Source organism: Primulina tabacum, chromosome 14 (assembly GCF_025594145.1).
Source record: "Primulina tabacum isolate GXHZ01 chromosome 14, ASM2559414v2, whole genome shotgun sequence".
Lineage (NCBI taxonomy): Eukaryota > Viridiplantae > Streptophyta > Magnoliopsida > Lamiales > Gesneriaceae > Primulina > Primulina tabacum.
The window spans coordinates 607,476-751,654 of NC_134563.1; the positions used below are offsets into that span (position 1 = coordinate 607,476).

General features: G+C 34.6%; 8 protein-coding genes, 1 long non-coding RNA gene and 1 pseudogene across 12 annotated transcripts; 5 read left to right on the plus strand and 5 right to left on the minus strand.

The window, feature by feature from the left end:
* Nucleotides 1-31,705: 31,705 nt before the first annotated feature.
* On the minus strand, nt 31,706-33,745 carry LOC142524737 (3-ketoacyl-CoA synthase 19). The gene is made up of 2 exons (XM_075628820.1): nt 32,652-33,745; nt 31,706-32,255 (listed from the first exon to the last, which is right to left on the minus strand). The coding sequence occupies exons 1-2, from the start codon at nt 33,683-33,685 to the stop codon at nt 31,862-31,864; spliced, it is 1,428 nt and encodes a 475-aa protein (XP_075484935.1). The 5' UTR covers nt 33,686-33,745; the 3' UTR covers nt 31,706-31,861.
* A 6,666-nt stretch (nt 33,746-40,411) lies between these two features.
* Nucleotides 40,412-64,187, minus strand: LOC142524852 (DNA excision repair protein ERCC-1). Its single transcript, XM_075628984.1, has 9 exons — nt 63,906-64,187; nt 63,699-63,783; nt 43,620-43,723; nt 41,987-42,086; nt 41,832-41,908; nt 41,375-41,474; nt 41,136-41,207; nt 40,973-41,041; nt 40,412-40,767 (listed from the first exon to the last, which is right to left on the minus strand). Exons 1-9 carry the CDS (start codon nt 64,127-64,129, stop codon nt 40,510-40,512), a joined length of 1,089 nt encoding a protein of 362 aa, XP_075485099.1. The 5' UTR covers nt 64,130-64,187; the 3' UTR covers nt 40,412-40,509.
* Nucleotides 64,188-64,754: 567 nt separating this feature from the next.
* Nucleotides 64,755-68,564, plus strand: LOC142524114 (ankyrin repeat-containing protein ITN1). The gene is made up of 4 exons (XM_075627876.1): nt 64,755-64,952; nt 65,554-66,051; nt 66,601-67,010; nt 67,561-68,564. Exons 1-4 carry the CDS (start codon nt 64,931-64,933, stop codon nt 68,386-68,388), a joined length of 1,758 nt encoding a protein of 585 aa, XP_075483991.1. The 5' UTR covers nt 64,755-64,930; the 3' UTR covers nt 68,389-68,564.
* Nucleotides 68,565-82,114: 13,550 nt separating this feature from the next.
* On the minus strand, nt 82,115-85,752 carry LOC142525254 (ubiquitin-conjugating enzyme E2 7). The gene is made up of 6 exons (XM_075629484.1): nt 85,536-85,752; nt 85,310-85,412; nt 83,657-83,754; nt 83,465-83,565; nt 82,981-83,058; nt 82,115-82,346 (listed from the first exon to the last, which is right to left on the minus strand). Exons 1-6 carry the CDS (start codon nt 85,582-85,584, stop codon nt 82,269-82,271), a joined length of 507 nt encoding a protein of 168 aa, XP_075485599.1. The 5' UTR covers nt 85,585-85,752; the 3' UTR covers nt 82,115-82,268.
* A 1,082-nt stretch (nt 85,753-86,834) lies between these two features.
* Nucleotides 86,835-93,239, plus strand: LOC142524626 (uncharacterized). 4 transcript variants are annotated; one of them, XM_075628670.1, is made up of 11 exons: nt 86,835-87,084; nt 87,176-87,227; nt 87,732-87,838; nt 88,427-88,472; nt 89,567-89,647; nt 89,753-89,887; nt 89,991-90,080; nt 91,157-91,288; nt 91,403-91,486; nt 91,731-91,772; nt 92,914-93,239. In XM_075628670.1, the coding sequence occupies exons 1-11, from the start codon at nt 86,975-86,977 to the stop codon at nt 92,923-92,925; spliced, it is 891 nt and encodes a 296-aa protein (XP_075484785.1). In that variant the 5' UTR covers nt 86,835-86,974; the 3' UTR covers nt 92,926-93,239. The 4 variants fall into 4 exon arrangements, with proteins under 4 accessions (XP_075484785.1, XP_075484782.1, XP_075484783.1 ...); XM_075628667.1 differs by having other exon boundaries at nt 86,838-87,084; nt 91,708-91,772; XM_075628668.1 differs by having other exon boundaries at nt 86,838-87,084; nt 89,567-89,641; nt 91,708-91,772.
* Nucleotides 90,255-91,149, minus strand: LOC142524628 (uncharacterized). Its single transcript, XR_012814922.1, has 2 exons — nt 91,017-91,149; nt 90,255-90,352 (listed from the first exon to the last, which is right to left on the minus strand). It is a non-coding gene; the product is annotated as an uncharacterized LOC142524628 (long non-coding RNA).
* Nucleotides 93,240-94,743: 1,504 nt separating the features above from the next.
* Nucleotides 94,744-96,027, plus strand: LOC142525139 (ENTH domain-containing protein C794.11c-like). Its single transcript, XM_075629311.1, has 4 exons — nt 94,744-94,938; nt 95,027-95,149; nt 95,360-95,524; nt 95,624-96,027. Exons 1-4 carry the CDS (start codon nt 94,832-94,834, stop codon nt 95,943-95,945), a joined length of 717 nt encoding a protein of 238 aa, XP_075485426.1. The 5' UTR covers nt 94,744-94,831; the 3' UTR covers nt 95,946-96,027.
* Nucleotides 96,028-100,601: 4,574 nt separating this feature from the next.
* On the plus strand, nt 100,602-102,704 carry LOC142525278 (heat shock 70 kDa protein 4-like). Its single transcript, XM_075629514.1, has 2 exons — nt 100,602-100,948; nt 101,089-102,704. The coding sequence occupies exons 1-2, from the start codon at nt 100,603-100,605 to the stop codon at nt 102,471-102,473; spliced, it is 1,731 nt and encodes a 576-aa protein (XP_075485629.1). The 5' UTR covers nt 100,602; the 3' UTR covers nt 102,474-102,704.
* Nucleotides 102,705-103,406: 702 nt separating this feature from the next.
* On the minus strand, nt 103,407-105,916 carry LOC142525391 (heat shock cognate 70 kDa protein-like; annotated as a pseudogene).
* A 26,588-nt stretch (nt 105,917-132,504) lies between these two features.
* LOC142525351 (heat shock cognate 70 kDa protein-like) lies at nt 132,505-134,525 on the plus strand. Its single transcript, XM_075629626.1, has 2 exons — nt 132,505-132,797; nt 132,877-134,525. The coding sequence occupies exons 1-2, from the start codon at nt 132,584-132,586 to the stop codon at nt 134,499-134,501; spliced, it is 1,839 nt and encodes a 612-aa protein (XP_075485741.1). The 5' UTR covers nt 132,505-132,583; the 3' UTR covers nt 134,502-134,525.
* The last annotated feature ends 9,654 nt before the right edge of the window (nt 134,526-144,179 follow it).

Here is a 144,179-nt window from a genome sequence, read left to right on the forward strand (position 1 = left end):
TAGAAGAAAAATTTAAAAATCTTAATTTAAATACTCTTAATGAAGAGTTTGAAAAAATCAATAATTCTTCTGATGAAAAAATTAATAAAATTAAATGGACAGATAAACATACCCAAAATAAATATTATTATGATAGACCTACGCCCATGGATGTTCTTATTGAAGAACAAGAATATATTTTTTCTAATAGTTATAATGGGAAAGTATTTATGAATGGATGTTCTTATTGAAGAACAAGAAGCAAATTTATAATACTGCTCACAGAATGCTTATGTATAGTACTGTGTGTAAAACTTTAGACAATAATGATAAAAATATTGCTAGAATGATTATGCCAGGATTTAATGGCCAACTTAAAGGTTGGTGAGATAATTATTTAATCAATCTCATAAAGATGATATTCCAACTTTAATAAAAATTGAGAATAATATTCAATCAGAAAATGTAGTATATTCTTTAATAATGAAACTGATTGAACATTTTACTGGTAAATTCACTGATAATGGTGAACAAATTCGTGCTTTATTAAGTAATCTAAAATATAAAACTCTTACTGATTTTAGATGATACAAAGATACATTTTTATCTCGAATATATGAAATACCAGATTGTAATAATAGTCTTTGAAAAGCAAAATTTATAGATGGTTTACCTTTTCTATTTGCTGAAAGAATTAAAAAAATTTAAGAAATGATGATATTATATACCATATGATAATTATATTTATGAAAAATTAATAAGTACTTGTATTCAAGAAGGTTTAGCTCTTTGTAATGAATTAAAATTAAATAATCAAATTAAAAGACAAAATTTACTTGAGAAAAAACAATTAGGTAAATTTTGTGTTCAATTTGGTATGAACCTACCTAATAAAGGTAAGAAAAATTAAATATAAAGACGAAAAAATTTATAGAAAGAAAAGATATTTGTCTGAAAAACAAAAAAAGAAAAATAAAAAAAGAAAAGATAGCCGTGATTTACGGAAAACAGCAAAATATAAAGATAAAAATAAATTAATAATTTGTAGAAAATGTAAAAAGTTAGGACATTATGCAAATCAATGTTATGCTAAAATAAAATTAATAATTTAGATATAGATGAAAATCTAAAAGAAACATTATTTAAAATAATAATGGATTCAAATAATAATTCTGATAGTGAAACTGAGAATTCTTCAGAATCTTATAATTCAAAAGAAATAATAGATAATGAATCAGATATTTCAGATTTAGAAGAATGTGATAACTGTATTCAAGAAAAATCTTGTATAAATCATATAAATGATAATAATGATAAAAATGGTGAATCTTTGGTGGGTTTTCTTTTTGCTAGTGGGCTTGATCACAATACACCTTTAATTTTGTCGAGGAATCTTTGGTTTTCGTTGTCCTCGAGGAAAACGTGAAGGTGGTCCATCCCCACTTGTGCTTGTGTCGGTAAAGTGTTTCCGATCAGATCTTGGTTTGAATCCTTTACCGAATTCAAGTTCCTTCTGGTATTGGCATTCAAGGCAGATGTTCTCTGACCATCTTCCTATATGTGCCATGTTACAGAATTTTCGGCGAGTCTCTTTACTGGCCGGCAGCTTGCTGTTCCACAAAAGATTTCTCTTTTTCTCGAATAAATCTTCTGCAAAACTTGTTGTTTTCCCTGTCATGATATTTAACAGGAATGATCCGTTCACTGAATGATTATAAAATTTGAACGGGAACTTGACTTTGTCCATCTTAGTGAGACAGACCCATAGACCCCAAGCTCTTCTGGTAGACATATCATCTTCAGAGATTGAAGCAACCAGGGGTGTTTCTTTTGTTGGAGGGTCCTTGATAAATTTTTGAACATTTATATCCGGCCTCCTTAACTTAATGAAATGAAAGGCTTCGTGAGAACCTTTCTCTGCTGGTTCTGGTGCTGCACTGAAAAAGTATAGCTCCAAAACATCTCCTCTGGACAAATAATCATTATTCGCCCAAGTTTCATGAACAGCTTCCTGGATCCATTTTGGTAGTCCTGAAATTTCCGGAAAGCTTGGTGATGTAGTATAAACTGAGGCAAGAGTCCCGAATTCATACCATGCCTTGACCTCCTTTGGATATGAATTTGGTTTCATCCATACCATGGGATATTTTCCCGAAACATCAACCCGGTTAGTAGCTGGGTTAATTCCAATTCTTGTTTTTAATTTCTCCCAATTCTGCTGATAAACCTGAAATGGAGAAATTGTTGCTCGTTAGTACAAACCTTAGATTTGCCTTTGTCAATTCGAGGCCTAAGGTTGATCTCTCCCTCTTCAATCCCCGAGGTGAAGGGTTGACTTGAAGACTCAAGATAAGGATCGGGAGTCTCAATTTTTGTTTCAGCCGACTCATCTGGTGATGATCCCGACTTAACACTTGTGCAAGAGGTAATTGAATCCCCCGCTACAGGTATAGAGTCCTGTACTCGAAAACTCTCCATTTGGGAAACCAATGGCTTCTCAATGCCTTGGAGGATAAGCCTTTGCATTACAGACCATAACTGAGTATATGTCTGTAAACAACCTGTAATTCGATCAGAGACAATTCTCTTATCAGCTTGTTGTAGCCTTCCCGCAATTTTTGCGTTAACGGCCAACTTGTTGAACTCGGTTTGAAGCATTTCAAGGTGTTCCCTCAAATGCCTCTGCATCTTGATAATAACATCAATGTCAATGTTGTCCATCTCTTGTTAAAAAATATGCAAGAATATTTTCATGAGATTTTATTATCACAATATCAAAAATATAATTCTGACATAATGCCTGCCATCTTAATAATCTAGCCTTCTCTGGTTTAGACTCAATTCTATTCCTTAAAAAGCTTTTACTTGTGTGTTATCAACTTTCAAAGTAAATTTCTTTGCAAGTAAAAATAATGATCATTTTTCAAAAGCCCTTTTTACTGCATAAAATTCCTTCTCGTTGATATGCCATCTTATGGCTTCCGCATCGGAGAATAAACCGCTACAATATCTGCATGGTTGTTCTCCATCTGGTGTGAGCTTTGTTAACACTGCAGCCCACCAATGATTACTGGCATCAGTATACAATACTAGATCATCTTCATCTTGAGGAATTGCCATTTTTGGAAGATTCTTACAAATCTCCTTTAAATAGACAAGTCCTTCTGTGTGTTCTTTTGTCCATATAAACCTTGCATCTTTTTTCAATAATGGACTGAACACCTTCCTGTGTTTTGCTAGGTTTTTTATAAACATCCCGGCAAAATTAACAACTCCTAGAAAACTTTGAAGTTGTTTCTTGTCTTTGAGACTTTCTGGAAAATTCTGCACCTTTTCGACTATGTGTTCTTGCAGAATTATTCCTGACTCATCGATTTCAATTCCGAGGAAATCAATCTTTTTTGTTGTAATGACTGCTTTCTTTTCAGATAAAACCAGTCCTTCTTTTTTACAAACCTTAGAGAAAATCTCCAAGTGTTTAACATGTTCATCCATATTTCTAGGTGTTATTAAAACATCGTCAATATAAACAAACATAAATTTAAAATAATCTTTAAAAAGATTATCCATTTTCCTTTGAAATATCTGCGGTGAATTAGCCAATCTCATTGGCAATACTTCCCAGATATAATGTCCTTGAGGTGTAGAGAAAGCTGTGAATTTCTTGCTCCCTTCCTCCATCCGAATCTTATAAAATCCGGACTTACAATCAAATTAGAGAATATCTTTGCATTGCGTATGCAACTAATTAGATGTTCTCTGCTTGGTATAAAATACCCATCAAACTCCAGAATTTTATTAATTTCTTGACAATTAATAACTAATCTGGGTTTACCTCTTTTTATCTCACCATGATTTCTTACCAGGAATCCTGGACTGCTATATGATGACATACCTGCTTTGATTAAATCAAGATCCAAATGTTCCTTGATTATAATCTACATATCCCTTTGATCAATTATATTCATTGAGATAGGTTTGCAACGGACAAATTCATACTCTTTGCCTTCCTTAATTTTAAGGCTAGCTTTGAGTTGATTTCTGTCCCACCATGCCAAGGGATCTTCATTGTAATTCTCTTTGATCCTCTTCTTGACATCTTCCAATGATACCTTAGATTCGAACTCTACTTCATTTGTTTGTAGAGTTATTTTAAGGCATTCTATATCTTCTGGTTGGAGTACTTGATCTGCTCTTAACTGGAGCATTGTTTCTCCAAACCGTCTAGAATCATTCATTTTTGGGTTTCTCCAAACCGTCTAGAATCCTTCATTTTTGGGTTCAGCAGTTGTCCTGAATCACCACGCTTGCTGCGAAACTGGATCGGCAATTTTCTATAAAATGCCTCTCTCTAGACTATGATTTTGTGATCACATGGTGTTGTGAATACTAACCTTCTAGTCTCATTTTCTTGGTGGTGTTTTCACCTTGTACCAAGGTGTTTGCCCGGCACCGCCAATCATGATTTCAGTAATCTTAATCCCTTTACATAAGATTAAGATTCTTCTGGAAAAATCTCTTCCAGCAATCTTGGGTAATTCTTCTTCCAAATTATTTGGAAAAACTCCTCGTTTTGCTGTACATATTCCAGCACCTGAATTAATATACGCATCAAAATATTCTGCCTTGTATTGTTCATACAACATTCCTACTGGAATGTATATGGAGAATGGGCTTGTGGTCATTGGATTTTCCACATTTTATCAACTGCCATAAACTCCATTCCATACTCTAGACGTTTCCAAGGTTTGTGTTTCTCGAGAAACTCTAATCCAAGAATCATTCTATCTGATTCTTTCCCTGGAATTCCTTGAATATGAACTTCCAATTCTCCGATATTAATTAGTCCTTGGTAAGTCCCTATCATCGGTTGTTCCAAATAGTATATTGAATTACAAGGAAATTGATTTCTTTGCTTTGTAATATCAAATACTATTTCTACTTCCTTCCACCCTTCTGGGCATCTAAGTTTTCCATTGTAGAAAAACTTTTCGGCTACTGTTGGGTTTCTATAACAGGTGTTTTTCCCCACCCGTAACTCGTAATCCTATCTCCCTGAAAAGATAGTCTTCTTGATTCCAATCTAAGACTTTGATTCCTTTGTAGAATCGGTTTGTCTTGTATTTGGATATCTGTTTCCTGTATTAAAAGAAACTCAACTCGTTCTGGATAAATTGCCTGAGCAACTTTTCCGAATATCTTGGGCATTTCAATGAACTCGTTTCTAATAAACAACTCAGAATGATGTGTATTAGATAGAGCATATGAAATTTGATAAGTAATAGAGTATGGTCTATTACCTTCTTTCATCAACCTTTTTTCCTTGAAATTCTGATGTAATGTCAAGGCTCGGCTGAAATCCCGATCTGTCAAGTTGTAGGCTATCCTTGGATAGATTACTCCTACAATCTTTCCTCATAGAGATTTTCTGAGATTGTTCCCAGTACTGAATCTTGTAGATTCCCCATTCTTTTATCGCATATAGCAATATCGATAGGTGAATCTATTCCTTCTTTGAAAGTAGCCTTTATCATAATCTGGATTGCTCCAATATGAATCCAAGACATAGTCTTTGCTACTTCTATCTTGAGTTTTTGTAATTCCTCCTTAATTTCTTCGGAAAGAATTAACTACATCTCCATTCTATTTCCCGTAAGTTCCATTGGGATTGCCATTTCCCTTCTGGAAACTTTATAGATGAGATGATACTTTCTGTTTCTTAGGCCAAGACTTCCTAAGAACTTTTCTACCTATCCTGCAGAGAATCCTTGATATCTCTGTAGGCTAGGATTTTCTCTCATGATCCTTTGGACCATGTTATTAGATATTGTTGTCTGGCTAAAGAATCCAGACAGATCTTCATGTGTTTCGTGTTGAAACACCTCGTCCTCAGTCAGATTCCGATTCTGTTCCATCAGATTCTCCCTGACTTAAGACCTCTTCTTCTTCATATATACTTTCATCCGAGGAAATGTCCTCGAATCTGTATACCTGAATAAGATCTTGGTAATAAACTGCTTCTTCAATATCCGGGGTAGGATCGAATCGTTTAATACCTCTTTTTTCATTTTCTGGACAGTTGGTCGAGATATGACCTCTTGCTCCACATGTCCAGCAATTACAATCCTTAAAAATTTCATTTGCTCGAGTATGAGCTCTTCTGAAAGTTTTCTTCGTAGGTGTTCGTCCTATGCTTCGAGATGTACTCGATGCTTGGGATGATATCCTACTCCTTGATGGTCCGCTTCTTTGTCCAGATTTATAAGATATGACTTTCTGTCTAGACCATACAGTTCTTGGTTTCCAAGAACTTCTTCCACTTCGTGCATAAGGATGAGTCCTAAAACTTTTTCTCTTATGCTTCTGTGGTTTATTTCCAATAATTGTTGGAAGATCGTTTTCCTTACAACACAAAGGAGTTCTTTTGTTGATACCCCTTAAGCGTTTGTAATTCTTTAGTAATGCTGCCATATGACACCATTCTGCCAATTTTCCTTTAAGGAAAGAGGCTCTTCGTGCCAACGTATCTGGGTTTCCAGGTACGTATTCCCTTATGAGCATTTCCCTCCAAGGGCTTGGCATTTTTGCGAAGAAAAGCTGCATAGCTATATCTTCTTCGACTCCTGAATTCCATCTATATTTAGTGAATAACATAATGTATTTATCTACCAAACATATATCGTGTAATTCAAGACTATACAGAGCTTGAGTATATTTCTTCCTCTTCTTTGTATCATGACTGTTAAAATAGTCCACATCTATAAATTGTGCTTTAAATAGGGTAGGCATTTTTTCGGCTATCTCGCTTAGAGATTCTCCGGCCAGGACTGACTCTTTCATTTCTAATGAAGTCATGTCCCAAGCAATTTTCACTGATCCCATGAGACTCATTTCTAAAAGTTTAATGAATCCTTCTTTGTTGAGATAAAGTGTACCTGCTGCGATTCTCATAGTAGATGTCCAATCATCTATGAGATCTTCTCTGTTTTTGAAATCTAATACATCAAGGTTAACCATAACCCCGTAAGGATGTATCAAATCTAAAACAGTCTCCCCATAGGGTGTTTGGTGCAAGGGAATTTGACTTCTCCTTGTCCTTGTACCCGCTGGGTGTGATCCTCCACCAGTATGGAAATCCGATTGGGATTCTCTCATGTTAACATTCTGAGATCCCACACTTTCCCTTGGTGGTTCCTGTGAAGATGACCAAGTTATAGCAGGTATTTCACCTCCTGCTGTGTTCATCTTCAGATCTACAACTTTGAGATTTGCGAAAGATTCCGCAAGCTCTTGTAGATCCTCCAGACCAATCCTCTCTAAAGTTGTCATCAGATTAACTTCTTTTCTGAGACAAATTTAATTAGATTGATCATCTTTTCTTCTTCAGTCAATGGTTTTGACATCACTTTGGCCTTTCCTTGTTGATGTAACAAGGGTTCAGTACCAAATTATGGTGGTAACCATCCTCCTGAAGTTCTTTTACTAGAACCTGGTTGTTGTTCTAGTTTCTGAATTCTTGCTTGGATATCCTTTAATATTCCAAGAATTTCTTCCTGGTTTTTAAGGATTTCTTCAACTTGTTGAGGTACAAAATATAGCATATTACCATAATTTTGTACGGTTTTCTGGATTTCTCTAAGATCTAAAGAGAGCTTAGAGGAGTCTGGTACAATTTTCAGAAACTTATTTGCTTGAATCATAAGTTTACCTGAGAGTTTACCTGAGGGTACAAATGCTTCCCTTTCTGGTTCTGATATCTAACAATAGTTAGATGAACTTGTGTATATTCCAAAATATTGGAATAAATCTTGTCAATTATTTCCTTTGAACAAAAGTTCGGATTCATAATTTTTCTAAATTCTCCTTCTCATACAATTAGTTAATAGTAATAATAAAATTTGTGTTTGCAATAAATCAACATTTAGCTCTGATACCATTTTCGGGAGAGCGAGGATCAATTAAAATCAAATAGTGAGTAAGGGCAATTTTGGCATTTTAAAAGAATTTTTCTCTCTCCAGGTGCTAAAACCAAACTTGATTCATTTCATGTACTGAATCTCAATTAACCCATAAATTAATGGGGCAAATTTTGGGCTGATAAATTTGGTAGTTTAAATAATTGGAAAACCTTTATAAAACCAACATCGAATATCAAATTTATTTTCTTTATCATCGTTATCAAATTTAATTACATAATCAATAAATCTTTTTTAAAAGCAATCAAGGAATGTTGAAGTTAGGAATTAAATTGCTCAAATATGCAAAAGCCTCGATCATGTGCTACATGTGGAGCTTTGTAATCCATGCATTTAAATAATTAACTAGGCCTCATCGTGTGTTAATTATCCCACTGATAGATTAATTGCACCATATAATTATACAGTCAATTATACATAATTTTAACTATCTTTAGTACGTGTCTTGTGAGACAATCTCACGTATTTCGATCATTGAGACGTGTTAACAAACTCTCATATTTACAATAATAAGTAATATTTTTGATATTAAAAATAATATTTTTTCACGAATGATCTAAATATGATATGATATATGTCTTATAAAATTTATTTATTACACCAATCCCAACATTTGATACTTAAATAATAGTATTTCATCATTTGGCTGAGTTTCTCTTTTTTGTTTTTTTAAAAAAAGGTCTGCGTAGAATTAATAAATTTGGGGAGTTACCATTAATATGTGTCAACTGCACCAGAAAACTAGTAGTAATTAATTAATCTCCCAAAAGAAACCTTCAAATTATTGTCGAAGGTAGATTAATTTTGGCAGTTCCGATTTAATGCTATTTGTACTTTGACTACTCAGCCACCCTTTGTAATTAAAACATGTACTAATAAAGATTTCCTTATTTGAAATTTGTATTACGAGTTCAGTATATTCAATATTCAAGGAATTTATTAAACATAACTTTAAAAAATATGGTTATATATATATAATTACTAAAAGATGAAACTGGTAGAGAAACTAAATTTGGCAGGTCAACTTTAAACTTCCATTGTAGTAATTATTTTTGTTTATTATCCTGTTTAGTAGTAATTTTTCTTCAACTAAATTTAGATTTATTCACTATTTTACAAGCACAATATATATGATGAAATAATAATTATATGTTTTATCAAAAAGAATACTATTATACATAATGCACACATTGATGATTAAAAATTAAACATAATACGAATAAATTTTGAATAACTACGTACAATTAATTAAAGTTAAAATCGCTCAACCTTTAATAATAATATTACTACTATCATTATTATTATTACTTTATGATTATGATATAGTACTGGGGGCAACATCTTTTTAAATATTAATAAATTGATGATCACGTGCCAACTGCCAACACAAAACTTAAAGACGGACCCCATATAATTTAATCGTTTGTACACACCCAACTGGCAAATAAAATTATGCTTGCTTTTTTCCAAAATAAACTTGATTTGAAATCCAACCCTAAATCTTCATTCATTCGATTCCCATTCTTCTTCAAAAAATAAAATAAAAACCTAAAATCACATTCCTGTCATGATCTTTAAAAGTCTGAACAAATATATATTTTGTTTTTTTAAATCGGTATAGTTGAATTTACTGATAAAAAATAATGTACGTATAAATACAACTAAGTATGTTATATTTGTATTGTTTCTCTGATGTCAACTTTTATGATAATACGAAGATCTCGTATGATCTAATAGTACAAAATATGTGAACCCGTTATTGGAACAATTTTATTATATAGGTATGTTTATACGTGAATAATTATGTTTTGTGAATTGTTTTTTTAAGTTAAGTCCAAATTTAAAGTAATAGGTTAAAGTTTGTTAGGCTTTAATGTATGTAATAGGTTGTGGGTCTTTAACGTATAGAGAAATGAAGTGTGATTTCTGTTTTTATGATGAGCTAAAACAGAATATAAGAAGATAATGCTATATGTGTCTAATTTTATATATTTTATAAGCTGAAAATTTTATATATTTGGTCTGAAGATTTCTAATTTCTGTCTAATTTTTTGTTTATAAAAAATATTTAGAGAAAAATTGAAAATTTGGGTAAAACATGTAATGCCTGAAGTAAATATCACAATTTGTTGATTTAATAATGTGATATTACTAAATAATTAACGATTTTTAAAGAATGAGAGTTGATATTTAAAGAACGTGAATTGAGATTACTAAATATCACAATTTTTGATTTTGTTGATTTAGTAATGTGAGATTACTAAAACATAGGGTGAGACGTATCGTTGATGTTGTTGTCGCAATAGTATGAGAGTGATGTCGTTGATGGTTTGATTGTCCAGAAACAGTAAATGAGGTATTTCTATTATGATTTCAGTTATATTTTATGTTGTTAATATTTCTATTATGATTTCAGTTATATATACGAGAGATTATGCGGTTGCATGAGATTCTAGTGTCTATTATTTCTGATAGAGATCCTCGATTTACTTCTCATTTTTGGGAAGGACTACAGACTACGATGAGAACAGAGTTGAGATTGAGTACGGCTTATCATCCCCAGACAGATGGTCAGACTGAGCGTACTATTCAGATGCTGGAGGATATGTTGTGTGCTTATGTTATAGATTTTAAATCTGTTTGCCAGTCATCTATTCAATTGGTGGAGTTTGCGTATAACAATAATTATCAGAGTAGTATTTAGATTGCTCCATTTGAGACATTATATGGGAGACGTTGTAGATCTCCCTTATACTGGGATGATGTTGATCGAGCTGTAGTTATCGGTCCTGAGATGATTCATGAGATGAAACAGAAAGTAAATTTGATACAACAACGATTGAAAGCAGCTCAAGATAGACAGACCGTCTATGCAAATAAAAGACGAATACCCTTAGAGTTTCAGCAGGGCGATCGAGTATGTTTGAAAGTTTCTCCTTTTCGTGGCACAGTGCGATTTGGTATGAAAGGAAAGTTGGCACTGAGATATGTTGTCCCATATGAGATATTGCAGCGGATAGGCACTTTGGCTTACCGATTGGCTCTACTTCCATCTTTATCTGGTATTCCTGATGTGTTTCATGTGTCGATGTTGCGGAAGTATGAGCCAGATCATTCACATGTGTTGGATATTTCTGAGGTTCAGTTAGATCTTGATATATCTTATGTTGAGAGACAAGTTTGTATTTTGGATCGATCTGAACAAAAGCTTCATAGTAAGCTTATACCGATGGTGAAGGTCCAGTGGGAACATAGAGGTGTCGAAGAGGCCACTTGGGAGACAGAGAGGCATATGAGGGAGCTCTACCCTTACTTATTCTGATGGTATGACGTATCATTATTTATGATTGTTATTACTGTTTTTGATTAATTTCATGGTCGAAATTCATTTAAGGGGGTATAAATGTAATGTCTCAAGTAAATATCACAATTTGTTGATTTAGTAATGTGAGATTACTAATTAATTAATGATTTTTAAAGGATATAATATGACATATCTTGGTCATATGAAGTCCAAATGATTTGAAATTTTGATATAACGTAGAAAACTAAAAGATATAGAAGTTTCATGTTTTGAGTTTTGGTAAATTTGATCGTTTGACTGATTCAAAAAGATATACCGATGTTAAAATATTAAATATTTTATATTATATTATAATATATAATATTAAAAAGTTGATTTGAGTTGGTGGATTTCATATTTGAATTCCACCGACTCAAATGAACAGAGGATAGAAACAAACAACAGGGCATAGGAGAGAAAATAGGTTTCAGATTTCATTTCTATCTTGTGATTTATCGGTTTATCCAATCGACGAACCGACTTCAGTTCTGAAATCGTTGACACCAAGTCTTTGATTTGAGGTATAAATTTTATATTTTTGTTGAAGTTTGAAATTCGTCGATTTCTGGAATAAATCCGATAAATTGTTAAATCATGCAGAAATTGAAGATTTTTGAATAGTGTATTATTTTAGCGAAGAAGAAAATATTATAGTGGTGTTATTTTGAATTATTCCCAATTTATTATAATTAGGGATTTTAATTTTTGGATGAGATTGGAGAGTTTTTTGTCAACTGTTAGTAATTCTGATTATATATTCGGAGTCTATGAGTATATGTTACATGTTGATATAAAGTTTTTGTAGTTTAACGGATGTTGTAAAATAGCCTATTATTTGAAGTTAATTTATTATAGTGTATTTGGTGTTAGTATTGATAACTAAATACACCAAAATATTAATTATTGAACGATGAAGATGTATAATCGATCCTTTAGTGGCTGTTTCTGTTGGACATGTTACATGACTATGCCGTGAGACAAGATATAGGTGAAGGATTAGGTGTGTCTAGTCAAACAGTTCTGTAGTAGATAGTAGATAGAGACAATATAGTTTATTGTCTTATTTGAGTTGTGTGTATGTATTTATTATACTGTTTCTGCTACACTGATGTAAATAGTGTGATGATTGCACTATTTTGTCGTATATACATTATATTATCACGTTGTTGAAAAGAACATTTTTATGCATATGACATCACATGTTGTATGATTACGTGGCGAGGTTTGGGGTGCCACAAAACATTTCACCAAAATCGATCGTGGGCACACCTACGGACCCAAGACTAACCTGGACAGGTCAAGGCGTGCAGGGCACGATTTCAGGGCACTCAAAATTTTTATAAATTTTTTTTAATCACTCAAGTTATTCGATTTAGGTAAAAAATTAAAATTATTCAAATAATGATAACATTATATGTATTTTAAAATAGATTGATTGAAATAAAATATAGTCAAAATTATCTCTTTTATGGAGATCAATCATATTTTAAAATATAAAAAATATTTTTTGGTGTATGTAATCTGTATGGATATTGTTTGGCCCAAAAGAAGTTCAATATTTGATATAATTACATATGCACTTGTGATGGTAAACATATGATACTTGTTCGATTTTTCATGTGAATAATAAATCAGCCAAAAGAAAGGTTTTTATTTGATATGATAGTTACTATCAATGTTTGACTGTTGCGTCAGGATATCACTTACAAGTCAATCTTTTGTCCAAAGATAAAACATTAATGGAGTGATCGGTGTCCTATTATAAGCTTTACGTTATATGAATTTATTGATTATTTTATTTGGATATTGTGTTCAGTTTTGATTTATGCGTATATTCATTCCAACATTAATTATATTCCTATGTTAAATTACTCAAATTTTAAAATGTGGCTGGTGAATATATTGTTACTTATCAGAATAATAGATTTGGACTTTGTGATAAGGGTTGACTCTCCTCCTATCATTATGGATAAGAGTACCTTTGATGAAAATAGGGATTTTGAAAAGTGAGAGAAGTCGAATTGTATGTGTATGATGATAATTAAACGAGTCATTCAGAAAACTATTAAGGGGCACAATATCTAGCGACATTTCTATGACTAAGGAATTCCTTAAAACCTCGAAAAGAGATTTGCTAAGAGTGAAAAATATGAAGTTAGTACACTCCTGGCAAGCTTAGTTTCAATGTGGTACAAGGGTAAGGTCAACATAAGTGACTACATCATGAAGATGTCTTATCTTGCTTCAATGTTGAAAACAGTGAAAATTGACCTATATGAGGTTTGCTAGTACATTTGGTTTTGATATCTCTTTATCTACTGTTTAACTAGTTTAAGGTGAGCTATAACTGTCAGAAAGAGACCTGGTCTCTGAATGAGCTCATATCATACTGTGTTCATGAAAAGAAAATGTTAAAGTAAGACAAGATAAAAAGTGCTCACTATGCCTCTACCTCGAAAGATAAAGGAAAGAAGATGAATGACAAAGAAACTACAGATACACATCCTCCAAAAAAACAACAGAAGAATCCTAATTATTCTCAGTGTTTTGGTTGTTTCTTTGGCGGCAGTAGTTGAGCATATAAAGAAGCAATGCACAAATTATCATGCTCTGTGTACTAAGAAATGTTTGCCTGGATTGTTGAAAACCAAGTTATTATTGTTGGTGACGGCAACGAAGTTGAAGTTGAAGCAATATAGAAATTTAGATTATCGTTAAAAACTGAAATATATTTGGATATTTTTGAAAAATTTATTGTACCATCTTTTAGACGAAATTTGATTTTCATCTCTGCATCGGAGAAATTCAGTTATTCTTGTTCATTTAGAAATATAATATTCAGTTTATTTCATTATTCAAAATTGGTTTATTTTAAAATAAGATAATCTTTATTGTTTATATTTTATAGCTTCATTTAATGAATCATTATAAACAAGTAGAGATACTAAAAAAATTTAACTAGAGAGAATTCAGATACGTTATGTCACAAGAAATTGGGTCATATTTCCGAAAGATAATAAAGAGACTTGTGTCAGAAAAAATTCTCGAGCCTTTATTTTACACATATTTTAATAATTGTATAAAAGAAAAACAAACCAACAAAAATATATTTGAAGCTAACAGGAGTTCAGGCATCTTAGAACTTATACGTACTGATATTTGTAAATTATTCCCTTTGGATTCTTGGAATGTTCAACGGTATTCTATAACGTTCACAGATAATTTTTCAAGATATATCTTCATTTATCTCATTCATGGAAAGAAACACTCATCGGATGTGTTAAAAAGTTATAAAGCTGAAGTTGAAAACCAACTTGGTTTAAAGATTAAAAGCGTTAGATCTGACCGTGGTAGTGAATACTATGTTAGATATGATGGTTCATGGGAACAATGTCCATGACGTTTTGCTAGATTTCTAGAATAATGCGGTATCATCCGACAATACACTATGCCGAATTTGCCCACTGTGAATGATGTTGCTGAAAGGAGAAACATAACGCTTGGACATGGTGAGAGGTACGATTAGTCATTCTACATTATCAAAATCACTCTGGGAAGAAGCACTAAAGACCTCAATTTATATCTTGAACAGGGTTTCAATTAAAGTGTGACAAAACCCCTTATAAACTTTGGATAAACAAAAAGCTTAGTCTTAAGAATTTACATGCTTGGGTATGTCCAACTGAGGCACAAGCCTAATGAAAAAACTGGATCAAAGACGATAATTTGTTATTTTATTGGATACTCTAAAAATTCAGATGGTACATGTTATATAATCCCACAATTCGATTTTTGAGTCGGGAAATGATCGTTTCTTTAAGGATGCTGATTTTGCAGGGGGAGATAAAGTAAGAGATATTATTTTTGAAAATGAATATGTAAATATTCTCACATGTGTTTTGGGTATTGATCATGATTATATTCCTCACCTTGACCAAGACACAAAAAAAAAGACAATATTGGAGATCCTCTCATTCCAGATGAACAAGCTCAAGCACCTCCAAAACTTATGTCATTAAGAAGATTCACTAGAGAGCGGAAAAATGCAATGTCAAATGATTACATTGTATTTTGTCAAGAACATGAGGCAGACAATATAATGATGTAGGATTATCCTATCAACTTCCGTCAAGTCATGAAATGTTCTAACTCTCAAAAGTAGAATGATGTCACGAATGAGAAGATAAAATCTATGAAGGACAATGACATATGGATCTTGTCTCATTGCCTAAAGGTGTGAAGCCTATTGGTTTCAAATGGATATTTAAAACCAAGAGATATTAGAAACAAAATTTGAAAAGATACAAGGCTCGTCTTGTTTTTAAATATTTTACACAAAAAAGACATTGATTATAAATTGACTTTCTCTCCGGTTTCTTAGAAAGATTCTTTAAGGATTATAATGGGTTTGTAGCATATTTCGAACTTGAGTTACATCATATGGATATAAAGACTGTTTTTAAAAATTGACATTGATGAAATGATTTATATGATGTATCCAGAAAATTTTGTGTCTAGATACAAAATAATACGATTTGCAAACTTAGGAAATCCATCTATGGGCTCTAAGAGTTATCTTGACATTGATATTTCAAGTTTCATTTAATGATAATCTCATTTGGTTTTAAAATAAATTTGGTCGATGATTGCATATACCATAAGTTCAATGGGAGTAAGCATATTTTTCTGATTTATGTTGATGATATCTTACTCACTAGTAACGATATAGAGTTGTTGCATAACCAACAGATGGCTAAAGGAGGCAATTTTAGTCTCACTCAGTATCCTAAGAATGATTTCGAGGAAAATTATATACAAAGGATTCTCAATGCCTCGGAAATGAGGAATCTAATGTGTTGCTCAAATTTATACACTTTATGATATGAGAACATGTGTGAGAACCCAAATTTCGAGCAGTAGCTAGCATTTTGCAGCAGCTAGTAATATTCAGCAGCAATGCAAAAATTTCAGCAGAAGCTAACAATTCCAGCAGCAACTAATATTTCAGAAGCCGGTATTTTTCCAGTAGATAGGATCCAGCACCAGAAGAGTTCAGTAGCGCGAGATTGCAGCAGACAGCTATTGATTCTGCTTATGACTTGTAACTGAAGAATTTAACATAGAATAAAGGTTGTTAATGTCACATAATGACAGATTATGGCCATTAATTGAGAGGCTAACAATCAGAATTTTTGTCTATAAATAACACCATCAAATCTCTGAATTGGTGTTACACAAATCTTGAATTATCACATGAAATTCGAGCTAAGAGAGTGCCTTTTTTTAGTAGAAAAATCCAGTAGCAAGAGCAAGCGGATTCCAGACTTCAACCGAAACTTTATAGAAAATTACGGTAAGTGGGCTTATGTATAAATATCTTGAAACCAGTTTGATAATTTCTGTTTTGAAGCAAAGTATATGTATTTTTGATCTCTGATTTGTGAAGCACTGAAACCTAGTGAACTAATGGTAGGAATATATATTATGAAACATTCCTGATTAATGAATTCTGATTACTGATTACTGGTCTCACCCCTTAGAGGAGAGAACATATAGGGGACTGATATCAATATAGCCATGAAATTCACAAACGTGCTCAGTGCTTGCTTGCTAAATGTTAAGTTCTGATTTCTGTTCTGAAACCTATTATTCCTGAATACCGATTCTTGTTATAAAATAAGAGTTTCTGTATATTATCTGTATTACTATTTCTGTTGAAAATGGTTTTGAAAACTTGGAGTTATGACCGCCCCCACTTATTGAGTGACAACCATATCACTCAGCCACAAAACTCATCTCAGATAAGAACAAGGAAGAAATGTTAGAAGAAGAAGAGCATAATCAGTTCTGGGGCTGGTGAAGAAGACTGCGGTTTCTCAGTTCTAATTTATGTTTTTCCGATGCATTTGTCAAGGCGTTGTTATGTCTGGTTTTAATTTTCGCTGTAAAAAATAGTTATTTGAGTTTGTATCAGATAATGAAATATTCAGTATTATGAATAAAAATACTGGTTTCTGAAGTTTGTACTTCTGAGGCTCGTTGTTTTCGAATGTAAATTTGAGAGCAACGTCGGTGTCGACCAACCCCGACCCTGGGGCGTGAATACATGAATGAAATGTTGAGAAATATTTAAATAATCTAGGAGTAAAGTATTTGAAATCAATCAAACGAATCTTATGGTATCTACAGAAAACAAAAGATTACATGTCTATGTATAGGATGTTTAGATCAGTTTGAGATCATTTTGTCGACTAAATCTGATTTTATGGTATGTCATATTTGCTGGAAGAAGGTGTTGTCTCATGAAAGAATGCAGGAAGGTTATTTATTATAGCATTTTTATCATAACAGTAGGTTTTATAGCTTGTTATGTTGCATCCAATCAAGTTTATGGCTTTTAAAGAAACAGTTTAGAGTGGATAATTGTCTATAAATCACTGCAATACAAACTCTATAATTGTGAATCCAATTATTAAGGGACTATCACCCAATAATTTTTTTGTACACATTATTTGCATGAGTGTTTGGTCAATTAAGGATATTTAGCTTCTGTGTGAGTTTGTAATTTTAAATGTTTTATAGACATGTTCAGTAATTCAGTTTATGGCTATGTAAAGTTATTTCTGCAGAATCAATGTCAGTTTATTTACTCTAATTATAATTAAATTTTGATTTCAACAAGGTTTAAGGAGGACCTTTTGACATCTTGTGATCATGTTGCATGAATTTTTTATATTACACATCTGCTTCATAATCCATGTCATTCAGTTGTATTGGAGTATACGACTATTGATGAGTCTAGTTACATTGATCATATGTCGGTGTGATTGACGGACCAGATTGATTATAGATACAATTCAGAATGACAATATTTTCGAGCTCATAATGTTACATTCACAAACATAATTATAAAGTTACACATATAACCCATGTGAGAGATTGTTAGATCATTTTTATTTATATTGGTTTATATGTGAATAATTATGTGTTATGAGTTGTCTATTAAATTAAGCCCAAAATTATAGTGATCAATTTAATTTTTGACTATTGGGCATTAATGTATATGATAAGTTATGAGCCTTTAATATGTAGAGACATAAATAGGATCGAGCGCTTGCCGCTTTACCAAAAGTTATAGCTAGTAGTAATGGTGCAACTCAAATCTTTTAAACCGCAGAACAGCTCAAGCACCACGGTTTGATCGCTCTAGCAAGCAGGGACAATTATTGCACCCAACAATCTTCCTCCCAATAATTGCACTCCTTGCAATCAATGTGAATCGAACCCGTGACCTTGGCTCTGGTACCAATTGAAAGACCGAGCGCTTGCTAGCTTTTGGTAAAGCAATAAGCACTCGGTCGTACAAAAATAGATCATAAGAAAAAACTAAATAATTCTCTCAAAGAAGTACTCTTTGGGGTGTATTCAATTCACAGTTTTGATGACTTTTAATGACTTTTTCAAATGATAGACTTTTATAGATTTGATAGATTTTTATTGACTTTTACAGTATCTCGCAGATTTACAAACATATTTATGTAGATTCATGTAGACTTTTTTGCAATATTTTTATAGAATTTTGTGAATTTTTTTATAGAATTTTATACATTTTGTGCTTAATTATAACATATTATTTTTTATTAATTTCTTTGCACCAATAATTAGTTGACATATATAACATATTCAGTTTGAAATAGTTTTTCAAAATTTATATTAATAAATAAATTTACTTATTTAAAAATTAAATCTTTTAATCCTTACATATGTATATATGTAAGTTTGTATGCATGTTTGTAAATTTTTAAAAATACATCAATTGATTAATCTGTAACCTTGTTTTTGAATTGATAATATACATATGAAAAAAATATTATTTATCATTGTGTGGATACAATTTTTTATAAAAATATCATAGCCTACATATTAATTGAAAATGCTAAAAATAATTTAAAAAATCATGATTTTTGCGAGGCTATTCAATTATAAAGAATTAAGCGGCATTTGTTTTGTATCATCTTTTATTATTATTGAATATTACATTAATTTATATAAATCATAATTTAAAAATCACAAAATCAATTCTAGAATTCAAAATTTCCTATGATATTAAAATAAAAAATTATTAAATAAAAAATCAGCCAAAAAATTAAAAATGTGAAAGGAAAGATGAAAATATATATAGAGATATATTTCGAAAATTTGAGGGAGTGATAGAGATAAATGAGAGGAGAGAAGATAAGAAGATATGTGATGTGAAGCGAAAAATAGAGAAATAAATAGCTCGTATATCAGTTAGAAGTTTTAAAAATCCATCCAAATTTTTGGGTTGAACCTAATACAATTTTTGACAATTTATAGTCGTAACTTACGCTTTAATTTTTGTATGTTAATGAATTCCATGAAGTTATTAAAATTCTTTTGAAAATTTGAATACCTCTAGACTTATATAGATTTTTTAAAAGTCAATGTTGAATATCACTTGAATTTTTAAAACTCTACGAAAGTCTATTTTGAATACCACTAGACTTCTATAGAATATGCAAAAGTCTTAATTGAATACCTCTAGTGTAAGGACCGTGTATCGTATTATCGTAAATCTTATGTGATTATCGATAATTTATGAAATTGTCATGTGATTATGTATTTGATGTATATCATAACAATGAAATTGAGAAAATGAATATTGAATATGAATTGATGTTGTAAGAGCTCGAGTGGAGAAGTCGGACGCCAATATAGTACAAAAGTCAATATTTGTACAGAACATGTGGCGTCCGGGCGGTAGAAAATGACAGCCCGAGCGCCAGGGTATGTGACATTTGTGTTCGGGCAGAACACTTCGCGCCCAAGCGGTAATGTTTGATCGCCCGAGCGCCAGTGTAGGATATGTGAGTACTCGGGCAGAACATGCCGCGCTTGAGCGGTAATTTGTGACCGCCCGAGCGTGGTACGAACAAAACTCGGGGGCAGAACGTCTCGCGCTCGGGCGCGAGAATTCTACCGCCCGAGCGCGAGAGCGGTGGGAGGATAAGAATGATTTTTGCTGTTCGATTTCTTCAGTTTCATTTACGTAAGTTCGAGAGAATTGAGAGAAAATCAATTTCTTTTGTCCGAATCGACTTCGAAACGCTGTCTAAACGCGAAACCAATTATATATTCGGAATCGTCGCGTCGAGGGCTTCTGACTGAGGCAGCAGCTCTAAATATCAAAGTGCTGGAATAGCATGTATTTGAAGTTGAAATTCCTATATGTAGTATAATAACCGACAATAAACTCATATTCGAAGTCGGAATTGAATTATGATATGATTTTGATTTGATATGAATTTTTGAAGTTTCAAATGATATTTGAAACTCATATTAATGATTTTGGATTATGTTATTGATTGGAATGAGTATGTTATTGATGTAGATAAAGTATTATACCGATATCTTCAAGCTACACCGACTGGAACGAAGAATTGAGGTATGTTGTGACCGGATAACATACGACAGGTATCTGTATTATATGATATATGTTGGATTGATTTGATTGATTGGAATGAGAATACATGTCTATATGCCTTATTTGTTGAGTTTATGTGGCATACATGACATTGTGATTGGAATATCGATGTATAAAATAAATGTTTTGTTAACACACATCGTTTGATGCATACATCGATACATGACATGCACGTTGAGTTATGATCCTTGGATACCCTGATATGATTTGATTGGATTCTGGGGTTTGTGAACACAATGCTATGTTTGGTATTATATGACCCTTAAAACATAGACATTTGTGGCCCCGACGATTGATATGAGATTTGGGATTTGATGGCGCTTCGTCGACGCTATCATACGAGTATCCCTTATTGAGGCCGGTGTGCCAGCTCGAGCATTGATTTGATCGCGATTCGTTTGATTCTGACATGTGCTCAGTGGATGGGCATTTGACCTGATACCTCCACGACATGCATGCATTGCATACCATATATCATTGTTTAGATACTTGTGGTATATATGATGGTTGTTCCATACGGAGCTTTGCTCACTCCCAAGGGGGGCTGTTGTTATCTTTGTGTGTGGACAATGGCAGGTACTCCAGGATATCAGGAGACCGGAGAGGGTACTTCTGGAGGGAGTCACAGTTTGAGTTGAGAATTATATTTTGTTCCCAGTGTATATGTATATGTGTCCATATACCGGGGCATGTCCCGAGGATATGAGTTGGTTGTATATGATTGGTTTTGATTACGTGTGGGCATGTTTATGATGTGAGACTAAATACTATTTTTAGTATTTAAATTGTAGAAGAAATATTTTGGGCTCATTGTAAAGAAATTTTAAACTCGTTTTCCGCTGTAATTAGTTAACCCTAATCAAAGTGTATTGTAATAACGATTAGGAGCTAAGGGCCCCACACAGAGTGGTATCAGAGCATAGCTGGGAATGCTCGATTGAGTCTTGTGTACACGTGAATAGGCACAAATGAATTTTGCGCATGTGTTTGATTTATTTGTATTACTTGCTCTTACTTGATTTGATTCGAGTAAGTATCTGATGAGATTGATGATATGAGATGATGATGATGTGAAATTGATATGGATTTGTGATATTCATCTTTTGATTGTAGATGGATCCCACAAATAAAACTGCGAGTAGCAATACTGAGAGGATAGTTGGACAATTTGAAGGATTGTCCATGGATGTAGTGATGGCTCGATTCCAGGATCTAAAACCACCGAGGTTCTTTGGCACTGAGAGTGCTGAAAGACCAGAGGCCTGGTTGAAAGATATCGAGCACTTGTTTAATATTGTTGAGTATTCCAAGGCTTGGAGACTGAAACTTGCTCTTATCAGTTGAAGGACCGAGCTAAATCTTGGTGGGAAGCCGCTGAGATTGGACTGAAAGAGGCCGAGATTGAAGTCACATGGGATGTCTTCAAGGCCCAGTTTTTGGAGCAGTACTCTCCTCCTTCTTATTATAATGCTCAGAAGAATGAATTTAATAATCTGCAGCAGGGAACGATGTCTGTTGCGGAGTATGCTTCAAAATTTTCTACTCTGTTGAAGTATACTCACGTAGCTGGGAATGCGAGGGCAAAATATAACAGGTTTGTAAATGGATTACATCATGTTTTATATACTTATGTGGTTTCTGGATTGCCTACCAGCTACGCAGAGGCAGTTGAACGAGCCAAGGCAGCCGAGGCTGGACTTAGGCGAGGAGGTCCACAGTATACTCCTCCACCTCCAGTGTCAGCTTAGCAGCCTACTTTGCGGCCGAGAGGTAAGAAGTTCAAGAAGATTGGTTCTGCTTCTTCGTCTTCTTCGAGTTCTAGTGGATCACAGAGAGGGAGTCCTGTGATTGCTCCTTACTGTAGCCATTGTGGGGGTAAACATACTATCGAGCAGTGTCGAGGTATGTTTGGTACTTTTTATCAGTGTGGGCAGGAAGGCCATTTCTCTAGAGTATGTCCGAACAGGGGTACGACTTCTTCCCAATCCCAGCCAGGATTTAGAGGTGGCACTAGTATGATGAGACCTGCTGTTCCTGCTCCATCCTTCCAGCAGTCGAGTGTCCCACGATATCGAGGACCGGGTGGTCAGAGTGCCCAAGTTCCTCCTCAAGTGAGAATGTACGCCATGACCGAGGATCAGGCGAGAGAAGCTCCTGGTGGCGTGATTGCAGGTATTTGCACGCTTTGCGATTATCCTGCACGTGTTTTATTTGATACAAGAGCATCTCATTCATTCATATATTATGCATTTGTTGCATCGCATGATATTATGTGTACCCCGTTGTATGATACATTGTCGATAGCCACACCAGCAGGGAAGATTATTCTGTCTGAGAAAGTTGTGCATAATTTTGTATTGATATACGAGGATAATGTGATTTTCCTGAATTTGATTGTCCTTCCAATGCACGACTTTGATTGTATTGTTGGCATGGATATCTTGACAACAAATTGAGCTACTGTTGATTATTTTCATGGAGTGGTTCGATTTCGACCTGTTGATGGACCCAAGTGGAATTTTTATGGCAAGGGTTCCCAAGCCAAAATTCCATTGATATCCTCTTTGGAAATGTCTCGACTTTTGACTAGCGGAGATGGTGCTTATCTTATCTACGCTATTGACGTATCTAAGAAGGAGCCTTCTTTATCTGAGATTCCTGTTGCGAAAGAATTCCCGGATGTATTTCTCGATGAGATTCCTGATTTTCCTCCTCATCGAGAAGTTGAATTTAGTATTGATCTTATGCCGGGGACTGCACCTATTTCTAAAGCTCCTTATCGCATGGCACCATTGGAATTGAAAGAACTGAAAGAACAATTACATGATCTTCTCGATAAGGGATATATTCAACCGAGTGTATCACCTTGGGGAGCTCCAGTCTTATTTGTTCGAAAGAAAGATGGTACTATGCGAATGTGTATCGATTATAGACAATTGAATCGGGCTACTGTGAAAAACAAGTACCCACTTCCTCGTATTGATGATTTATTTGATCAGCTTCAGGGTACTTCTGTTTACTCTAAGATTGATCTTCGTTCTGGGTATCATCAAGTACGAGTTCGAGACGAAGATGTGCCTAAAACTGCTTTCCGTACGAGGTATGGCCACTATAAATTCTTGGTTATGCCTTTTGGTCTCACGAATGCTCCTGCTGTCTTTATGGATTTAATGAATCGTGTCTTTCGAGATTATCTTGACCGATTCGTTATCGTCTTTATTGATGATATTCTTGTATAATCGAAATCGAAAAAGGAGCATGCTGAACATCTGAGAGTGGTACTTCAAACTCTTCGAACTAGTCATTTATATGCTAAATTGTCCAAATGTGAATTCTGGATGGACAAAGTAGTATTTTTATGCCACGTCATTTCGAGACATGGCATATATGTTGATCCTACTAAGGTCGAAGCTGTATTGAATTGGCCGAGACCTACGAATGTTCCTGAGATCCGTAGCTTCATGGGTTTAGCTGGATATTATCGTCGTTTTATTGAAGGATTTTCGAAAATAGCTAAACCTATTACTCAACTGACACAGAAGAATCAGCGATTCATTTGGTCAGATGAATGTGAAGCTAGTTTTCTTGAACTGAAGACGAGATTGACCACAACACCTGTGCTTACTATTCCCTCAGGTACCGGAGGATTTGTGGTATGTACAGATGCGTCTGGTAAAGGTTTGGGTTGTGTTCTGATGCAACATGGCAAAGTGGTTGCTTATGCGTCTCGTCAATTTAAATCTCATGAAACACGTTATCATGTTCATGATCTTGAATTGGCTGCCATTGTGTTTGTTTTGAAAATTTGGCGCCATTACTTGTACGGAGAAAAGTTTGTTATATATTCGGACCATAAAAGTCTGAAATATCTCTTTTCTCAATCTGATTTGAATATGAGGCAACGCAGGTGGATGGATCTCCTGAAGGATTTTGATTGTGAGATTCAATATCACCCTGGATCGGTGAATGTTACTGCAGATGCCCTTAGTCTTAAAGTTCATGATTCTGTGTTAGCTTCTGTCAATATCGCCAAAGTACACGAGGATATATGTACTTCTGGTTGGACTTTTTACTCAAATTGGAATTCTGTCACTGTCTCAGCATTGCAAATTGAGCCGAACTTGATATCGAACATCCGAAAGGCCCAACGAAGCGATGCTCAGATCCAAAAGTCGAAAGAACTTGTATCTGCCGGACATCAGTCTGGATTTCAAATTTTTTCTGATGGTTCTTTACGACTTAATGGTCGGCTGGTAGTTCCTGACGATTCTGATTTGAAATCTGCCTTTCTTCGAGAAGCACATTGTAGCAAATACAGTATTCACCCTGGAGGTCGAAAGATGTATTTGACATTGAGACCTCAATTCTAGTGGAAACGTATGAAGAAGGACATTGCTGAGTTTATTTCGAAATGTCTTGTCTGCCAGCAAGTGAAAGCCGAGAAAATGAAACCTGGAGGATTACTCCATAGTCTTGAAATCCCGAAATGGAACTGGGAACATATTGCTATGGATTTCGTGACTCATTTACCACGTTCGCCCAAGGGCTGTAATGCTATTTGGGTTATTATTGATCGGCTTTCGAAATCTGCACATTTCATTTCGTATGAGTGGACTTATCCTTATAAGAGAATGACCCGTTTATACATTGAGAATGTTGTGAGACTGCATGGTGTGCCAGTCTCAATTGTATCTGATCGTGATCCCAGGTTTGCTTCTAAATTCTGGGGTAATTTTCAAGAAGCGATGGGTACGCGTTTGGCTATGAGTACTGATTATCATCCTCAAACTGATGGCCAGACCGAGCGTACGATTCAAACATTAGAGGATATGTTGCGTGTTGTTGTTATGTACTTCAGAATGGGATGGCAAGATGCCTTACCATTGGTTGAATTTTCTTATAATAATAGCTTTCAGACGAGTATCGGTATGGCACCGTTTGAAGCTCTATATGGGAGACGATGTAGATCACCGTTATTCTGGGATGAAATTGGTGAGAGACAATTGACTGGACCTGAAATGATACAGGAAATGAACGATAAGGTTCAGTTGATTCGGCAGCGGATGAAAGCTGCTCAGGATCGTCAAACGAGTTATGCGAACAAATGAAGACGATCCTTGGAATTCCAGAAAGGTGACAGAGTGTTTTTGAAAATATCTCCCTTTAGAGGCACTGTTCGTGTGAGGCCCGGGGCCGAAGAGGGCGGGGGGTGATCGCCGGTGCCATGAGGTTGCACGGACAATGAGCGGCTCTTGGCAGGCTTCTAGGTGGAGGGAACATGAATGAACCGATCCCACACCGGAATGAGAGGGATTCCGAGACTGTTCATAAGCACGCTGAAAAGACTCGTCTTGATACAGTGAGGACAGTCGTCGAATCTGAGGCGTTACAGTTGGTATCAGGGCCGACCTCTCTTAGTACGGTGTGGTTCGGGGACGAACCAAGCGGAAGCTGTTGGGCATTTGAGGCCCGGGGCCGAAGAGGGCGGGGGGCGATCGCCGGTGCCATGAGGTTGCACGGACAATGAGCGGCTCCTGGCAGGCTTCTAGGTGGAGGGAACATGAATGAACCGATCCCACACCGGAATGAGAGGGATTCCGAGACTGTTCAATGTAATGGACTGTACAGTTGAAGAGGGCTTAAAAGATTTGATTTGTACTACTCATATCACGAAGGTGCATCTTCTTTTCGGTAGCTCATCATATAAGAACTTCAATGTTAAGCGTGCTTGACTTGGGGCAATTTTGGGATGGGTGACCTCCTGGGAAGTTTCCCAGGGTACGTGTGAGTGAGGACATAAGTACGCTGGAAAGACTCGTCTTGATACAGTGAGGACAGTCGTCGAATCTGAGGCGTTACAGTTCGATTTGGCATGCGAGGGAAATTATCTCCTCGATATGTTGGTGCATACGAAATTCTTGATCGAGTTGGTGATCTTGCGTATCGATTGGCATTACCACCAGCTCTATCTGCTATTCACGATGTGTTTCATGTTTCTATGTTGAGAAAATATGAACCAGATCCATCGCATGTGCTTGCACATGATGAGGTTGAACTGGATCATTCTCTTTCCTATGTTGAACAACCTGTTCGCATTATGGATCGAAAGGAGAAGATATTGCGAAATAAATCGATTCCGTTGGTTCGAGTACAATGGACATGACATGGTGTGGAAGAATCGACGTGGGAATTGGAGAGCAAGATGCGAGATTCGTATCCGCATTTGTTTGATTTTATGTCATCTGTTCCATTATATTCAATGTATACTGATCCGTTTACTGATTTTAGTTTTGATATGTACTATAACTGGTGACATATATATGTTTGTCAATATTATGTATATAGAGATGTTTGAGATTTCGAGGACGAAATCTTTTAAGAGGGGGAGAAATGTAAGGACCGTGTATCGTATTATCGTAAATCTTATGTCATTATCGATAATTTATGAAATTCTCATGTGATTATGTATTTAATGTATATCATGACAATGAAATTGAGAAAATGAATATTGAATATGAATTGATGTTGTAAGAGCTCGAGTGGAGAAGCCGGACGCCAATATAGTACAAAAGTCAATATTTGTATAGAACATGTGGCGCCCGGGTGGTAGAAAATGACAGCCCGAGCGCCAGGGTATGTGACATTTGTGTTCGGGCAGAACACTTCGCGCTCGAGCGGTAATGTTTGACCGCCCGAGCGCCAGTGTAGGATATGTGAGTACTCGGGCAGAACATGCCGCGCCCGAGCGGTAATTTGTGACCGCCCGAGCGCGGTACAAACAAAACTCAGGGGCAGAACGTCTCGCGCTCGGGCGCGAGAATTCTACCGCCCGAGCGCGAGAGCGGTGGGAGGATAAGAATGATTTTTGCTGTTCGATTTCTTTAGTTTCATTTACGTAAGTTCGAGAGAATTGAGAGAAAATCAATTTCTTTTGTCCGAATCGACTTCGAAACGCTGTCTAAACGCGAAACCAATTATATATTCGGAATCGTCGCGTCGAGGGCTTCTGACTGAGGTAAATTTCTTCTGGTTCCAGCAGCTCTAAATATCAAAGTGCTGGAATAGCATGTATTTGAAGTTGAAATTCCTATATATAGTAGAATAACCGACAATAAACTCATATTCGAAGTCGGAATTGAATTATGATATGATTTTGATTTGATATGAATTTTTGAAGTTTCAAATAATATTTGAAACTCATATTAATGATTTTGGATTATGTTATTGATTGGAATGAGTATGTTATTGATGTAGATAAAGTATTATACCGATATCTTCAAGCTACATCGACTGGAACGAAGAATTGAGGTATGTTGCGACCGGGTAACATACGACATGTATCTGTATTATATGATATATGTTGGATTGGTTTGATTAATTGGAATGAGAATACATGTCTATATGCCTTATTTGTTGAGTTTATGTTTCATACATGACATTGTGATTGGAATATCGATGTATAAAATAAATGTTTTGTTAACACACATCGTTTGATGCATACATCGATACATGACATGCACGTTGAGCTATGATCTTTGGATACCCTGATATGATTTGATTGGATTCTGGGGTTTGTGAACACAATGCTATGTTTGGTATTATATGACCCTTAAAACATAGACATTTGTGGCCCCGACGATTGATATGAGATTTGGGATTTGATGGCGCTTCGTCGACGCTATCATACGAGTATCCCTTATTGAGGCCGGTGTGCCAGCTCGAGCATTGATTTGATCGCGATTCGTTTGATTCTGACATGTGCTCAGTGGATGGGCATTTGACCTGATACCTCCACGACATACATGCATTGCATACCATATATCATTGTTTAGATACTTGTGGTATATATGATGGTTGTTCCATACGGAGCTTTGCTCACCCCCAAGGGGGGCTGTTGTTGTCTTTGTGTGTGGACAATTGCAGGTACTCCAGAATATCAGGAGGTCGGAGAGGGTACTTTTGGAGGGAGTCACAGTTTGAGTTGAGAATTATATTTTGTTCCCAGTGTATATGTATATGTGTCCATATACCGGGGCATGTCCCGAGGATATGAGTTGGTTGTATATGATTGGTTTTGATTACGTGTGAGCATGTTTATGATGTGAGACTAAATACTATTTTTAGTACTTAAATTGTAGAAGAAATATTTTGGGCTCATTGTAAAGAAATTTTAAACTCGTTTTCAGCGGTAATTAGTTAACCCTAATCAAAGTACATTGTAATAACGATTAGGAGCTAAAGGCCCCACATCTAGACTTTTAAAATCTACAAAAATAATTAAAAACCAATAAATTTTCTATATTGAATACACCCCATGTGATCTGAAAGATCAGGAATCAAACTATTTTAGTGTGCTCTTCAATATTGACATAGAGTAAGAGATGCGAAATCCAAATCGTACTCTCATCTTAATTAATCAAGTTGGGTCAACGTTTATTTTATTGAATTATTATTATTATTATTATTATTATTATTTTGAACAATAATAATAATAATAATTGTATTAAATTGTTTCATAAATGTGGTCCAGAAGGAAAATTATCGAGCCTTTTTTTAATTTGATGAATGAAGGGCGTGTAATGAAGTGACAGATAGGCTCAAATTAGCTGTCTTCTTGTCACTAAAAGACGGTGCACGGAATTTATCATTAATTCCTGAACAACATTACCTCCACATGATTTTCTACAATTTTTATCTTTTTTTTTTTAAAAAAAATAATAATTTGCTGATACAACACCATTTTATTAGTAATATTATATTTGATAATATATGGCTGTCATAATTAATTTTACGTAGGTAACAAAATATATATTTATATACATGGACTAATGATAAAGTGTCTGAATGCTTTGATCGGAGAGTTATCTAAATCATGACTTCTATATTAAATGTATTGACAAATGACAAAAAAAAAATTAAAATCACCATATCACTTTTAAATTAAATGAATGAATTTAATTGAAAGGAAAATTATATTTAATCAAATTTTTTCAAATTATTAATTTCTAAATGTATGAAAAAATATAATAATTTATATCCCAAAATCTAATTGTGATTTGAAATATTATAAAATAAAAAATTACTAAAGTTGAATCAGAATTACCTATAAAAAAGTGAATGAAATGAAACCGTTCATCCACGTACATAATATGATATGAAACTTGAAAGATATATATTCTATTTTATTTAAATATCCCCATCATTATATATTATCAAATAGTACTTAATTACAATATAATGTCATGACAATTTATTTGCATTTGTAGAGTTATTCTCATACACATATATAATGACGATTATATTGACAAAATGTAATCAAACATTAACAAAACAAATTCAATAAATACTTAATTTAAATGAAAAAATATAATAAATAATTAATTTAAATGAAAAAGAAAAAATATTTTGAGCTGGTTCACTTATATTTTTTTTAATAAATTGACTTCATTACTAAAAATATTTCGATACGTGGGGCTGAATTATATAATTATCTTATATAATATTGTTTGTCTTTTTGTTGTTTAAATGTAAACAAATGTGGGCAGTGTGAATTTTTGTTGAATAAGATAAATATGTGCACATTTGAATCGAAATAATGTAAATAGAACAATTCGGTGTAAATATTTATATAATTAATATGAAAATTAATTGTCAAAATCTTTTGTCGATATATATTTTCAATGAGCAAAATATATACATCACATGCTATAAGCTTTAAATGAGCATCAGTACTTATCACAATAAATGATACAACGCAGCATTATTGACTTTATAGAATGAAATCTAAAATTTAGTCATCGATCTACCACAATATTCTTATCTATTCAAAGCCAAATTGAATAAAAATTCAATCAAATTTTTCTATTTATTAATTTTTAGAATATACTTGATTTTGTTATCTATTAAATATTTATGATAAACTAAATATTTATCGACCACTAGGGATGTAAACGAACCAAACCGTTCGTGAGCTATTCGAAGCTCGATTCGATAAAAGCTCGTTTGAGCTCGTTTAATGAAGCTTGTTAAGATAAACAAATCAAACTCAAGCTTTATAGTATTCGGCTCGTTAGCTCGTGAACATGTTCGTTGATAAGTTCATGAGTAATCTTTTAGATGAAAAATAATAGTTTTGATATTTGATTTATTGATTTTGCATATTATTTATGAAATATATAGAAAAATCTATTAAATTTATTTATTATAGTAAATTTACAAATTTTAATAAGAATAATATATATTTCTTTAAATATATAATTTAATTTTTAATTAATTTAATGAAAATTTAAATGTATAATTCATATTTATTAAGCTTGTTTAGGCTCGATAAAGGCTTGAATAAACTCGTGAGTCATGCATATATTCGTTAAATAAGCTCGAGCTCGACTCGATTATAAACAAACCAAACTCAAACATCCAAGAGTTTGGCTCGACTCGACTCGATTACATCCCTATCGGTCACTCTTCAATCCCAATCCCAATCCCAATCCCAATCCCAATCCAAGCCGGACTAAAATTATGACAAGAAAGCTCTCTCACCATGTATATCTCCACTGACAAGATTCGGATCCAAAATTTTGTATTTGTATATATATTCATAAATATCGTAGGTCCTAGCTAGTTCGGATTCAATGACGTCAATTTTGTATGTTAGAACAAGAATAGGTGAAAATGGAAATAAGGCACCTTTTTTGACCATACCATCCTTCAGTTTCATTGGTTGCATTATTAAGTGAACTTCACTTTTAAGACAGATCGATGGACCTGATAGTTATTTGGGTAGTAGCCTAAAAAGTAATCTGAATCAACGAGTAGCAACTTTTTTTCATGCATATATATATGAAAAATTACAAATAATTTATGGAGTATCAGTTTTGAACCAACCTGTTTCAAGAATACCAATAAAGTGAAACAAATCAAAGAGCTAGAGTTCTTGATATAATTGAAAAACAGAAATCAAAAGTTAAAACAACCACAGCCCAATTTTTAGAATGAGATAACATAAGATGGATGCGTATTAATATATTTAATATATATATATATATATATATATATATTTCAGTGCTGCTTGTCCGGCTTCAAGTCGGAAGCGAAAATGCAGTCTTCGAGCCTGAAAAAGCTCAAGTGTTGGTCGTTGATCCATCCATATCTGTGAGTGAAAGGATTGACAAGTGTTTTGGGAGGATATCTGTCCATGCAATCTGCCCAAACATTGGGATCATCCAGGTCTCTCATCACTTCCCACACACAGTTGTTGCATTTGAAGCCGGCACCGAAGCTAATCATGAATATCCGATCACCCTTCTTTAGCCTCTTCTTGGCCTCCATGTACCCCAGAACATACCACAGCCCACCCGCCGAGGTGTTGCCGAATCGGTGTAGGGTCATCCTAGCCGGCTCCAGGTCGTACTCGCTCAGCCCCAGACTTTTTCCCACTCCGTCTATTACCGCCCTGTGGGCGAGAAAAATCGATAATAATATATAGAAAATATTATTAAAATCATTACGTAAATTGGTATATTTTAAGTTTTGATGCTTTTCAAATCAGATCTTTCTCCCATAAGCTGTCTTTTTTTTTTTTGGCCAATTATAATAATTTGACATGAAATATTTAGTGACATGTCAACAATCTTCTATCGTTATATCAGCGATACTACGACATAAGATTAAGAAAAAAAAAAGTAAGGCATTAAAACAAAAATTAAATGACTGAACCTGGGACCTTTGGACGAATTTGACTATTCTCCTTAGTATAATATTAAAATTAAACCCAAAAAGGCATTTTCACGTATCAATGTGTAGTTATGGATTGATTAGATATTATTATTAGTGGGATATAGCTAGGTACCTGCCACCAGGATGAATGCAGAAGTGTTCCACACCAGACTTGAGATTCAAGCCTTCGCCAACCCCTTCCAGCAGGGGATTCTTCTGCTTACCCCATCGCAGAGATACCAGCACATAACGTAGTAACTCCCATGGCGGTAGGATTTTAGGCAGCAGCACTTTCAAGTTAATGATAAATGCCTTCGCAGCAGCTTTGGTAAGTTTCTTGGTCAGACGAAACCCTTTGTAACCTTCGTCATCCTCAATTTGAATGCAACATTCATATGCTTCGTCATTCGAACCGAAATGGGTTCTCACCAAAGTCTTCAATTTGAAGTTTGCGCGATGTTTAAGATCCGGGTTGTTCGTGAAAAGCATCGAACACCCACCGGAACGGAACAGGCAGTTCGAAAGCATCATGGATTTCTCTTTGCCGCAGTACCAGTTGGGTCCTAAAGATTCCGTGCTTACCACTACAGCAAAAGCTCGTTTTTTAACCTTGAAAATCTGGCGAACGAGGTCGATGGCGATCAGGCTGGCGCTGCAGCCCATTCCGGACAGGTTATACGACTTAATACCCGGCCTCATCTTGTATCGGTTGACGATCCGGGCCGATAGAGACGGCTCCGGAGAAAGAAGGGACACGTTCACGACTAGTATGTCGATTTCCTGCGGGGAGACCCCGGATTTCTCGAAGAGCTGGTCGAGCGTGGAGAAGAAGATGTCGTCCATCTCCTCGATGGAGTCACACAAGTCGGGACAATCTTCTTTCCCGTCGATCACGCTCTGCGGGCTGTATGTATACTCACCGATACCCGAGCTGACAATAGTCTGCAACAAGAATTTGTATTCTTCCCATCCAAGTGTCCTGTTCCGCATCACCACTCGGCACGAGGATTCGGTGTCGACTACTCTCGACTCGGCGGTAGGCTTGTAGCACTCGTAGTTGAGCATGTAACAGCAGTCCTCTCTGTCCCCGAACAACCAGTTTAGAAGCTTGAGCAAAGGGAATACAAAGAGGAAGAAAACAAAGATCGTAGACATGAAGAGATCCATATTATCTATGTGTATGGATTACAATGAGCAAGATTTGTGTATAAACTAAATCCAAGTGAGTGTGTGTGTGTGTATATATATATATATGGTTAGAAAACATTAATATATGTTGTTGTTTTATATATATATATAAAACAACAACATATATTAATGTTTATATATTAATGTTTTCTAACCACCTAGTAGAAATATACCATGGCTCGATGATCCAACTAATGTTCAACGACCTATTTAGAGCGAGGGTCCCCACCAATTTCGAATCATCAACCTGCTTTTTTGTGATAATATTTATAATTAGATGGGCAGTTGCTTGGATTTTCAGTGTATTAAATGTATCGGCCACTTCAAAAGAAAGTGATGGGAAATTGGGCTTTTGAAATTTTTTTGTCATATTCTATATATACTTGAGAAGTGTCTGAATCCAAATGATGGATGGATCGCTCGTTCGTCATCGACCTATAGATCACCCTAAAGCATTGCCGCTTTGTGGATGTATATCATCACATTCAACCAACCACTCAAGAACTTGTGATTAATCTCCTCAAACTCGTTGGTATGCATTCTAGAAGGGAAGCAATAATTGTTGCGTTTGGGATGTGATATAATTTTAAAAAATTTAGTTCTATAATTTTTTATATGAAAATAAAACAAATATGAAGACGTTATAAAATATTGAAAAATATTTAGAGAATATCGATCCTAACTACCAAAAGACATGCGATTGATGGTTAAAAAGACACAACGTAGAATGGTTCACCAACAATCATTTCTTCGAAGTTTTAAATTTGTATTATATGACCAATAATTATAGTAAAACTTGTTCAAATTAAACTTTTTGATATGACACATCATAAGACTTGTAATTTAACCTTTGAGCTTTTATTTTAATATATAATAATATACTCGACAAACTTGTATGTATGCAAGGAATAATTCTAGAACTTCATAGATATATAATGAAACGTCCCAGAACTTCATAGATATATAATGAAACGTCCCGTTCTTTTTATTGCTTTAAAAGTACTAAAAAATATTTTTTTTTAAACCTCACATAGCATCGGCCTAACCATAAAATATTTTTGACATCATTTTAAAAATAACCATCCAACTGCTATTTAAAAATCCAAAGGAAAATATTTTAAAGCATAAAATCGTCAAACATTTTACCAAACCTAAAAAGCAATAATTTGAAAAGAATAGCCCATACTAAACCTCTCAAAAATCTCTCAAATGCATAAATAAATAAACTTAAAAATCTTTAATCATAAAGCATGAGTCAAACGTCATAATGCGGAAAAAGTAGAAGCGCTGGTCCTCGGGTTGTGTGCGCCTTCAGCCCAGTCAAATCACTCATCAAGTCCTCCCTCAACACCACCTGCATCCATCACACCTAGTGAGTCTAAAGACTCAACACACCATAATCTTTATAACGAGTAATACGTAATACAGTCAACATATAACGGTGAAAAATATTTGTACTTAAAATATCGTTTTCATGAAGATGCATAAACATAAATATTTTCGTAAACATTTTCATGATGCATAAAACTTTAAACATAAACATTTTCATGACATGCAAACATGAATTTCCTTTTTCTCAACATGACATGACATAAAACCTTAAACATAATCATGAACATTTCCTCTTTTTTCTTTTTCCTTTGTTGAATTCAGATCGTTAATTGTGACTTTCCTGACATGACATGACATGACGATGGATCCATCTACATAAAACCACAGTACTGGGCGGCGGGGGACACCAGCAACACTCTCACCGGTCAACTGGGCCCTGGCCTAACATGATCGAATAGAAATACGATCGTCGGGGCTCCCTCTGGGGCCTTCTCCCATCACGATATCCCCATTCTTACCTCAAACCTCATAACCTCATATTCGTAATAATGGAAACACGATCGTCGGGCTCCCACTGGGACCATAACCCTCACGACGTCGCCATCATTAACGAATTAGTCACAATCACTTCACTTCCTTCAACATTTATATTCTCACCACTTTATAAAAATCATGCATAACATAACATTTTATTTTTGAAACCAAGCATGCAACATGTCTTTTAAATGTCTTCCTTAAATCATAAAAATCAAATAGACATTTTAAAATCATAATTTAATCATAAGCATTTCATAAACATTTAAAAATAATCATAATATCATAAAAACAGTATTTAGGGCACTGCCATGACCTTTACTAATTTCTAGGTGTAAAAAGACCGTTTTACCCTTGGACTCGACATTTTACGATTTCGACTTTTTCCTTGATTTCATGACTCTAACATGTCCCAAATAATTATTTAAGCCTAAATTAATTTTTTCATAATCTTATTTGGCTTAAAACTTAGACTTTTTCAGTTATTTTTTTCTTAATTGTTTTGACGGTGTTTTAATCCCGAAAAATACCAAACTTTAACATAAAATTCCTAAATTCTAAATTTAGTATTTTTATATTATTTTAGCCCTTATGGACCACGACTCGACCCCCGTGAGCCGTTTTCCAATTTTTCATTATTTAAAACACCCTATTTGACACCTAAACTTCGACCCCGAGCCAACTTTTGATTTTCTCGAGTTACCCCCGCACCATGTTGGTCCAAAACTTTCCCAACATCCTAAGTTAACCTACTGGACCATTATTTCACCAAGACACTAACCCAAACCATAAAAACGAGAACCTCCTAAGTGACCCTATGCTGGCCGAGACTTTCAACTTGCATGGACTCTATGTTTTGAGCACTTAGTGACCTAGCCGTCAGCCTAGCTCCCAAGCCAACCCCCTGTGCACCTTCCTAGGACCCTAATGAGTCACCCTAGCCTAACCCACGAGCCCTGGAACGATACCTTAAACCCTGCAAGCCACCCGAAGCCTGCACCCTTTTTGTGTCACTTCTCGGGTAGGAGTCCTTGCGTGCAAGGACTCCTCCCCGCCTTCGTTCCTGAGTCCTAGCTTGGCTAGGACTCTCCCTAGACCCTTAACAGTCCCTGGCCGAGCCCTGGCCCCAGCCCAGGCCAAGCCCAGCCATCCCTCATAGAACCCGATCCCATAACCCATGACAGCAACCTACAGACTTCGGTTCCCTTGCTTCTTTTGGTTTCTGCCGATTGTGGGTGTGTGAGTGTGGCTTTGTTTTTCCTTGAAAACTTTACCTAAACACCATATGGCATCATGGCAGTCCCTAAACACATTCAAGGCATGAATTGGCACATAAAAATCATTAGTTCATAACATGTACATAAGAAATCCGAAAATTCTTAAAAAAACTTCAAGTTCTTCATGCATATGTTAATTAAATCGATACTATGATGTAATGGATGAGAAAAGGAAGATATAGGCGTGCCTTTGCGTATTATACGCTCGAATAATCGTTGACGACGAAGAACGGCGACGAACGACCAAGGCTTGATTTTCTTAGCATCCTTCGAAAGTCTCTTTTTCAAAGTATTGTGTGTGCCGTGAATTCGATATGCTGATGGGGAGAGTTTTGGTTTGAAGAAAATAGAGTGGGGCGTGACTTGTGTAAAGGGTTTGGGGGTGTTTATCATATTTTATAGTTAAATATCTTGCTAATCAAGACTTTAGGCCTATTAAGCATAGTTTAGGCCCATTAAAGCTTGATTAGGATTTAATTAAAATATTAAAATAGTTTTGGTAAAAATAGTTTGTGAATTAAATAGTCGGGTTGCCAAAAAGTTCGTATTTTGATGAAAAACCAACACCGATAAAAATTACGCCACGGCGTATAAAATCACCTAAAAACCCCTTATTTTCAAAAATAAGAAAAAGCAACACCCTTATTTTAAATAATTAAAAACAATTATTTAATAAAACATTTTCTATTTTTCAGCCCTCGGTCTCCGTTCCTCGATCGTCACTTGAATATTCCTTAAAAATCCATTTTAATGCAATCAAGTAGAAAAATATATTTTAAACATGCAAATATGCACAACATAATTAATTCATGCAATTAAAACATTTAATTAAAATATAAAGGAATTTAATAATTGCATGCACGTGGTTTGCGTGGGCTTTAAAATTTTTGGGGCATTACAATCTTCCCCCCTTAAATTGAATTTCGTCCTCGAAATTCGTTTATCCTTAATCACTCAAAGTTTAGACTTAGTTCTAGTATCCCAAAAATCCACGCTTCCGCTGCGCTACTTTGATCAAACTTAAGTTCTAGAATGTCCTTACGTCTCTTTGATCCCAATTAATTTTGTCTTCTAAATCCTTATTTGCAATTTGCAACTTAAGAAAACCCATAATAACTTAGTGTTATACTATTATAACCCCAAATTTCAACTTTTCTTAAAATTCTTCATATTCGAAATGGATGACCACACTTATCGTATGTTACTTTCCCTATATTATACCCAAAAATGTTCCTCGACTTATCATATTTAAATTATAAAATCCCAAACGCATCTACTAACGCTTAGATTTTTCAAGCCTAATATCGATTCATCCTTAAAAACCTCTGATTAAAATTCCTTATAACACTATCCCAAGGTTCAAAATACTCTTACAAGCCCAAATCATCGAAAATTCCTACCAATTAAACCATCAAATTATCGCTTATTGCTAAACTAGTCCGCAAATTCCTTAATAATTGCAAAATAGATTCATAATTTTCCAAAAAATATCACATTGGTCCCAAAATTTCGAAAATCATACCATTATACCATAAGTTTTTGGCATTCTTAATTTCCTTCGACGGGTTTCCTATAACATAAATTTAGAAATTTTAAACTTATTTGCCCAAAAATCATTTCCTATCACCAATCTTACCTTTCATGAAACTTAAAATCCCAATTTATACATTTTCTTACTTCCCAAGATAATCGCAGTCCTTGAATAATTATCACTTATGTCTAATTCCCAAAAATTAATTCGACTAGTAACCATGAATCATAAATATTTTCTTAGAAAATCTACGTGTTCCAAAGCATTCATAATATTCATGATTAACTTATAGCCCAAAAAGTAAAATGTCAATACTAAAACCCAAAAATCATCGTCGTCCAATTCCACTACAAAGTCAACATGCCTTGAAATAAAATAATTTCTTATTTCATATCGTATCATGTATAAAAATCATGAAGCATCTAATCTTTTAGCATAACAAAGTCATGCAACCATGCAGGGTAAAAATCGTTTGCCATGCAACCTTAAACGTAACGTCAATCAACTTCAAAATGTGTATGCACATGTAGCTTAAACATTTAGATCATGTAAACATGTAGGTATCATCACATAAATCATATAAAGCATGTAAAACTTACAACTTTGAGGCTTGACGACTGATCTTTCCGGCGCTGATGGTGGCACAACCCTTTACAGGAACCATTGCTCTGATACCAACTGAAACGTCCTGCCCTTTTTATTGCTTTAAAAGTACTAAATTTATTTTTTTTTTAAACCTCACATAGCATCGGCCGAACCATAAAATATTTTTGACATCATTTTAAAAATAACCATCCAACTGCTATTTAAAAATCCAAAGGAAAATATTTTAAAGCATAAAATCGTCAAACATTTTACCAAACCTAAAAAGCAATAATTTGAAAAGAATAGCCCATACTAAACCTCTCAAAAATCTCTCAAATGCATGAATAAATAAACTTAAAAATCTTTAATCATAAAGCATGAGCCAAAAGTCATAATGCGGAAAAAGTAGAAGCGCTGGTCCTGGGGTTGTGTGCGCCTTCAGCCCAGTCAAATCACTCATCAAGTCCTCCCTCAATACCACCTGCATCCATCACAATTAACGATCTGAATTCAACAAAGGAAAAAGAAAAAAGAGGAAATGTTCATGATTATGTTTAAGGTTTTATGTCATGTCATGTTGAGGAAAAGGAAATTCATGTTTGCATGTTATGAAAATGTTTATGTTAAAGTTTTATGCATCATGAAAATGTTTACAAAAATGTTTATGTTTATGCATCTTCATGAAAACGATATTTTAAGTACAAATATTTTTCACCGTTATATGTTGACTGTATTACGTATTACTCGTTATAAAGATTATGGTGTGTTGAGTCTTTAGACTCACTAGGTGTGATGGATGTAGGTTGTATTGACGGAGGACTTGATGAGTGATTTGACTGGACTGAAGGCACACACAACCCGAGGACCAGCGCTTCTACATTTTCCGCATTATGCTTTATGATTTAAGTTAAAGATTTTTAAGATTATTTATTTATGCATTTGAGAGATTTTTGAGAGGTTTAGTATGGGCTATTCTTTTCAAATTATTGCTTTTTAGATTTGGTAAAATATTTGACGATTTTATGCTTTAAAATATTTTCTTTTAGCAGTTGGATGTTTATTTTTAAAATGATGCCAAAAATATTTTATGGTTCAGCCAATGCGAAGTGAGGTTTAAAAAAAAAAAAAATTCTAGTACTTTTAAAGCAATAAAAAGGGCAGGACGTTTCATATAAACTTCAATTCGACATAAATACAGACGGTTGAAAAGGAAAGTGATTAATATATATTTATATTAAGACAGATTTAGTTAGCAAAAATTTAATAATGAAATTAAATGTTAAAAAATTATTTCGATAATATAAGAAAACAAATTTGTTTTTTAATTAATAATATAATAAGAAAAAAAAAAAACAGAAGATTGCTACTGTTTTCTTGACTTTGGGCGCTACCTTAAGAGTTAAGATACAGACAGACAGTTGTTTCACGTCATTTTTTCATCCAACGTTTAGCTGAGATTACTACAATAATTGGGAGCATCAAAACTAAGTTCTGACGACAGTCCCCACTGTCGTCTTGTTTCTTGGCTGCAAAATTCTTCTCTTCTATGTTTCCTGCTCCCTCCTTTTATTTTTCTTTCCAGTGTACTTGGCAAACGCAGCCTCCAAGACCGATCTTACACTTGTTTCTGCTTCCGCTTTTCTGCGTTTCCTAGCATCTGTGACTTCCTTCTGGCCCTCGCTTACAGACATGGGTTTAGGTTCAGAAAGGGGATCTGTTAGATTTTTGACAGGCATTGCGTTGTTGGGAGCAGGAACTACACGTTTGAATGGCTCATGGAAAGTATCATACAACCGTTTCACCTGATGACAGGCAAAACTTTCAAAATCATTCTCGGTAACGGATGACATCAATCTATACATTAGTGAAGGACAATATAATCACAAATTTTCTAAATTATAAGTATTTTATAATATAGCAATTAGTGGGATGTGTAAGATCCACACAACATAACCTATGAATTTGGGATATACAGTTGAAGTAGAAAATGTGTCAAGGAATGAATACCTTTCTTTCTCCTATGCCAGGGCAACGTGCTAAATCTTCCATGGATGCATCCATGATATGAGAGAGAGACTGGTAGTAGTAAAATTTGGCTCAGCAAAAACAGGAACATAACATGCAGTAGGTAGTCAACAATTCAACATTTAAAGACGAATCACAGGCTCACCCCAAACGTTGACCCAAGAGTAATGACATCCGTTTTGTTAACATGACGAACTGCTGTGATCGCATGATTCAACTATATTGGAGAAATCATATTTGGTTACGTAATTTTCAACAAGAATAGTTCTTAAATCGTATAGTATTATTATTTCGTTAATTTTTTATATATTGGTCAGAAACTATTTGGTGTAATTATAAAGCAACGGAGTTCATCAATAAACTAAAATATATACAAACATATACCCGTGACAGATAGTCCATATCCATTTGCCCCTGGATAAGATCTGCGGGTTTGTTCTCATATACTTTAATAGTCTCCAGATAACGGCCACATTCCTCTAAGCTAGATGATAAAGCCAATAAATGGTCAGCCACAGACACTTGGCATCACTTGGATATCAGATTGGAATAGCAAATGATGCTGCTTATTTCAAAGCTCTCATAGGACAATTGAACCAAGTTCAAGGAAATCGCTAATATCTTCTCTTCACCGTCAAATAAATATTAAACTTAAAAACTTTTCAACGATCAATCTCCCATAACATCCAATACAAGCCTTGAAAACTACCAGTTTTCCTTTCACATCAGTGGGTTTAGGAGACATTCTCCTGCACTTCTCTCAGTAATAAAATAAGTGTTTGAAAATCTCATCGTATTGGTCAAAAAATCTATTAAATGCATCAAATATGTAAAATGATACCTCCAGCCGCATAAAAGAGTGCAGTCATGAAGTAGAGCTGTTTTTGTGACTTCAAGCAAGGGCTTAACAACATCTTCCTGGTAACAAAAGTGAAAGCATCCGAGAACCAGACAGCAATTTATGTTCTATAATCGATAATTTACCAAAAAACTTACCACATCAACATGGCATAAAACAACACGAAGCTTGAAATTTTTTTGCAGTTCTCTTATACGAAAATATAGGTAGTCCGGATGCAGTAGATGATACCGTAGACTGTTAAAATAGAAACCACATAAGATATTTGATAACTTCCAGGGCATGGCCACAGAAGAGAATCAGTTTGGTAACTAAATGCATCAATAGATGAATATTAAAGTGAATGTGTTAAGGGTTTGGGTTTTTCGGATAATGTTGGGCTTGGGTTTATGGGTAATAGTGGACTGGATCTCCAAATAGGAATTACCTAGATAAACATGTGTGAGTTATTTTTGGGGTGAGTGACTTTTATGACGTTTTTTGCAAGCCTTTGCTAGGGAGAGGGAAGACATTCTGTTTTGAAGATTTTCTACTCTAAGGGGCCATAATCCTTGTGAAGATTGGTCATTTTCTTTACAAATTTTATCATATTTACTGAATGAAATTATACTGTTAAGTTACATTTCCGTTTATTCTCCTTTGAAATTATCATATTTACTGAATGAAATTATACTGTTAAATTTTATCTATATAAGTTCTCGAAACACGTTAAATGAAAAGCAAGGATCAAAGCAATACTTCAAGAGGTAGAAGTATGAGGTAAGGAAATGAACTCCGACAGGGGGAAACTTCTAGAAAATTTTGGAAAACGAGTGTTAGTATCTTAGTACCTGAAAAAGTTTAATTTTGAGAAAGACAATGTAATGTGTTAAAATTGAAGGAATAGACAATGTTTTAAAAATATTAAAGAAAGAACTGAACCGTCGTAAAGCTACACACATAAAGTTTTAAAATAAACTCGTTTTCAAAAAATACTAGAAGGAAATTAAAAAGCCTAATTATTACAAACTCATTATTGACAGCAACTTACGAATCTGAAAATTTTGAGATTTATCACATAATGAATTCAAAGTATAATTTTTCTTCTTCATGTCTAAAAAAAAAAAAACTAAGATTAGCACTCAAAACTCAAAGCAAGCAAAACGTCCTCAGGGAAGGGATGGGAATAGATTGAAACGTATGTATCCTGATTCCGGTCTCATAAAATAGATGAAGACTTTTTTTTTGTTAGTTTTGAAAAGGTCTTAAGCAGGGTTAGATCACAGGTTTTTTCCCGCATCAGTTGGAAATGGCTACCCCATGGTTAATGAAGAAAAGACCCAACCCAAGCATATGAATTTGATATTTGAACCAATTGCCGTTCCTTAGAATAAAGAATACCAAACCCAAGTAAAAGAATGGACGAGGGATACTGATCCTATTTCCTAGTCAATAACTCAATAAAGCAAATTCTTGAATAATACCAGTGATTTGCAAAGTGATCATGTTAAAACAAAACTTAATAAACAAACTTCAGCAGTATAGACTTCGCAGAATATGAAAGTGATGAAAAATTTACTTAAATATGTGTATCTCAAAATTACTTTCATTTTCCTCCCAGAGAATGCGATAATAAAACAAGTCTCCTATCTTGACTCTCATTCAAAAGAAGCGAAGTAAATAATCTAAATCTCAACCAGTATGATAATGATTAGTTTATAAAACACAACATATTTGACCGATACCATGCAAAAACCTATCAATTGAGAAATTAACAATTAGCATTCCAACCTCAAATAAAGAGCGCAAGCACTTTGGCCCAACAAATAATCACAAACAATATCAGCAAAAGCCCATCGCACATTCCTTATATGCTTCAGTAATGGGTTTCCTGTCTGCACGAAAAGAAAAATACTTAAATTACTGTGAACTTTTTTATGACGTAAAGATGACTTGTATCCCTCGAAATCTTAGGGAAACACAAAGAAAATTTCATCAAACATCGAAGCAGTGAATTCAAACTTATTTGATTTCAAAAACTCCAAAACTAGAGAGAGTTCGGGAAAAAATATTACAGTCAAACAAAACATCGTCGAAACACATTTATTAGCAGCAAATGCAGATGCATATGGCCAAGAACTTCCATTTTTTGTTAGTTATGGCCACCAATCTTCTCTAACCTGATCAGTTACTAAAGAAACACTCATCAAAAGTAACCAATGCTGGTAAAAGAAAACAAATTTATCAGCTACTTCAGTCAGCTAAATTTTAAGCAACTCTAAATGAGAACGATGAATTGGGTTTCCTGAAAGATATCCTGTCACGTCCCGATACCGGGGTGAGTTGACATCCGGCGTTGTTTTACAATTATTCAATCGTAATTCAACAAGCCTCGTAGTACAGTGTACAACCAAACCAATCTTTTTCATAAAACAACGTAATCAACTTAACAAACGAGTGCGGAAGCGAACAACGTAAAAATAAAAGAGAGCCAAATTCTAAAGTATGTCTTGATTAACTGAAACCTTGTTATCATCCCCAGAAATGCATTTGCTCTTCTTTTTCAACTTGTTTTTCATTCTTATCTGGGAGTGAGAGGTGTAAGGGTGAGTATTTTGTGAAATACTCAGCAAGTGGGGGCCGATCGATCATAATAACACAAAGATATCCATATATAGATCTTAACAATTCGAAATTTTCGGTGTCTCAACAAACGTCGGGACAATAATTAAACAAAATGATAGACATGACATAACTTATATATATTTATATAAATATTAAATGAATTTCATGTCACAATAATAATTCATAACAAAAGTCAAGACATGATATTAACAATGAGCAAACATAACTTATCATATGCATACAGACATATATATTATTCGTATTACACTGTTATTTCATCTTATTATCCATGGTGTTACTGATCAGTCCCCTATATGTAATTCCTCTAAGGGGTGAAGCCATATATCGGTTATTATTACCCACCGCATCAGGGCCATAAACTTGTCATATCTTATCATGTTTAAGGAAAATTTTCCTTTTTTACCATTTCTAACTTGAATCATAACAGTGCCTTTAAACATAATTCTTAGATACACCAAATTGGTGTTTAAAAACATATATTAGAATATAACATGAAACGAAGACAACATAATTTTGAAACGAAAGGAACATGCACTTAAAATTGATTTAAACATGCTTAACAATTTATCGAAACGAAATATTCATATATCAAATCGAAGGAATATATCATGTCGATCGAATTTTCGAAAACATACTTAAATACTTTAAAACATAAGCCCACTTACGGAAAGAAGCTCCTAAATTATGGAAGAAACAAGCTCGAAGTTAACGTCCGAAAATCCGTAAGATTGCTAAATTCGATTGAATTCCGAGCAGTATTCTTGCAGATATGTTTCCCAGAAATTGAACCGTTGGATGATGCTGAAATTTGGATACGATGTTTAGAACATTTGAAAGTGTATTATGAACGGTGGAGATCGGATTCTGAGGTCGGGAGTGATGGGACGAATTTTCAGAAATATAAGAGAATTTTTGCTCCTAAATTTCACTTCAAGAAAGGTTGATGGTTTCAAACTTCAAGCTTGCTCTAAATGGAGAAGTTTTGGTGTGATTTCCCTCAAACTCAATACATCTATTTATAGGCAAAATTTGAAAACAATTTCCACAATTTGATGCATACTTTAATATATTTTATTTATTTTAGTCAAAAGTTTGGCACATTTGATTTTCAATGTTTTGCACTCATGTTTTGTCAATGTTTTGCACTCATGTTTTTTCCAATGTTTTGCACTCATGTTTTTTCAATGTTTTGCACTTCATAATAGTTAATAATAATAATAATAATAATAATAATAATAATAGCCATAATATTATTCATAATTCTTACATTCATCCCTCCTTATCGGAAGTTTCGTCCCTGAAACTTGAGTTTTCTAGATTTTCAAAAAGACATGGATATTGCTTGAACATCTTTTCTTTTAGTTCCCAAGTAGCTTCTCTTTCGGTATGATTAGACCACTGTATCTTTACATAGGAAATGTTGCGTCTCCTTAGCACTTGTTCTTTGGTGTCCAAAATTCTAATTGGAACTTCTTCATATCTTAGCTTTTCATTCAGATTTCTTTCTATCAGAAGTGGTCCAGTTTCAAGAACATGATTTGGATTCGGGATAAATTCCCTCAATTGTGAAACATGAAACACATTATGAATCCTTGACATATCCGGTGGCAATGCTAGTCTATATGCCAGTGTTCCGATTCTTTCCAAAATTTCAAAAGGTCCTATGTATCGGGGATGTAATTTCCCAGCTTTATTGAATCGAACAACTCCTTTCATGGGAGAAATTTTTACGTAAGCTTTTTCTCCAACTGTGAACTCCACTGGTCTCCTCTTTAGATAAGCCCAACTTTTCTGTCGATCTTGAGCAATTTTGAGTCTTTCTTTAATGATTGTTACTTTGTCCACGGTTTCTTGGACAAGATCAGGTCCAGTTATGGATTTCTTTACTACCTCATCCCAGTATAGAGGTGATCGACATTTTCGGCCGTACAGAGCTTCGTATGGAGCCATTCCAATACTGCTATGATAACTGTTATTGTAAGCGAACTCAATTAAAGGTAGATGTTCACTCCAATTACGACTGAATTCTAAAACACATGCTCGTAGCATATCTTCAAGGGTTTGTATTGTTCTCTCTGTTTGGCCATCAGTTTGAGGGTGATAAGCTGTACTGAGAGTAACCTTAGTCCCCATAGTTTGTTGAAAACTTTTCCAGAACCGAGATACAAATCTTGGATCTCTATCAGACAGAATGCTTGTCGGAACTCCATGTAATCGCACAATATTGTCCATGTATATGGTAGCCAATTTTTCCAGATTATAATCATGCGGACAGGTAGAAAATGTGCATATTTTGTGAGTCTATCTACGATTACCCATATTCCATTATGACTTTGTCTAGACTTTGTTAAACCTACTACAAAATCCATGGAAATATGTTCACATTTCCATTCTGGAATTTCCAAGGGTTGAAGAAGTCCTCCAGGTCGTTGATGTTCAGCTTTAACTTGTTGACAGACCTGGCATCTAGAGATGTATTCTGCTACATCCTTCTTCATTCCGCTCCACCAGAAATTTTTCTTTAAATCTCTGTACATCTTTGTACTGCCGGGGTGGACCGAAAATTTTGATTTATGTGCTTCAGACATTACTTCCTGTCGAAGATTCTCGATGTTTGGTACACACAATCGTCCTTTCATCCACAAAACTCCCTTCTCGTCTATATGAAGATCTTGTGACTACTTTTCTTTGACTTGTTCTTTAAGTTTTGTCAAAATAGGATCTTGATTCTGTCTTAACTTGATTGTTTCTTGAAGGCATGGTTGTGCAGAAAATGAAGCTAGGATCACTTTACCCGTGTTTTTCCTACTTAAAGCATCAGCTACCTTATTTGCCTTGTCCGGGTGATAGCTTATTGTTAAATCATAATCTTTTAACAATTCAATCCATCTTCTCTGCCTCATGTTCAATTCTTTCTGTGTGAACAAATACTTGAGACTTTGATGATCTGTGAAGATCTCGCATTTGGCGCCGTAAAGATAATGCCTCTAAATTTTTAAGGCAAAAACTACCGCAGCTAGTTCGAGGTCGTGAGTAGGATAATTTTTCTCGTACGGCTTCAATTGTCTTCATGCATAAGCGACTACTCTTCCTTCTTGCATGAGTACGCATCCTAAACCCTCTTTTGATGCGTCACTGCAAATGGTAAAGCTTTTGTCCTCAGTGGGTAGAACCAGTACTGGTGTAGATGCAAGCTTTTCCTTGAGCGTTTGGAAGCTCTTTTCACACTCCTCACTCCAGTTTTGAAGAGAAACCTTCAACAAATTTTTGATAGTAATCTGTCAATCCCAGAAAACTTCGAATTTCAGTTACTGTCTTAGGTCTCGGCCAGCCAGTGATTGCTTCCACCTTTTTAGGGTCCACAGATACTCCTTCTTTTGAAATGATATGACCTAAGAAAGTCACACTTTTTAGCCAGAATTCGCATTTCTTGAATTTCGCGTATAACTCTTTTTCTCTTAACATCTGAAGAGTCAGGTGAAGATGTTCTTTGTGATCCACTTCACTTGGGGAATATACAAGAATGTCATCGATAAATACCACCACAAATTTGTCGAGAAATGGCTTGAATACTCTGTTCATGAGATCCATGAAAGCTGATGGAGCATTTGTCAATCCAAATTGCATTACCGTAAACTCATAATGGCCATATCTTGTTCTGAAAGCTGTCTTTGGAACGTCTTTTGGTTTGACCTTCAGTTGATGATATCATGTCCTCAAATCAAGCTTGGAAAATACTGTGGCTCCTTTGAGTTGATCGAAAAGATCATCTATCCTTGGAAGAGGATATCTGTTTTTGATTGTGATCTTGTTGAGTTCTCTATAATCGATACACAATCTCATACTTCCATCTTTTTTCTTTACAAATAAGACCGGAGCTCCCCAAGGAGAGACACTTGGTCTGATTTGTTTCTTGTCTAACAACTCTTGGAGTTGTTCTTTTAGCTCATTGAGTTCTGCTGGAGTCATTCGATAGGGTGCCTTTGATATTGGTGTATCACCTGGTACCAAGTTAATCTCGAATTCTATCTCACAGTCCGGGACCATTCCAGGTAACTCTTCTAGAAAGACATCCGAAAATTCTTGTACCACTGGAATATCTTCTATCTTGAGCTCGATTCCTTCTTTTACTTCATTTACCATTGCTAGGTAGACTATTTCTCCAGACTTCGTGGCTTTCCAGGTTTGAGATGCAGAAAGGAGGGATTTACGTTTCTTAGCCTTGCCATGGTATATGATTTCTTTTTGGCTTGGAGTTCGGAGTTTGATAATGTGAATTTTGTGAATTTGGCTGAATAATTATTTTATTCCTCAAACATGGTATTTATACAAGAATAATCGGTAATTAGAAATATGGTAGAGATCACTACCAAATCTCTCATTAAAATAAAAGATTCTACTAATCCTATTTCTATTAGGCTTAGAATCCGGATTCTGGATTTAGCACCTTTTCCTATTATAGAATGAATAAATAAAATCCTAATATAGAATGAATAAAATAAAATCCTAAATACAAATCTGACTAGTAAAAAATAATAGTAATTCTAACACTCCCCCTCAAGTTGATGCATAGATGTCGATCATGCGCAACTTGGATTTAAATGAGTCAAACTGAGGTCGATGAAGATTCTTCGTAAGAATGTCAGCAAGTTGACCACGGACGGGACGTACGGAATACAAATTTACCCGGTGTCAATCTTTTCTTTGATAAAATGACGATCAATCTCGATATGTTTAGTCCGGTCATGTTGGACTGGATTATGAGCAATGCTGATAGCAGCCTTATTATCACAGAATAACCGGAGAGGAGTAGTGAATGACAGATACAGCTCCCGAAGTAGAATCTGTAGCCACAATAGTTCACACACACCGTTAGCCATAGCTCGATATTCTGCCTCCGCGCTACTGCGGGCAACAACAGATTGTTTCTTGCTCTTCCAGGTGACCAAATTTCCCCAAACAAAAGTGCAGTAACCCGACGTGGAGCGGCGATCATGAACCGAACCTGCCCAGTCCGCATCAGTATAGGCCGACACATTCCGAGAGGAATTCTTGCGAAAATGAAGGCCCGAACCCGGAGTACCCTTAAGGTAATGGAGAATGCGAAAAACAGCCTGAAGATGGTGTTCATAAGGGTCATGCATGAATTGACTGACTACATTCACGGCGTGAGCAATATCGGGGCGAGTACGTGCAAGGTAAATGAGGCGGCCTACCAAATGTTGGTACCGAGACTTGTCCACGGGAACAGCGTTAGGAATGTCGCACAATTTCTCATTAGGATCCATTGAAACAGTAACAGGTTTGCAATGTAGGAGACCTGTGTCGCGAAGTAAGTCGAGAACATACTTGGTTTGGGACAGAGCAATCCCTTCAGATGAGCGTGCGACCTCCATTCCCAAAAAAAAACGTAGCGGTCCCAAGTCCTTCATAACAAAGGTAGAACTGAGAATTCCTTTAAGCCTTGCTAACTCCGGAAGATCACTGCCGGTAAGAACAATATCATCGACATACACAAATCAAAATCGAAACCAGACCCTGAGAAGAGTGCTTAAAAAACATGGTGTGGTCCGATTGAGCCTGAGAATAACCATGGGTAGTGATGACTGATGTAAACTTCCCAAACCAAGCCCGAGGAGACTGTTTAAGGCCATAAATAGCCTTACGAAGGCGACAAACATGACCCGGAGGAGAGTCTGCAAAGAAGCCCGGAGGGAGCTTCATATAAACTTCTTCTTCAAGCTCACCGTTTAGGAAAGCATTCTTGACATCAAGCTGATAAAGAGGCCAATCAAGGTTAACGGCAAGTGAGAGTAGAACACGGACAGTGTTAAGCTTAGCCACCGGGGCAAAGGTCTTCTCGTAATCCACCCCATAAGTTTGGGCATAACCTTTGGCAACTAACCGAGCCTTGAAGCGCTCTATTGAACAATAGGAATGATACTTGATTGTAAAAATCCAGCGGCAGCCAACCGCACGCTTCCCCGCGGGTAACACACCCACTTCCCACGTATGATTAGTAGTCAAGGCATCCATCTCCGACATAACAGCCTCCTTCCATTTCGGATCCTCCATGGCCTCATCGATAGAGGTAGGGACACGGGTAGTCTGTATAGCAGAGGCAAAGGCACGATAGGAAGTGGAAAGGTGAGCAAAAGAAATAAAATTATTCATGGGGTATAAAGGTGTCCTGGTACAAGCCCGCGTCGGTTTTCGCAGAGCAATCGGAACATCCAAATCAGTAAAGACCGGGGTAGGTAAGGGAGAAGATGTATTACCTGGATCGTCGGTCGAAGTGGAATCAGGCAGTGGTAGAGGAGTGGCATGACCTGAAGGATCGGCAGGAGGGCGGCGCCGGGAATAGACCTGAAGAACCGGGGCCTGGTCAGAGGGCAGAGGCGACACCGAAGAAGGTGGAGTTACGAGAGGAGTGGGTAATGGTATGGTAATAGGGTCGGGAAGGTCACACTCCCCCTGAGATGTAACCGAGTCGTAGTAAGGAATGTTACCTTGACGAACATGGGAAGTCGATGAGGAAGCAGGAGTAGGCTTGAGGAGACTCAGCAATTGATGAATTTGATCAGCGGAAAAAATCGTAGGAGCAGGGGCAGAAGACCTTGGAGAGGTTGTAGCCACAGCGACACCTTTTCCGGTAGTCTTCGAGCTCGATGGTAACTTTGGGGGCTTGCCATGTAGGGCCCAACACTTCTCCCGAGTGTGCCACGGTTTATGACAGTAATCACACTCAAAATAGTCAGATTTGCCCGATTTCCGGGAGTCATTGGTTCGAACTTTGGCTGGGGCAGGGGCCTGGGTGGCCATGGTAGAGGGCTCGAAAGAGGCGACTTCGGAGCCGAGCATGACCGTACGGCAGCTTTCTTCACGACGAACCTCGGAGAAGACCTCCCGCGGAGTCGGGATAGGATCCCGACCAAGTATCCTACCATGAACCTCATCGAGATCCTTATTAAGGCTAGCAAGAAATTGGAAGACACGGTCTTTCTCGATCAATTTGAGGAACCGAGCATGATCCGCAGAGCACTTCCATTCAAAGTCATAGTACAGATCGCATTCCATCCACAAGGCCATGAGATCGTTGAAATATTGAGTGACAGATTTGGATCCTTGCTTAGCATCCCGCATCTTAGTAGTCACCTCATACAGTTGAGCCGAGTTCCCAACATCTGAATACGTATCCTTGACAGCGTCCCACAAAGCTCGTGCTGAAGGTAGAAACAAATAGGAGCGACCAATAGAGGGCTCCATGGAATTGATCAACCACGACATAACCATGGAATTCTCAATCTCCCAGGCATTGTAGGACGGGTCGGTTTTGGCAGGTTTAGTCGTGGTACCATTGAGGTGGCCAATTTTTCCTCGTCCTTTGATGAACAAGGTGACCAATTGGGACCACTGCAGAAAGTTGGTACCATTAAGCTTATGGGTAGTTTTTTTTTTGATAGGAAACTAATTTTATTAAAATTGATAAAGATTACATATTCTATGCGGATGAGAATTCCGCAACATAGTTACAAGACCACTAACATAAGGAGACCTTCCAAAACATCAACATGATCAAAAAATTGGTGGAAATTTCATTCTGGTTAAGATTGGTGGAAGAGTGGCCTCCACCAGTGGGTTTTGTGGTAGATTCACCATCAATTGTAGTGTTAGGGGAAGATGTCTCACCCATAAAGCTTCCAAAGAAAAATTCCGGGTAGCTCATAATAGAAGAGCAATCGGAAAAGAAGAAAGGTTTAAAGTATCGGATCGATTATAGCTCTGATACCATGTGAATTTTGTGAATTTGGCTGAATAATTATTTTATTCCTCAAACATGGTATTTATACAAGAATAATCGGTAATTAGAAATATGGTAGAGATCACTACCAAATCTCTCATTAAAATAAAAGATTCTACTAATCCTATTTCTATTAGGCTTAGAATCCGGATTCCGGATTTAGCACTTTTTCCCAATATAGAATGAATAAATAAAATCCTAATATAGAATGAATAAAATAAAATCCTAAATACAAATCTGACTAGTAAAAAATAATAGTAATTCTAACAGTTGCAATCATTTTTGTGATTGGCATATCGCGGGTTGCGGTTGCTACGATGGAGTCTCTCTGCCATTTCCTACACGCATGAGAATTTCTAAGAGGTTTGAATAATTATGTACAAAAATATTGAAGATTATCTCAAATATGAAATCAATCAAGGAATAGATCAAATAAACTTTTTATTAATTCCAATGAAAAGGAAAAGCAATACAAATCAAAGTTTTCAGAAGCGCAAAGATAAGAATCACAAAAGAAAGGAAATGGATTATAAATCCTTATTACAAATAATCACGACACTAAATACTCAATCATCTAAAATCTCGCCATCTCCTAGTATTTCGTCTTCCATCTGTTCTTCTACCGGTTCTACTTCCGGCTCCAATGCCATAATGATGGCATCCTCAAGATGATGAACATGATTCTGTAATTGTTCATTTTGCATAGTCAAATTCTGCACCGAATTCTGCAGTTCTTGAATGGTTGCCTCATCTTGCTGACGGCGTTGTTTTTTCCATTAGCAACATTTGTTGAATCTGAGACTGTAGTGCTTGGGATTCCTCTAACATTCGTTGGCGTAATCCATCCATTTCAAGGGCTATTGTTTGGGAAGCCTCTCGTTTGTTCTTGGTCATTTCGTGCTATTTTTCTTCTGAGTTAAGATAATAAGCAAACCTTTGCACGTCAGCCTGAAGATGGTCTTTGATATCTTCTAGTTCTTGTTTTTCCTTCTTCAAGTTTTCATATACCAAGTCTTTGGCTAACAATTGTTCGTGATATTTTCGTTGTTCCTCGTAAAGTTGCGCTCTAAGATGTGCCATCGCAATTTCGTGGTCGCTAGGCCGAGTTCACGCATACGTTTGGGTATTTCAGCACGAGTACGGGGAGCCATTTTCTGAAATAAAACTAATGGAAAGGCTTAGAACAAGGAGTTATGATATTCACGATTATTACCAAAAACGGCGAAACGTGATTTTGGATGCTTTAACAATAGAATTTTGCGATTTTCAGATGTCACGATAAGAATAGTGAATATTGTTCATTGGTAGGAAGTCGCTAGGGTCTTGCCAAAAACTGACTTTGTCAAATTTCCTATGAAAATTTCCCAGCCGGATTATGAACCTAGAGGGCTCTGATACCACTTAAATGTCACGTCCCGATACCGGGGTGAGTTGACATCCAGCGTTGTTTTACAATTATTCAATCGTAATTCAACAAGCCTCGTAGTACAGTGTACAACCAAACCAGTCTTTTTCATAAAACATACATTGTCTTTACAACGTAATCAACTTAACAAACGAGTGCGGGAGGGAACAACGTAAAAATAAAAGATAGACAAATTCCAAAGTATGTCTTTGTAAGAATTATGAATATTATTACTATTATTATGGCTATTATTATTATTATTATTATTATTAACTATTATGAAGTGCAAAACATTGAAAAAACATGAGTGCAAAACATTGAAAAAAACATGAGTGCAAAACATTGAAAATCAAATGTGCCAAACTTTTGACTAAAATAAATAAAATATATTAAAGTATGCATCAAATTGTGGAAATTGTTTTCAAATTTTGCCTATAAATAGTTGTATTGAGTTTGAGGGAAATCACACCAAAACCTCTCCATTTAGAGCAAGCTTGAAGTTTGAAACCATCAACCTTTCTTGAAGTGAAATTTAGGAGCAATAATTCTGTTATATTTCTGGAAATTCGTCCCATCACTCCCGACCTCAGAATCCGATCTCCACCGTTCATAATACACTTTCAAATGTTCTAAACATCATATCCAAATTTCAGCCTCATCCAACGGTTCTATTTCTGGGAAACGTATCTGCAAGAATACTGCTCGGAATTCAAGCGAATTTAGCAATCTTACGGATTTTCGGACGTTAACTTCCAGCTTGTTTCTTCCATAATTTAGGAGCACCTTTCAGTGAGTGGGCTTATGTTTTAAAGTATTTAAGTATGTTTTCGAAAATTCGATCGACATGACATATTCCTTCGATTTGATATATGAATATTTCGTTTCGATAAATTGTTAAGCATGTTTAAATCAATTTCAAGTGCATGTTCCTTTCGTTTCAAAATTATGTTGTCTTCGTTTCATGTTATATTCTAATATATGTTATTAAACACCAATTTGGTGTATTCTAAGAATTATGTTTAAAGGCACTGTTATGATTCAAGTTAGAAATGGTAAAAAAGGAAAATTTTCCTAAAACATGATAAGATATGATAAGTTTATGTCCCTGATGCGGTGGGTAATAATAACCGACATATGGCCTCACCCCTTAGAGGAATTACATATAGGGGACTGATCAGTAACACCATGGATAATAAGATGAAATAACAGTGTAATACGAATAATATATATGTCTATATGCATATGATAAGTTATTTTTGCTCATTGTTAATATCATGTCTTGATTTTTGTTATGAATTATTATTGTGACATGAAATTCATTTAATATTTACATAAATATATATAAGTTATGTCATGTCTATCATTTTGTCTAATTATTGTCCCGACGTTTGTTGAGACACGGCAAATTTCGAATTGTTAAGATCTATATATGGATATCCTTGTGCTATTATGATCGATCGGCCCCCACTTGCTGAGTATTTCACAAAATACTCACTCTTACACCTCTCACTCCCAGATAAGAATGAAAAACAAGTTGAAGAAGAAGAGCAAATGCATTTCTGGGGATGGTAACAAGGTTTCAGTTGATCAAGACATACTTTGGAATTTGGCTATCTTTTATTTTTACGTTGTTCGCTTCCGCACTCATTTGTTAAGTTGATTACGTTGTAAAGACAATGTATGTTTTATGAAAAAGACTAGTTTGGTTGTACACTGTACTACGAGGCTTGTTGAATTACGATTGAATAATTGTAAAACAACGCCGGATGTCAACTCACCCCGGTATCGGGACGTGACATTTAAGTGGTATCAAAGCCCTCCAGGTTCATAATCCGGCTGGGAAATTTCCATAGGAAATTTGACAAAGTCAGTTTTTGGCAAGACCCTAGCGACTTCCTACCAATTAACAATATTCACTATTCTTATCGTGACATCTGAAAATCGCAAAATTCTATTGTTGAAGCATCCAAAATCACGTTTTGCCGTTTTTGGTAATAATCGTGAATATCATAACTCCTTGTTCTAATCCTTTCAATTCGTTTTATTTCAGGAAATGGCTCCCCGTACTCGTGCTGAAATACCCAAACGTATGCGTGAACTCGCCCTTAGCGACCACGAAATTGCGATAGCACATCTTAGAACGCAACTTTACGAGGAACAACAAAAATATCACGATCAATTGTTAGCCAAAGACTTGGTATATAAAAACTTGAAGAAGGAAAAACAAGAACTAGAAGATATCAAGGACCATCTTCAGGCTGACGTGCAAAGGTTTGCTTATTATCTTAACTCAGAAGAAAAACAGCACGAAATGACCAAGAACAAACTAGAGGCTTCCCAAACAATAGCCCTTGAAATGGATGGATTACGCCAAAGAATGTTAGAGGAATCCCAAGCACTACAGTCTCAGATTCAACAAATGTTGCTAATGGAAAAAACAACGCCGTCAGCAAGATGAGGCAACCATTCAAGAACTGCAGAATTCGGTGCAGAATTTGACTATGCAAAATGAACAATTACAGAATCATGTTCATCATCTTGAGGATGCCATCATTATGGCATTGGAGCCGGAAGTAGAACCGGTAGAAGAACAGATGGAAGACGAAATACTAGGAGATGGCGAGATTTTAGATGATTGAGTATTTAGTATCGTGATTATTTGTAATAAGGATTTATAATCCATTTCCTTTCTTTTGTACTTCTTATCTTTGCACTTCTGAAAACTTTGATTTGTATTGCTTTTCCTTTTCATTGGAATCAATAAAAAGTTTATTTGATCTATTCCTTGATTGATTTCATATTTGAGATAATCTTCAATATTTTTGTACATAATTATTCAAACCTCTTAGAAATTCTCATGCGTGTAGGAAATGGCAGAGAGACCCCATCGTAGCAACCGCAACCCGCGATATGCCAATCGCAACAATGATTGCAACAACAATAACAACGAAGATACACCACCACCAGCAAGAGTTGGCCTTAGCAGAGAAGATTTAATGGTCTTAGCAGAGAAGATTTAATGGTCATAGCAACCATTGTGACAACAACCCTCCAAGGAATGAGCCATTTAAATACCAACACTAATCAGCCACCACCACCTCCACCACCGAATGGAATCAAACACCATTATGAATCTCTTCGGAGGAATCGAGTCCCAACGTTTGACGGCAACCCTGACCCAGAAGTTGGTCAAGGCTGGCTCAAGAATATTGAGACACAGCTCCAATTGCTCGAAGTGCCAAATGAACTAAAAGTGACTGTGGTGACACCATTCCTAGAAGAAAAGGCGGCCAAATGGTGGGAGACAATCTCAGCAAATATGACAGAAGTCGGACCAATCACATGGCAAAGGTTTCGAGAAGCATTCTTGAAACAATACTATCCAGCAGAGTTGTGATTAAAATTGTTGAGTGAATTCGAGAATTTTACTCAAACCCCGGATATGTCTGTTGTGGAGTACACTTCTAAATTCAACTCCCTTGGAACCTATGCTCCTGCCATCATGGCAGATGATATCCTGAAGATGCATCGTTTCAAACGTGGTCTGAACAGCCGTATCCAATCAGCTCTGGCAGTTTACCAACCCACAGGTTTTGATGATTTAATGGAGCAGCCATTAGAGCTGAGACTGATATCAAGCGCCGAGTAGATGAAAATAAAAATAAACGACCTCTCACTGGACAATCTTTTCAAGGTAAACAACCAGTTAAAAGGTCAAACCAATCGAGTGGACCATTCAAGGGAACTCCTTCCAATTCAACTACGACATTCTCAAGCATAAAACCGTGTCCATTATGCAACTACCGACACATTGGAGAATGTCGAAGGAACACTGGTGCTTGCTTCAATTGTGGGAAGATGGGACACCGAATTGCTAATTGTCCTGAACCATTAAAGAAAATGACATGGTCAAACACTAATGCTACCCCCAACAAGCCAAAGGAGAATAAGACCAATGCTCGTATGTTTTCCATAACACAAAAAGAGGCAGATGAGGCAAACGATGTCGTGGCAGGTACCATTATAATCAATAAAATTTCAGCTTATGTGTTGTTTGACTGTGGTGCCACTCATTCATTTATTTCTAAGAGATTCACTAAGAAATTAGGGCTTGTACCAGAGATACTTGTTGAACCTTTTAGAATTGCTACTCCCATCAGTAAAACAACTGAAACACACAAGATACATCGGAACTGCATAGTATATATCAATAAACGCACATTCAACGCTGAATTGATTCAAGTCAACATGGTGGAGTTCGACGTTATTCTGGGAATGGATTGGTTCTCCAAGAGTCATGCAATAGTAGATTGTCGGCGTAAGATTATCAAACTCCGAACTCCAAGCCAAAAAGAAATCACATACCATGGCAAGGCTAAGAAACGTAAATCCCTCCTTTCTGCATCTCAAACCTGAAAAGCCATGAAGTCTGGAGAAATAATCTACCTAGCAATGGTAAATGAAGTAAAAGAAGGAGTCGAGCTCAAGATAGAAGATATTCCAGTGGTACAAGAATTTTCGGATGTCTTTCCAGAAGAGTTACCTGGAATGGTCCCGGACCGTGAGATAGAATTCGAGATTAACTTGGTACCAGGTGATACACCAATATCAAAGGCACCCTATCGAATGGCTCCAGCAGAACTCAATGAGCTAAAAGAACAACTCCAAGAGTTGTTAGACAAGAAACAAATCAGACCAAGTGTCTCTCCTTGGGGAGCTCCAGTCTTATTTGTAAAGAAAAAAGATGAAAGTATGAGATTGTGTATCGATTATAGAGAACTCAACAAGATCACAATCAAAAACAGATATCCTCTTCCAAGGATAGATGATCTTTTCGATCAACTCAAAGGAGCCACAGTATTTTCCAAGCTTGATTTGAGGACAGAATATCATCAACTGAAGGTCAAACCAAAAGACGTTCCAAAGACAGCTTTCAGAACAAGATATGGCCATTATTAGTTTACGGTAATGCCATTTGGATTGACAAATGCTCCAGCAGCTTTCATGGATCTCATGAACAGAGTATTCAAGCCATTTCTCGACAAATTTGTGGTGGTATTTATCGATGACATTCTTGTATATTCCCCAAGTGAAGTGGATCACAAAGAACATCTTCACCTGACTCTTCAGATGTTAAGAGAAAAAGAGTTATACGCGAAATTCAAGAAATGCGAATTCTGGCTAAAAAGTGTGACTTTCTTAGGTCATATCATTTCAAAAGAAGGAGTATCTGTGGACCCTAAAAAGGTGGAAGCAATCACTGGCTGGCCGAGACCTAAGACAGTAACTGAAATTCGAAGTTTTCTGGGATTGACAGATTACTATCAAAAATTTGTTGAAGGTTTCTCTTCAATAGCTACGCCTCTTACAAAGCTCACACAAAAGAACTCAAAATTCAACTGGAGTGAGGAGTGTGAAAAGAGCTTCCAAACGCTCAAGGAAAAGCTTGCATCTACACCAGTACTGGTTCTACCCACTGAGGACAAAAGCTTTACCATTTACAGTGACGCATCAAAAGAGGGTTTAGGATGCGTACTCATGCAAGAAGGAAGAGTAGTCGCTTATGCATGAAGACAATTGAAGCCGTACGAGAAAAATTATCCTACTCACGACCTCGAACTAGCTGCGATAGTTTTTGCCTTAAAAATTTAGAGGCATTATCTTTACGGCGCCAAATGCGAGATCTTCACAGATCATCAAAGTCTCAAGTATTTGTTCACACAGAAAGAATTGAACATGAGGCAGAGAAGATGGATTGAATTGTTAAAAGATTATGATTTAACAATAAGCTATCACCCGGACAAGGCAAATAAGGTAGCTGATGCTTTAAGTAGGAAAAACACGGGTAAAGTGATCCTAGCTTCATTTTCTGCACAACCATGCCTTCAAGAAACAATCAAGTTAAGACAGAATCAAGATCCTATTTTGACAAAACTTAAAGAACAAGTCAAAGAAAAGTAGTCACAAGATCTTCATATAGACGATAAGGGAGTTTTGTGGATGAAATGACGATTGTGTGTACCAAACATCGAGAATCTTCGACAGGAAGTAATGTCTGAAGCACATAAATCAAAATTTTCGGTCCACCCCGGCAGTACAAAGATGTACAGAGATTTAAAGAAAAATTTCTGGTGGAGCAGAATGAAGAAGGATGTAGCAGAATACATCTCTAGATGCCAGGTCTGTCAACAAGTTAAAGCTGAACATCAACGACCTAGAGGACTTCTTCAACCCTTGGAAATTCCAGAATGGAAATGTGAACATATTTCCATGGATTTTGTAGTAGGTTTACCAAAGTCTAGACAAAGTCATAATGGAATATGGGTAATCGTAGATAGACTCACAAAATATGCACATTTTCTACCTGTCCGCATGAATTATAATCTGGAAAAATTGGCTACCATATACATGGACAATATTGTGTGATTACATGGAGTTCCGACAAGCATTCTGTCTGATAGAGATCCAAGATTTGTATCTCGGTTCTGGAAAGGTTTCAACAAGCTATGGGGACTAAGGTTACTCTCAGTACAGCTTATCACCCTCAAACTGATGGCCAAACAGAGAGAACAATACAAACCCTTGAAGATATGCTACGAGCATGTGGTTTAGAATTCAGTCGTAATTGGAGTGAACATCTACCTTTAATTGAGTTCGCTTACAATAACAGTTATCATAGCAGTATTGGAATGGCTCCATACGAAGCTCTGTACGGCCGAAAATGTCGATCACCTCTATACTGGGATGAGGTAGTAAAGAAATCCATAACTGGACCTGATCTTGTCCAAGAAACTGTGGACAAAGTAACAATCATTAAAGAAAGACTCAAAATTGCTCAAGATCGACAGAAAAGTTGGTCTTATCTAAAGAGGAGACCAGTGGAGTTCACAGTTGGAGAAAAAGCTTACGTAAAAATTTCTCCCATGAAAGGAGTTGTTCGATTCAATAAAGCTGGGAAATTACATCCCCGATACATAGGACCTTTTGAAATTTTGGAAAGAATCAGAACACTGGCATACAGACTAGCATTGCCACCGGATATGTCAAGGATTCATAATGTGTTTCATGTTTCACAATTGAGGAAATTTATCCCGAATCCAAATCATGTTCTTGAAACTGTACCACTTCTGATAGAAGGAAATCTGAATGAAAAGCTAAGATATGAATAAGTTCAAATTAGAATTTTGGACACCAAAGAACAAGTGCTAAGGAGACGCAACATTTCTTATGTCAAGATACAGAGGTCTAATCATACCGAAAGAGAAGCTACTTGGGAACTAAAAGAAAAGATGTTCAAGCAATATCCATGTCTTTTTGAAAATCTAGAAAACTCAAGTTTCAGGGACGAAACTTCCGATAAGGAGGGATGAATGTAAGAATTATGAATATTATTTTGGTTATTATTATTATTATTATTATTAACTATTATGAAGTGCAAAACATTGAAAAATCATGAGTGCAAAACATTGACAAAACATGAATGCAAAACATTGAAAATCTATGTGCCAAACTTTTGACTAAAATAAATAAAATATGTTAAAGTATGCATCAAATTGTGGAAATTGTTTTCAAATTTTGCCTATAAATAGTTGTATTGAGTTTGAGGGAAATCACACCAAAACCTCTCCACTTAAAGCAATCTTGAAGTTTGAACCAACAACCTTTCTTGAAGTGAAATTCAGGAGCAAGAATTCTGTTATATTTCTGGAAATTCGTCCCATCACTCCCGACCTCATAATCCGATCTCCACTGTTCATAATACACTTTCAAATGTTCTAAACATCATATCCAAATTTCAGCCTCATCCAACGGTTCAATTTCTGGAAAATGTATCTGCAAGAATACTGCTCGGAATTCAAGCGAATTTAGCAATATTACGGATTTTCGGACGTTAACTTCCAGCTTGTTTCTTCCATAATTTAGGAGCACCTTTCCCGTAAGTGGGCTTATGTTTTAAAGTATTTAAGTATGTTTTCGAAAATTCGATCGACATGATATATTCCTTCGATTTGATATATGAATATTTCGTTTCGATAAATTGTTAAGCATGTTTAAATCAATTTCAAGTGCATGTTCCTTTCGTTTCAAAATTGTGTTGTCTTCGTTTCATGTTATATTCTAATATATACTCTTAAACACCAATTTGGTTTATTCTAAGAATTATGTTTAAAGGCACTGTTATGATTCAAGTTAGAAATGGTAAAAAAGGAAAATTTTCCTTAAACATGATAAGATATGACAAGTTTATGGCCCTGATGCGGTGGGTAATAATAACCGATATATGGCCTCACCCCTTAGAGGAATTACATATAGGGGACTGATCAGTAACACCATGAATAATAAGATGAAATAACTGTGTAATACGAATAATATATATGTCTGTATGCATATGATAAGTTATTTTTGCTCATTGTTAATATTATGTCTTGACTTTTGTTATGAATTATTATTGTGACATGAAATTCATTTAATATTTACATAAATATATATATTATGTCATGTCTATCATTTTGTCTAATTATTGTCCCGACGTTTGTTGAGACACGGCAAATTTCGAATTGTTAAGATCTATATATGGATATCCTTGTGTTATTATGATCGATCGGCCCCCACTTGCTGAGTATTTCACAAAATACTCACCCTTACACCTCTCACTCCCAGATAAGAATGAAAAACAAGTTGAAGAAGAAGTCGGACCAATCACAAGGATATCCATATATAGATCTTAACAATTCGAAATTTGCCGTGTCTCAACAAACGTCGGGACAATAATTAGACAAAATGATAGACATGACATAACTTATATATATTTATGTAAATATTAAATGAATTTCATGTCACAATAATAATTCATAACAAAAGTCAAGACATGATATTAACAATGAGCAAACATAACTTATCATATGCATATAGACATATATATTATTCGTATTACACTATTATTTCATCTTATTATCCATGGTGTTACTGATCAGTCCCCTATATGTAATTCCTCTAAGGGGTGAGGCCATATATCGGTTATTATTACCCACCGCATCAGGGCCATAAACTTGTCATATCTTATCATGTTTTAGGAAAATTTTCCTTTTTTACCATTTCTAACTTGAATCATAACAGTGCCTTTAAACATAATTCTTAGAATACACCAAATTGGTGTTTAAGAACATATATTAGAATATAACATGAAACGAAGACAACATAATTTTGAAACGAAAGGAACATGCACTTGAAATTGATTTAAACATGCTTAACAATTTATCGAAACGAAATATTCATATATCAAATCGAAAGAATATATCATGTCGATCGAATTTTCGAAAATATACTTAAATACTTTAAAACATAAGCCCACTTACCGAAAGGTGCTCCTAAATTATGGAAGAAACAAACTGGAAGTTAACGTCCGAAAATCCGTAAGATTGCTAAATTCGCTTGAATTCCGAGCAGTATTCTTGGAGATACGTTTCCCAGAAATTGAACCGTTGGATGAGGCTGAAATTTGGATATGATGTTTAGAACATTTGAAAGTGTATTATGAACGGTGGAGATCGGATTCTGAGGTCGGGAGTGATGGGACGAATTTCCAGAAATATAACAGAATTATTGCTCCTTAATTTCACTTCAAGAAAGGTTGATGGTTTCAAACTTCAAGCTTGCTCTAAATGGAGAGGTTTTGGTGTGATTTCCCTCAAACTCAATACATCTATTTATAGGCAAAATTTGAAAACAATTTTCACAATTTGATGCATACTTTAATATATTTTATTTATTTTAGTCAAAAGTTTGACACATTTGATTTTCAATGTTTTGCACTCATGTTTTTTCAATGTTTTGCAATTCATAATAGTTAATAATAATAATAATAATATAATAATAATAGCCATAATATTCATAATTCTTACATATCCTAGCATCAAAGAGTTTCAACTAGCTAAGAATTCATCCCTGTGTTGAATGGCAAAAAAAGGCAGTGGACTTTACAAAATGCCACTAGTAATAATATGTGAAAACAATTTACCTGTCTATGGCTTACAAGGATGCAATTTCGACTAGGACCAGGTGCCGAAGCAGATGAGGATGGAACTTCTGATTGAACAATCCCCCTAAAAAACCAGAATTGGAAATACAATAAAGCAATAATAATAATGAGTCTCAAATAAATATCGTTTACCAAGACGAAAGAGCGTGCGTGTGTGTGTAGGTGGGACAGAGGACAAGAGAGCACCTTGGGACGGCTGAGGGAGATTGATACGGCGGCGGAGGTTCTGGAACTGGGGCGGAGTAGAATTCTGAGTTCTTGACAAAATTGAAGGCCTGCGAAAAGGAGGATGAAGGATTGAAGATGGAATGGTTGGTGGTGGTGGGCTGAACCACTTCTTCGTAAGAAGGTATCTCGATTTGAAAATTTGAAGTGTGCCGGCGGCTTTCAGGTTTACCGGCGTCTTCCATTTTTATCACTTTCCTCTGTACACGGTTCCAGAAACTTTTTGTATATCTAATTTTTTGTAATGAAAAAATTATTTACAAAGTGGTTTGCATTATCTTTTGTGTCAAATCTAGTAATTTATTGAAAAACTAAGATGTTATTAGTTAATAGATACATTAATCATAGATGAAATTTTTTATTCTCTCATGTGAAATGTGAAATGGGCTGAGAAATAGTAAAAGTAACGATCGAATGTGCAAGAATATTTATCAAGATTAGGTCTCTTGCGAGACGGTCTCACATCGTGAGACGGTTCAATCCTACCGATATTCACAAAAAAAATAATATTTTTAGCATAAAAATTAATATTTTTTAATGAATAACCAAAATAAAATATATGTTTCACAAAATACGATTTATGAGATTTTATCACACAAATTTTTATCATTTATCTATCGTGGAACATGACTAAGGTTATGTTACTTTGAAAATCAAATATAATTATGATATCTTAAAATAAAAGTTTTTAGATGATAAGACTGTATCCCTATAGTTGCCATAAAATAATAACAGAGATATTTAATTTCTATTTTTCGGTATTTGTATTTGATACAAAATGTATATATCAAATAAACTAAATTAAAAGGGGATGGTAAAGCTTTAAAAAGGTGGCTTTCTCACCCCTTTCCTCCATTGTCGTCTTCTTCCCTCTTTCCATTTGGTCCCGAGTCAGCCACCATTCTGCGCACCCAGAATAAAGATTACCCACAAGTCTTCCCCTCTCACCTTTTCAACACTCATTTGCGCACTTTATTCCTCCAATCATGTCTTCTCCAGTCAAAAATGGTGTGTTCTTCATTTATCTATTACTTCTTTTTCTTTTTTACCGACTTAAATTTTAGCTCAGAACTATTATCTTCGTTCTTGTGGATCTGGGATTCTCGAAATCCCATTAATAAATCATGGGAATTTTATTTAATCCAAGATTCTTTGGAAGTGGGCTTGAGTTGATCGAAAAAATTGTACCTTTTGTCCTCGATTCGTGTGTGGTTTCCATTTAAATTATTTACCAAGTTAGTAGCTGCTGGTCTGTAGATAAAGCTCGGTACTAACTAGCTGGATGCAGCGAAGAATCTGATTCAAGTGTTTCTTGACGTAATACTCGAGGGAAAAAATTGTAGTTGATATATTAACTCGTATTTAGATGCTACAGAATAGAGGAACATGGCCTTCTTATTATTATTTTTTTTTTTTGTATTTGGGAGGAGGTTCTTGTGATCAAGTACACGCATCCATGAATTACTATTGAAATTGAATTTTGTTTTTTCTGATTTTCTGCGAGTAATTTGTCTATTCTGTTAAATGCTTCTCAAAGATTTGGTTTGTGGGAAGTTGTATAGAGTTGAAACACGTACATGAATCTTTCTAATATTTGTTATTGATATAGCCGATGATGGAAACTTGGAGAAAGGTATATCCAGTCCAACATCAAGCCAAAACCCATTGGATGAGCCATCACCGTCACCATCACCGTCCTCGTCTACTGCACCCGCTCTGGTTCTATCAAATTCAGGGAAGCGAATTGACCAATCAGGCAAAAAGAAATACGTAAAACAGGTGACTGGTCGTCATAATGATACCGAGTTGCATTTGGCAGCTCAAAGAGGTGATCTTGTCGCAGTGAAGCAGATACTAGATGATATTAATTCTCAAATGGTGAGGACTCTAAGTGGGGCAGATTTTGACGTGGAGGTTGCGGAAATTAGGGCATCAGTTGTAAATGAGGTGAATGAGTTGGGAGAGACAGTGTTATTCACAGCAGCTGACAAAGGACACATTAATGTGGTTAAGGAGCTTCTCAAGTTCTCGAATAAGGAAACACTTACTAAGAAGAACAGATCATTATTTGATCCTCTGCATATAGCTGCAAGTCAAGGACACCATGGTGATGGTCTCATTTTACTTGAAAAATTATTGCATTTATCTGTCTTATGCTTTCTTCTTTAGTTGTTATTTATATTTTAAGTATAATGAAACTCATGTAACAAGAATTCTAGTGAACTTTAGGCATTGTCCAATGCTTTTGGACCCCGTATAATTATCTTTTTCAGAAAAATCAACGATTGAGTTTTTAATGAATTTAAGTTTGAGATAGATTACTGTCATCTAATTATTATTTTATCATGTGATATCCCATCCCACCTTAGTTTGGTGCCCAATAGGCTGACGCCCTACTGTGTTGATAGTCCTTTTCCTTAACGTGTTCTTGCAGTTTATTTACAGATCTCAATATGTCATGTTCTGATTGTTTGCCAAACAAAAAAGCAGCCAAGCATCAAAATTGCGAACCTAAGCTTTGAATTTTTCAATGATCTTTCAGTCTTGTCCAAGTTTTCATCTGTTATTATGCATAATTTTATTCTTTGAGATTTTATTTCGGCATATGGTAGATTTATTTTTGTGCCTTGCATTGATTTGCTTCTCTTTATCGCAGAGATTGTGCAAGTGCTGTTAGATCATGATCCTAGCTTAATTAAAACAATTGGTCCTGCAAATGCAACTCCTCTAGTAACTGCGGCTTCAAGAGGCCATACTGCTGTGGTTAACGAACTATTATCAAAGGATTGTGGCTTGCTAGAAATTTCTAGATCAAATGGAAAAAATGCATTACACTTTGCAGCCAGACCAGGGCATGTTGACATTGTTAAGGCATTGCTAGAGAAAGATTCACAATTGGCTCGAAGGACAGACAAAAAGGGACAAACAGCATTACATATGGCTGTGAAAGGGGTTAGCTGTGAAGTTGTGAAATTACTTCTAGATGCTGATGCAGCTATTGTTATGTTACCTGACAAATCTGGAAATACGGCTTTACATGTGGCTACTAGGAAAAAGAGACCAAAGGTATACTATGAATTATCTCCCACTTTAACATTTACCATAAAAAAAGATTTATTTTTGTTTTCACTCTTCCAGTTAGTATGATTAATACAAGCCATTCTTTATGAGTTTAAGATGCTAGATGCATATGGTATTGTTAAGATATACCATCCTATTCTTCTGGATTTTAGAAAGATCCTTAAATGAATTTTTAATCTGTTGCAAAATTAAATTTACTCTTTTTGAGACACGATCATCTATGAAGAAATGCCTCCCACATCCGGAACTCATATTTCTCATTGTTGCTGTGGCAAGTTATTGCAATATTATTTCTCACTCATTGTACTGGAAACTTTACTATTTTTCTAAAGACTTGTAAGCTTTTTTAAGTCTCCATATAAATGTCATTGTTTTATAACTTTGCTTGTTTGGTTTCTGACGTATCGTTTTTTTTATAATTCGAATTGTCTCTGATTATACTCTACTACTTAAGCATGCTTCTGTGTGCACCTCCTAAATTTTATATTTGATTGATGTATTTATATTTGCTTTGGTGATTCTTAATTCCCTGCAGATAGTTAATGAATTATTACGTCTACCTGACACCAATGTGAATGCACTAACACGAGACCACAAGACTGCTCTAGACATTGCTGAAGATCTTCCCCTTTCCGAAGAATCCTCCGAGTTAAAGGCATGCCTATGTCATTACGGAGCTGTGCGAGCCAACGAATTGAATCAACCCAGAGATGAGCTACGCAAAACCGTCTCCCAAATCAAAAAAGATGTTCACATTCAGCTCGAACAAACAAAGAGAACAAATAAAAATGTCCACGGAATTGCAAAAGAGCTTCGAAAACTACACCGAGAAGGTATAAATAATGCCACCAACTCGGTGACTGTGGTAGCTGTGCTCTTCGCGACGGTTGCCTTTGCGGCCATTTTTACAGTGCCTGGTGGGGACGAAAATAATGGAATGGCAGTGGTTGTGAGCAGTATTTCCTTTAAAATCTTCTTTATTTTCAATGCCATTGCACTTTTTACGTCCTTGGCTGTTGTTGTGGTTCAAATAACTCTTGTTAGAGGTGAGACGAAGGCTGAAAGACGTGTAGTAGAAGTTATCAACAAACTCATGTGGTTGGCTTCCGTGTGCACGTCAGTGGCTTTTATGTCGTCTTCTTATATAGTGGTTGGCCGTAAACATGAGTGGGCTGCTATACTGGTTACACTTGTTGGAGGAATTATAATGGCTGGGGTTCTTGGAACAATGACTTATTATGTGGTGAGGTCCAAGAGAATACGATCCATGAGGAAGAAGGAGAAATGTGGTCGGAGTGGCTCCAACTCATGGCATCAGTCAGAATTTTCTAATTCGGATATCGAGGCATATTACGCACTCTGATGAATGAAAATGAGGTAGCTGACGCGAGAATGGATGAATCTCTTAGTAGTAAAGATATGTAATCATGGAACCTGGGCAGGTTTCAATGAGTTGGCTTCTTTCTATATAATTGTGTCTGAACTATGGAGGGATCTATATATACATATGCGTATCTTGGTTAAAGGGATTTTAGTTAATATTGTGTTTGTATCGCTTTCAGTTTGATATTATGGATTGCAAGCTCTGCCTGGTAAACAAAATATGGCTCATATCATGGAATCCTAAAAATATATCTTCGGAGAAGCAAATTACCATGTTCACATTTATAAGAAATCCTTTTTGAAAAAACATGTGGATAAACGTTCAGTTTGTCTCACTTGATGAGAGTGGGATTATGATGCTCCTGAGATCGACACATCTGGGCAGACTGAAGCTCATCTCTTAAATTGGCCTAGTCTGTTAAGGGTTAGGCCTCTTTATTAACCAGCGGTCTGAAAAGACCGAGCCGAAAGTCTCTTCCAAAAGAAGCCGAGCTCAAGAACATATAAAAAAAGGGTCAGGACCATGAAAATTATGACAAGCCCGAGCCTTTGGACTGTTCCCTAAGGGTCCGAGTCCACTAATGGGGTCGGAAAGTCCGAGTTCTAACGCAGTCAGGGAATATGAAGACATTTTCTTCGATAAGTAAGAGGTCTCGATAAATACAAGATTCGATCAAATCTCATCGAGATAGGGCAAGAGTCCTAGCCGCCATCAAAAGTCCTAATTATCGTGGTTTTTGAGTCCTACCTCATTATGTCTCTTTTCTCAAGTAGAGGTCTATCTTAATAAGAATTCTACTCCATTAAGGCAGCTAATCTCTTTTGCCTCTATGAATACCAGGTATTGGCCTACAATTTTATTTGCTTGCATTCTCTTGCTTATTTATTACTATTATATCTTACTGTTAAGTTTGCTCTTCAGACTGACTTAAGCATCGAAGAGATCATGTCGGAAAACACTTTGACGCCCCCTAACCCTGTTATTGTTTGTAGCAGAACCCAGAACACCAACCCGATCCACTCCGCTGCGAAGATTTGAAGACCTGCTATTCAGACTGAACCCAAGGTAAAATTTTGGTATCATTAGATTACATGCCACATACCTTCTCATATGTCGTTCCATATATTGTTTACTTAAATCTGAACATGAGTCATCCCTCATTAATTTAAAAAATTAAAAAATAATAAGTGGATCGACACACATACCCACTTATTTTATTTTATTTTTAAAAACTAAATCAATGTATATTTAAATAAATAAAATGTTTAGTTTAAAAAAGTAAAAAATACAAAATCAAAAATTTTATATACGCAAATTCAAGAATGTCCATATTCCAATTATTATTATTGTTATTGTTATTATTATTATTTATTAAGCATATTACTAGTAATAATTAAAAAATAATAATTAATGGATACTATTGGAACATTTAGTTTTGGTGATTGGTAAAAAGATTCCAACTAAATTCAACCAAGAAACTGAAATCAATAACATAATTGATCGCAAGTCCAAACTGATATCCAGCATAAAAATCAACTTACCAGACTGATTAAGGATTTATTGATTTAACTCAACCGACATGCTATTACTTTAAACAAGATCGTTACAAGGATCTACTGATCAGTGATTAAGGATCAGAACATAAAATAATATTTTTCCTAACAATTATTGCTAAGGATCATAGTGACAGTCTCTGTCGTCAACTGATACCAGAAAAGATGATGACTCAGCAGTCATGAACGAATTTTCCAGTCATGAACAAATATCTTTTGTACAAGTTACCATTGAAGATTGAGATTATATATAAGACCAGTTGAACCATCCAGCAATCATGTGATACAACAAAAAAAAAAGAAGCCAATTCTCCTTGCAAAAAAATATTACAAGAAGTCTAATTAAAGAAAAAGCATAAACTGATTCGTTATTTATTTGATCATATTCGTGCACATAATTATTCTATTTAGTTCGTATAAGCTATGAGCAAAGAACTTTACGGCTCTAAGTTTTTCAGTTTCAGTTTCACTAAGTGTTTCAGTAGGCAGTGTTAAGTCCTACTGAAGTGGATAATTTAAAATCACTTGTAATTATCAAAGTCTTTTAATACAAACATTCCTTGAGGAAGAAGGGATGATATATGAATATTGAAATCTCAGAACATTCATAAACATTCATGCATCCATTTATCATTTAGTTTATTTACTCTTAACCACCCAACTGAATAGCACTTTGTTCAAACCAGTTTCAGTAAGCCTTCTTCTGCACAGTTCATACTGATCGGCTTGATGCGAACTCTACTAATAAGAAAATAGTTTCAGCATTGTTAACACAATCGAAACAATTCGAAGAAAATTTATTCACTCCCTCTAAATTTATAATTTCTATCCCTGACAAGTAAAATCAGAGCGGTTCATTCTTGTCTCTTGTCTCTGAACAAAATATTCATCATGGCATCATTCAGTAAGATTTCAATGTTCTCCAAAGAAGACTTTGATGATTGAAAGATCTGAATGCAGGTTCACTTAACTGCTCAAGACGATGATATGTGGTTCGTCATCATAGTTTGACCAATGAGGATACTGAAGTCAAATACAGTTGTAGTCATCACTGAAAGTGCTCCTCAAATGCTAGAAAAACCAAGAAGTGAGTAGACAAATGCTGATAATAAGAAGAAAATCTTGACGATGTGGTCAAATACATCCTATACAAAACTCTCGGCAAAAACACATTCAGCAAGATCAAAATGTGCAAAACTGCCAAAGAATGTGAAGGAAATGAGCAGATCAAAGAAAATAAACTATCAGTAGCCATATAGAAATTTGACAATATTAAAATGAAGACTGGAGAATCTATGTCCGACTTTGATGAAAGAGTCAGTGGAATCATAATAGAACTCAGTGCACTTGGAAAATTGCACATCAACCGAGAAGTAATACTCAAGGTGATGAGAGGATTACCGAAAGAATGGGATGTCAAGATTATAGATATACGTGAATCAAAAGATTTGAACAAAATGGAGCTACATTTATTTGCACACTTGAAAGCCTATGAATTTGAATTGTAAATAAAGGAAGATGATCAACCTACCTCTCAGATGACTAAAGCTCTAACTGCTGTGAAACTGGAACAATTATTTTCAAATGAAAAGTTAGCTGAAAACAATTAAGTAGTGATGCTATGTCACTATTTATAAAATAGTTCTGGAAATTTCTAAGGAAAAATGAAGGAAACTTTCAAAAACTCCACTCGTAGATCTTATCAAAAGAGGGAGTCAACTGATGACTCAAATGTCTGTTTCAACTGTGGCAAAATTGGTCACTTCATAGTAGAATGCCCTAAACCAAGGAAGGATGGCATGAGTTTATCTGAAAAGGGCAATAGATCTTTTGACAAAAGAAGGTCCAAGGATGAAACGAAATTCTCTAAGAAAATGCATGATCAAAAGGCGATGGTAGTTGAAGAAAACAAGTCAAAATTGGTTGATTCGGACTTTGGATCATCTGAATCAGAAGACGCAAGTAGCTCCAATGATGATGTAAAAGTGAAATGCTTAATGGCAAATGATGCTGAGCTGGAATCTACTGGTGAACATATATTTGACTTCAGCTCAACTGATTTTTCACCAAAGGACTTTGTCAACGCACTTTATGATATGGTCAATGATTACCAAAGATTTTCTCAATCATTCGAGAAAATTAAAGCTAAGCAAAATGACTTGCCAGACAACACGACTGACACTGACTGGGAACAGTCGAGTGAAATGTTGACTCAAACGGCAGAGATTGCTAAATTGAAAATTGAGAATGAAAGGATACATGATGAGAACCAGAAGGTTAAAAGTAAAATTATGAAGCTAACTGAACTAGTTTTATCCTGGAACAAGTCTTCAGTTACTTTAACTGAAATGCAAGAGTTGCAGAAACATGTTGGAGACAAAACAGTTCTCGGTTTCGGCAACAAGGAAAACATTCCTGAAACTAGTTCTCAACCAAAAATGAATGTATGCAAAGGGAAATATATTCATTTTGTAAGATCCAACATGGTACATGAACCTCAAGAACTCATTCATCAAGTTGGAAAGCTTATTGATGATATGAACAAAAATAGAAAATTTGGTATTGGATACATACCCTAGAGTTCTAATACTAAGACAAAATGGATTCAAACCAGTTCAGCCAAGCATAACTCAATGGAGAAAAAAATTATTTTAACTACAAACTTGTTCAGAAACGGTATAGGCTAGTCAATGAAGTTGGGAAAGGTAAAAAGCACATGATCTCTACTTCATACAAAAACATAACACGTGTATATTCAACCTATTTGGAACACAACCAGTGGAAGGACAATTAAACTGATCCAAGTTTTAGTTCCAAAAGGATTAATCTCGTCTGGACCCAAATAAATATGAGTACCAAAATTATTATTCATTTGTGATTGCAGGATATCAAAACTGAACCAGTTAAGAAGTCAGTCTCATACCTGGACAGTGGATGTTCAAGACACATGACTGGAGAAGCTAAACTGCTAGATGATCTGATTCAGTATACTGGACCTAAAATTATATTTGGAGATTCGTCTCAAGGTAGAACTGTGGGTAAGGCTAAGTTTGTCCATTATTATCATTGAAAATATATTAGTCATTGAAAATCTTAAATATAACTTAATTAATATAAGTCAGTTATGTGACAATGACTATTCAGTTGAGTTCAATAATCACAATTTTACTTTCTAAAATATTTTTGAATGCATTATAATGACATGTGACAAATGTGGTAACACATACAAAGTCAATTGGAATGCTCAACTGAATGAACCAGTATGCTTCCCAGCATCCAACTCATCAATGAAATGGTTGTGACACAAAAGGTTAAATCATTTAAATTTCAAAGCCATTGCGAACCTGAGCAAAAATGATGTGGTCAAAGGTCTGCCCAAAATTGAATTTTCTAAAGACAAAGTTTGTCTAGCTTGTCAGTTTGGAAAGCAAGTTAGGCCGTCTTTTAAAAACAAAGAATGTAACTCATCAACCCGAAACTTAAAAATGTTGCATTTGGACTTGTTTGGTCCTATTCTAGTCATAAGTTTAGGAAGAATGAAATACACACTAGTTATTGTCGATGATTTCTAAAGATTCACGTGGGTCATCTTTTTAAGATCGAAAGACCAAACTGTTATTCAATTATCAAAATTTTTCAAAAGAACTTTAAATGAAAAATCAAAAGAAATTGACAAAATCAGGTCTGGCAGAGGAACTGAATTTGTTAATCAAACCTCTTCTGTATTTTTAGAAAATCATGGAGTCAGGCATGAGTTCTCAACATCTAGAACATCTCAGGAAAATGGAGTTGTTGAGAGAAGGAATAGAACCCTTAAAGATGCTACTAGAATAATGTTTGCTGATTCTTATATTTTTCAAAGATTTTGGGCCAAAACAGTGAATACAACATGCTATAATCAGAACATATCAATGATTAACAAGAAACATGGCAAGATACCCTATGAGATCTGGCATGACAAGCAATCCATGTTATCCTACCTCGAAAATTTTGGTTGCAAATGCTTTATTCATAATAATGATAAAAATCATATGACTGCTTTTGATGTTAAGACAAATGCGGGTATATTTTTTGGTTATTCATCAATTAGCAAAGCTTATCGTGTATTCAACAAATGAACACTAAAAGTTGAAGAATCTGTGCATATTGTATTTGATGAAACAGTGTCGACTGAACAACCAAATGATACAACGAAACTAACCAATCGATTTGAAGAAATCAGTCTGGAAGATGAAAGCGAGGACGAAACTCCAATGATCAAAAAACACTTCAATCTCCAGAACCTGAGATATTTGTTGAACCAATTGGACAAAATGATGCTTCAGTTGATCAGTTTGTTGAAACAAAGGGACAATGAGATTCAAAGTGATGTCAACCCAACTGATGACAATCCAGCTGAGGTCAACCCAATTGATTCGGTTCCACGAGACATTTTGAATACTATACTATAGGTGGAACAAGAATAATCCTCTCGGCTTGGTAATAGGTAACCCATCTACCCCCATAAGAATCAGTGGCAGATGATTAATCAATTTCTACATGCTACTTTTATTTCTAATATCGATCCCCAAAAAGATTGATGAAGCTTTAATGGAAAGTATCTGGATTGAAGCTATGAAAGAAAATCTCAATAAGTTTACTAGAAATCTTGTTTGGGACTTAGTTCCAAGACCTTCTCATAAATTAATTATAGGTACAAAATAGGTCTACAGGAACAAACTGAATGAAGATGGAACTGTAGCGAGAAATAAAACAAGACTAGTGGCTTAACGATTCAGGCAAGAAGAAAGAATTGATTATGATGAAACTTATACACCGGTAGCCAGACTAGAAGTAATCAGGATGTTTCTTGCATATGCCTCTTGAAAGAATTTCAAAGTATATCGAATGGACGTGAAGAGTGCATTCTTGAATGGACTATTACAAGATAAAATCTATGTTGAACAACCACCTGGTTTTATCAATAATTTATTATCTGATCATGTATATCGATTAAACAAGAATTTATATGGTTTAAAACAAGCTTCAAGAGCTTGGTATGAAACATTGACTGAATTTCTAGTTAATCATAGCTTCATTATAGGCACTATTGATAAAACTCTGTTTAAATTTATCAAAGAAGATCAAATTTATCAAAGAAGATCATACACTATTAGTAGAAATATATGTTGGTGATATCATTTTTGGATCAGCTAACCTCAATATGTGCAATAGTTTTGCTAAACTGATGCATGAAAAGTTTGAAATGAGCATGATGTGTGAACTAAGCTTCTTTCTATAACATCAAGTCAAGCAGTTGGATACTGGAATCTTTGTCAGTCACGCAAAGTACACCAAAAAACTACTCAAAAAATTTGGAATGTAGTCGTGTTCAGCTACAGCAACACCCATGAGTTCTTCGGTTAAGCTTGATAAAGATGAAGTGAGAATATTAGTAGATGTAAAAATGTATCGAGGTTTGATATGTTCATTATTATACTTAATTGCCAATAGACCTAACACTTTATTTGCAGTTTGTATGTGTACACGTTTTCAGTCTAATCCAAAACAATCTAATTACTCATCTGCTAAAAGAATACTTAAATATCTTAAAGGGATACAAAATGTTGGTTTACGGTATGCAAAGGACTCATCCTTCAATCTAGTTGACTGACTCGCTATTTAAAGCGAATTATTGAACTTGAGTTTCAGATCTTATTTTTTGCATGTAGTCTTCCTATTTTATTAATAAGATATGTGTCTAAATTCAATAAAAATAATAATAATGAAAATAAAATAAAATAAAAGCAACTGGACATGATCGCAACTTGGATGCTGCTATTAGTGACAGATTGATGGTGACGTTTTCTCTTAATTTTGTAAAACTTCATCATCTACCTTATTTTTAAAATTAATTTTAAAAAAAAACCCCGAAAAATAGCAATTTTTTTTAAAATGATAAGTATGTGTTTTATTTTATAATGTAGATATATTTTTATGAGGCTGAAATATCCCAATGCAAACCTTTTCTCGTACGTATAATATTTTTTTCCTGAATCATTTTCGTAACCAACTCCAACTAGCTTGTTTGTTATTTTGTGTCTTTTTCATCAGTATTTACCATGGTGGTCAATCCAAGCAAGAATGCGTCGCGAGAATTTTTTAAAAGAAACGAAGAAAAGCTACTATATCTGAGTGATTATTTGATCACCTTCTTCGTATGTTATTCCCTGTGAAATAAATGCCAAATATTCATACTGTAAAATTAAATTCCCGGAACAGAAAAGTATTGTTGGTGTACTGTGGTATAAATTTAACCATTTAATACTCCATCAATTACATAAATTATTTGATTACATTGGAAATCAAATTTTGGCATCGGCCAATGGTTGCCGTAAAACTTGAGATTAATAATTGTTAGCTAGTGTTGGTTATAGTGTTGGTTAGTAAGCCTTGGGTCAATACAATAAACGTGTTTTCTCATATTACGTTTCTTATAGGTGTTCAATTACTATAAATAGCTATTGATTGTCTTTGTAAACGGTTAATGAATGAATAAAGAAGAATTCTCATAATCATTTCTTCCGCACTTTATCATAGTATCAGAGCCAGACGAAATTGGGATCTAGCTTGCAATTGAAGGATTTCCGAAGCACAGCAGCTTGATTCAAGTCAGATTTGTGCGTCGTTGTTAACATGTATTAGAATTGTTCTACCTAATTTCATGATGGCAACAACTTCCAATACTTTCAATGATCCGCTATTCTTGCATTCCTCGGATATGCCGGGAATGAATTTGGTGAATGATCAATTACTTGGAGTTGAGAATTATGGAATCTGGAGTCGAGCTATGCTTATTGCGTTAAGAGCTAAAAATAAAATCAGCTTCATTGATGGCTCTTATCCGCGACCAGAACTAGGGCATGTCTCTTTGAATCAGTGGGAACGTTGCAATGCTCTAGTTCTCTCCTGGATTATGAATACGGTATCTAAAGAGATTTTTGGAGGCATTGTATACTCTACAGATTTGAAAGAGCAATTTGACAAAGTAAATGGATCACGAATTTTCTCTCTTCATCGTGATATCAGTCGACTAGTTCAAGGGAATAACACTATCTCTGTTTATTACTCCAAACTTAAACACCTTTGGGATGAGTATGCGTCATTAGTCACTCTTCCTTCTTGTGCGTGCGACACCGCAAGGCAATACTTGAAGCATGAACAACAACAGAGATTGCTTCAATTTCTTATCGGCTTGAATGATAGCTACATGCCAATTCGTAGCCAAATCCTTATGATGACTCCACTTCCAACTGTTGGCCAAGCATTCTCTATTCTGTCCCAAGAAGAAACACATCGGTCTCTGGTTTCAATGGACACACAACCAGCCTCTGTATTCTACACATCACAACATAAATACGAGGAGCCAAAGAAAACTCAGAATCAGAATTTCTCTCATAATTACTGTGAGTATTGCCACTGGACAGGACACACTAAAGCAACTTGTTACAAATTGGTTGGCTATCCTCCGGGACATCGCTTATATGGACAGCCACCTCGTACTGATAATAAAAGGAATTTTAAAAGTTTTGGCAAGCCTAAATAACCAGCTGTGGCCGTAAATCTAGCAGCAGATTGTAAATCTAAGGAAGCTGAACCAGCTGCTGCCAAGCCTTCTGTTCCAGTCTTTACTTCAGCACAATATGCAGAGATCTTGAAGTTGTTGGGGACCACTGCGGTTCCCACATCAACGGATCCAGTTGCTAATATGGCAGGTAACATGCTTTTGCCGTTTCGTGATGATTGGATTATCGATACTGGTGCAAATGAACATATGACAGGGTGTTCTTCTATCTTGCAACATACTAAATCCATGTCAGATTCCTCTAGCTCTGTTGGATTGCCAAATGGTAACAAGCTTCCCATAAGTCATATTGGATCAGTTACCATTTCACCACACATTACCTTATCTAATGTGCTTTGTGTGCCTCATTTCCAATTTAACCTTTTATCCGTTTCTAAGTTTACCAAGACTCATAATTGCCTTGTCACATTCTACCCGCGTGTTTGTCTATTTCAGGACCTAACGAATGGGAAGATAATTGGGATTGGTAAAGAAAAAAATGGACTATATCACCTCACCAGTCATTCTTTCCAGCAATCAAGTACAGTTCCCAATAAGAGTTCACCCTCATCTTTTGAATCTCGCTGTAATACTTTACAATTTCAACATGCTCTTGTTGTTTCTAAAAGTTCTGTTGAATGTGATGTTTGGCATAAAAGATTGGGCCACATGTCCCTCTCTAGAATGTCTTTATTACCATTCTTGTCAAAGGATATTTCTTAACCACATTGTGCAGTTTGTCCACAATCGAAACAAACAAGGTTAGATTTTCCCAAAGTAAGTGTATCCAAGTCTTTGCATCCATTTCAGCTTATACATGTTAAAATTTGGGGTCCCTTCCATACACCTACTTATAATGGAGAGAAGTACTTCTTAACTATTGTTGATGACTTTTCTCGGGGAACTTGGGCATTTCTTATGCATTCTAAGATTGATGTGTTTCGATTGCTCAAGCAATTTTTTGCTTTAGTCACACGTCAGTTTTCTGCTCAAGTTAAGTCAATCCGCACTGATAATGCTACTGATTTTTTTAAAGTCGAATGTCGTGATTTTTTCTCTTCACTTGGTGTGATTCATTACAGCTCTTGCCCATATACACCTCAACAAATTGGGGTTGTTGAAAGAAAACACAGACACATTCTTAACATTGCTAGAGCATTACGATTTCAATCTTCTCTTCCCCTTAAATTTTGGGGAGATTGTGTGTTGACTGCTGTTTATCTTATAAACCGAACACCAAGCCCACTGTTGTGCAATAAGACACCTTTTGAGTCCTTGTTTCATAAAGTTCCCTCTTACAATCATTTAAAAACACTTGGTTGTCTTTGTTATGTTACCTCTCCTCATATTGATCATAAATTCTCTGGCCGTGCCTCTGCTTGTGTTTTTCTGGGTTATTCCAATGTCCAAAAGGGTTATAAGGTGATGAAGCTTGAAAATCATAAGCTGATTACATCAAGGGATATTATTTTTCATGAAAACATCTTTCCCTTTGCTCAAGCGACTCCCTTTATTCCTCCTTTTCCTTTTCATCCTGCTAATTCAGATTCTTTTGAATGTCCTTCACTTGCTTCTGATCCTTCTGAATTACCTTTGCATGATCCCACTGCTTTCCCTCCTCTGCGTCGATCTTCTAGAACCAGTGTCCCTCCTCGTTGGACTCATGATTTTTCTTGTCCCACTCTTTCCCAGAGTCATTATTCTCATTGTGCTTATCCTCTATCTCGTCATCTGTCTTATTCCAAATTTTCTCCCCCATATCAACATTTTGTGGCTGCCATTTCTTCTATCCATGAACCTCGTTCATATCATGAGGCAATTCAGGATCCTAGATGGAAAAATGCCATGGATTTGGAACTTGCTGCCTTGGAATCAAACCACACTTGGGATGTGGTTGCTCTTCCACCAAATATTAAACCCGTTGGCTGTCGTTGGGTATACAAAATTAATTATAATGCCGATGGATCAGTGGATAAATTCAAAGCACGCTTAGTTGCGAAAGGTTATACTCAGCAACCGGGTATTGACTTCCACGATATCTTTTCTCCCACAGCTAAGATTGTCACTATCCGCTGTTTGTTGAGTTTAACAGCTGTATATCATTGGCCTGTTACACAAATGGATGTGGCCAACGCTTTTCTTCAAGGTGATCTCGATGAAGAGATATTTATGACTCTTCCCCTTGGTTATCATATTCAAGACAAACGACAGGCGTGTCGATTGCGTAAGTCGTTGTATGGACTTAAGCAAGCCTCTCGCCAATGGAATATCAAATTCGCTGGTATCATGGGTATTGCAGGTTACACTCAATCGCAGCATGATCATTCCTTATTTGTTCGAAAAGACTCTGACCAGCTTACTATTCTTGTGGTCTATGTAGACGACATAATTATTACTGGAAGTAATGCCAAAATGATCTCTGATTTAAAAGATTTTCTGCATTCTCAATTGCAAATCCGTGATCTTGGGAGATTGAAGTATTTTTTGGGCATTGAATTTGCTCGTTCTCGTGATGGCATTTTTCTCAATCAAAGGAAATATGCTCTTGAGCTTATTCAGGATGTTTGTGTTTACGGCAGCAAGTCTTTTGCCACTCCCATGGAGCAACACAAGAAGTTCACCACAGTGGAATTAGATTCCATTATCACTCAAACTTCTGATGTTCAACTAGATGATCCCTTACTGCCAGATAGAGATGCTTATCAACGATTGATCGGTCGATTGGTTTATCTTACCATCACACGGCCTGACATTTGTTATGTTGTGCAGCATCTCAGTCAATTTATGCATTCTCCAAAGAAATCCCATATGGATATTGTTGTTAGAGTGGTGAAATACCTCAAAAACTCTCCTGGTTTGGGTATCTTGTTGCCTTCCCAAAATTCATTAACACTTTTTGCGTACTGCGACTCTGATTGGGCTTCTTGTCCTATGTCTCGACGTTCATTAACTGGTTTTTGTATTAAACTTGGTGGCTCCTTGTTGTCTTGGCGCACCAAGAAACAGAATACCGTGTCCAGATCTTCTGCTGAGGCTGAATATCGGGCCATGGCCACTACCGCTTGTGAGGTTGTTTGGATCCATGGTCTTCTCCGTGATATGGGTCTTTCCTTGTCCAGTCCAACACATCTATTCTGTGATAATAAGGCTGCACTCCATATAGCTGCGAACCCGATGTATCACGAGCGTACTAAGCACATTGAGATTGACTGTCATTTGATTCGAGAGAAAATTAAACTGGGGATTATTCAACCAGTTCACATCTCTACTGATCATCAACTCGCTGACGTCTTCACCAAGAGTTTGGGCAGAGAGCAACATGCATTTTTATTGTCCAAGCTTGGTCTTGGCAATCTATACCAAGCTTGCGGGGGGTGTGTTAGCTAGTGTTGGTTATAGTGTTGGTTAGTAAGCCTTGGGTCAATACAATAAACGAGTTTTCTCATATTACTTTTCTTATAGGTGTTCAATTACTATAAATAGCTATTGATTGTCTTTGTAAACGGTTAATGAATGAATAAAGAAGAATTCTCAGAATCATTTCTTCCGCACTTTATCAATAATTTATAATGTGGCAGAAATCTGTCTTCCATGGCTGAAAAAGATGAATACGCACGAGAGTTGCTAGTGTTTCAACAAATTCTTATATCTTCGCTTGTGTTTATCACTATTGTGTCATGTTTCTGCGTGAAGCTTTTATCATTAAAAAAACTACGGATGCAGCTTTTGTGAAGTCCGAAATCTTTTTGATGAACAACAGACAAATATGCACTTTGATTAGGTGTTGTGTCTGCGTGTCTTCAACACTTCACGGCAACACAAAAATATTCTATGGCTTGAGCTTTTGATCTGTCAATCCTCATGTTTGCTCATGCGGCGTCTATCTTATATTTTTCGCACACCTTTCGGAACAGCTATTTATATACTTCTTTTGCTCTATAGTTTATTCCATAAAAAAAAATCCTACAAGATATGGAAACATGAATTTTATTAGAAAATAAACTCTTTTAAACAGTAATATCATATCTAGAGTTCTTATTATATTCCTTTCATATAGAATTAAGAAGAATGCCAAAAGCGAGTGGCATGATGTATTAAGTTTGTTGTAAAAATTTGTGTTGATGGTAATACATGAAAGTATTACTCGTAACAAGAGATAAAAGTGGGGGACTGAAAGCCTTATGGTGAAAGTGATGAATAAGATGTTTTCTAGACTAAGGCTGGAACAAGTGTAGTAGAAGCTATCAACACATCTTTTAAATATATGACACTATTCTATTTCAAGCTGATTCAAACCTCAAAATTTTCTTTATATTCAACCTAATTTTTATTTTAAAGAAACGTGCTTGGAGTGTCGCAGTTATTTGTTTCTCGACAAAATTTAAATTTGAATTCTCATTCAAAATATATTAATATTTTAAAAAATATCTTTATTATAAACATTTGTTAGACAGCATGAAAAGAGTGTGTCTAAGTGCAAACTAATAGATAAGCTGCTCAAATATGTGATAGCTTTTAAATGTTTATAATATTTAAATAGAACACCGGAGGAAAAAAAGCAGCAAGAAGACTCGAGATATAATAATCTGTTTATAAGATTTTAAATGTTTGCACAAGTTGGTAACCTCAAGGAAACCAAGTTCTTCAGCTTGACACCAAATTTCTTTCAAAATAAGATTTGAAGCAAGGCATCGACATTTACTTTACACCATCTCCTGTGATCGTCTCACGCAACGACTAACTTTCTTCTTAAAGTCGTCCCTATGATCTCTCCACTCCTTCTGCAGCAACATTGACAAAATGGATTCATAGATCGATCAACTAAAATAACGTATTGAACTGAAATGAAGTGGATTTATTTGACAGCTTAAAATTCAAGTCCAATATGAAACTTCCATTAGATTTCCGTAACATTTCAGATATGGACAACTTATGATTCCTTTACATCAAACCACCAAAACTCATTGAGAAAATAATAACCAAAAAGGAAAGGAAACATAAAAGTGTTACAATCATCAAAGAGGTTATAGAGCTTTCGTAGAGATTTTAAGATGGTATAGATTTTTTAACATAAGCTTCCAATTTGTTCACTAATATCAACCACATTTGCTTGTATTAGGATTTTATGGAAGATCTCATAATCTCATCCTGACAAATTCAAAATCAACTTTTATTAAAAAAACAAGGTGTGATCTCCTTGCTTTTCCAAAATGATTATTATTACCTCACACTTATTTTAAAATTTATTTTAAGTCGTTCACTGAAGATAACACAATACATCCTTATAAGCTCCTTATGATCTTCTGATGTTTCAAGGAGGTTAGAAGAATGGTTAAAGACCATCAACATTTAGTATCCAATCATGTAAAGCGACAATAAAATAAAACAATAGCAATCTAAAGAGTTTGCACTCACAGCAGCTTCGACATTAGCAGGAGATTCATCATTTGGACTTGAAAGCATTGATATGATGCTTAGAACTATACTCTCGACCTGGAAATCAAAAAATCAAAAAATAAATCTTCTGCACACGAAATTATTATGAACAGGCAAGAAAAGAGTACGGTCCGAGTGGAGCTCAAAGCTTTGTAGTAACAACCATACAAGAAAACCAACATATAATAATTGATGATACGGGAGGAATAAAGAAAATATTAGAAGGTACTGGTCTAATTAACCTTCTTCAAAACTAGATATGTGTCCTCCCTCCCCACCCCCACCCAACAAAACCCAAATAAAACCAAACAAATTAAGATTGCTCCCACACTTCAGTACATGGGCTTCACAATCTTATGCTTTTGCCCATAAAAAAACTCAACTTCGTACAAATTTAAGATCACTGAAATACTCAACCTAAAGAACACAAAAGTTGATACAACACATTATTTTATTGCCATACCGTGTGGACAGGTGACCAACGCTCACTGGCAAGCTCATAGCCATTTGGATCATCTCCTGGGGGATGAAGAATTGAAATGCAGACCTTCCCGTCAGTATAAACTGCAATCCATGGATTTCCATATCAATATCAGTAATTAATAAGCACACCATCAAGCTGATAGATCATTTTACACCGCAAAAGAGAACAAACCATTAGGATGCCATATCTCCGAGGTAAATTTCACTGTTGGAGGACTGTTTGGGTAATTTGGTGGGAAACTCATGATGGCATTGAAAAAGCCCCCTTCACTGCATCAAAATTAAAATAATCCGACAAAAAATGTTATCATGCAATATCTAACATGAAACCATCAAAATACTGCAACACGTTAACTAGACCAAAATAAATTATGTGATCTTAAAATAGAAATAAAAGAGCTCATGCAGACCAGCTAACTTAATCACCACCACCCTTTTTAGCACTACAAGCACAAAACCAAATAACAGACATAATTGTCATCATCTGCAGCAACTCAGTATATGATCTCATAATCAGTTAATCCCACAAACGGCAAACACTCCTGAAAACAAACAAAGATTAAATTAAACATGCCCCAACAAATTCATGCAACAGACACGATGTATGAACCTTATTGAAATTCATACATTTGTCTCATATACTATGGCCATGTAAAGGTAAATAAATATATTTTACATCCCAGAGGGCTGTAATTCAAGATACCACTGTTTCTGGTACAAAATCTCCAATGAAAATGGGAAATACAATAGCAGCATCCAAGTAATGGCAGTGGCCAAGACAGGCGCAGGATTAGAGACAGAAGGCAGATAAGGATAAATAACTGGGCTTGACTGGTATAAACAAAGTACAGTGGACATGACAGTGAGGGTAATGAAAAGGGGAAGAAACCATATGAAGTTTGACGACCCGGATGCATAGTCGTGACAAAAGACCCGACAAATATTTAAAATTTCAAGAAATGTGAAGAGACAGCAAGTAAGGAGAAGCCAAGGAGGCCGAGAAAAAGGCAAGCTGACACAGCCAAACCTAGATATTTACTGAATGAAAGATTGTCGTATGCAGTAGATGAGAGGAGTAGAGGTTGGGGCGGGTGGTAGTTGAGGTTATAAGCAAGGACTGGTAGCAAACAAGGTACAAGTGCAGCGGATTGGAATTTGGAAGTTGGGATGAAGAAAGCAATCATGTCCGACCATGCCGAGAGCAAAATAGCTAGTGTTTTTTCTCTGTTGGTTGACGTACTATAACTCTCAAACCATATACTTCTCGTACCAAAATTCCATGAATTATAGTGATCACCGATCAGCAATTTAGTACCAAAGTCACCTTTCACTCAATAAATTAACCATATTTGAATTCCATCATTCACGGGTCTTACATTCACATAATATGAAGGCAAGCGGAGGGAACAACTGAACAAGAATAACCATTTAACCTAGAGAAGATCAACCTAAAACCTTACAAAAAAAGTCAGGAAGTTGATGGATTTCCACATATAGACGGTAATGAAGATTTGCACTGAAGGTAAATACATACATCAGAGAATTCAAATAACGATACTACAAGGCTTCACCGAGTCTTTAGAAAGGGTTGCAACTGTAAACCAATTTCTGTTGATTAATGGGACAACACCATACAAACAATCAACAAGCTGGAAGCAACAAATCAAAACCACAGAACAGCAACTGCTTTAATGATAAACCAAAAGCGCCATAGAGCAAAACATAATACATAATAAAAAAATACAGGCAAAGAAGTTGTCAAACTAATCAAGGGAATAGAAAATTTCCAACATTGTACACAAGTTAAAAAAGAGAAAACACCCACTATAACGTGTCAGGTGGGCCAATTATGGTCACACTCCATTCAAACAGGTTAGCTTCATCCAGCAAACCGGCAGAAAATCCATCAACCGGGTGTTTGCACAGATCTGCAGAGAAAACACACAGATCATTACCCACAAATTTTAACGAAAATCTTAAAAAGCAAAACCCTCTTCCGACAAAAAGAAAAACAGATTGAACTTTTATTCATTCAATAAAGTTATACATACCTTTAAGTTGTTTTTGAAGAAGAAGGCTAGCTTGAGAGGGCGAAGCCATTGATAAGAATCGAGAATTTAGAGAATCGAGGGACGCGGAAGAGGCGGACGAGGCCAAAAACCATGAAATATGATGAGATTGGTGGAGAAAAGGTTAATGGCCGACGCAGCTTTATATATGTTATTATGTGAATTTCGTATTGTTAATTTATATACGAGACATAGATGCGATAAAGTAGCAATGGTATATCTAAATATATACAACTTCTTGGTTCTTTCTTCTCTTATTTATTTATTTATTTTTTTTTTAAATCTCGGACTCCTTTGTTCCAAATCATTTAAGTCTTTGATTACAAGAGAATCAAATTAGCAATTTTATGAACTGCCATGTTTGTTATGTTAGCCAAAATACTAAAATTCGAAGTTTGAAAACAATCATTGTAGAACAGTAAACGAAATCAAGATTGTATAGCACTAATAAAAATGAATATGTAAAACAATAGAACATCAGTAAATAAAAAAAAAACAGATATGTCATATATGAAAGTGATTCGAGTATCAGGGCAGACAACTGTTTTCCAAGAGACAACGACAAAACCATGCTACAGTTTAGCTAGCACGAAATAACTTCACCGATGAACTAAAAACGTATATTCACTTTATAATCGAAACTCAACGGAGATCAAATGAAAAACTAACAAAATAAAATGAAAGTGAATGTTTGAGTGAGATTTTGAGTGTATTTGTGATAAATATATTTATACGTGGATTGAAGAAATATGCACATTATTTATAAACTCCAAAATACAAATCAAATATCACGTAAAGTTAATTAACTCAATTAATTTTGCAATTAACTCAATAATATGAATAACAAAAAATTTTCAATTAACTCAAGAAACTCAAAAGACATTCCCACAGTATATATATATATTTATTTATTTATATATATAATACTTTGAGTTTCATAGTTATCTGAGTCATATTTGAAACATATTATATTTAGTTTGAATCGAATCTTGAGATTTATGACATGAATTTCTTGCCTCTTTTGCTGCACATTGGTACCCTACACTTTGAGTCATATTTAGAGCTCTATTAAAGCAAATTTAAAATCATATTTTATTTTATTCAAATGAATCAAACCTCTCATGAAATTCCATTAGTTGGAATCAATCACATAAAAGGAAAGAGATGGTCGATTTTTTTTAATTTTTTTAAACAATGTATATACATATAACAATCAAGAATGAAATTTTTAGCCTTTCGAAAACATTTCTTATTTTATTTTATTAAATTATTAGAATCAGAATAGATTATTTAACTCCAAAAAATTATAATTCTACAAATTTATCAAAAACCCTGATTGGGTTCGAACAAAGTTTTTATTTTTCTGGGTTGCCACGAAACTGTATGAATTATCAGAGAAATCGATCAGTTTGACCGGAGAAATGGAATTGATATGGATTTTGTTTAAATTGCTGATCTTGGCTTCTGTTTTGGCTGGTGCATTAGCATCCGCCATTGTTTTCGAAACGTTCAGGAGAAAGTATAACCACTCGTATGATTTCTACCTCCGATCACTCTATTGGATTTTTTATTTACTTTCTTATGAAATTTTATTTATTTTTATGTTTTTTGCTTTTTCTAAGCTGTCATGTTGAGGCCCCTCCTGTCTTTGAAGATCCCAATTCATTGAAGCCGGTATGTGTCCCGATTCACATTCTTTTTATTGCGATTGTGCTATTCACCGCTTGGATTGGATTTTATGTATGAAAACTCGATAAGGGACAGTACAGTTGACTTGGATGAGCTTCTCAGTGCAGTTTTTGATTGACTAGTTTCCAGGTGAAGGATTTACGAGGATGTAAAGTTTCATAATGATAAAAAAAATTGTAGCATAATCTGAGTTTTGACTAAAATCGAACAACAGGGGCTGAAAAAAGATTATCTTGTTAAGTACTTTGAAATAGATTTAGCAAAAAGTCATCTCTATTACGTTTTATTTATGTTTCAAACAGTTTTGAGAGTCTTACATGATATTTAGAAGGGGAGCTGGGATGAAAACTGGGAAAAATTATAGTGCATGCTTCATTGCTTTATTCCGTGTAATTTGTGGCAGAGGTCCTTGTATCTTGGTACGGTTTGGTTACATATATCAATAACAGGGCTTTGATTGTGCTGCTGCGCTTAATTTCTTTATAACAGGTTAAGTGTCCTCATATTCTTGATCCTGCTGAGAAGTATATTTCTTTGATAGTTCCAGCATACAATGAGGAGTATAGGCTTCCAGGAGCTCTCGATGAAACCTTGAAGTAAACAACATTTCTTCTTTTTTGCTTTTACGTTTTTACTCTGAACATGTTTCATTATAATCCTTGATTGCATGATATCAAAGTTGTAATTTATCTATATACATCAAATTTGGGTGGTTCGAATGCATTTTTACAGTTTATCAGACTGAAAGTTGTCTTATCACGACATTATTTTATTGTCCTTCACCGCTGCTGCCACCGACTACTGTATCACGTTTTATAATGATTTATGACAGTCTTCCCTGATTTTATCGTATGTACTTTTAAGTGATGAGCAGAAGGTTAATCGGGCATATTTGTTCTGAGACGGTAGATTAAAATAATTGTAACTTATTTGATGCCATTGACTCTGATCAGTGAAATATGTAAATCTTTCTGTCCTACAAATAATCCATTATTATCAGACAGATGTATACATGCTCAAACATGGATGAAATTTTTTATATGAAAATCAGCTTTTTGAAACCTATAGGGTATGAAGCTGTCTGTATATGCGAACATGTGATTCTTCTCCAGTAAATATATTTATCTTTGTTGTAGAGGTAAATTTTTTATAAGTTTTTCGATTATTCGTATTGTTAATTGTAGCTACCTTCAAGAACGCACAGCAAAGGACAAGCCTTTTTCGTATGAGGTAAATTCTTAAACTCGACTTTCTGTTTATCATTGCTGCATCACCAGGGCTGGCTTCTTGCAGTAAGAAGTGTTGTATTGTATTACTCGAAAGTTAAGCCTCATCTCTTCCTCACTGTGGAAGACTGAGTACAAGACCGATAACAACAAAAGTGGAGTGAATCAGACTTACAATACTTCTCTTAGAGTCTAATTCTTTGGATTTTAATTTTTCTATGAATTGGCTGACAGAGCAGCCTGGTTTGTGGTATATGATGTTATTATTAACAAGATTCGGTTGATTGGGATATAATCATGTTTACCTAACTGGCTGTAAATTATGTAAATGATGGCCAAGTTATTACTTGAAATGTATTAAATCTCTTATATCGCTTGTATTAATGAGTGATGCAGTTTCCCAGGTGACTTGGATAAACAAAATTAAATATCTTGAGTGTACTCCACCTGATGTACTAAAGGTGCATGTATGTTACATCTAACTGAAATGATACTTCTTTTGACTGCAGATAGCTAGTTTCACTGGACTTTGATTGTCGTGCGCATCGTATATTAAATAGTTTGTTTAGTTAGCACATATGCTGTTTATGCTGTTAAAAGAGATGTGAGCTTGAGGTCTTCTTATACTTCATTGCCAATGAAAAAGTCCCTGAGCATCTAAATGATTATAGGAGATCCAAAATTTGTAAACAATGGTTCATGGGATTGAAATCATAATTTGAGCTGGGGTAATTATGTGAACCAAATTTAAACCTGTTTTACTTCGATTGTCATGTGCTTGCAGCTAGATAATTGATTTATGAGTTGAGAATGTGAGTTTGTTACATTATTTTTCCTTTTGTTCAATCTCGATATAGCCTCTGCTACATCCTAGTTTTTTTTCTCACGTATGATCTTCACTTTTGTCTCTAGACACTGCAATGAGCAAAATTTTCCCAGTTTTGTTTTAAGTGACAGCAGTAAAGATCATACATCCCAGTTTTGTGTTCCATGTCAATAATAATCAAATGGTGAGAGAGCTCTAAGCTTGTGTTTGAATATCACCTTATAGTTGTTGATTGTTGTTCCTTTCTATTGAAGTTGTCATTATTATTTTAGGGAGGTTTTTTGGGTACTATTTTTAGAGCAAGCTTTCTTGTTGAAATACGTAAAGCAGCAGATACTCCTGTCCTGGTAGATGTATGCTCATATTGGAGAAATGCGTCATGTTATTCTATATGCTGATTTTAGGGGAAATGGGTTCTTTTTAACGTAGAACTTTCTAATGAATCATTGGTTGAATAGGTGGTGATTATTGATGATGGAAGTACTGATGGTACCAAAAGAGTAGCTTTTGACTATGTGAAGAGGTACACCGTAGACAATATAAGAGTAGTCCTTCTCGGAAGGAACCATGGGAAGGGTGAAGCAATAAGAAAAGTGAGCCAATTCTGAAAAATTAGTTCACCCAGTATATTGTTGTATTTTTTATAATGACTTTTCATTATGAATCATAATGCTCTTGGGAAGCATTTCCAAACAGGGCGTGCTCCACTCACGTGGTGAATTAATATTAATGCTCGATGCTGATGGGGCAACCAAAGTGTGTGACCTTGAGAAACTAGAAAATCAGGTTGGTGACCATTTTCATGATCCAGAAGGTTGGTTCTTGCACAAAAAGTTAAAATTTTGTGTGTGGTATTTCTTTTCCATTTTGATGGAGAGTTTGGTACCAATTGTCTTGTCGTAATTTTGGCTACAAGGTTTGTGTGTGTGTGTGTGTGTGTGTGTGTGTGTGTGGAGGGGGGGGGGGGGGGGTCACTGTGTATGGTTCTGTTCACTAAGCATTCCATTCAATCCTCTTACTTATGTTTGTTTTCTACTGGTTGTACTTTTGGCTTTGTCCTTCTTTCAAGGTTGTAAATGGCGGGAGGTGGTGGCGGAGCGGTCGGTGACCGCCTACCGCCTCGGCCGCCTAGGCGGTGCCCAGGCAGTGCCTAGGTGGTTGAATTTTTTAATTATTTTTTTGTAGATAATTATAGATAATCATGCAATATAATCACAAATAGTCATCATTTTTATGTAAAATGTGCAATTAAATAATGTTAAATACAAAATATAAAATCATCTAGATAATGTGCAATTAATAAAATGCAGCGGACAGCAGATTGTGTGTGGTGGTTGAGACTTGAGAGTGAAAACCAAAAATAAAATAAAGAAAGTGAGGTATGTTAAGGTTTTGATATTTAAAATTAGTTAACTTTGACTAGGTTTTTAAAATTGTTGACTACGTTTTTAAATTTGTTAACTACAACTTAAAAATCTTGACTGACTCGCCCGCCTGCTCGCCGCCTCGCCCGCCTAGTCGCCGCCTTGCCCCGCCTCGACCCGCCTGCTCGTCGCCTCAAGCCGACTCGACCCGCCTCAAGTCGCCTCGACCCGCCTCGCCAACGTCGTATAGCTTGGGCTGCCTAAAACACCCGCCTCATGCATAGGCGGTGCGGTCGAGGGCCGCCTACCGCCTAGGCGATGCCTAGGCGGCCGCCTCGACCGCCATTTAGAACACTGCCTTCTTTACCAGAAGTCAGCCTCTGATCGCCTTCATGTGTCTTTTGGCTTATAGTTAGTGGTCAAGTCTGCCTCAAACCCCAGTCACTTGGCAGGCTTTTAATTAGAAAAAAATTGACATATAGATGATTTCCTCATCAGATTCTTGCACTTGCTATGGAGGAGCGCAAGTTTGGAGACTCTTCAGCTAGTGATTCAACTTTAAGAATCTCGGATGTCCCAATTGCTGCTTTTGGGTCTCGTGCTCACCTTGAGGAGAAGGCTCTGGCAACAGTTGAGTCTTTTTGGCTGTATAATTGCTATTTTGCATTATGATGTGGTTAAATTATTCTGTATGACTACTAGCATGTAGTTCAACTCTAATCAGAGGATCGTCTTGTGTTTCAGAGAAAGTGGTATCGCAATTTTTTGATGAAGGGATTTCATCTCGTAGTTCTGTTGGCTGCTGGTCCTGGAATTCGTGATACACAGGTACTACAGCTTCTCTCAAACTGTGTCTTTTGTCCCCATTTCAATTTCATTTCTATTTTTTATATCGTTTAGTTGCATTTGTGTTTGTTGGTCGGGTGGACATTCTCTGATGCACTCTCTTTATTCTCTTTTTCACTCTTGCAAACCTGGAAAATAGCAGTATAGGTTAAATTTATCTTACGTCTTAAGTTTGGTCATAGAATCTCTTCGTCATGTTTCAGTGCGGTTTTAAAATGTTCACTAGAGCTGCTGCGCGGAAGCTTTTCATGAATGTCCGCTTGAAACGGTATGTTTCTCTTTCGTCTCATGTCGGTATATAGTCAAGAGAGAATTTAGAGTACTGTTGCATGTATTTGTTATTTTGTATCTTTTTTTCCTGAAAGTTAGCTGTATATTCTTAAATTTGTCTTACATTTTTTCAACTGGGTTAAAGTCATACACAGAGTCTTTGACTAATTGAACAGTGATGAGATGAAATTATGAATTTTCTAGCGTAACTGTAATGTTTCAACTTGGTCAAGTCATACTCAAGTTTATGACCAAGTGAGGCATAGTTATATTCTGAGGTTTATTTTGAAATCTTTTGTAACCTAATCTACCCAATGTTATACTGAAAGTGCTATGTTCCATATGCATCCAAAAATAAACATGTAAAATTGAGGTCGATGAGGTTGAAAGACTGGATCAAACCCTACCTCTGTGACTTTGAGAACTTTCGAAAGAGATAAATGAGTTTAACTATCGGAAAATTTAATTTGCTAAAATGAGAATTGTACAATAATAAAGAACTGAAAGATAAAGAGGATTGCAGCGGTTTTATGGATGATAGGCAGTGGAGTATTCCCGGAAACAAGGAAATCATAAAAACGAAGCACGTCATCAGGTTAAAATAGCTTCTTTTTTTTGTGTTGAAGAATGTAAATGAATTGACAATGAAGTGTCCACCTAAACATTTAATTGTTTTTGAAACCCCCAATTTGTTTGTAAATAAGCTCAGTTATGAAATCCAGCTCACCACTGGTTTTGTATCAGCAACCGATTGGAGGCAGCTTTCAGCTGTCTGGTATGATGATACGGTGCAATTTATCTTCTTCTAGGGAAAGGCAACGGTCGGGTCGAAATATGTTATGCTAATAGTTAGCGTGCTTGGCTTTGGCAATTTTCTTGTCGGCCTAATAATAGTCATACAGGTCATACACTCATATGCTAGTCATAGGACATTTGGATGTATGAGAGTACTTTATGGAGAACTTGTCATTTTGGAAGTTCACTAGAATTAATCTAAATTGTTTGTGTTCATTCCTCACGGTATTTTTTTAATGTTCCAGTTTTTTGTTCAATCCCTTTCCATGTTTCGATCTGCATAGTCAGTCGGTAGTAGCTTGAGTTTTACTGTTGAAATAACTGTTGAAACCTTGAATTTTCAGGTGGTGCTTTGATGTTGAGTTAGTGTATTTGTGCAAATGGTTTCGCATCCCCGTGATCGAGATTTCTGTTAACTGGACTGAAATTCCTGGATCAAAGGTTAACTTATTAAGCATTCCTAATATGTTGTGGGAGATAGCTCTCATGTCGCTAGGTTACAGAACTGGCATGTGGAAAATTTACAGCTAATATTTAATCGGAGATATGCAGTATTGTAAACGAACTCAGGTTTTTTAAGCATGCAGATTTATGAAATTCTGCAGTCAAACCAGTTTCAATCAATGAGGAAACATGTGATCTTTTAGGACAGCTTCTGTTTTTTCTTGCATATCTTACTGGTAACTGCTGATTTGTAAGAAACTTGAGGCCAAATCCCAGTTTTTTTTCCATGAACTTGAGTTGCGTGCATATATACATCGAAGATATTAAGTAATTTTATGTAAAAAATTTAAAAATTATATTTAAATTTAAAAGTTTAGAGAATTTATATAAGATTTTTCAATGGTTAGATTAATTATGTAATTGTGTAGATTTAAGATATTTTTAAATAATGATGTTCACAATAATTTATTAATTATTGACCACGTTAAAATTTTAGAGATATTTTATTTAGACCTCCGGTCAAACCCATGTATTAAAAATCTTTAAAGCTTCCCTGTATCGACCATGGGTCATACAGTACGTTGGTCTAATATGAACGGTAGCACATATCCTTGCATCGTGACTCATGATATGTTACGAATGCTGCAATTAAATTCTAATTTGTATTCACACTTATTTATTTGTGTTATTAAACTTTAATTAAACCAATGGTCGAAGTATATTAGAAATTTTGGGCAGAACCTGCGTGAAATTACCCGGTTTTTGCCCAGATAATCCAGCCACCCTTAGTTTATGCTGGATCAACTTACGACTTATGACCAATAGTGATGTGTGAATATAGGTTAAAGTTCATGTTGACCAGCCTACTACATATAATCGTTACATTCTAGTACTAAAGATTTTGACCACAATTTTCAACAAAAATGTTTATATGGTCAATGGGTGCTTTAAAAACAAATTTGGAATATTTTCCCATAAGATGGTCAATCTTTTTTATATGGAGTACTAAAAGCAATATGAATGGACACTTGGTGGGTAACAACAGATAATTTGTTTTCAATCAAAATATTTATATATAATTGTTTAACATTTTTCTCACGTTTAAAATCATGTGTTTATATAAGCTAATTATGCGTATTCATTGTGATCACATACATGGAACTATGTATGGAAAAAGAACTTGACCAGAGTTTAATTTATACTCAACTGACTTCCCCTTTTTATTGCCATGCAAAAACAAAAAAAAAAATTAATTAGACATTAATTTTTGTTGGTATCAGATCATATTTAAATAAAAAAGTAAAAATAAGAGGAGATAAATTAATAAAAATATTACTTTTTATAAAAATATATATAGTTATCCTTTAAATATAAAAACATAAAAAATGATAGTGTATTTGTTAAATCGTTATTAAACTTCTTTTTATATTATTATTACAGCATTCCATAACTAAAGCACAAGCCGTCCGAGTAGCAAATCGAACATTGACAAACAAAGAAAGAAAACCTAATCAAAATTGACAATTGAAATGCCACTTTTTTGTTATAAATTATTCAAATTTTGACCAAAATATTGTCAAAATAATACAATTATTACAATAATGTTGGCCCAATTGCATATGCAAGTCCACTTTCTAGAGTAGTTCCAGTGTAGTTCCATTTTGCTAATGGAGTGGTCATATATATAATATATATGTATGTATGTATAACAACTATTGCATGCTGTTAATTAAGCACCGCCGAAATCAATCAGGCTAGTGGTATATATATATTATTAGTGCAGAAAGCTCCTCTTATTAGTCGTGCAAGAAAACAAAAATGGGGTCTGGATTGATGGGTGATTTGAAGAGGCAAGCTTCGTTGTTCTTGAAGGATAAAATGAAGAGAGCAAGATTGGTATTAATGGACGCTACACCTGCACAATTGTAAGCTCCATCTCTATTTATTAATTAATTAAATCCCATTTTATATAATCAACTTTAGTTTCTGAACAGTATAAATTTGGTTGATTAGATTAACAGAAGAAATAACAAATGGAGATTCATGTGCACAAGATGCTTCTGCCATGAGGATGATCGCTCGTGCTGCTTTTGAGGTCGACGATTATGAAAGAATCGTCCATATTCTTCATCACAGGTTTTTATAATTAAAAAAAAAAATTCTCGGTTTTTTTTAATGAATATATATATATATATCTCTGTTTCCAAACATTCGACAAATCAAAAATCTTTAGGGACTGCTTAATAGTAATTTCTTGCAAAAGCATGGGATATATTGATTTTTACGCGATCTCGTAAAAGAGTAAGAGAAATCAAGGAAATATTTGAAAATTATTAAAATTTTCAGGTTGTCTAAATTTGATGCATGGAATTGGAGAGGCTCTTACAATGCTCTAGTTGTTTTGGAATACCTGCTCACCCATGGACCTCTACGAGTGGCAGAGGAATTTCAAAGTGACCAGCAAACTATTACACACATGGCGGCGACTTTTCACTATGTCGATCACAAAGGGTTCGTATTAACGTTAACTCCGTCCATTACTGTACGTATTTCATGATATATATATATATATTGTATTCTCATCAGCTTATAAACCGCTTTAAAGTGCAGGTTCGACTGGGGATTGAGTGTGAAGGACAAATCTGAGAGAATAACAAGCCTTCTCCAAGACAAGTCGTATCTCACGGAGGAGAGGGCTAAGGCAAGGAAACTTAGTGTCGGAATCAAAGGATTTGGGAGTTTTAACATATCCAGCACGAAACACTTCTCAACAAGTGATAATCGTCGTCAAAAGGACATTGAATTTGATGGATACAAAGCCGAGCTCGTGTCCAACGGCTGCCGTGAATATGTTATGGAAGATCAGGAGCATCCATTTTGGGATCATAAAGAGTCACACAGCACAAGAGTCTCACTTCTATCTGCCATATAATATAATCCTGTGAAAATCATATTGCAAATATTCTATTTTATTTTTATTTTTTTTGGAGCTGAATCATTTTAATTCCTTTGTTGTATTCTAGTTTGTAATATATTTGTTACCTTACAAAAATTTTACAATACCCTTTTTTGTCCACTTTATCAATTCTAATACTAATCATTTTACACCAAAAGAAAACTAATTTACTTGATAATGCGTATATATATAACACTAAATAATAAATAGTCTTATTTTTATTTATCAAAAAATATAATTGTAGATCAAATCTACATTTAATATCCACCTCTTTATACAATGACTTAATTTTAAATATCCGTCTAAATATCATATAAGTTGATGAGAAGTCCAAATTAAAAACATAGTGTCCATTAGTAATGATATTAAAGCTAAAAAGCGATAAATATACAAAATATAAGCCCAATTATTGAAAATATGTAGCCCATTAATACAATAATGTTTATTTATATATTTATATTAATATTATTCAAGATCACCTAAAAAAATATTTTCTAATTTTTAATTAAATTAAATATGAGTAGGTCTCTTATGAGACGGTCTCACGAATCTTTATCTGTGAGACGGGTCAATCCTACCGATATTCACAATAAAAAGTAATACTCTTAGCATAAAAAGTAATACTTTTTCATGGATGACCCAAATAAAATATCCGTCTCACAAAATACGACCCGTGAAGACTGTTTCACACAAGTTTTTGCCATTAAATATTTAACTATTCAATATGTCAGCTGTTTGTCAACTAAATAAAATATATTCAAATTTATAACAATTTTGTAAAATAATTGTTTATTATGATTAAAAATTTTATTGCACAAAATTTAACTCCAATAATAAAAAATAGCAAAAATTAAAGATTTATAAATATTTACAACAATAATATTTATTTTGAAATATTTAAAATTTTAAAAAATACATTTGAAAGTATGTTTAAAATACTGATTAACTGATGTTTTCAAACTGTTTGGATCAGTTAGAGTATCCGTCAGTTCAGTTGTCACCATAACTGAACTGATGAATGCAAAAACCAATCTATATTTTTTCGGTTATTCAGTTTACATGAGTTAAAATGTTTTCTAATATAACAGTCTTCTTCACGAAGAATTACTTCGAGTTTCTTCCGCTTGGTTTTAAATCAAACTCGATTTAATTCATCGGTGTTAATATTCTTAAAACACGAGCTATTACAGCTCATTGTAGAATATAGTGTTTGAAATGCCTTCAAAGGTACTAGCATACTCGATCTTTCAATTGGTATTAGAGCCAAAGTCATGGGTTCGATTCTCATTGATTGCAAGGAGTGCAATTATTGGGAGGGAGATTGTTGGGTGCAATAATTGTCCCTGTTTGGTAGAGCGATCGAACCATGGTGCTTGAGCTGCTGTGCGGTTTGAAAGATTTGAGTTGCACCATTACCACTAGCTATAACTTTAGATAAAGCGGTAAGCACTCGGTCCTACACAGACACACGCAAATAATATCGCCATCCAACTCCCTCATTACAAACTCTACTCCTAACCATCACAGACATCTAACATATGCTTTGATACCACCAGTGTGACGCCCCAAACCTCGTCATGTAATCATACAATATGTGACATCATATGCATAAAAATGTTCTTTTCGACGACGTAATAATATAATGCATATACGACAAAATAGTGCAATCACCACACTATCTACATCAGTGTAGCAGAAACAGTATAATAAATATATCATACAACTCAAAAAAGACAATAAGCTATATTGTGTCTACCTACTATCAACTACATGATTGTTTGACTAGACACACCTAGTCTTTCACCACTGTTGTATCAACAATAACATAAAATATAACTGCAATCATAACAAAAATACCCCCTTTGCTGTTTCTGGATAATCAAACCACCCACGATATCAACGACATCACTCATATACTACTACAACAACAACATCAACGATACATCGCCTACAACTCCGGCGACATCAATATCATCGAACGAACAACATCAACGATACGTCGCACCATTACTCCGGCGACAACAATATCGTCGAATGAAAAACATCAACGATACGTCGCACCCATACTCCGGCGACATCAATATCGTTGAACGAACAACATCAACGTAACATCTCCCAACGACAGCCAACAACATCAACAATAATAAACAACAACAAATATAATATCAAATCACCCAATTCCGGTGATTTATCACCGTTCAACACAATAGTGTTTATCAATACCAAACAATAACAACGTATGCTCATACTTCAACACGTACCTGATAATCGAGTATATATATAAAATCTGGCTACTTCTTTGATCATGAGGCTTGTGATGTATCTAAATAATTTAACAACAATTATCAGATCATTGTCACCGTATCAACACAATCATAACAGCCTCATTATACAACATCAAATAGCCCAACAACCATTATTTCAACAAATTATAAAATTCGATTATAAATTCTTATCGTTCATCAATTTAATATTTCGGTGTATTTAATTCATAATACTAGCATAAAATACACCCTAATCAATTAATTTCAAATAATAGGCTATTTTACAACGTCTGTTAAACTACGAAACTTTATATCAACATGTAGACTATACTTCGTAGACTCCGAATATATAATCAGAATTAATAACAACTGACAAATAATTCACCAATTCAACTCAACAATTAAAATCCCTAATTATAATAAATTGAGAATAATTCAAAATAACATCACTATAATCTTCTCTTCTTCGTTAAAATCATACACTAGTCAACAATCTTCAATTTCAGTATGATTTAACAATTTATCGGATTTATTACAGAAATCGATGAATTTCAAACATCACCAAAAATATAAAATTTATACATCAAATAGAAGACCTCGTGTCAACGATTTCAGAATTGAAGTCGATTCATCGATTAGATAAACCGAAATTTCTCTCTGTTTGAAATGAAAGCTTTTACCGTTCAATATTTTCAAATTTATCTTCAATTTTTAAATATTATATTATATTAATAAAATAATATAATATATAATATTTAACATTTTAACACCGATATATCTCTTTGAACCAGTCAAACGATCAAATTTTTCAAAACTCAAAACATGAAACTTCTATATCTTTGAGTTTTCTATGTTATATCCAAATTTCAAATTATTTGAACTTCATATGACCAAGATATGTCATATTATATTTTTTTAAAAATCGTTAATTATTTAGTAATCTCACGTTACTAAATCAACAAATTATGATATTTAATTTAAATATTACAGAATAAAAGGTTAATCATTATGATATCAATAGAAAGTCAGGATTTACAAGAGTTGATAACCAAATAGATAAATTACAATTGACTAATTCGAAACTAGATTAAGATTTTATGTCTTTTTGAGCTAGATTGTGGGAAATCTTGTTTGTCTGAAGTCTTCGACATCAACTGAATTTCGGTGATAAAATTTTCTTTCAACCAAAATCCTCTGTTGGTTGAGTTATTGTCAGAACCACCAAGAGGGATCATGTAAATATTCGAGCAACCACAATGCTGACCAAAGTTCATATTTATTATAGTAGTTAACATGAAAAATAAAACTAATATTTAGGGAGGCTAATGTTGACAATTTTTTGGACGAAATCCTTCCAAAAGCACAAGGTTTTTTTTTTTTTTGAGTTCTTGTTACCTATAGCACAAAAATGATGATAGATTCAAATATAGAATTTTTTTTATCTACTAGATTTTAGATTTGATTTTACCATATTTTCTATATATGGTTAAGATGGAAAGACTTAATTAAGTTCGAGATCAAGATATGTTTTTTTTTAATAATCAATTTTCAAATTACAAACAAGCATAAAAAAAAATCAATTTAATAAATTTGTATAACTATAATATATCCTATCCTAATAATAAAGGAGGGAGACCTGGTCTTATAATGAAACAAGTGGGTAGTATGTTTTATCGAAAGAAAAAACAATGACTTTGATGTGGAATCCTAGTTGACTTTTAAATATATAATTGGAGAATAAATCATAAATAATGACTTTGATAACGATACTCACAGGGAAATTTAGGGTCCGATCCCAACGAGCGTCAATAGTTCAGACGTGGGCTTTAAGATTATCCTGAGCCTGAAATCAAGAAGAAGACCGTTAGGAGGGGGCCAAGAGGGTGTCCTGGCGTAGCCCCTCCGACACTCAAGTCAGTGACTGAGGATATATGGGTGAGCAGCTAAGAGTGCTGCTGAAAACAATATATTGAATTCTTGAACTGAACACTCAAACCTGGTATTTATAGGAGAATACTTGGGCCTTTGATGGACTTGTCTTCCATTTGGGCTAGGGATGAGCCAAGGGTAGATACCTGGACTCTTGATGGACTTGTCTTCCATTTGGGCTCTCGCCTCCAAGGTGTAATCCGGGCCTCCCAAGATGTAATCCGGGCCTAGGGGCCCTCGGGATATCAGATAAAATAATATTTTTTATTTATTTCAACGACTTTCTTAATATCACAATCTTTTTTTTAAAAAAAAAACACCACAATTTACGAAATTTGGTGAAATGTTAAAAAAAATATCCCACACACCAACTCTAATAATGCTAACGTTATATGTACGACTGATACATTTCTTGACAAAACTAATAAACGGATGGCAGCATGTGTGTTTTAGACTTCTCAAAGCAAAATGCTGACAAAGAACCACAATCCGACAAAAACCTTGGACTTTCGCTTCATCTTTTGGTCTCCCATTTGTTAAACTTAGCTACCATTCTTGAGTATTGTTACGCAATGGCTCCTACAACCGAAGGAACGGCGATCGGAATTGATCTGGGCACAACTTATTCATGCGTAGCGGTGTGGCGGCATGATCGTGTTGAGATCATACCCAATGATCAGGGCAACCGGACCACACCTTCTTATGTAGCTTTCAAGCAAAGCGAATGTCTCATCGGCGATGCCGCCAAGAATGTAGTTGCCATGAACCCCACTAACACTGTTTTTGGTGAGATATTATGGTTCATAATTTTTTTCTCTCTTTTTCGTAATTCATTTGACTGTTTGTATATCATATATCACGAGGGTGAGTTTGAAATTATGATTTTGTGATTTCTATTTTGTTCTCCAACAAAATTGAATCTGCAGATGCTAAGCGATTGATTGGTCGAAGATTCAGCGACCCTTTGGTCCAGAGGGATCGGGAACTTTGGCCTTTCAAGGTTATTGCTGGTGCCAATGACAAGCCCATGGTTGAGGTTACCTACAAAGGTGAAAATAAACAAATTTCTGCTGAAGAGATCTCCGCAATGGTCCTCGCCAAAATGAAGCAAACGGCAGAAGCTTTTCTTGGGTTCGAGGTAAAAAATGCGGTTATTACGGTGCCGGCCTACTTTAATGATTCACAAAGGCAGGCCACCAAGGATGCTGGAACCATTTCGGGGCTCAACGTCTTGCGTATTATTGTCGAACCAACTGCTGCAGCTATTGCCTATGGCATCAGTAAAAAATACAGCAACGTCGGTACGAAAAATGTACTTATTTTTGACCTCGGAGGTGGTACCTTCGATGTGTCTGTTCTCACCATAGAGAACAGTATCTTTCGGGTCAAGGCTATTGCTGGTGACACCCACCTTGGAGGAGAAGATTTCGACAATAGAGTGGTGAACTATTTCGTCCAAGAGTTCAAGAGAAGGCATAAAACGGACATAAGAGACAACCCCCGAGCATTGAGAAGGTTGAGGACATCCTGTGAGAGGGGAAAGCGGAATCTATCTACCACAACAGATACAACCATAGCAATTGATTGTTTGTACGATGGAATTGATTTCGAGCGTACACTAACCCGTGCAAAGTTTGAGGAGTTGAACATGGATTTATTTGATCAATGCATCAACCATGTCGACAAGTGTTTGAAGGATGCCAAGGTGGACAAGAAAATCATCCACGACGTGGTACTTGTTGGTGGATCCACTAGAATTCCCAAGGTGCGGCAAATGCTTCAAAATTTCTTCAATGGGAAGGAGTTGTGCAGAAGCATTAACCCTGATGAGGCCATAGCTTATGGTGCTGCAGTTGAAGCGGCGTCTCTAATGAGAATGGATGACCCCGAGATTCGAGACATGATACTATTGGATGTCACACCTCTGTCTCTCGGTATCCGGCTTTCAGGCGATGTCATGGATGTTGTCATCCCAAGAAACACAACCTTTCCTATCAAGAAGGAGAAGAGATTGACAACGGGCATCGACTTCCAAAAGAATGTCGCCTTCTCCGTGTACCAAGGGGAAAGTGCAAGAACTACTGACAACATTCTGTTAGGCGAATTCGATCTTATAGGCATTCATCCTGCCCCAAAGCATGTTCCTTATCTAAATGTCTGTTTCGACATCGATGCTAATGGCATCCTGCACGTTTCTGCTGAAGACAGAACAAGCGGTCGGAAAAACAACATCACGATCAACAGTATTAAAGGCAGATTTGATAAGGTTGAGATGGAGAGAATGGCCAAAGAAATTCGTAAATGTATATAGTTACAAATCAAAAAAATAAAGAACTATGGCACTCTGCCGCTACTGAGAACAAGGAAAAATCAAAAGAGATTTTTGTGTGGAAGTATCTTTCTCTTATAGCTAAGCTAGTTTGTGGAACTTCTTTTCTTGTGATTATTCTCGCCTATGATGGAGCTACTCTACTTCATTCACATTCTATGAGGTTTTTGCCAAGTTGCTTGTGTACTTTGTTTTTAAACCATCTTAATTATTTCTACAGGTTTGTTTTTTCTCAAACCATATGACCAAAACATACATTTATTATTTCATTCATCCATTTCAAAGACACACACACAGTTCTGTAACTCATATCCTTTACTCTGGATATTTTGTTCTAATTAATTAAGATTGGGATATTATATAGAACCTTTTTCACTCTTCATATGTAGTATATACATAGATAACATTGGGGTGAGGTGGGGATGGAGAGATTTTCTCACGCCTCTCCTTTAACGGGGAGATGTTTGTTTATGTCACTTCACTCGAATAGCGATTACAGCTTTTTACCATCCTTAACCCGAATGGTGGACACAGTTTGCCTAGAAAAACTCTAAGCCCCATTTTTCTTGTTTGCTCATATTTTTCAGGCTTAGGAAAATCACAAGAAAGCTTCTGAATAAAAATATGATCATTTACAAAATCACCTATAAGAACAGTTTTTCCCTTGGGCAGTATGAATTAGTACCTAATGAAATAAAAGAAGAATAAAAATACTTATATGAAAACAGAAAATTTGTTCTATAGGCACAAACAAGAATATGTAGGTACTATGCATCTTACCTCCAAGGAATTAGATTTGGTCAACAGTCATTAAAAATAAATTAATTTTTTTATATAATAATATATTAACTGGCAACAAAGAAAGTCTTACGTGATTTAGCCCATATTAATTATTATGCAACATTTTTATGTTGCATAATTATCTTATTTTACATGTGAAGTTAAATGTCCACACATCACATAACATTTACAAAAGATTATGAATCCAAGCACATACCACCAGAAGTAAAATACTAAAAATACATACAATTTTATGGAATAAGCAACCATAACCAACTTCATTAAACTGAGGACATCTTTGCAATGACTGGGGTCGCAAATGCTCTCTACTTCATTCATTTTATCCTTGAATTGATTTTCTCTAACAAGTTGGTTGCTTTCCAACCACAAGGTAGCCAGGTCAATGGCAACTTTAATCTTCATCCTGTCTGAAAATGTCAATTCGGCAATAAAATTCATGTTGTTTTCGATTTTACTCCTTACTTCGTAGACATAATTTTCCAGAGCATTCTTGGCCTCAACTCTCCTTCTATGTTGCTCATCTTGGGCCTTATAAATCTCGGCTTCTCGCAGCATTCTCTCAATCTCTTCAACAGATAACCTGCCTTTGTCATTGATGATTGTCATGCTTTTTTTGTTCCCAGATGTTTGATCTTGGGCAGAAACGTCTAAGATCCCATTAGCGTCGATACTAAAGGTGATGACTATTCTACGTACGCCCCTCGAAACAGGTGGAATGTCGGTGAGCTCGAATTTACCCAACAAATTGTTATCAACCGTTCTCGCCCTTTCTCCCTCGAACACTTGGATCAGCGCCGAGCTTTTGGTGTAAGAACATGTCTCAAATATTTTCTCCTTCTTCGTAGGAATAGTAGTGTTTCTTGGTATGATTACACTCATAGCGCCTCCTTGGACATGCACGCCTAGGGACAAAGGAGTGACTTCGCATAACAATATATCTCGAACCTCTGCATTACCCTGGCCAGATAAAATTGCTGCTTGAATCGCGGCACCAGAAGCAACAGCCTCATCAGGATGAATGCCCTTGCACAGCTCTTTGCCATTAAAGAAATATTGTAGCATTTGTTGAACCTTTGGGATTCTAGTAGATCCGCCGACCAGCACCACTTCGTGGATACTTTTCTTGTCCATCTCGGCATCATTCCAAACACTTCTCAACATGTTCAAGGCATTTCTTAAACAAATCCATATTGAGTTCCTCAAATTTTGCACGAGTTATTTTACAGTCAAAATCTTTCCCGTCATACAAACAATCAATTCCAATAGTTGTTTCTGTCACTGAAGATAGATTCCTCTTTGCCTTCTCACATGATGTCCTCAACCTCCTCAATGCTCGGGGGTGGTCACTTATATCATTTTTGTGCTTTCTTTTGAACTCTTCAACACAATGGTTAACCATTCGGTTGTCAAAATCCTCTCCCCCAAGATGGGTGTCACCAGCGATGGCCTTAACCTTAATCATACTATTCTCCACAGTGAGAAGTGACACATCGAAGGTGCCACCCCCAAGATCGAAAATCAGCACATTTTTCTTTTCACCAGAGCCGCGAACTGTTTTGTCGAGACTATATGCAATGGCTGCAGCAGATAATTCCAGCATCCTTGGTGGCTTGCCTTTGGGAATCATTGAAATAGGCAGGCACTGTAATAACTGCGTTTTTTACTGTCAAACCAAGAAAAGCTTCTGCCGTTTCTTTCATCTTGGTGAGGACCATCGAAGAAATCTCTTCGGCCACAAACTTTTTCTCCTGGCCTTTGTAGTTAACCACAATCACGGGTTTATCGACCGGGCCGGAAATGACTTTGAAAGGCCAGAGTTTCTTATCACTCTGGACCAAAGGGTCGCTGAATCTCCGACCGATCAACCTCTTAGCATCTGCAAAATCAATTTTCCATTTGTCGTGAAGAGATTATACCAACTGAGTTTGATGCATGATGCTCCATTTTATACTGAACTCAGTTGTCATTGATAGAAACACATTAAAAACATTTAGAAACATGAGCAGGACAAACGAAAACCCAAAAACATACTAAATATTCATATCGATGAACAAACTGGTAATAATAGTAACGTTCTCTCACCAAAAATGGTGTTGGTTGGGTTCCGGGTCGCAAGATTCTTGGCGGCATCACCAATGAGACGTTCGGTGTCGTTGAAAGCTACGTAAGAAGGCGTAGTGCGGTTGCCCTGATCATTGGGTATGCTCTCAGCACGATCGTGCCGCCACACTGCAACGCATGAATAAGTGGTGCCCAAATCTCGATTCCAATGGCGGGTCCTTGGCTGTTTCCAGCCATGGTTAATCTTCTGTACAATAATCCTAATTCGAATGATCTCTTCTCTCTTTCCTGAAGGCTACTTGACTTTTGTGGATTATAATAACATAAAGAAACTTGTTGGATTCCTCGTCTGCCAATTATTTTATTTAAATTTTGCATTTTGAAACATTCAGATCCATCAAACAAGTTGACTTGGGTATTGCATCTCCAATCTCTAGGAATACCAAAAAGAGTCTGTAATTATATAAAAGAACAAGTAATATATATATCGATCCACGGAATCTAAACATGCCTCAACCTTTTTAAATATTTTATCACACCAATCATATTTGTGTTGGTTTGTTGCAAAACATGGAGTGCGCAAGAGTTTGACATTACAAAGAATAGTCCGATGGAAGTGGTACAACATAACCAAACATATACGACCCTAACTAGCACTTGATCAAACTTCTTGTAAAAAAAAAAAAATTGATTTCGAAACTTAGTGAATTCCTTAGCAATGAGTCTAGACTAAAATTGTTCAATGTTGTCTAATAAGATCTATTGAGTTCTTTATCATTCATAGCATTACCACAAATTAGATTTCAAAAGCTTATGGTTTGTGAAAACATCTCAAAATCATTTTCGCTCCAAAATAAATAACCAGTTCATTCTATATACAAAATATAATCACTTGAAATTGATGATATCTTAATTCCAATAGATCTTCTTAATGTTGCATCAACACTTTCAAATGAAGTCACACCATGTTGTTCAACATATGTTATTTGTTTTTTTTTTTTTTTTTAAAATCTATATGGATCATCATCAACACTTTTATAGATATATATAATAAAATAAAATTTTTTTCAAAAAAATAAAAGAAATAGAATGCAGTATGCCATAATTAAATATTATAATTAACAAAGGCAATGAGAGAAAGTCAAAAGTACAAAATCATAATCGTAAAATGTTGCTAATTTGTATTAATTGGCACAAAACCATAACAGTAAAATGTGACTAATTAGTATTAATTATTAATTAATAGACAAAATATGAAAGTATCACTTGTATCAATTGATAATGAGAATAAGTAAATATATGAAGGGTAATATGTCTGTTCACAATTGAAATTTTTTTTCCATTATTCAAAATTTTATAAGTACAAGCATGAAGCACGTGTGATACATGTAAATATCAATTATATAATAAAAATTAAAATTTTGATTTTCTAAAAAAAGAATTTGAATAATTTTGTTATTTATCTGGGTTTAATCTCTAATCGTATTAGATGAATAAATTAATTAAGAATCTATGTAAATTAATTTCAAAATTGTTTCCCAATTAAAAATCAAGATGTTGATTTTATGTTATATTACAAAATATAATGAGCATAATACTTTCAATAAAATTTAAAAATATATATCTAAACACCACGTATAAGGCATAATAACCTAAAAATCAAATAAATTATGGTTTTTATCAATGCATAAATCATAATTCACATAAGTGAATCATAGTAAGAACAAATAATTATATATTTAAAATACTTGTGACTAACTCATCAAAGTAATATCAAAACTAATGAAATAATAATATTGATAATAAAATATAAATCATACTATTCAATTTAAATAATATTTAACATTCTACAGAATTTTTTTACCTTTTGTTTTTAGAATTCTATTGTGCGGACCCGGACGCTAATCATTTTCTTAATCATAATTGGGACTAATTAATCAATTATAAAACATGGTCTAAATTTTTTTTTTAAAAGGCGGAACGTAGTGAAATAAAACATATAAACATCTCAGTATAAAAGTACAAGTCCTGTACCACATACATTTATTCAACTAAGGTTTAACAGCTAATATCAAGTGTCCAACCCTATCTCTAATCCAAGTCCGGAGCCTCCACTCTAATCACGATCTCTCTTCATCTTCTCAACCCTGAACCTGTCCCACCTGTTGTCATGCACATACAAAACAAGACAACAGCCGGATAACTCCGGTGAAAATAAATCCCATTATAAACAATGTAAACATGCAATCATATAAAAACATATATAAACGCATAAATAAGATATCATTAACATGTAGCAACTCAACCAACATGAATGATATAAACACTATAAATCAACATGTCATCACAGACTCGACTCAAATAACGCGTCGTCTCAGACTTGACTCATCTCTAACCTAGGGATCCCAATGTCTGGATATTGTTAATTATATCGAATCTCAGTCGATAGGAATGAATCAACCCTAAACGACATCGATATAATTCATATATCCAGTGTCTGGGCGAAACAGCCGCAGAATTGACGAATCAGTCAAGAATTAAGCGAATCAGCCAATAACTAGTCGAATCAGCTAGTGATTAAGCGAATCAGCCAAAGTTTAGACGAATCAGTCGATAACTAGACGAATCAGCCAATAACCAGACGAATCAGCCGGTGACTTGGCGAATCAGCCAATGACTGGCGAATCAGCAGTCAATACATGCAGTGGCTATAAATCAATAGACTACAAACATCAATATCATCAATTACAAATGTCAATGTAATAAACTAAGTATGTGATTTAGGGAAACTCGAGTCAAACCTCACTCGAGTTGTGCAATCCCAACTCAACATTAATTTATACCTTTCTTGCTGTCGCTCTGATACAATCGAAGTCTCGACTCAAAGTCTGTCAATGTTCAATCTGGCAATGACAATATCAATATACTGTATCAATATTCTATTCAAATCAAAACATCCCCGTCTTATCAAATTCTGACGGTACAACAGTACAATCTTGCGATACCGGTGATACCACACCAGTATATACTAATTCCAATAACTTATAATCAACCACCGTACGAATCTGACATCACATCTCAGTCAGATATAAATTCTAACATCTCATAATCGGTAATAATTCAATTCTGATATCAAATCGATTCCAAAACAACTCCGAAAATCATAACAATTCCATATGGTATTTATTCTTCAGTCCGGTTTCGATTATACGATGTCTAACATGACCAGAACATCATATAAGAATCATATCAGATTTTGACAATACCATAATTTAAAATCATATCAAAACGTAGCAAAACTTACGTCCAGTTGTAGCCTACGTCGATAGGAACTCAATACCGAAGTCGGATTCAAAATCAGATAGACGGATTTCTCACAAAAGGCGTAAGGATTTTCTTTCCCTTTCTTCGGCCCTTTCTCGATTTTTCATTCCTCAATTTTCTGAAGAATTCGTGCATATATATATATATATATATATATATACATACACTAACATGCAAGAAGGCAAATGGCACATTCTTCACGCAACACGTCTCGCGCATATGCGCGATATCAACCGGCGCATATGCGCGAGACCTTAAGTCTCGGCGCGTGTCTTTCCAACTGCTGGCGCATATGCGCGACACATTTCCGCGCATATGCGCCCAACTCTCTGGACTCGGCATTCCTGAATACACCTGCTCGCGCATATGCGTGTCATGTCTCGCGCATATGCGCGAGACTTACTGTCTCGGCAATCACCCAAATACTTGCCTCGCGCATATGCGCGCCCCTTCTCGCGCATATGCGCGAAGTGTTCTGCCCTCGCGAAGGATCTTTCGCTTGTACAGGCTCGCGCATATGCGCGACTCACTTCGCGCATATGCGCGAGGTCCTCTGCCCACGTCGCGCATATGCGCGCATCTGTGCTGCGCATATGCGCGAGGGCTACTGTTCCTCGCACATTTTCATGCATTTCTCGTCTTTTTCGGTCCGATCCTTCCCGTCTATAAACATGTCAATTATCCCCAAATCATTTCAGATTAATAGGATAAAATTCTCGGGCCTTACATTTCTCCCCCCCTAAGATATGATTTCGTCCTCGAAATCACAAGCAATTAATCATATCATAAGAAGGTATATAGAAGAAGTTAAGTAAACCACTCACCTTAGTGACATAAAACTGGGAACCTCTGTCTCATATCAGATTCAGTTTCCCAAGTAGCTTTTTCAATACCATGTTAACTCCACCGAACTTTCACAAGTGGAATAATCTTCGTTCTAAGCTACTTTTCCTTCCGATCAAGAATCGGAATTGGCTTTTTCAAAATACTCAATGTCTCATCCAACTCGACCTCATTTGGTTGGATGACATGTGAAGCATCAGACAGGTATTTTCGCAAGAACAAACATGAAAAACGTCCTGTATCCCATATAATGAAGGCAATTAAAGCTAGTCGATAGGCACGATCTCCTATCTTCTCAAAATCTCGTACGGCCCAATATATCATGGAGATAGTTTCCCTTTCTTGCCAAATCTGACAACTCCTTTGAAAGGTGAACAACTCCTCTGAAAGGTGAAATTTTCAAAAATACTCAGTCACCAGCCTCAAATACCAACGGTCGTCGTCGGACATTGGCATAATTGGCTTGTCTGTCTTGGGCTGCCTTCATTCTCTTTTGAATCAGCTTCACTTTTTCAATCATATCTCTGATCATGCCAGGTCCGATCTCAGGAACCTCAGAGATATCATCCCAATAAAGAGGGGATCAACATTTCATTCCGTACAACGCTTCGAAAGAAGTCATTTCAATACTCGTCTGATAGCTGTGGTTGTACGATAATTTATAAATGACAATAAATCATGTCAACTAGTGCTAAAATCCCGCATTACAGTTCTTGGATATTCTCCAGTATCCGGATAGTTTACTCCGACTATCCGTCAATCTATAGACGATAGGTGAAGGAGTTTATGGTATATTGTGCCAAAAATACAGAATCAACCAAAAATCATGGTATGATATAGTCAATTTTGGTATTCAATGCAGTCTAATCACTCTTCTGACATAACTCTTGATCGTCTGATCTTAGGTGTACATCATCCTGTACACAGAATATATGCAGATTCAAGCATTCTGTCAATTATAATCATAATCACATCGCGTCACAGTCTTAGGAAGATTTCGATAGTTTCGTCACCAATCTATAGAAATGTACTCCCATTTCTGTTTAAGTATCAATAATCTGTATAACCCATCTCCTGGTTTCTATCTTTCTGTCTTTATCTGTAGGTAATTAGACATTCCAGTACAAACTCTGTCACATCTACTCTCATCTGTTTCTATCAACACCTTTTCAGCTATCAAAATGCATACTAAATAAGTTATTGCACACTGTCTGGCAATATTTATCATTTTAAATTCGGCACATCTGGAACAACAGATTGGTTATTCATATACAATACAGTATTACTTACCTGATTCAAACACGGATTCAAAACAACAGCAAGCTTCAATCAGATTCAAAACATCACTCATCGGTACTGATCTGCCAAACTCATAAACCGCAAATGTTTGACACTGATATCCACCTTGGTCAAATAATTCCGGTTTAATTCTGCTAAATTCAACAGATACATCATCTTCAAATATAACTCACCCTGAATGCAATCTGTCTCAATCAGGATGCAATCTGTTTCTGATATCAATTCAAGGCTAAAAATCAATCTCTCTGATTGGAATCGAATCAGAAGTCTTATTGGGGAAAACATTATTAACTTTCTTATCATTGGTAAATCAGCCAATGATAGACTCAACTTCAGTAAATCAACTGAATACATAAGGAGTCCCTCTGTTCCTTTCTGTAATAATCGAGCAATAGATAGTATGAATTATCAAAAGAATTCTCAATCTAGAATCCTTATCGTACACTATTCATCCCTTGGCCATCTCAGGTCCGATTCTCACCATCTTCTGGAACTAATCTAGGGTAGCTCTGTACTTGGTCAGCATATCAATATCAGTAATGCAGTCTCAAAACCAGACAACACTAGTACAATACAAGCTACCACACGATCTAACTCAATCTCATTCTCATCCTACTGTAGTATACGATATTTTACAGAATTCACTGATATAAAAACTCTCCCTAACCGATAAAGAGATACACTACAGTAGATAAAGACTCAACAGGTAATGCATGACTCAATGCAAATCGTTCAAAATAAACGTAGGGGAAGCATCCCTATTCATTAATACAAAAGCAGGATAACTACATCAAGAACAGTTACCTGCAACATCATCATCTGGTGCTTCCTGAGCCTGCTCCTCGGTCAAAGCAAATACTCTGGCCTGCTGTCTAGGAGGCTGGCCAACTGTCTGGCTTCCTCCTGGCCTCTGCTGTGACTGAGATGGTGCTGGCTGAAATGAAGGAACAGCAGCTGATCGTCTACTCCACTGTGCCGCTGATCCAGATGATTCGGCTCCCTGGGATCTTTGAGAACCCTTCTGTGGACACACTCTGGCAAAATGTCCCTGTTGTTTGCAGAAGTGGCAACTACCAAGTACTCCTTGGCATTGCTCAGTGGAATGGCTCCCTCCACAATTTCCGCAGTAAGTTCCAGTATAACTCTGTTTGGAACCACTGAAGCTAGAAGAACTGGCGCCAAATTTCTTAAACTGCTTTCCTCTAGCCTTCAGAAAATCTTTCTTTCCACCACTGCTACTATCACTCTCGAATCGGGGAGGTGGTTGCTGTGGTCTCGGTGCGGAAGGAACATCTGCAGCTCCTCTCTGCCTTATCAGGCCCGCTTCAGCGCCCTTTGCTCTATTCATAGCATCAGCAAAGTTATTCGGTCGCCCTGTGTTCACCAATGTAAATATATCAGGATTCAAGCCATTGATGAACTGATCAGCAACGGCTTCGTCATTTCCAGCCACATGGGGAGCAAATTTCAACAAGGTAGAGAACTTGGTCACATATTCTTCAATATTCAGCTGACCCTGTCTCAAATTGGCAAATTCCGCCCCCTTGTCTTTTCTGTACGATACTGGGAAAAATCTTTGATAAAACTCAGTTTTAAATACATCCCAAGTAATAGTCGTACCTCGATGCTCCAAGGCCCTCTTCATCGTAACCCACTAGTTCTTTGCAATGTCCTGCAACTGGTGTCCAATCAGCCGAACTCGTCGTTCATCTGTATATTCCAACGAATCAAACAACATTTCTATGTCATTCAACCAACTTTCACAGTCAACCGAAGTCTCTGTTCCTTTCAGGATTGGCGGTTTGAATGACTGGAATCTTTTCAATAATTTTTCCATCGGAGTTGCTGTCACATCCATTGGAGGATTCGATGTGCTACCCTGTTCTGGTATTCTTCGAGGAGGCATATCTGATAATCAAATGGATTAGTAACCCAATCCAATAAACATGTTTCACTTCAGTTCTCTCCTTCGATCATCTTACTGCTGATCGAGGATCGGTTCAGATTCGTTCCCAATAATACATATTACATAATCAAATCAGATAAGTCAAGTAACATGTATTATATAAAGCAGTAAATCATAGTATCATGCTAGCAATCACAAGCAAGGAAAGAAAATTCAATCTACCCCGCTCAATAGCTTCTATCTATCTCAATCTAAAGGATCTAACGCTCTGATACCACCTGTTGTGGGGACCCGAACGCTAATCATGTTCTTAATCATAATTGGGACTAATTAATCAATTATAAAACATGGTCTAAATTTTTTTTTTAAAAGGCGGAACGTAGTGAAATAAAACATATATACATCTCAGTATAAAAGTACAAGTCCTGTACCACATACATTTATTCAACTAAGGTTTAACAGCTAATATCAAGTTTCCAACCCTATCTCTAATCCAAGTCCGGAGCCTCCACTCTAATAACGATCTCTCTTCATCTTCTCAACCCTGAACCTGTCCCACCTGTTGTCATGCACACATACAAAACAAGACAACAGCCGGATAACTCCGGTGAGAATAAATCCCAGTATAAACAATGTAAACATGCAATCATATAAAAACATATATAAACGCATAAATAAGATATCATTAACATGTAGCAACTCAACCAACATGAATGATATAAACACTATAAATCAACATGTCATCACAGACTCGACTCAAATAACGCGTCGTCTCAGACTTGACTCATCTCTAACCTAGGGATCCCAATGTCTGGATATTGTTAATTATATCGAATCTCAGTCGATAGGAATGAATCAACCCTAAACGACATCGATATAATTCATATATCCAGTGTCTGGGCGAAACAGCCGCAGAATTGACGAATCAGTCAAGAATTAAGCGAATCAGCCAATAACTAGTCGAATCAGCTAGTGATTAAGCGAATCAGCCAAAGTTTAGACGAATCAGTCGATAACTAGACGAATCAGCCGGTGACTTGGCGAATCAGCCAATGACTGGCGAATCAGCAGTCAATACATGCAGTGGCTATAAATCAATAGACTACAAACATCAATATCATCAATTACAAATGTCAATGTAATAAACTAAGTATGTGATTTAGGGAAACTCGAGTCAAACCTCACTCGAGTTGTGCAATCCCAACTCAACATTAATTTATACCTTTCTTGCTGTCGCTCTGATACAATCGAAGTCTCGACTCAAAGTCTGTCAATGTTCAATCTGGCAATGACAATATCAATATACTGTATCAATATTCTATTCAAATCAAAACATCCCCGTCTTATCAAATTCTGACGGTACAACAGTACAATCTTGCGATACCGGTGATACCACACCAGTATATACTAATTCCAATAACTTATAATCAACCACCGTACGAATCTGACATCACATCTCAGTCAGATATAAATTCTAACATCTCATAATCGGTAATAATTCAATTCTGATATCAAATCGATTCCAAAACAACTCCGAAAATCATAACAATTCCATATGGTATTTATTCTTCAGTCCGGTTTCGATTATACGATGTCTAACATGACCAGAACATCATATAAGAATCATATCAGATTTTGACAATACCATAATTTAAAATCATATCAAAACGTAGCAAAACTTACGTCCAGTTGTAGCCTACGTCGATAGGAACTCAATACCGAAGTCGGATTCAAAATCAGATAGACGGATTTCTCACAAAAGGCGTAAGGATTTTCTTTCCCTTTCTTCGGCCCTTTCTCGATTTTTCATTCCTCAATTTTCTGAAGAATTCGTGCATATATATATATATATATATATATATACATACACTAACATGCAAGAAGGCAAATGGCACATTCTTCACGCAACACGTCTCGCGCATATGCGCGATATCAACCGGCGCATATGCGCGAGACCTTAAGTCTCGGCGCGTGTCTTTCCAACTGCTGGCGCATATGCGCGACACATTTCCGCGCATATGCGCCCAACTCTCTGGACTCGGCATTCCTGAATACACCTGCTCGCGCATATGCGTGTCATGTCTCGCGCATATGCGCGAGACTTACTGTCTCGGCAATCACCCCAAATACTTGCCTCGCGCATATGCGCGCCCCTTCTCGCGCATATGCGCGAGGTGTTCTGTCCTCGCGAAGGATCTTTCGCTTGTACAGGCTCGCGCATATGCGCGACTCACTTCGCGCATATGCGCGTGGTCCTCTGCCCACGTCGCGCATATGCGCGCATCTGTGCTGCGCATATGCGCGAGGGCTACTGTTCCTCGCACATTTTCATGCATTTCTCGTCTTTCTCGGTCCGATCCTTCCCGTCTATAAACATGTCAATTATCCCCAAATCATTTCAGATTAATAGGATAAAATTCTCGGGCCTTACATCTATAGTATAGATAATTAATTTTATATCAGAATCGATCTTTTGTAGAATACATTGATGACTATTAATTTCTTGTTAAATATAATTTTAAAATAATAAATAAATAAACATATGTAATGAAATACATATTTAAATAAGATTATATAGTAAATATCAAGTAAAATCAAATAAACTCATAGAATAATTATTAAATATAAATTTTAAACTATCGGCATGATTTTCACATAAAAATTTGAAATATAACAAAAAGAATAAATTTTCATAAAAAATGTTATTATTTTTGAAACATCTGCCTATTCGTTTTCTTAAAAAGTACTAGAATTTTTTTTTTAAAACCTCACATGGCATTCGGCCGAACCATAAAATTTCATAAAATATTTTTGAAATCATTTTAAAATAAACAACCAACTAACATTTTTCTAAATCTAAAAATAACATTTGAAAAGTATAGCTCATACTATAACCTCTCAAAAATCACTCATACTCATGATAAAAGTCATAAAATCTTTTAACATAAATCATAACATATATGCGGAAACTAGCGTCGGTCCTCGGGTCATATGCACCCTCAGTCCAGTCGGATCAACCATCAAGACCTCCATTAGCATTATCATGATAACCTGCATCCATCACACCTAGTGAGTCTAAAGACTCAACACACCATAATCTTTATACCAAGTACTACGTAATACAGATAACATATAACAGTGAAAAATACATGTACTTAAAATATCGTTTTCATGAAGATGCATAAACATAAACATTTTCGTAAACATTTTCATGATGCATAAAACTTTAAACATAAACATTTTCATAAAATACTTTTTCATGACATGCAATCATAAACCTTAACTTTTTCTTTTTTCCTCAACATGACATGACATAAAACCTTTAACATGATCATGAACATTTTCCTTTTCTTTTTCTCTTTTCTTTTGTTGAATTCAGATCGTTAATTGTGACTTTCCTGATCATGCTCATGAGGGTCGATGGATCCATCTACATAAAACCACAGTACTGGGCGGCGGGGGACACCAGCAACACTCTCACCGGTCAACTGGGCCCTGGCCTATCATGATTCGAATAGAAATACGATCGTCGGGGCTCCCTCTGGGGTCTTTTCCCATAAATGGGCTCCCTCTGGGGCCTTTTTCCCTCACGATATTTCCATTCTTCCGTTACCACAAAACCGTTACCACATATTCGCAATGATGGAAACACGATCGTCGGGCTCCCACTGGGACCATAACCCTCGCGACGTCGCCAACATTAACGAATTAGTCACAATTATTTCACATCCTTCAACATTTTTCATTCACATCACTTTAGAAAAATCATGAATATCATTACGTTTTTCATTTTTTGAAACCAAGCATGCAACATGTATTTTAAATGTCTTCTTAAATCATAAAAATCCCTTAAACATTTAAAAATCATCATTTAATCATGAACAATTCATAAACATTTAAAAATAATCATATTTTGATAAAAATAGCATTTAGGGCACTGCCATGACCTTTACTAATTTCCCGGTGTAAAAAGACCGTTTTACCCCTGGACTCGACATTTTACGTTTCCGACTTTTTTCTTGAGTTCATGACTTTAACATGTCCCAAATAATTATTTAAGCTTACATGAATTTTCCCATAATTTTATTTGGCTTAAATCTATGACTTTTAATTTAATCTTTAATTAAGATGTATTAACACGTTTTAATCCCAAATTAAACCAAACCTTAACATAAAATTTCCAAATTAAAAACTTAGACTTCTAATAATTATTTAAGCTTAACCCTAATTTTTCATAATTTTATAAGGCTTAAAACTAGGTGTTTCAATTAGTTATTTAATTAGCGTTTTATGTGGCGATTAAATCCCGAATAAATCCAAAACTCGTTATTTTGATCCCAAATTTTTAATATAGCCTTTTTATTATTTATTCTACCATTCCATGTCATGAGCCACCCCCGTGGACCCATGGAATCAATTTTGGCTTAATTAGTCTCGTTTTTGACCCTTCGACGAACACACCGAGCCATCTCCTAATTTACCCGAGCCACGCCCGAGCCACATTGAACCAAAACCTAGCCAACCCATCTAGAGACCCTACTGTGCAAGACCAGCCCAAAAAACCCGGCCCTGGCCCGCTCAAAAGCCTGCTGGAAACTCACCCAAAATCTGCATGTGTGTGTGCGTGAGACTCATGTGCTTCTAGGACTCCTAGCCAACCTAGGACACCTCCAGCCGTGAACCACTTGGCCTCTCATGACCCTAAACTTCCCTGGACCACGCCCAGCCCCTGCCCAGACCAACCCAAGCCCCCAGACCCGAGCAGCGAACCCTTGCATCTTGACAGCACCTCACGCCCAAGCTTTCTGTCATGCACTTTCCTCTCGTTCCTTGGACCAGCAGCCAACCCATCCGTCCCAGCCCCTGGCCCGACCCGTGCCCATCATCCTAGGACCCTAAGGACCTAGCCTGGTTCGCCCCAAAGCCCCTGGCCAAGCCCGCTCTCCTCCCTGCGTGAGCTGAGACCTGCGCTGTTCTACTGCATGCTCTCGGGTGGAGTTCTCCTTGGAACGGACTCCTCCCCAGCCCATGGTCTCGAGTCCTAGCGTGGCTAGGACTCTTCACTCGACTCATACCTGACCCTAGCTAGCCCTGGCCCCAGCCGAACCAAGCCATGCTAAGCTTTGCCCCAAAAACGTGCCACACCTTCCCCATAACAGAAAATTGGTTCCAGTTTGTTTGTTCCTTGTTTGCTGCGATTTTGGTGTTTAAGGTGAGGGTGCTAGGACTCTAAATCATGCATAAACACCAGTTGTTCCCACCTAAGTTCATGGCAGCCCCACTAACGTAATCAATTTATGAATTTTACATCAAAATCCCAAGTTTCCCAAGGTGTACATGCAATAATATTCCGAAAATTCTGAAAAGTAAACCCATGTTCTTCATGTATACAATAATTAAAACAATAATATGGTATGATGGATGAGAAAAGGAGATGTATGGCGTGCCTTTGCGTAATTTACGCACGAATATAAGTTGATGACAGAAGAACGTAACGGAACGTTGGCTTGCTTCTACCTTGCACCTTTCGAAAAATCCTTCCAAAAAGCTGTGTATGTGTGCCGTGTGTGTGGAGAGAATTTTTTCACAAATAAAAAGTGTGGCCGTGAGTTACAATTGCAAAAAGTGAAGGGTTTAAGGTTTTTTAACACTTTAAATACTAATTAGTTTACTATTGGGTCTTAGGCCTAATAAGCCATTAAATTAGGCCCATTAGTCTAATTAGGATTTAAATAAAATATTAACAAAGTTTTTGTTTAAATAAATTTGTGAATTTATTAGCCGGGTTTGCCAAAAAGCTCGCATTTTGTTGAAAAGCCAACATCGATAAAATTTTCGTCCCGGCGTATAAAATCACCTCAAAACCCCTTATTTTCAAAAATACTAAAAAGCATCAACCATATTTTTAAATAATTAAAAATAATTATTTAATAAAAACATTTTACATTTTTCAGCCATCGGTCCCCGTTCCTCGATCGTCACTCGAATAACCTTTAAAAATACCTTTTAATGCAACCATGTAGAAAAATATAATTTTAAACATGCAAATATGCACAACATAATTAATTAATGCAATTAAAATACAGGAGAATTTAATAACTGCGTGCATGTGGTTTGCGTGAACTTTTAAATTTTCGGGGCGTTACAATTTTTATTTGTTGACAAATGCTAATCTATTATCATTATAATTTATATTTATTATAAGGATTATGTCATATATTTTTTTACAGTAGAAATTCGTGTCTCATCAAAACAATATCAAAACTAATGAAATAATAATATTGATAATAAAATATAACACAATATTCATTTTAAATAATATTTAACATCCTACGTAATTTTTTTACATTTTAATTTTAGAATTTTATATCACATATAATTAATTTTATATCAGAATCGATCTTTTATACACTATATTGATGACTATTAATTTCTTTTTAAATAAAATTTTAAAATAATAAATAAACCAGCATATGTAATGAAATACACATTTAAATAAGATTATATGGTAAATATCAAATAAAATCATAAAATAATTATTAAATATAAAGTTTAAACTATCAATATGATTTTCACAATAAAAATTTGAAATATAACCAAAAATTAAATTTTTGTAAAAAATGTTATTTTTTATTTGTTGAATTAGTTAGTTTGATTTCAAAATAATTAAATAAAAATATTAAAACATCATATATAAAAACTCTAATATTTTGACAAATATTAATAAATGATTATTATAATTTATATTTATTATAAGGATCATGTCACATATATATATATTTTTATAGTAGAAAATAACTTCCATGTCTTTAATTGCTTATTAATGTCTCTTTTTCATACATTACATATTTAGTGTTTTGATTGATGATTGATTTTGACGAGCATAAGCATGTAACTTTTTAGTTGTACAATTTAATTAAATAATCATGCCTATAATATATAAATTTGTTATAATTAATATTTTTTTCTTCAGATTTTCAATTTTTTTAAATTTTTATTATCTTTTAAAATCAAAATCAAAATTATATGTACATTACATTATAAAATTTTCATATGGATATTTATTATATCACTTGAAAGAAAAAATAGATTTGATCAATATAAATTTTTTTACTATAGTTAAATTCTCCGATTTCTTCTAAGAGATTCCTATTTTATGATTTTATTAATATATTAACATTCATAGTTATTGATATAAATTATCCTAAATAATTTTTAAAACTATTTACTTTCAATTCTTATTTAAAAAACTATAAAATATGTTAATATTAAATTCATATTATTATATTATTATATACTTATTATGTTATTCTAGTATTGCATATATAATTATTTTGTTCATATATCGTCTTGTGATACTATAATATTTTACTTAATTAGAAACTATACTAAAAATATAATTACAAAATTGCATTAAAATAATAAAATAATATGTAGAGAGGAAATTAAAATGATAAAACATTTAAAGGTAGTATAAAGATGAATTTTTTAGAAAATTAATATAGAAGTACATTTTATTCTTGAAGTTATATAAGTTACTACAATCAATGTATATTGTAATGAGAATTAATTAGCATTTGTTAGATTATTAATTATATATTAAGTGGAATAATTAGAATACTAATTAAAAGTCTTAACAAACCAATATTTTGTAATGAACAATCTTTCAGCAGTTCGAAGAGACCACCAAATGCCGAGTCTTAAGTCTACGCTATATATATGTTAATACAGATTCCCATGTTGATCTGAGTTAAAGTAATCATATCGATGCATAAATTAAATTGATTTCAAATAATTTGGAACATGTTAGTTTCTTGCAAAAAAATGTCAACGAATTGATTTTAACCATCAATTAAACTATTTGTTGTGCAGAAGTACACCAACCAGTCAGGCATTATAGAAATTCTTCTCTATAAAAATGGTCATCATTAATTAATAGACAAAAACCATAGACTTTCTCCCATTTGTAAAAGTTACCACACTTGCAAGGATAGAAGTTCATGGAGGCAAGTGAATTGCTCGTGTTCAGCCTGGAAAATGACCAGACTGTCGATATTGCCATATGCAATACTGTTTTAACGGGTCTCTGTAAAGGCCACAGGCTATCAGAAGCATTCAACCTGTAGTATGAATTGTTAAGGGTATAGAACAACCTTCGAGCTGCATTGAAGAGTTGAGAATCGGTCTTGAAGCTGAAGGAAAATTGAGGGAAGCCGAATTCATTGCCAAAAGATTACTTAACTAAATTCAGGTGAACGCACCAGTTTCGGGCATTTCATGCGAGAAAAGTTATTGGCACCTGTCGGAGTTAGCTGAGACATGGAGAGGTACTGTTTCATGAATTCCTTTTTACATTTTGACTGTATTTTATATGTTTTTAAGGGGTTTTCTATAAAATCTCACGGATTGAATTTTAGCAGAAGCTGTTAATTTTTCTTTATTTGGTGTTAATTTAATGTGTTGCTTCTTGTTGTGACTTGTGAGTTCTGCTTAATCTATATAAATATATATGTGTGTTGTGTATTTGAATTTATGGTTTCTTATTTATTTTTAAACTTTGACTTGGAGTTCTCTTTTGGATTGACAGGAATCAATGGCTGCAAATTTGTGCAGAGCATGGACTGCAAATTCAGAAATTTCCTGCTGCCACTCCCCTACTTGCATACGAGCTCCCGAAATGATACACAGGGTGAGGAGCATTTTACCTTGTCACGTCCCTGGACGAAGGTTGGTTGACACCGTGTTGCTCTCAAATTTACATTCGAAAACAACCAGCCTCAGAGTACAGAATTCAGAAACCAGTCTTTTATTCATAATACGAAATAAATTAATTGTCTGTTACAACTCGAATACTGATGTTTTACGGCGGAAATGTAAAACCAGACATAACAGTGTCTTAACAGATACAGTGGAATTAACATAAAAATAAACTGAGAACAATAATTTTCTTCACTAGCCCCAGAATTGGATCTGCTCTTCTTCTTCTAATTTTTCTTCCTCGTTCTTATCTGAGATGGATTTGGTGGGTGAGTGATATGATTGTCACTCAGTAAGCAGGGGCGGGAATAACTCCCAATTTTCGAAATCATTTTCAACAAGACAGTAAAACAGTAATATGCAAAAAACTCTTATTTTCAGAACAGAAATCAGAATTCAGAAATCACAGGTTTCAGAACAGAAATCAGAATTAGTAAGCACTAAGCACGTTAGTGAATTTCATGGATAAACTGATATCAGTCCCCTATATGTTCTCTGCTCTAAGGGGTGAGGCCAGAATCAAAATCAGAATTCAGAAATGTTCAGAATATATATTCCTACCATTAGTTCACTAGGGAGTTTCAGTGCTTCAAAATCATATATCAGAAATTAAACATACAGAAATTGTGCTTTAAAACAAAATTATCAAACTGATTTCAAGATATTTATACATAAGCCCACTTACAGTAATTTGCTAAATATTTCGGTTGAAGTCTGGAAATCTGTTTGTTCTTGCTACTGGTTTCTATTGCTCCGAAAAATGCACTTTCTTCGCTCTAATTTCAAGTGATCTCAAGATTTTGGTAACAACCATTTCAGAGATTGAGGGTGCTATTTATAGGCCAAAGTCTGACTGTTAGCCTTCCAATTAATGACCATAATCAGCCATTAACAGCCTTTATTCCATGTTAAATGCTTCAGTTACAAGTCCTGAGCAGAACCAGTAGTTATATGCTGGAATCTCGCTACTGAACTCTTCTGCTGCTGGGTTCCGTCTGCTGGATTTTGGGTCTGATGAAAAATACCATCTTCTGAAATATGAGTTGCTGCTGGAATTTTGTTAGCTGCTGCTACTGCTGGAAATTCAGGTTCTTACATCCCTCCCTCCTTATGAGAAGTTTCGTCCTTGAAACTTGGCTATACATGATCTTCAAAGAGATAAGGGTATTGTGCTCGCATCTTTTCTTCCATCTCCCAAGTAGCTTCTCTTTCGGTATGGTTGGACCATTGTACTTTGACATATGAAATAGTTCGTCGTCTCAGTACTTGTTCTTTGAAATCCACAATTTGAATCGGAATTTCTTCATACTTCAGCCATTCATTTAGATTGCTCTCCATCAGAAGTGGTCCAGCTTCCAGAATGTGACTTGGATCAGAAATATATCTCCTCAGCTGCGAGACGTGGAATACATTGTGAATTCTTGACATGTCGGGTGGAAGTGCTAATCTATAAGCAAGTGTTCCCACTTTCTCAAGAATTTCAAATGGTCCGACGTATCTGGGATTCAGTTTCCCAGCCTTATTGAATCGGATTACACCCTTCATGGGTGACACTTTTACATATGCCTTCTCTCCAACTTCAAATTCCACGGGCCTTCTTTTCATGTTCGCCCAGCTTTTCTGTCGATCTTGTGCAGCTTTTAGTCGCTCTTTGATCATAGCAACTTTATCCACTGTTTCTTGGATCAGTTCGGGTCCAACGATGGCTTTTTCCCCTACTTCATCCCAATACAGTGGTGATCGGCACTTTCGTCCATACAGAGCTTCGTATGGTGCCATTCCAATACTACTGTGGTAACTATTATTGTAAGCAAACTCGATTAAGGGCAGATGTTCGCTCCAATTACCATTGAAGTCTAGCGCACATGCTCTCAGCATATCTTCTGGAGTTTAAATGGTCCTCTCTATTTGGCCATCGGTCTGAGGGTGATGTGCCGTACTAAGAGTAACCTTAGTCCCCATAGCTTGTTGAAAGCTCTTCCAAAATCGAGATGTAAATCTAGGAACTCTGTCTGACAGTATGCTAGCTGGAACTCCATGCAATCGTACGATCTCATTCATGTACAATGTGACTAGCTTGTCCAAATTATAATTCATGTGGACAGGTAAGAAATGAGCAGATTTCGTGAGTCTGTCTACGATTACCCAGATACCGTCATGAATTTGTCTAGACTTTGGTAACCCGACAACAAAGTCTATGGAGATATGTTCCCATTTTCATTCTGGAATTTCTAGAGGTTGCAGAAGTCCTCCAGGTCTTTGGTGCTCTGTCTTGACTTGCTGGCACACATGACACTTGGAAACAAATATTGCCACGTCTTTTTTCATTCTACTCCACCAAAAATTTTTCTTCAAATCTTTGTATATCTTGGTACTGCCAGGATGGACTGAAAATTTCGACTTATTTGCCTCAGACATTACTTCTTGTCGAAGGTTATCGATGTCTGGTACGCACAATCGTCCTTTCATCCACAAGATTCCTTTATTATCCGTCTCGAAATCTGGTGATTTCCCTTCTTTAACTTGCTCTTTTAGTTTCACCAACGCAGGATCTCTATCCTGACTTATCTTGATGGTCTCTCGAAGACATGGTTGTGCTGAAAGTGATGTCAGGATCATCTTACTCATATTCTTTCAACTTAAAGCATCTGCTACCTTGTTGGCTTTGCCTGGGTGGTAGCTTATTGTCAAGTCGTAATCCTTCATGAGTTCGATCCATCGTCTTTGTCTCATATTTAGTTCCTTTTGTGTGAACAAATATTTGAGACTTTGGTGATCGGTGAAAATCTCACACTTGGCTCCATAAAGATAATGTCTCCAAATCTTTAGTGCGAATACCACTGCAGCTAGTTCGAGGTCGTGCGTTGGGTAGTTCTGTTCATACGGCTTCAACTGTCTTGACGCGTATGCTATCACCCTTCCCTCTTGCATGAGTACACATCCTAAACCTTCTTTAGATGCATCACTGTAGACGGTGTAATCCTTACCTTCCATAGGTAATACCAGCACTGGTGTGGATGTAAGCTTCTTCTTCAAAGTCTCGAAGCTTTGCTCACATTTTTCAGTCCATTGAAACTTAGAGTTCTTATGTGTGAGCTTGGTGAGAGGTATGGCTATTGAAGAGAATCCTTCAATAAATTTTCGATAATAGCCTGCTAGTCCCAAGAAGCTTCGAATTTCTGTCACATTATTTGGTCTAGGCCAATCTGAGATTGCATCTACTTTCTTAGGGTCCACAGATACTCCTGCTGCTGATTATGTGTCCCAAGAATGCGACGCTCTTTAGCCAGAATTCGCATTTCTTGAACTTGGCGTACATTTCCTTTTCTCTCAGCTTCTGGAGGGTGAGACGAAGATGTTCCTTGTGATCTTCTTCACTTGACAAATACACTAGAATGTCGTCGATGAATACCACAACAAACTTGTCAAGAAACGGTTTAAACACTCTATTCATGAGATCCATGAATACTGCCGGAGCATTTGTTAATCCGAACGGCATCACCATGAACTCATAATATCCATACCTTGTTCGGAAGGTTGTCTTCGGAATATCGTCCGTCTTGACCTTGAATTGGTGGTAGCCTGACCTTAAGTCGAGCTTGAAAAAGACCGTAGCTCCCTTGAGTTGGTCAAACAAGTAATCTATTCTTGAAAGCGGATACTTGTTTTTTATTGTGATCTTATTCAGCTCTCTGTAGTCAATACACATTCTCATGCTTCCGTCGTTCTTCTTTACAAATAGGACAGGAGCTCCCCACAGGGATGCACTTGGTCGGATTTGCTTCTTATCCAACAATTCTTGAAGTTGCTCTTTGAGTTCTTTCAACTCTGCCGGAGCCATTCGGTATGGTGCTTTTGAGATTGGTGCAGCATTGGGCACTAAATTAATCTCAAATTCTACCTCGCGGTCGGGAAGTTCGCCAGGGAGTTCTTCACGAAAGACATCCGGGAATTCCTATACTACCGGAATCTCTTCTAGCGTAAGTGTGGTTTGTTTGTTTACCTCGCTTAACATAGCTAGGTAAACTTCTTCTCCACTTTTTATGGCTTTCCAAGTTTGAGAAGCAGAAAGAAGAGTCTTTCGTTCTTTTGTCTTACCATGAAATAAAAGTTTCTCTTGGCGTGGAGCTTGGATGGTTACCGTCTTTCCATGACTATCTACTACATCATGATTCTTGGCTAACCAATCCATTCCCAGAATTACGTCGAATTCTACCATGTTTAGTTGAATCAGGTTTGCCTTGAAATTTTGGTCTTTTATGAGAACACTAATATCCCGATATAGAGTGGCGGGTTTCTAAAATTCGATTTGCATGAGTTGCTACTCTATATGGTTCTTCTAAGTCATCAGGCTTAGCTCCTGACTTCTTGGCAAATCTTTTAGACATGAATGAATGCGTAGCACCACAATCAAATAACACATAAGCAGGTATATTATTGATTAGAATGGTACCAGCTACAACATCATTTGAGTTGTCGGCCTCTTCTTGAGTGATAGCATAAACTCGAGCATTTGGCTTGTTCTCCTTATGCTTGTTTGGAGTTGTTCCTCCTGCTGGTCCATTCCTTGGATCTAGAAGAGGACATTGAGCAATGCGATGGTCCATCTTTCCACAATGGAAACACGCTCCAGAATTCCTACGGCATTCACCAGTGTGAGCGAATCCACAAGTTTGGCACTTGACTCCCTCTTTGCTTGATTGAAAAGACGTGGTTCCTTTGGATGGAGCACTGGTAGATTGGTTGCTTGAAAACCTAGGCCTCTTGAATTACTGGCCCGATTGGTATTGGCTTGGCTGAGGACGTTTGAGTTTGTTCTCGCCTTCACGCCTCTTGATGTCATTCTCAGCCCTGATGGCGGCTCCCATAAATTCATCAAAACTATTGGGCTCGATAACGGCAAGGGCAGATTGAATACGGCTGTTCAATCCCTTTCTGAAGCGATGTATCTTCAAGGCCTCGTCTCCCATGATGGTTGGGGAGTAAGTTCCCAATGAGTGAAACTTGGACGAATACTCCACCACTGTCATGTTTTGTTCCTGATCTAAGCTTTCAAATTCTGACAGCTTCTGCACTTCGAACTGCTAGTCGGGAAGTACTGCTTCAGAAATGCCTCTCGGAACCTTTGCCAAGTTATAGGTCCCGCCCTTACCATAGCTGGTGAGACTCCTTCCCACCATTTGGCTGCTTTATCCACAAAAAAAGGTGTAATCACATCTACCTTGATCCCTTGTGGAACCTCAAGTAATCGAAGATGGTTCTCCACCTCCTTCATCCAATTCTGTCCGACCTCGGGATCAGAACTTCCATCAAATTTTGGGATTCTTGCTCTTCGGAGAGCCTCATAGTGCTGCTTAGTCCCATTCTGAGCTGGAGGTGGTGGCGGTGGCTGGTTAGCATTAGGGTTCACCAACCCTTGTAGCGTGGTTGCCACAATCGTGGCTATAGCCATCAAGTCCACTTGACTGAGGCCAACTGCTGGTGGTTGCTGTGGGGGTTGTTGTTGTGCATCCTCATCATTACGGTTATTGTTGCGGTTATTGTAACGAGGGTTACGGTTGGAGACACTATTTATATGGTGCTAGGTGTGAAATATTCACCGATCATCAAAGCCTCAAGTACTTGTTCACTCAGAAAGAGTTAAACATGAGGCAGAGACGGTGGATTGAACTCTTGAAAGACTACGACTTAACGATAAGCTACCACCTAGGCAAAGCCAACAAGGTAGCAGATGCTTTAAGTCGAAAGAATACGAGTAAGGTGATCCTGGCGTCACTTTCAGCACAACCATGTCTTTGAGAGACAATCAAGATAAGTCAAGATAGAGATTCCTTTTTGGTGAAACTGAAAGAGCAAGCGAAAGAAGGGAAATCACCAGATTTCGAGACGGATAACAAAGGAATCTTGTGGATGAAAGGACGATTGTGCGTACCAGACATCGATAACCTTCGACAAAAAGTAATGTCTGAAGCACATAAGTCAAAATTTTCAGTCCATCCTGGCAGTACCAAGATGTACCGAGACCTGAAGAAGAATTTCTGGTGGAGCGGAATTTGCGATATTTGTTTCCAAGTTTCTTGTGTGCCAACAAGTCAAAGCAGAGCACCAAATACCTGGAGGACTTCTTCAACCTCTAGAGATTCCAGAATAGAAATAGGAACATATCTCCATGGACTTTGTCGGGTTACCAAAGTCTAGACAAAGTCATGATGGCATCTGGGTAATTGTAGATAGACTCACAAAATCTGCGCATTTCTTACCTATCCGCATGATTAATAGGGATGTAATCGAGTCGAGCCGAGCCGAAATCTTGAATGTTTGAGCTTGGTTCGTTTATAATCGAGCCGAGCTCGAGCTTTATTTAACGAATATATGCATGGCTCACGAGCTTATTCAAGCCTTTATCGAGCCTAAACAAGCTTAATAAATATGAATTATACATTTAAATTTTTATTAAATTAATTAAAAAATAAATTATATACTTAAAGAAAAATATATTATTCTTATTAAAATTTGTAAATTTATTAATAAATAAATTTAATAGATTTTTCTATATATTTCATAAATAATATGCAAAATCCAAAAATCAAATATCAAAACTATTATTTTTTCATCTAAAAGATTACTCATGAAGTTACCAACGAACATGTTCACGAGCTAACGAGCCGAATATTGTAGAGCTTGAGTTTGGTTTGTTTATCTTAACGAGCCTCATTAAACGAGCCCAAACGAGCTTTTATCGAATCGAGCTTTGAATAGCTCACAAACGGTTTGATTCGTTTACATCCCTACGCATGAACTATAATTTGGACAAGCTAGCCACATTGTACATGAATGAGATTGTGCAATTACATGGAGTTCCAGCTAGCATACTATCAGACAGAGACCCAAGGTTTACATCTCGTTTTTGGAAGAGTTTTCAACAAGCCATGGAAACTAAGGTCACTCTCAGTACGGCCTATCATCCTCAGACCGATGGCCAAACAGATAAGACAATACAAACTCTTGAGGACATCCTAAGAGCGTGTGCTCTAGACTTCAGTGGTAATTGGAGTGAACATCTTCCTTTAATCGAGTTCGCGTACAATAATATTTACCACAACAGTATTGAAATGGCACTATACGAAGCTCTGTATGGACGAAAGTGTCGATTACCACTATATTGGGATGAAGTAGGGAAAAAGCCATTGTTGGACCCGAACTGATCCAAGAAACAGTGGATAAAGTTGCTATGATCAAGGAGAGGCTAAAGACGGCACAAGATCGACAGAAAAGCTGGGCTGCCATGAAAAGAAGACCCGTGGAATTTGAATCGGAGAAAAAGCATATGTGAAAGTGTCACCTATGAAAGGTGTAATCCGATTCAATAAGGCTTGAAAACTGAATCCCAGATATGTTGGACCTTTTGACATTCTACAGAAAGTGGAAATACTTGCTTACAGATTAGCACTTCCTCCCGATATGTCAAGGATCCATAATGTTTTCCACGTTTCACAGTTAAGAAGATATATTTCCGATCCAAGCCATGTTCTTGAAGCTGGACCACTGTTGGATGAGTGTAATATGAATGATGAACTGAAGTATGAAGAAATTCCGATTCGAATTGTGGATAACAAAGAGCAAGTACTAAGGCGACGAACTATTCCATGTGTCAAAGTACAATGGTCCAATCACACCGAAAGAGAAGCTACTTGGGAATCGGAATAAAAGATACGAAAACAATACCCTTACCTCTTTGAGGATCAGGTATAGCCAAGTTTCGAGGACGAAACTTCTTATAAGGAGGGATGGATGTGAGAACTCGAATTCCCAGCATTAGCTAGCATATTTCAGAAGCTAACAATTCCAGCAGCAACTAATATTCCAGAAGCTGGTAGTTTTCCAGCAGACAGAATTCCAACAGATAGAATCCAGCAGCAGAAGAGTTCAGTAGTGCGAGATTCCAGCGGACAGTTACTGATTCAGCTTATGACTTGTAACTGAAGCATTTAACATGAAATAAAGGCTGTTAAAGGATGTTAATGACATATTATGGCCATTAATTGGGATGCTAACAGTCAGATTTCTGCATATAAATAAACACCCTCAAATCTCTGAATTGGTGTTACACAAAACTTGAGTTATCACTTGAAATTCGAGCCAAGAGAGTGCTTTTTCTGAGCAAGTAAAATCAAGTAGCGAGAACAAGCAAATTCCAGAATTCAACCGAAACTTTCTAGCAAATTACTGTAAGTGGGCTTATGTATAAATATCTTGAAACCAGTTTGACGATTTCTGTTTTGAAGCAAAGTATATGTATTTTTTATATCTGATTTTTGAAGCACTGAAACCTAGTGAACTAATGGTAGGAATATATAGTCTGAACATTACTGAATTCTGATTACTGATTACTGGCCTCACCCCTTAGAGGAGAGAACATATAGGGGGCTGATATCAGTTTAGCCATGAAATTCACAAACATGCTCAGTGCTTACTTGATAAATTTCTGATTTCTGTTCTGAATACTGAATTCTGAATATTGATTCCTGTTCTGAAAATAAGAGTTTCTGTATATTATTTGTATTACTGTTTCTGTTAAAATTGTTTTGAAAACTGAGAGTTATTCTCTCCCCTGCTTATTGAGTGACAACCATATCACTCATCCACCAAACCCATCTTAGATAAGAACGAGGAAGAAATGTTATAAGAAGAAGAACATAATCAATTCAAGGGCTGGTGAAGAAGACTTTTATTTCTCAGTTCTGATTTATGTTTTATTTTCCGCTGCATATGTTAAGGCAGTGTTAAGTCTGGTTTTACATTTTCGCTGTAAAACATTAGTCATTTGAGTTTGTATCAGACACTAAATATTCAGTATTTATGAATAAAAAGACTGATTTCTGAAAATTGTACTTCTGAGGTTTGTTGTTTTCGAATGTAAATTGAGAGCAACGTCGGTGTCAACCAACCTCGTCCCTGAGGCGTGACACAGGACACATACTCACAAATTGGAGAACTATATATTTTTGAGCAAAAGTGTAACTTCAATTTCTTTCGATTTATTTAAAATTCCTTAATTAATAGAAAAAGAGAAATCAATACATTAATAGATAAAAACAAATAAATAAACAAACAAATATATATGTATTTATTATTAATATTTAATGAAGATAAAAATATACATATAAATTCACAATTAAAAATTATATATTTATAGTAGCAAGTATAGATAATAGATATATAACACATAATTATCGAACATATATATTTGTAATGAATGATTAGTTTGGAATCCTTTTACCAGTTCAAATTGTGGAAGAGACAAAATATATATACGAAGTCTAAGTCTTTTTTTTTTTAGTTTTATGTTAAATTGACTTTAATGTAAATTCTAAATAATGACTTTGATAAAATATTATGTTTAATATATAATTGGAACGTCCTTAGTAAAATATAACGTGCGAGCTAGCTAGATATCTCAAGTTATTTGTCCTTAATGATTGAGAATCTTGGATGGGCCAAATCCGACAGTCATAGTTGATATATAAGCCATTTGATTTATATGTATTTATGTTATGATTGAGATTTGGACCTCTCCGATTGTTTAAGTCTTGTGTTTGCAACTTCACACGTGAGTAAATATATTATAAATACAATAACAAGTTTTGTTAACATCAAAACCAAGATTGCGAATATGAAATGTTCCAACATTAACATTAAATTTCATATTATTGTATTATTATATACTTATTATATTATTCTACTACTGCATATATAATTATTTTTTTCATACATCTTCTTTTGATACTATAACTTATTATTTAATTATAAACGGCACTAAAAATATAATTACAAAATTGCATTAAAATAATAAAATAATATGCAGAGAGAAAATTAAAAGGATAAAATATTAAATGTATTATAAAGATGATTTGTTTGAGAAATTAATATAAGAGTTACATTTTATTATTAAAGTTATATAAATTACTACAATCAATATATATTGCAGGGAGAATTCATTAGCATTTGTTAGATTATTAATTATTTATTAGGTAGAATAATTAGACTACTAATTAATTGTATATTATGTGGAATAAATATAAAATTTTGATATTTTATTTTTGTGTTTACAACAATTATAATTTTATTTATATATCTTTATTAAGCTTTTGGATTTGTATTGATGAGAAGATCATTTTTTTTTTTGACAAATGGAAAACAGGGCTCATGATCCACACTGTTATGTAGATATAGATAAAAAATATATTTTTATTATCAAACATATATTTATTTTTAATATATATATATATTTGATTTCGAAAAAGTTAATATAGTAGTTTATGATAAAATATAGTTTTTTGTTTATAGTTTTCTGAAAAAATAATTTAAATATTTACAAATACAAAGTATTAAAAAAATTAAATTTAAATTTATGTAAAAAAATTCATAATATAAGTAGACAATTTATTTTAAAATAATTAATAGTCAAAGTAATTTAAAAAAATATTATTATATTATATTATATATATATATATATATATATATATAGTTAAAAAAGTAATGCAAATTTATATTTTATTTACTGAGTTTGTACTCGTGTTGTTATAAAACCGGAAAATGATTTTTTGGTTAATTTTCAATTTTGGATTTTGGTGTATTTGAGATTCAATTAACGTTTATAGTTTTCTATGTACGAGACTATTGTTCATGGTAATTAATAATATGTTTTATAGAACATAAAACATTAAAAAAAAATTAACAAACCAATATTTTGTAATGAACAATCTTTCAGCAGTTCAAAGAGACCACCAAATGCCGAGTCTTAAGTCTACGCTATATATATGTTAATACAGATTCCCATGTTGATCTGAGTTAAAGTAATCATATCGATGCATAAATTAAATTGATTTCAAATAATTTGGAACATGTTAGTTTCTTGCAAAAAAATGTCAACGAATTGATTTTAACCATCAATTAAACTATTTGTTGTGCAGAAGTACACCAACCAGTCAGGCATTATAGGAAATTCTTCTCTATAAAAATGGTCATCATTAATTAATAGACAAAAACCATAGACTCTCTCCCATTTGTAAAAGTTACCACACTTGAGTATTGTCATACAATGGCTGGGACAAGTGAAGGACCGGCAATAGGAATTGATTTGGGCACCACTTATTCATGCGTAGCTGTGTGGCATCGGGATCGTATTCAGATCATACCCAATGACCAGGGCCTCCGCATTACGCCTTCTTGTGTAGCTTTCAATGAAAGAGAACATCTCGTTGGCGATGCTGCCTTGAATGTGTTAGCCATGAACCCGGCTAACACTATTTTTGGTGAGACATTGTGATTACGAATTTAGTCTTATTCATGCGGTTTCTCAATATATAACTCATGATATTTTCTACTTTGCAGGCGCCAAAAGATTGATCGGTAGGAGATTTAGCGACCCTTTGGTCCAAACAGACATGAAGCACTGGCCTTTTAATGTAATTTGTGGTGCTCATGATAAGCCCATAATTGTGGTGACCAGCAAAGGTCAAAAGAAAAATTGTACTGCTGAACAGGTTTCTTCAATGGTTCTCACCAAAATGAAGAAGATTGCTGAAGATTTTCTTGGAGTTCCAGTTAAAAACGCAGTTATTACTGTACCTGCCTATTTCAATGATTCCCAAAAGAGGGCTACCCGGATTGCCGGGTGCATTTCTGGGCTCAATGTCTTGCGTATCATTGTTGAACCAACTGCTGCAGCCGTTGCCTACGGTCTTGATAACATGTTTAGCAGCTCTGAAGAAAAGAACGTTCTTATTTTCGACTTAGGTGGTGGTACTTTTGATGTTTCTATTCTCACAATGGAGAAAACTACCTTTAAGGTGAAGTCAATTGCAGGTGACACCCACCTCGGGGGAGAGGATTTCGACGACAGAATGGTGAACCATTTTGTCAAAGAATTCGAGAGGAAGCACGGAAAGGTTGTAAGTGACAATCCCCGAGCATTGGGAAGGTTGAGGACAGCTTGTGAGAGGGCAAAGAGAAATCTGTCTTTTATGTCACATACAACTATTGCAATTGACTGTTTTTATGATGGAGTCGATTTTGAGAGTAAAATTACACAGGCCAAATTTGAAGAGCTCAACATGGACTTGTTTAAGGAATGCATTGGCCATGTCGAGAAGTGTTTGAATGACGCCGGTATGGACAAGACAAGCATCCATGATGTGGTGCTTGTTGGTGGATCCACTAGGATTCCAAAGGTGCAGGAATTGCTTAAAGATTTCTTCAATGGGAAGGAATTATGCAAAAGCATTCACCCCGATGAGGCCATAGCCTACGGCGCAGCGGTACAAGCGGCGAATTTGACTGGACAGGGCAATCCCGAGATTCAAGACTTGGTGTTGTGGGATGTCACCCCTCTCTCTCTTGGTATAAGCACTATTGATGATAACATGAGCGTAGTAGTCCCTAGGAACACCATAGTTCCTACGAAGAAGGAAAAAGGATTCACCACTACTTCCGATGACCAGACTAGTGTGACGTTCCGAGTGTTCGAGGGTGAAAGGCCTAAAACAAGCGACAACATTCTGTTGGATAAATTTGTTTTGTCTGGCATTCCTCCTGCTCCAAGAGGGGTCGCTTCAATAAATGTGTGCTTTGATATTGATGTTAATGGAATCTTAACAGTGTCCGCTAAAGATAAAGAATCTGGTAATGAAAACCAGATCACAATTAGTAACGTTACAGGCATACTGTCCAAGGATGAGATTGACAGAATGTTGGAGGAAGCAGAGAGATTTAAGTTCGAAGATGAAGAGCTTAAAACAAAAATGGACGCAAAAAATTCTTTGGAAAGATATATCTATGGCACTAGAGCTACTATTTTGAGCAAAAAACTACCAGACAGCGAAGCCAGAAACTTAGAAGACGAGATCAAGTCTGCTATCAAGTGGTTGGATGAACAGAAAGTTATAGAAGTTGATGTATTTGAGAAAAAGAGAAAGGACTTGGAGAGCATCTGGAATCCTATAATTTTCAAATTCTAGTTTTGTGCCATTTGCTCTATGTTTATTATCTATATCTATATCTATATAAATCTATATCTATACATATTATAAAAGTGTGAATCAAGGTCAAAGTTTTTCTATTGTGTATTGTCAACTTTGTCCTTAGTTTGTACATACAGGAAAAATTTAGTGAGGATGTTTTTGTCAAATCAGTTATTATGATAAGGATAAAATTGTCAAACTATATTTATGTTAGATAATGATCAATCTATACATATAAGGTCAAAGTTTTTCTATTGTGTATTGTCAACTTTGTCCTTAATTTGTACATACAGGAAAAATTTAGTGAGGATGTTTTTGTCAAATCAGTTATTATGATAAGGATAAAATTGTCAAACTATATTTATGTTAGATAATGATCAAGTTGCCAAAAAAGCCGAAACTTTAAAATTCTTTGATTTTTATTTTCTTGTAGATGAATTGAACAAATTTTTTTCACAAAAAATATTAATTTGAAAAGATTGAAATACCAAAATATATTGGTTTTATTTGCTTATAGATGAAATGAAAAAGAATTTTTTCACAAAAAACTTAATTTGTAGATTTTTTCACAAAAAAGTTAATTTGTAGAAGATTAAAATAACAAAATTCTTTTGTTTTATTTTCTTGTAAATAAAGTGAAAATATTTTTTCCACAAAAACTTAATTTGTATAACGATATGATGTTAAATATCTTTTATTTTACGTTCATTAAGATTAATTATTTTAAAATGAAGAATTAAATTAATGAAGCCAAATAATTAAACTAATTTTGTTTTTGTTTTAACAAGGTTGGTGTCATGAAGAAGGTTTGATATTTAATTACATTTACAAAATAATACAAGAATTATCAGATATAAATATAGATAATCCTAATAAATATTTCATTGGTATTTATTTTATCTATATTTCTTTATCAAAAAGAAAGTCAACTAATATTGTTCAAAGCCTTGGTTTATTATGAAAATTTAACGATATAAGATTGAATAATATATTTGTATTAATTTTAACTATATTTTTCTCTTTTTAAAGGCTAGAAACTATAACAATTATTTTATGAGAGATTCTTGCAATTAACGAGTGATTATTCTTTATGACAAATCAGCTATAGTTTTTGTAACATTAAAAGATATATCTTTGAATGTAAATTTTTAAAATTACGATAAATAAATTTTTATAAAAATTATTCATTAGCAATACTCACTACTTCTCCATAGATAAAGTCAAAGTTATTTGGTTTTTATTTACTTGTAGATGAAGTGAACAAATGTTTTTCACAAAAATATTTGTTTGAATGTGATTTATTTTATTTTGTAGATTTATAATCTTTTGAATGCTTTTATATATGCAAGAAGTTTATCTTTAATTTGGTGAGGAAGTTTTTGTAAAATCAATTATTATGATGATGTCAAGATTATCAATCTACGTATGCTAGACAAGGGCCAAGGATCAAGTTGCCAAGAAAATTGAAACTCCAAAATTCTTTGGTTTTTATTTTCTTGTAGATGAATTGAACATATTTTTTTCCGCAAAATATTAATTTGAGAATATTGAAATACAAAAAATCATGGAATTTATTTGTTTATAGATGAAGCGAAAATAATTTTTTCCCAAAAAAATTAGTTTGTACAATATTGAAATACCAAAATTCTTTTGTTTTATTTGGTTATAAATATAGTAAATTTTTTCCACAAAAAACATAATTTGTGTAAGGACATGATATTAATATCCTCTATTTTGCATTAATTGAGAATAATTAATTTAAAACGACGAATTAAAATAATGAATCCAAATAATTTATATTAAGGTTTAGAATATATTATCTATATTATATTTTTATTTTTCATAAATCAATAACACGTGGTAAAATAAGTGGTCAATGTTATGTATTATACCTTTTTCTTCTCTCAAATTTAATTTTAATAACTATTGTAATATCAATTTTATATTATATTTTCTCCAATGTCTAATTTATACAAAATTATAATATTTATTACTAATATGTTTTTCAACAATTATTAATTTATTTAGATTGCGCTTGGATAAATTGATTTCAAATTTATTGATTAGAATTATAATTTTATTGTTAACAATGAAACAATATATAAAATCTTGAATCTACACATGACTTATTTACATATTATTATTTATATAAAGTAGAATAAATTTCAAATAACATTATTATTGGGTGGACTTGAAAAATATCATAATTAACATGAAATACTATTATATAAACATGAAATGAATGGATTTGAAGTTTATAATGTTACTTCTCTAAATAACAAAAATACATTTGAATGTATTGAAATCCATGAATTTGAAATCCTTCCATTCAAGAATATCCTTAAATTTATAACACATAAAATTTTTAAACAAATATTTTTTCACTCATTTTATAATACATATAGTACAAATTATATTACATTGAATTTTCTACGGATGATGCTAAAGTTATAACCAATATATCGTACTGCGATATTTACAACAATTATATCGTGAGATTTTGTTATTATCTAATGAGATTTTATATTTAATTTATCAAGAGATTTTGATAAATGAAATTTCTGTATTGATTTTTTTGAATTGTAAGAATTATTGTACAAATTTGGTTGCACATGTAGTATTACTCATTTTCTATCGACTAATATAGCATGAAATCATTAATATATATTTTTTTCTAAATTAATCTCTTCTGATCTCATTTCTTTAACAACAATTATTGATAATAGAAATGTATTTTCACGTGCGTCGCACGTGTCTTTACCTAGTCTATATAAATATATGAATGTGAATTGTGAATTTACATCAATCTCTTTACATTCATTTAATAATAATAATTAATACATGTTTAGTTTTTTTTATTTTTTTGTGAATTTACACACTCCATTTTTAATTTTTTTTTGATTTCCATGTTTTTCATCTATTAATTAATGAAATTTAAATTGAAGATAAATGAATTTTAGTCTTTTCCAATCTATTAATTAATGTGATTTTTTTTTATTTTTTGTGAATTTACACACTCCATTTTTAATTTTTTTTTTGGTTTCCATGTTTTTCATCTATTAATTAATGAAATTTAAAATAAATTGAAGAGAAATGAATTTTAGTCTTTTCTAATCTATTAATTAATGTGAATTTACACACTCTATTTTTAATTTTTTTAATTTTTTGTGAATTTACACACTCCATTTTTTTTTTGTTTTCATGTTTTTCATATATTAATTAATGAAATTTAAAATAAATTGAAGAAAAATGAATTTTAGTCTTTTCCAATCTATTAATTAATGTGAATTTACACACTCCATTTTTATTTTTATTTTGTTTTCCATGTTTTTCATCTATTAATTAATCTATATCTATATAAATATATGAATGTGAATTGTGAATTTACATCAATCTCCTTACATTCATTTAATAATAATAATTAATACATGTTTAGTTTTTTTTATTTTTTTGTGAATTTACACACTCCATTTTTTATTTTTTTTGGTTTCCATGTTTTTCATCTATTAATTAATGAAATTCAAATTGAAGATAAATGAATTTTAGTCTTTTCCAATCTATTAATTAATGTGATTTTTTTTATTTTTTGTGAATTTACACACTCCATTTTTAATTTTTTTTTGGTTTCCATGTTTTTCATCTATTAATTAATGAAATTCAAATTGAAGATAAATGAATTTTAGTCTTTTCCAATCTATTAATTAATGTGATTTTTTTTATTTTTTGTGAATTTACACACTCCATTTTTAATTTTTTTTTGGTTTCCATGTTTTTCATCTATTAATTAATGAAATTTAAAATAAATTGAAGAGAAATGAATTTTAGTCTTTTCTAATCTATTAATTAATGTGAATTTACACACTCTATTTTTAATTTTTTTGTGAATTTACACACTCCATTTTTTTTTTTGGTTTTCATGTTTTTCATATATTAATTAATGAAATTTAAAATAAATTGAAGAAAAATGAATTTTAGTCTTTTCCAATCTATTAATTAATGTGAATTTACAACTCCATTTTTATTTTTATTTTGTTTTCCATGTTTTTCATCTATTAATTAATTAATGAAATTTAAAATAAATTGACGAGAAATGAATTTTAGTATTTTCCATTCTATTAATTAATGAAATTTAAAATAAACTGAAGATGAATGAAATTTAGCATTATTTTTTGTTGTAATAAAATTTGCACTCTATTTTTTAAATTTTATGATATAACTGATACGATATAGCTAATACGAAAGTCACAACTAACAAGTTAAATTCGATTAAAGAAAATATATATCTATATCTATATCTATATATGAATGTGAATTTACATAAATGTTCTTACCTTCATTTAATAATAATAATTAATACATGTTTATTTATTTATTTTTTTTTTGTGAATTTACAAACTCCATTTTTTATTTTTATTTTTTGGTTTTCCATGTTTTTCATCTATTAATTAATGAAATTTAAAATAAATTGAAGAGAAATGAATTTTAGTCTTTTCCAATCTATTAATTAATGTGAATTTACACACTCCATTTTTAATTATTATTTTTTTGTTTTCTATGTTTTTCATCTATTAATTAATGAAATTTAAAATAAATTGAATAGAAATGAATTTTAGTATTTTTCAATCTATTAATTAATGAAATTTAAAATAAACTGAAGATGAATGAAATTTAGCCTTATTTTTTGTTGTAATGAATTCGCACTCTATTTTTAAAATTTTACGATAGAACTGATACGATATAGCTAATACGAAAGTCACGACTAACGAGTTGAATTCGATTAAAGAAAATATTTATCTATATCTATATCTATATATGAATGTGAATTGTGAATTTACATAAATGTCCTGGCCTTCATTTAATAATAATAATTAATACATGTTTATTTTTTTTGGTGAATTTACACACTCCATTTTTAATTTTTTTTGTTTTCCATGTTTTTAATCTATTAATTAATGAAATTTAAAATAAATTGAAGAGAAATGAATTTTAGTCTTTTCCAATATATTCACATAAATGTCCTTACCTTCATTTAATAATAATCATTAATACATATTTAAAATTTTTTTTTGTGAATTTACACAATCTATTTTTAATTTTTTTTTGTTTTCCATGTTTTTCATCTATTAATTAATGAAATTTAAAATAAATTGAAGAGAAATGAATTTTAGTCTTTTCCAATTTATTAATTAATGAAATTTAAAATAAACTGAAGATGAATGGAATTTAGCGTTATTTTTTGTTATAATGAAATTTGCCCTCTATTTTTTAAATTTCACGATAGAACTGATACGATATAACTAATACGAAAGTCACAACTAACGAGTTGAATTTGATTAAAGAAAATGAACAAGTATATGATGTTATGATGTGATGTTTTGACATGTTATGCTATTTTACGACATGTTTACTCTCATGCTAAGATCATGAAATGTATGTTGAGTACAATAATTTTTATTGTTGCATGTTATATATATGTATTTGTTATTAAGTTACAGGTGTTGAGTCTTTAGACTCACTAGGTGTGATTGATGCAGGTGAGCATATTGATCAGTATATCGAAGGTGCCGAAGACTAAGTAGCCGGAGCTAGATGGGCGCACGCTAACCCGAGGACCTTATTTTTTCCGCACGTTTTCATCTATTAATTAATTAAATCTAAACTAAATTGAAGTAAAATAAAATTTAGCATTCTTCTTTTGTGATGGAATTTGCAATCCATTTTTTTAAAAAAAATTTATATCTATAATGAAATTCAATCTATTATCTATCTATCTATTACTACTATAAATATATGAGTTTGAATTGTGAATATACATATATGTCTTTATCTTCATTAAATAATATTCATTAATATATATTGCTTTGTTTGTTTTGTTTTCATCTATTAATTAATGGAATCTAAACAAAATTGAAGAAAAATAAAATTTAGCATCAGCCTTCATTCTTCAGTAAAAATTTGCACTCCATTTTTAATTTTTTTTTGTTTTTCTTGTTTTTCATCTATTAATTAATGGAATTTAAAATAAATTGAAGAGAAATGAATTTTAGTCTTCATTTTTTGTGATGAAATTTGTACTCCATTTAAAAAAAACATATCTTTAATGAAATTCGAAACGATAATATTAATAAATATTTTTTGTTTATTTTCTATCAGCTATTAATGACTTCTAAAATAAATTAAAGAAAAATAAAATTTAACCACCCTTTTTTGGAATAAAATTTAAAATTATCTTTCATTTTTTGAATCTCCATTTTTTGTGATGAAATTTGTACTCTATTTAAAAAAAACATATCTTTATTGAAATTCAAAATGATAATATTAATAAATATTTTTTTGTTTATTTTCTATCAGCCATTAACGACTTCTAAAATAAATTGAAGAAAAATGAAATTTAGCCACCATTTTTTGAAATAAAATTTAAATTTATCTTTCATTTTTTGAAATAAAATTTACAATCTATTTTTTAAAATATATATATATATATATATATATATCTTTAATGAAATTTAAAGTAAATAAAAGAATAATGAAATTTGCATTTTTGTTTGATTTCTATTTTTTATTAATTAAGAAATTTTAAAATAAATCGAATAAAAATGAAGTTTACATTATTGTTCAAAATTTTATAATTCTCCAATTTTTATTAGGTTTTATGTGAAACAGTTTCATTGTTATATAGTCCTGAGAGGGGCTGACCCAGTTATTTCAGGGGTGAAAAATAATTTTTTTTCACGATTCAAGTCAGATACGAGACATATTCACAAAATTCACTCGTGAAACAACCTCATAGGAGTTTCTGTGTCAATTTTATTTTAACTTAAATAAATTAACATCTATGAATAACATAAATAATAATAATTAATATACTTCTCTTCGCTTGTTTGTTTTTTACCATCTATTATTTAATATATTTTAAAATAAATTGAAGAAGAATAAAATTTAACCACCAGTTTTTAGAATGAAATTTAAATTAAACATTCATTTTTGGAATGAAATTTACACATCATTTAAAAAAAATATCTTTAATAAAATTTAAAATAATAATAATAAATACATATTCTATTGTTTGTTTTTTTCCCAACTATCAATTAATTCTAAATAAAATTGAGCAAAATGAAATTTAGCCATCATTTCTTGAAATGGAATTTATACTTTATTTGTTTTAAAAAATATATTTGTAATATAATTTAAAATGAATAGAAGAATAATAAAATTTACAATATATTTTCACAGAATGAATTATATCCTTATTTTAAAAATAATTCTTTTTGTTTGACTTTTCTTTTTTTTATTGAATTTTTATAGTTCTCCAATTTTTGAATTGGACTTATGTGAGCCGATCTCATGAATATATCATTCAGATGGCCAACCAGTCAATTTTCAGAGTGAAAAACAATGATTTTTCATGATTAGTGTAGGACATGAGACATGTTCTCGTGAAATAGCCTCGGAGGAGTTTTTATGAAATTTTTATTTTAAACTTGAGTAAATTAACATCCATAAATAACGTAAATAATACACGATTAATAAATTTGAAAACTCTAATAAAATTGTGTGAATTTACATATATTTCCTTATTTTCGTTAAATAATATTAATAAATACATGTCATTTTTTATTCGTTTTCAGGTATTAATGAATTTTATAATAATTGAAGAAAAATGAAATTTCATTTTTGGAATGACACAATGTCAGCAGCTTAACTCACTAAAACTACATAGAAGTTCACTCATCCCAATACTACCTTCACTCTTGCATGTTTAACCTAGCAAAACTGAATGATAGTGAAAGATTTATCTTTTAGTTCGAATGTTGCTTAATCTTTATGTCAAAATTTATATTTGTTACCTACGATGCATTATTTATTTCTTATAATTGTGATTTACCATGCAAAGCCCTATACTAAGCAAATGGTGAATATAATGAGGATTGCATTGACGTGACTGTCAATTTTCCAAATTGTAAAACCCTATACATGACAAACACAAATAATTGTTTGGTACCATAAGAAAACACTTCAAAAGAATCAAAATGAGTTTAAATTAATTTTATGTGTAATAATTACTCTTATATACATCAAATGAAGAGAAAAAGATGAATAAAAATGAAATCAAATCGTTTTTATGTAAAACTAATTACCAATACCCAACCCAAGTTTTAGATCACACTAAAAAAAAGGTGATCATTACTTTACTTTTTTATGTTACAAGTATAGAATAACAATCACAATTGAAGATGAGAATGAGATGACAATAATAACATTATTTGGAAAAGTTGCAGCGTCTTTTGTTGAATATTCTATTGAAGATTTTATTCAAATTCATGACCAGGTATAAGATAAAACAAACAAATGATTTTATATCTACATAAATATTGCATCTAACAATAAAAATTATCAATGCAGAATTTACCAAATAACCTATATAAAGATTCGCTAAATCAACCAAGCTCCAAGCTCCACACATTCTTGTTCAAGTTAGATAATTCATTGGAAAAACGTGAGGAAGTGTTAAAAATTGTGGCAGAAGCTATTGAGATACATGTCAATTATCCAACAACAAATGTCAATATCAAGAAACGGAGATCTCGAAAGATTATCAAGCCAACTAAACAAAGCTTGTGTACCACCAAAGGTAGAAAAATCAAATAAAATAAATATCAACAAAAACATGAAGATCCATGAAGACGAAGATGAAATAGAGATTCGAGATGAAGAACCAATTGCCGAGTACAAAAAAAAGATAAGAAGATAAAAATCGATGGACACAAAAAGATTTCAAGAGGTCTTCAAATCAAAGACAAAAAAATGTGATGATTTCATTTGTAACTAAATAATTAATTATTTATCTATTAAAGTTATTCTTATTTCAAAAATAATTTAAACACATTTAAATAAAATTATCATAGACAAATTATCTCTATTTCTCAACGTGCAACGCACGTGCATTTATCTAGTAATATTCAAAAGTACAAACATATGTTAAAATAAATTAATTATTTTTGTAATAGTGATTCTATTCTTTATGGATTTAAGGAGTAGTACTCCTTTGTAATCAACACGGACTTTTCTCTGTTTTATAAAATTCTCTCTCTATTTGAATATTGCTATCAAGTTATCAGTTCTTATCAAGCTTTCATCTCATTTGAATTATGTATGTTTTACATATGAATAATACTTTTTATAGATACGAATGTGATTATTATGTTATCAATACTGAATCAACTTATTTGATAATCTTAAAAAAATTAATTTTGTCAAAAAATATATCAACTATTTAAATTCAGAACTTAAAAACCCAAATTATAAGATTGATTGAGTGATAATCATTGAGCTAAAATAGTCCAGTTCTTGAAATATTGATCACCGATGAATTAAATCGAGTTTGGTTTTCAAATCAAGCTGAAGACACTCAAAATAATCTTTCGTAGAAACCAATTAAATATTTTGTAAGACATTTAAAAGATTTGCAAGTTAAATGAGTAAAAAAATTTTTATTCAAACATTTGGTATGCAATATTTTGATATTTGATATACAAGTAAAATGCTTCAACAATGCATCTTAAAACTAATAGCAAGTAAATAATCGCAATAAATAAATAGGCACGAAAAGTATCATCAAACTTGGGCTTGCTCTCATTGTAGTTCATTTCTTCATGTAGGTTGTCCATGCTTTGA

Coding starts and splice junctions, on each gene's coding strand:
- LOC142524737 (XM_075628820.1), bottom strand. CDS start 33,685: ATGGATCTCTTCATGTCTACGATCTTTGTTTTCTTCCTCTTTGTATTC. Junction 32,256..32,651: donor TGCATTCATCCTGGTGGCAG/GTACCTAGCTAT, acceptor TCTCGCCCACAG/GGCGGTAATAGACGGAGTGG.
- LOC142524852 (XM_075628984.1), bottom strand. CDS start 64,129: ATGGAAGACGCCGGTAAACCTGAAAGCCGCCGGCACACTTCAAATTTT. Junction 42,087..43,619: donor GCTTGCGCTCTTTATTTGAG/GTTGGAATGCTA, acceptor CTATTTTAACAG/TCTACGGTATCATCTACTGC. Junction 41,475..41,831: donor ACTCTTTTATGCGGCTGGAG/GTATCATTTTAC, acceptor TTTATCATCTAG/CTTAGAGGAATGTGGCCGTT.
- LOC142524114 (XM_075627876.1), top strand. CDS start 64,931: ATGTCTTCTCCAGTCAAAAATG. Junction 64,953..65,553: donor GTCTTCTCCAGTCAAAAATG/GTGTGTTCTTCA, acceptor TTATTGATATAG/CCGATGATGGAAACTTGGAG. Junction 66,052..66,600: donor TGCAAGTCAAGGACACCATG/GTGATGGTCTCA, acceptor TCTTTATCGCAG/AGATTGTGCAAGTGCTGTTA.
- LOC142525254 (XM_075629484.1), bottom strand. CDS start 85,584: ATGGCTTCGCCCTCTCAAGCTAGCCTTCTTCTTCAAAAACAACTTAAA. Junction 83,566..83,656: donor GGAGATATGGCATCCTAATG/GTTTGTTCTCTT, acceptor CATGGATTGCAG/TTTATACTGACGGGAAGGTC. Junction 83,059..83,464: donor GTTGGTCACCTGTCCACACG/GTATGGCAATAA, acceptor TTTGATTTCCAG/GTCGAGAGTATAGTTCTAAG.
- LOC142524626 (XM_075628667.1), top strand. CDS start 86,975: ATGGAATTGATATGGATTTTGTTTAAATTGCTGATCTTGGCTTCTGTT. Junction 89,648..89,752: donor ATACTCCTGTCCTGGTAGAT/GTATGCTCATAT, acceptor TTGGTTGAATAG/GTGGTGATTATTGATGATGG. Junction 91,773..92,913: donor ATGAATGTCCGCTTGAAACG/GTATGTTTCTCT, acceptor TTGAATTTTCAG/GTGGTGCTTTGATGTTGAGT.
- LOC142525139 (XM_075629311.1), top strand. CDS start 94,832: ATGGGGTCTGGATTGATGGGTGATTTGAAGAGGCAAGCTTCGTTGTTC. Junction 95,150..95,359: donor GTCCATATTCTTCATCACAG/GTTTTTATAATT, acceptor TAAAATTTTCAG/GTTGTCTAAATTTGATGCAT. Junction 95,525..95,623: donor CACTATGTCGATCACAAAGG/GTTCGTATTAAC, acceptor TTTAAAGTGCAG/GTTCGACTGGGGATTGAGTG.
- LOC142525278 (XM_075629514.1), top strand. CDS start 100,603: ATGTGTGTTTTAGACTTCTCAAAGCAAAATGCTGACAAAGAACCACAA. Junction 100,949..101,088: donor CCCCACTAACACTGTTTTTG/GTGAGATATTAT, acceptor TTGAATCTGCAG/ATGCTAAGCGATTGATTGGT.
- LOC142525351 (XM_075629626.1), top strand. CDS start 132,584: ATGGCTGGGACAAGTGAAGGACCGGCAATAGGAATTGATTTGGGCACC. Junction 132,798..132,876: donor CCCGGCTAACACTATTTTTG/GTGAGACATTGT, acceptor TCTACTTTGCAG/GCGCCAAAAGATTGATCGGT.